Here is a 121896-nt window from a genome sequence, read left to right as displayed (position 1 = left end):
GTGCAGGGCAACAGAAGAAGACCCAGCCACTTAGCTGGGACTCGGGAGGCAGTGAATTGATGGGGGTGGAGCTAAACAGAGGTGGTATTTGTCAGTTCTCTGAACTACTCAAAATTTCCACTACTGTTCGCCAGAACCGGCTGAATACTACCTCTGTATACCACCTTGAGTTACTCTTTGGAAAACAGCATATGACTGTATCTAACGAATCAATCAATAATGCTTTTTTTGTGTTTCTTGCATCAGTGAGTCATCAATTGTGATTCTTCTCTTTGTCTACTTATAAGGTAAGGCTATATCCTGTTTGCCCTTCAGGGATCCAACGTGCTGCTGTCCATCCAGCAATGCTTACCTACCTTTCTTAGCAAGGGTCTCTTGGGGTATGAAAGGGTTACCCTTCTCCTTTCATTGATTTGCAGTAGGACAGGTATTTCTTTTTGAATAGTTCCCCAAAATACAAGCAATCAGCACAGGTTGTATTCAATACTTTAATTTTTCTTTTTAAAAAATCCCAAAGGCGTCAGAGTTTGGTTCACAGATGAAAAGAATGCTCACATGATAGCCAAAACTGCTTCTCAGCTTTGGAAAAAAACAATTGTAGTGGTATTCTGCATAGCCACTGAAAAACACATAGCCCTCCCCCTCCCTTCACGTAACGGATAGGATCCAAATGAGAGGAGCAGCAATTTGGGAGAACTCGGACCGAACAAAAGTAGAACTAGAGAAGGAGGAATTGTATCAGACAAGCATCTCCCTAGCATAAATTCCAGAAACTGGACTGTGGAAGACAAGAACTGAAGAGAAAGAAAGAAGTAAGCTACCTTTCCTGAGCTCCTGATTTTTCCTCTGTCACTCCTGATGTCCTTGGCAGAAAGCCTGCCCCACCAAGAGTATTATTTGGTCTTTGGTAGCAAAGTGAGCATAAATCCAGTCAAATAGTATCAACTTGCATATGAGGTGAGACAGCTCATTGAGGGACCAAAATTTAATCCCTCTTCATGTCCAGTCTGGGCTGCAACAGACAAGGATCAGTACCGACCAAGCACGGTGGCCAAGAGTGCCATGCGAATATACATGCCATTCTCTGCTTGCCGGAAGTAGGCTGCACGGGGATCCGAGTCCACCTCCACACTAGAAAGAGATGCCAAGATAAGGATTATCACTCACCACCACCAAAATTACAGAAGCTTTCCCTCTCCTCCCATGCTAAGTCTCCTAAAAGAGACCACTGCTTTATTCAGTAAGAATGGTAGTTTGAACAAACAGAATTGCTTGTTTTTGATAGGACTTTCTAAACTCAGAGTTGTGATGTCCATAACAACCCAGGAGTTTTAACTTAACCAGAAGTAACGTTTTGTTCTACTTTTCAGATGGAGATAAATGTGAGCTGTTGCTTACCACTCCCCCAGCATCAAGGATTGAGCCTTTTGGGCATGCAGGCTGGGTGGGAAAACTCCTGGAAGAAAGTCTTACTCAAGTGTAGCATATTTTGTATTCTAGGAGAACTTAAATGAACTGAGGTAGGATTAGCTCCTTCGCACCTGATTTCATTGACACGGGGCATTGGATGCATCACCACCATCTTCTTTTTGGCCCGGGTCATGATATGCGGTGTCAGGATAAACTGCCCAAAACACTAGAGAGAAAAGACTTGAATGAATTCTTGATTGTTAGCAGCACTATCCCATGCTGTGGGAAACTGCCCATTTCTGCAATGCCAGTTTTCAGGTGGTTTCAAAATACTCAGCCCTTGTGTTGCTTCAAGTAGTCAGGATCCAGAAAATGAATTTAGCTCAAGATTCCACATTTTGAGCCCTTGGAAAACATGGATTCAACCCCACTGAAGTAAGGAGACCAAGCCCAGGATTTGCCAAACTGACATACAATTTTGTATGTTTCTCAAATAAAAAAATAAATTATGTCTGAAACACAGTAAACTGAACCAAATTAGCCTAGTGTGTTATGTGAATCAAACGTTTGTGTGTGTCCTTAGACAGAAAGCAAGGTATTTTTCTCAATAAAAGGGCAGTAACAGTTTTTCTTTCTCTTCTACTACAATATATTCAATCAAACCGATCAGTCCTAGAGGGGATCAACTCTGACTGCTCTTTAGAAGGCCAGACCCGGAAGATAAAACTCAAATACTTTGGCCACCTAATGGGAAGGAAGGACTCACTGGAGAAGAGCCTAATGCTGGGAAAGATTGAGGGCAAAAGAAGGGGACGACAGAGAAGGAGGTCGCTGGATGGAGTCACCGAAACAGTAGGCATGAGCTTAAATGAATTCCAGAGTATGATAGAGGACAGGAAGGCCTGGAGGAATGTTGTTCATGGGGTCGTGATGGGTTGGATATGACTTTGCAACTAACAACAAGAATATATTCTGATGGTGAGGGGAAACATAGCATCTTGCACTGCTGGTTGGGACAAGAGACATATACATATTGAGTTATTTTCCAAGGTTCAGAAAATAATTCTGGGAACCATTTAATTATAGCTTGTTCAAGAAATAATGTGTGGATCTAGCCTTTTGGCGTAAGGACAGTTCATCTGGGTGCTTTCACCTACCATCTCATATTCCTGGATTGAAGCAAAGCGCTCCTTCTGGATGCGAGTCATGTAAAGAACATCCGTGTCTGGTAAAGCCTCTTCAATGTTCTCAAACTCCTCCTGGGAAAGAAGAGCATAAGAAGGAAGCAGTCAACATCAAGATCCAAGCAATGGAAACAAGAACCCATGATGGTAAACTACCCCCCCTCCCCATCTTCACCTGCTTGATTCCCTTGGAGGCTACGAAGTGGAAGATATCAGAAGGCATGCGCAGGTTGGGTGGAGTGACGTAACGCAAGCTGACACGATACAAAGTCAGAAGGCGGGCAAGAGAGTGGACTGTGCGCCCGTGCTTCAGGTCTCCCACCATGGTGATCTGGAAAAGAATGAAGAAGGTCATGGGGTTTCCTGATCTGTGGAAAGTAAACATGCAGACAAAAGTATTGGAAATAAGCTCACAACTTTACTTACCGTCATGCCATTGACAGTACCCAACTCTTCACGGATGGTGAAGATGTCCAGCAGACCTTGAGTGGGGTGTTCTCCAACTCCATCACCTGCATTGATGACAGGTTTGCGGCAATGTTTGGCAGCCAGCTGGTATAAAATAGAAGGGGAAGAAGCCATTAAAGTGAGCATCTGACTCATTTCTTTATTCAGTTACTCCATAAACCCTTTGTGGCTTCCATGTAAATTGTTCTTAATCAGAAACCAGCAAATCTGCCTCAGTGATTCCCAAATATTTTCTTCTGGGAAACTAAACTCAAACCTCCTGTAATCATCTCCCCAAAGTTATAGATGGTGTTTGTTGTGCACTAGTACTGTTAGACCCAACCTCAGGTCTCCATATTTTGGTCATGCTATCTAAATTCCTACCCACATCCAGCTACATTCAGCAGGTCAAGCTTCTTTCTTTGCCAATATCATAAAATTTAATGATTTGGGTGAGACCATAGTCCATTGAGACCAAATAATTGATGCAGTTGGCACAACCACGTTTTCCTAATGACTATACGACTTGTATCAGACGAAAATCGATATTTAGCACAGTGCAGAGAAATAGAGAAATAGATCCCTGCAGCTCACAGATCAGATGATTTATTGGAAGCCGGAAAGTGAGATCAAGCAATACAGAGAAGTAAAAAAAAGAACATTTTCTACAGTTTTTGAGGCATCTTGTCAGGCGTACTTCCATTTAAAGCCCAAGAAAGAAAACCTCCAACTCCATGTTTGTAGAGAAGAGGTACTTTTACTGAGTTTGAAATGGAAATGAAACAAAAGCAAGATCTGAAGCAAAAGGCGCAAAGGTTACATATCGAAAGTATCCCCAAATCCCTCCCCCCAAGGACTCAGGCTGAATGTCCAATCCCTAACACATATGGTGTCATGTATGTTTTCGTCCATCTGGTATTCCAGGATGGTTGACCTTTGTTAGGAATATAATCTAACGGTTGGGTTGGCAATATATAAATCATGTAACAATGCTATACCAGTTTCTTTAAATCATACTGTAAATGTGATTGGGTGCTGTTTCCTCAATCGGCCACAAGAGGGAGCCAGAACGACTGTTAGCTCTTTGTTTGTTAGATGCTGGGCTGATCTGATCTGAGTGTTTTGGAAGCTGGCTGTTAGAAAGTGCCGTGAGCTATTGTAAATTTTGCAACTGCTAGCAAACTTTGAGTACCAGACTGTTTGTATGATACTGGACTATGTTATTTGGATTATCCCTTAACTGAAAGACATTGATGACTGACTGTCTTATCCGTGTATGACTTGGACTGTTTGATGGACTCTGATACCTCTATTTCCACAAAAGTAAAAGCCTATTTAAACTGCAGTGTCTCTGTATGCTGGTTTGTGTGTTCTCCAACACAACTCTCACAATGCTTCTCTGAACGCACTCGCTCTCCCAACAGGGAGTTTACCTAACAACCTTGACTGGGTATAAACAAGTCCATTCATCTGCAGCAATCCTCCCTTTTCGTTCACACAGGCCATTTCTCTCTAGCACACTTCCCCTCCTAAAAGCCAATCTTCCCCTTCCCGTTACTATGGCAGCCAATACAGCAAGCAAGCATCAAAGAGGCTGACAGACCTCTATCATGAAGGGGGGAAAAAAACCCAGGTGAGAAAGGGAAGGGGAGACAGGATTGCTAGTTTCTCTGAACCTGTATCATACTGTGAACATAACCCACCATCACTCCTTCATCATGCAACCTCTTCTTTACTCCCTTGCCCATCTTTACCTCCACTGCACCTGGCTGGGGATGCCTCAGAACAACGACATCAGCATAGCAGGTCATGGTCTGGACCGAGTCTGCCAGAGATTCTCCCTTTTGGCAGGATGAGGTGGCCTCGGAAAAGGGGAGCACAGAACCACCCAGACGGTACATGGCTGCAGAAAAGGAGCTGCTGGTACGCGTGCTTGCCTCGTAAAACATGGAGGCCATCACCTTCCCCTGTGCAAAAGTAGCTCTGGTTTAGTATTGCTGGTTTCCCCACCCTCCCCAAATCTCATTCCCATTGTCCCAATTCAATTTTTTCCTCACCTTGAGGATGTCAAGACTGCGCTCTTTTTGCACCAACATGCGCAGATTGTGTGCGATGTTAAACAAGTGAGACATCTGTACGAAAAACAGGAGCATGTTGTGGAGAAGCGGATTAGGAATTTGAGAACAGGAATTCCATGCCCACAGACACAGAATGTAGGAGGAGAAAAAGCTAGCATGAAAATACCTGTCCCTTTGTGAACTGCTTGACTGACAGTATATGTTGCCCCACAAGAGGATGGAGTAATGGTGAGGTTTGAGGATGTGGCAAACTCTGAAGAGATGCCTGTTTGGGTAATGGGCCAGCAAGGTATAATGGGCCATCCTGGACCATGGACAAGTCTGAAGGAATAAAGGAGGGGAAAAAATCATCACTTCAAGCAGAAGATGCAAAAGAAGATGTGTCTCTGTCTCTCTTTTGCCTTTTTCTTATCTCTACTGTTGGGGTTATTCCTCTAATTCTTTCCTTTTGTAATCTTACAAGCCTTCATTCTAAGCTCTTATCATTTACTGTATTTTTCAGAGTATAAGACACACCTTTCTCCCTCAAAAAAGAGGCTGAAAATCTGGGTGCATCTTATACACTGAATACAGCATTTTTTGCCTCCCAAAACCACGTCCCCTTCACCAAAATGGGCTTTCATAGCCTTTAGGAGGATTATAGAGTGCTTCTGGAGGCTGGGGAGGGCAGAAATGAGTGAAACATGGGCCGTTTTTTGCTCAATTTTGTCCCTAGCCCCAGGAGCACTCTATAAGCCTCCTAAAGGCTATGCATACCCTTTTTTTTTGACAAAAAATGTTTTGTCTGTTTTTGGGAAGTCTGCAGAGTGCAAAAACTTTTTTTTTTAATTTGCCTTTTCAAAATCTTGGTGCGTCTTATACTCCAATGTCTTATAATCCGAAAAATATGGTATTAGAATAACTAGGATAGAAAAGACTGTTTGCCTAAACCCTAGAGGGGACAGGTCTCCAGCCCAAAAAAAGGGAGAGGAAATTTGGAGGAAATTTTTCAGTAACAGGACAAACACCAGCAAAACAACTATTTAGAACCTGAACTTTTAAAAAGGCAAACCAAATGGTGCTTTGCCTATATTCAGATTAGGTTCAGATTAAGTTAACTGATGCCACAAGCAAAGTATAAGAAATAGTCAAGCCTGAAAATTTAATTTGAAAATTAAAATGTCAATTTTGAGATTTGATCATGGTGGCTAAACTATCTTTGTCAAATGAGATAGCAGACAGTGGGATATTTTTAATGGATTGGCTTCATATAAAGAGGAATAATGTTGTTTTAACCAGGCCAGGATTAAAAACATTGTTCCAAGTTTATAGAAGATTTCTAGTAATGGTTTTGAACTAGTTTGTCTCTCATTAGTTGATATGCAATGTTGCAGGTATAAAACATACCTTGCTATGTTATAATCAACATTAAAAAATATCAATGCCATTGGCCCTTAATACCTTGGCCTCCCTGCCTCAAAGAATCCCATCTGATATAAAATCCAAAGTGGAATCCCTTTCTGGTCTTGTTATCTATAGCAACGAATTTCCCCCCTCCTCATTTCTCCTTCAACAAACTTGGCCCATGGAGAAAGGCTGTAAGAGACTGAAATCTACATGGCCATAACTGAATGTAAACAAGAAGCTTTTTCCACAAGGCTACTTAGAATTAAAAAAAAACTGATTTAAAAAAAGAACTCACCTGGCTCAGGTGCTTTTTTGATAGCTCTTTCTCTGAGATCATCAGCTAGTCAAAGGAAGGGGACAAGAATTATGGACTAACAGAGACAGCTTGCCATGGCCCCAGCCCTCCCTCCCTAAACACCTGCCCCAGGAAGGAACCCATTCCAGGTACCCTTTCATCCATCACCTGGCAGCCCAGGATCTGAAGCACGATGGATGCGGGGGGCCAAGTAGAATCGTGCCTCTCCCACTGGAGGAGCTCGCCGAGGACTGGATGCCCGGCCACGAAAGATCTCTGTTTGCACGGTGGTATGAGGACGCTCAGGTGTCTGCAAGATGAGAGGAACTGAGCAACAAAACCTTAGGGAATAGTTTCCCTTTTCACTAACAGCATCCCCTAAATTTCCCACCTTTATCTATTTATCCATCTATTCCCAAGCATCCTCCGCCTTTGTGCCTTCTTAGTTGAGGTCCAGTACCTACCTTCAGGACCTCTTTGGTTGGTGCTGGGAGAGGTACTGAGCATGGCCACTTTCGCACATCCTGCCCGTAACCTGGGGATACGAGAACCTATACAACACAAAATGCTCACATCAGTCCTAAACCCTCTGGCATCAAAACTGCCATCAAAAAGAGGAGGTAGCCAAAAGGGCCACAGAGGATTCCTTTAGTCAGACAAAGGGAATATTTTTTTTTCTACATCCCTTCCTCAGCTGCTTTGTATTTTACCTGTCCGTCAATATAAGCCACTTCTCCACGGAGAATAACACGGCGTACAGTCCCCTTTACTCGCATCCCTTCAAAAGGAGTCCACCGGGATTTGCTGAAAGCTGTATGGGTTGGCACCAGCCACTCCTGCTCCAGATCCACCTGCCAGAAGATATAACAACTTAGAAAGAACAGCTGCTGGTACTGATGGTGAGAGGTCCATGCCATTGAGCAGGCAGTCATGGCTGTGTGGCCAAAGACAGCTTTCTAGCAATAGTTTTTTTCTGACAAAACAGAGCTAAGGCAAAGATGCCTTAAGTTTGGAAAGGGCTCTTAGATTCTCCCCTAAGACCAGAGGTGGGTTCCTACCAGTTCGCACCTATCCGGTAGAACCGGTTCGTCAAATCTACCGAACCGGTTAGAAGAGTTTCCACCAGTGGACCTGGAAAGCAGGCCACACCTACAGAAGAGGTTCCAAAAATTTTTGAAACCCACCACTGGTCCTTGGATATGATTATTCTACACTATCATGCTCATATTTATAAAACTCAGTGCCTCTGTGAAAGGTAAGGATGACTACTGCGTTTGTGGTGCAATCAGAACATTGCGTGTGTTGAAGTTGTTTTAACGCAAACCAAAGATGCCTTTTAAAAAACAAGTTTACATCATATTCTTATGCATGCCAGTGCTGTGTGTGAGGTAATTTAAGGTGGTTCTGACAAGTGTCGTCGGGATCTTCATATCCGGTCACATGGGCGGCAAGCCACTCCCATCCAGTCACATGGGTGGCAAGCCACTCCCACAAAGGAGGTCACACCCACAGAGTAGGTTCCAACAATTTTTGAAACCCACCACTGCCTAAGACCATTCTCCTGCAACAGCAGCCCACCTCAATGTATGTGTCTTCCTGCACAGGCAGTCCAAATATGCGCCGAGGATTATCATAGAGGCGCTTGACAATGTCTTCCACGGTCAGGCGCCCTTCAGAAACTGCTGTAAGCAACAGAGGCAGCATGGTCTCCAGACCCGGAAAGCCAGGGGGAGGTTCCTTTCCAAGCTTCTCCTCCAATGTGTGTGGAGCTGGAAGGAGAAAAGGAAAGATATGGCAAAAGGAAAAGGTTTCACACGGCAGCTGTGCCAACTGGGTATAACAGACAGGCTTGCTTTCCCTGCTTCTAGGCTCACACATTCTTCTAAACTCTCAGAAATAAGGGGATGGGGCTATCAACTGTTGAAAACCATTTTTGGGCATGTCCTGATGGTGAAGCTTTCCAGCAATCTAAACTGAAGCGACATTTACCATGGTCTGTAGCAAAGCAGTCAATGGTGTCCAGGTTGTCCCAAAGGGCCTCCATGTCTTCACGAGTGCCCAACATGGGGCGCACCTGGCCCCGGCCTTCCCCAATACGCCTCAGATCTTCCTGGCAGAGAAAGAGGTGATGGGGAGCCACCTCACAGGTCACCTCAATGCCCTTCTGCTTTGCGGCTTTGATGATCAGGATCTGTGAAGAGATGAAATGTTACCCCCGGAATTTTCATCTAGATTCATATCAAGGATTTTAATAAACATGCAGGAAGTCTTGCAAGTCATTTGCTCTCTAGTCATACCAGAGATTATACTCTATTTGGTTGGAAGAAGAAAAATCTTGAAGGCACTTCCTTGTTTTCTGTTCATGGCTCTTCCCTGAACATACACTCTTATCCTTTAAGCTTTTTCACAAAAAATTACTTACCTCTTCCTTGCGGGCCACATGACAGATGTGGACAGGACGCTGGTATAGCTGTGCCACCATCAAAATGGCTGCCACTGTCTGTTTCTCGGCATGTGCTACAATTGGAAGGTGCTTGGGCCACTTTTCAAAGTGCTGGAGTGGTTTGGAAAGATCAAAGAAAGATTTGAATACAGCAGGTAAATATGTGCTAATATAGGCCAGAGATTGCTTGAATGCCCTCTAATAGCCTACCCATTAAATTATTGAAATATTGGCAGATGGGATGGTAGAAATTCTATTTCAGGGATCCAGTTAAGGGAAGAGAATAAAATCTGCCACATCAACACAATTTTCCCTTTCTTGCTAAAGAAACAAAGCACCAGAGATAGAACAAAATAAAACCCACCTCCATCCAGAGAGAAACATTGTCCATCTTAAGGTCAGAGAAAGTGTCATTCAGGTACATCTTTAGACCAGCAGCAGCTCCAGCAACTGGCCCCAGGGAGCCAGCATTGTCAGATGAAGCTCCAACGTACAGTGCAAAATCACAGCGGGCTCCAGCCTCAGCTAACTAGAGGTGGGCAAGGATGGAAAAAGAAAAAGTCAGTCTCAACAGGTGTGACAAGTTTACTCTCCTTTTTAATATTTGCATTAGCTGCTCTTATAATACACCAAGTTGAGAATTGCCAGACTCAGAATATCTTAATACAATAATACAATAGCAGAGTTGGAAGGCACCTTGGAGGTCTTCTAGTCCAAACCCCTGCCTAGGCAGGAAACCCTATACCGTTTCAGACAGATGGCTATCCAATATCTTCTTAAAGACTTCCAGTGTTGGGGGCATTAACAACTTCTGAAGGCAAATTTTTCCACTGATTCCATTGAGTTCTAACTGTCAGGAAATTTCTCCTCAGTTCTAAGTTGCTTCTCTCCTTGATTAGTTTCCACTCATTGCTTCTTGTTCTACCCTCAGGTGCCTTGGAGAATAGTTTGACTCCCTCTTCTTTGTGGCAACCCCTGAGATATTGGAACACTGCTATCATGTCTATCATCTTCATCTTGACCAGAAGAGCATTCAATAAATACATACATAACAAAACACATAACAACAACAAAGCATTTGTCCAAGCAATGGCCAGACCATAATTTGAAAGGCTTGCTGAAAAATGCATTAAACATTTCCATCTTGAAGTTTGGTTAGTTTGAACATGACTACAGGTGAAGTTTCCTATATCATGGTAAAGACAACTTTCTTCTAGATGTTGTAGGCAACATGATTTTAATAATTAACTCCACTTGTAGCAATGAAATTATTTTCTTGACTGGTATTGTCTTTACATTTGATTACAAATTGAATTGGTAATATTCCACTAATTTAACAAAAAGAACATCAGACGTAGCAGCAATGTCCACACTGAACAATCTTTCCTAATTCAAAAGACCAGTAATAAAGGGCCAGTTTCTTCAGAAATCTTTTGCTAGTCTGGATACCGCTATCGAAAAGTTCTATCCTTCCCTTGCCCCCCTTAGTCATAATCTGGGCAGCCCTTACCTTCTGCACTAGGGCAAAAGAACTGGTATCAGTGATAGCAGGTGAAGTGTTTGGCATGGCACAAACCATCGTGATGCCGCCAGCTAGAGCAGCAGCTGTGCCAGATTTGAAGTCTTCTTTATGGGTGGCTCCTGGTTCTCTCAAGTGCACATGGATATCTATTAGACCTGAAGTAAGAGAAAGAGGAGAAATCAGTGGAGGAAAAGGACTATCCTTGTTTTTGATATCACAATGATATTATGCTCATAGTTGCAAACTCCATGTGGCCAGCCAGCAGAGCTGGCAGTAGAGTTGGACAGTGAGGAGTCTGGGGAGGAGCCAGTCCTGGAGGCTGGGAAAGGCTTGGATGATGGCTCTGCATCGGAGGTAGAGATGGGGCCAAGGCTGTCTGGCAGTTCTCAGCTGCCTTTGGAGCTAGATAGCAGTGAAGCAGAGGAACAGCTGGAGCCTGTTCCCAATGTGCGCATGCGCAGACCTGCCAGAAGAAAACAGCAGCTAAGAAATCAGGGTCGACTTGGCAATAAAGCCACAGGTGGACAGTGAATGGCCACTCCCTTAGGAAACAAAAGAGGAGCAAAAGGGGAGTGGGCTTTTGCAGGAAAGAATTCGTACATTAGTTCATTTCGGGAGTGTGAAGCTCTGTCCGTGAATCTCAAAGACTCTGTGCCAAGTATTTCCTTGCACAGCACTGTGTTTGAAAAATATTTACATGGCAGCTTTCCAAGCTAGAAAAGGTCGTGGCCATAAATTCACCTTTGAAAAACTGTTTACCAGGCCTTTGCTGAATGTGAATGAGAGGAATTCACATTCGTTTAATAAAAGGGGTTTTGTTGGGACCAGGAAACTGTTTCTTGCTTTTAGGGAAGCCTAGGTCAGAATAATGTGGCATCAGGACGGGCATCCAGCCAGTAAACGTGGAGCTCCATCCAGTTACCCCAACTCTACTCCGAATTAAGGGAATTATGGGATCATAAAAAGGGAGTGATATAATGCTCATAGGAAACTATGCAGATGAAAGATAGGCCTATTTCAGATCTCCTTTAACAGAAGATGGCAAGTCTGAGAATAAACTCCTTTACACAATAGAGCACAATAGCTATGTTCACAGGCAAATAATAATAAACCATGTTCCAGTTTAACATGCAATACGCTGGGTTACAGTAGTATACTGAATTAAAAAACAGTCCATCTCATTTTAGACAAATCTAGTCCATTGTACAAACCCAGGTATTTACTGCAGAACACTATAAATGTGAACCCAGAGGTGTCACCTTCATTAAGGCTCACTCCAGGAAAATGCATGTATAGGTCTGCTACTTGTACATCTCTACATACACAGTGTGAAAGCTGAAGTTTATGGGAAGTTTCTGTATCTCATGTCCACAGTGTAGATGTAACCAGCCCGAAGTCAAAATTGAATATTGTGCCCTAAGGACCAAACAAGGAATACTCTACAGCCCTCAAGGATTGGGAGAGCCAGTCTGGTCTAGTGGTTAAGCTGCCAGGATAAACAAGTAAACTCAGAGAGCACCAAGGATCCATCATTTCAACCTTGAGCTACAAATATTCTCCTTTATTGGTGGCCATGGTGACTTACTTTACAACCGTGGTAAAAACTGCTTTAAAAATGAGTCTTTTTTCACACGGTGTTTTGACTTGTGATAGCAATGACTTATCATCAAAATTCCAGATTCAATTGTGATCATAAATAGATTGTAGCAAGTTCATCTTCGTGGCACGACATAAGCGTGAACGTCAAAAGCGCGCCGACAAAACTGCGGCGCTAAAACCGCGATGTCAAAAGCGCGCCGACAACAGCGCGCCGACAGAAGCGCGATTTAAGTTAAGGTAAGGTTTAGGGTTATGTTACAGCGCGCTTCTGTCGGCGCGCTGTTGTCAGCGCGCTTCAGCGCTCATTCATCGCCGCGGTTTTGACGGCGCAGTTTTGTCACCGCGGTTTAGTCAGACGCGCTTTTGTCATTCGCGCATTTGTGGTGGAACCGTTCATCTTTCCTGTCTATCAAGCTTTGGACCTGGACTCAGTTATAAATCACAGATGCCCAACTTTACATGGTTTAACTAGGTTGTTAACCTTGATGTTGATAGAATCTCTTATAGTCTCATCACATCACAATAATATTTATTGCAATTTATTGCAATATTTATTGCATATTAAATAGCTCATAGCTATTTTCTCATATATCCCCTCTCCTTAGACTCAGGAATCTTTTTTGTAATAGCCTTGCTCTCCACTCAGGGGCTGGCAAAAAAACAAATCCTACCTCGCAGATTCAATAAGTGAGCCTTTCTAAAAAGGAAAAGACCAGCCAAGTGCATTATTTTCCCTAGTTAAATCTTCCCCCTATGCAAGTGCTCCAATCAAGGCTTCTTAAGAGCATGAAGCAAACTTCTTGTCCCGTCAAAAAACCCTTTAATTAATTTACAGTACATTTTGCTCATTCACAGCCGGCAAAGTCTTTCGAAGGAGGATTTACAGTCACAGACCTTATCTGGCTTGGAGAGTTGACATGCCAATATCTGCAGTACTTGGCAAGGACTCACTAACCAATTAATGAACTAATTGCCTCCTGCCAACTCCACTCCCCTTTTGTTCCTCTTTTATTTCCTCTGGGAGGGGCCATTCATTGTCCACCTGTGGGCTTACTCCCAAGTCAACCCCTATTCTTTAGTTGTTCCCTTTGTCTGGCAACTGTGCATGCGCACACTGGGAACAGGCTCCAGCTGTTCATCTGCCTCACTGATGTCTGACTCTGAAGGCAGCTGATAGCTGGCATACGGCCCTGGTCCCCTCTCTGCCTCCAACACAGAGCCCTCATCAGAGCCTTCCCCAGACTCCAAGACTGGGCCATGATCCTCCCCAACCTCCTCACTGTCTGAATCTGCTGCCAGCTCTGCTGGCCGCTGGCGGGCCACAACACCAACTTTGATCTACCTGGCAAGCGGATGAGTTTCTGTGAGGTCATACAGTCCACATGCATCTTCAACGGAGGGGGCCCTCCAATTTGCCCAAGAGCCTAATGGAGGACAGAAACAGAGAAGAACAGAAGGACTCAATCTCTCAGCACAGCATAGCACAACCCACAAGGTACACTGGAAATCTGTGTATTCTCCTGAAGCTGGATCCCATGTTCTTCTTCATCACTGCCCAATCCCTCTCCAATTTATTTGGTCATTGCCACCCCTCACTAACCTCAACAAAAAGCTTGGTGCACTTGATGTCTATGATGAGGGGCACGGAGTAGTCCACGGCCAGCCGTCGGGTTCGGTAGCCCTTAGTGACAAACGAAGAGAGCCTCCTCCCGCCAGAGTTGCGCATTGACAGATTGATCACTAAATCAAAGTGATTTTCAGCCAGATAATCCAAAATGCTGCGCTGTTGGTTCTCCTTGCCTGGCATTTCATTGCCATCTGCCTCTTCAAAATGCCAATCCACCGCCATCACCTGCCAGAAAAGAAGCAGCAAGCCCTTGAGCCATCAGGATACAAAACACTCAAGATAATCCAAGAATGCCAGTCATGGTCTTGGCAGATTAGCCCAAAACATTTGCAAAATAGAGATGGAGTCATCAGAACCTTTTCTGAGTCACACATTCCATAAGTTATACAATGATGGCTCTGAAGTACAAAAATGAATCAGGCTGGAAGAATATGCAAAAATGCTTACGCAAAGGGGGCTAAAGCATTTTTTAAGGCCAAAGCATTCATGTAACATTTGGAATCAGCTCAACCACCCCTCAATATATTAAACTATAAGGAGGAGGAGATTAAACATAGACCTGTAAAATTCTGTTATTTTATTTTAGCCAATCTCAATTAAAGTAATTTTAGCCTTTTTGTGGAGTTGATTTCTTGATCTGGTCTATCTAGTGGGGCTGACTGTACTGGCTTACATCAGTATCACCTTGTCAAGGTCAATTCTGCCCATCCAGTCTGAACATCACAAAAGGTCTACTGAAAATTTCTCCTTCTTGGGAAATACATGGAACTTGCAGGAGGCAACAGGCCTTCTCTTTAACAGCCTATATACTATGGGATGGGATATGCTCCCCTGTGAGGTGCATGTAGCAACCTCTCTCCTTGCTTTTCCTTCCATTGTGTGTTTGGTCTTAAACAAACTGCTTGATGTAGGCATTCCACATGGTATGCATGTTTTGTTCCATTTTGGTATTCTTGTTTGCTTGTTTAATTGTTTAATTTGCTTTCCCTTATTGTATGCTGCCCAGAGTCTTTCAACTGGGGCAGTCTAAAATATTGTAAAGAAATAAACATACTTCCAGAATCCACAACCAGCATTCTGGGAATGTATTTATTTGTCACATTTCTAGGTCACCCAACTTCAGGACAACTCTGGTTTCAAAGATTAATTAATTAATTAATTAATTAATTAATTAATTAATTTATTATTATTATCTCACCAGCTCAAGGTTGACTTAGCCTTCCCTCCTTTCAAGGTCAGTAAAATGAGGACCCAGATTTTGGGGGCAATATGTTGATTCTGTAAACCGCTTAGAGAGGGCTGTAAAGCACTGTGAAGCGGTATATAAGTCTAAGTGCTATTGCTATTAGCCTAATGATTAACCTAATTGACCTGCCTTTGTAGCAGAGATACCATAGGGTGTCATGACCATCCATTTACCTACCTTAATGCCGTGTTCTGTATAAAAATCAGCAGTGCCCAGACTGGCATAGAGATTATAGCCCAAGCCTTCCAGGGTACGCACTGTGGACAGCAACTCACTCTTGTTCTAAAAGAGATGTGAAATAAAGAGGCAAGGCACATCTGTTCAGACACATCATAAGCATGTTTGCTCTTACTATAAGCCCCCTTCCCCAATCCTTCCAGAGCCAAGGTGGCGCAGTGGTTAAATGCAGCACTGCAGGCTACTGCTAGATCAGCAGTTCAGCGGTTCAAATCTCACCAGCTCAGGGTTGACTCAGCCTTCCATCCTTCCGAGGTGGGTAAAATGAGGACCCAGATTGTTGGGGGCAATATGCTGACTCTCTGTAAACCGCTTAGAGAGGGCTGAAAGCCCTATGAAGCGGTATATAAGTCTACTGCTATTGCTATTGCTTCCCATTGACTTCCTTCCATTCCTGCAATCTCCGCTCTCTCTCATCCTGTTCCCGAAATCCAATCTTACCATCATTTATTACAAGGATATTTGGATTATTTTTCATTCCATAAAAGGTAATGGTAAAGGTTCCCCTCACACATATGTGCTAGTCGTTCCCGACTCTAGGGGCAGTACTCATCTCCATTTCAACGCCCCAGAGCCAGCGCTGTCTGAAGACTTCTCCGTGGTCATGTGGCCGGCATGACTAAATGTCGAAGGCACATGGAACACTGCTACCTTCCCACCAAAGGTGATCCCTATTTTTCTACTTGCATTTTTTATGTGCTTTCGAATTGTTGGGTTGGCAGAAGCTAGGACAAGTAACAGGAGCTCACTCCGTTATGCGGCACGAGGGATTCGAGCCGCCAACCTTTCCGATCGACAAGTTCAGCGTCTTAGCCACTGAGCCACCGCATCCCCATTTCATTCCATACAAACCCTTAAAGCAAACCTCAAAATAATCTAGAAGGTTTGAACAATGAAAACTTTGTAAGAAACATTACCAGTTGTTCTGCTACTACCACAAAAGCATAGATATTGGGCCATTTAAAATTAGGAATGTTTAATCTGAAAAAAGGCTTTGAAATGACGACACCAACAGGACTGTTCTGCTTTTCCTCCTGGCAAAGTCATCAACTTTTCCATCCAACTGACCTTGTAACTCCCAATGGTCAGAAGGATGTTCTTCTTGGGAATCTTGAAGCCAGTACTCAGCATAGCTTTCAGATAAGCCTCACAACGATTCTCCCCAAAGCAGGCCACCTCACCTGTGCTGGTCATCTCTACCCCCAGCACCACATCAGCACCTGCCAGTCGTGAGAATGAAAACTGGGGCACCTGAGTAGGAAAACAGGACAACAAAATTAGATAGCCAAGTCATCCAAGCTGCAACTGTTCTAAGAAGCAAAGAAAAGGGGTTCCACCACAAAACCGCGTTCGACTAAACTGCGCTCGACGAAACCGCGTAGCTGACGTCATCAACAGCGCGACAACAGCACGGAGACAGAAGCACGCTGTAAACGCTAAACCTAAAATTAACCCCTAAACCTAAACCTAACCCCCCTAAACCTAATCCTAAACCTAACCCTAAACCTAACCCTTAACCTAACCCTAAACCTAACCCTAACCCTTAACCTAACCCTAAAGCTAACCCTAAAGCTAACCCTAAACCTAACCCTTACCTTAAGTTGAATCGGCTTGCTTTCAAAGCGCTATTTAAAGCACCCTTCTTTCTCCGCGCTGGCTGTTGTCGCCCTGTTGATGACGTCAGCGATGCGGTTTAATCGGGCGCGGCTTAGTCGAGCGCGGTTTTGTCGTGCCACGAAGAAAAGGTACATCAGGGCTCAAATCTTCACTGTCTGTGTGGATGTGATTCCCTCTATTAAGCTATTCAGATGCTTACCTTGACACCAACAATGCCTGTGCCTGTCATGAGCCCAACAGACTCCACCTCTTCTCCCATGATCACTTGCGTGGCCAAAGCTACCAAGTCAACGCCCAACGTCTTGGAGACAAACGGAAAGGATCGAGATACTCGCACATTGCATTCAATCACCTTCAGCTGGTCATGCTGCAGAAAAGAGAAGCAGGTTGGCAGGATGGCTCATGGAGCACCAGCCAAGATAGAGGGTGTTAGCTCCAAATCATGCCAATCAGAGACTCTGATCTACATCACATATTTCATCTTAACATTACAAGATATACAGTACCTCTTAATTAAGATCGATCTCTGTTATTGTTCAATTAATAAAGGAAAGTACTCTGACCCAGCTCCCCAAACCCCAACAAACCCTCTGAAGTCAAATCAATGATTCCTTTATTAGGAGCATCAGCAAACCCTAGCAAAAAAGTTTCTCTCTCACCGCAGGCTAACAAGCCCGGCCAGCTGGAGATGAATAGTTGTCTGCCACATCTATCCATCTCTGCCCCTGCCTTTGATTCCCAGAGCTAGGGTGGGGCTTCGCTAGCAGCGGTGGCTTTTCCTTCCCAAGGATCGGCCCATGGATTTTCACTGCTCTCCTCTCCTCTGCGTTCTGCGCATCCTTGGGTCAGGCACTGGACCCATCTGTTCCTCCTCTTCCTAATCAGCTACCCCCGGACCTGGGGCTGTTGACTCTCCATCTGAGGGCTGATGGACAGCCCAGGCTCGCCTTTCTCTCTATCTTTGACAGCTCCATTCCCTCTTCCCCCTCTGAGCTCTCTGGTTGCCTTGATGCTGACCCTGACTCCCATGCCTCCTCCTCCTCTAATTTGGCTGCTGGAGGGGCTGGTGGCCGACAGGCCACAACAGTAAGTCAAACACACAGACAGCCTATGTGCCCACTAAAGCTGAGAAACCTCATTCTAACCATGACCGCTAGACTCACTGACTTTAACTTTAACTTTTAATAGACTTATATGCCGCCCAATCCCGTAGGACTCTGGGCGGCTTACAGAAAAAGTTAATATAAGAAATTAAAATAAAGAACAATTTAAAAAGAAACAATTTAAAAACAATGCACCATACACTCAATCTGGGTGGGGCTGGACCTCATTCCTGAAGTCAACAGCCCCAGGCCTGCCGGAATAGCCAGGTTTTAGTGACTTCTCACTTCCTCTTCCTATATTACCTTGGCAATGAGTTGGAGGTTGAAGGGTCCTGTAACCTGCAGTTCCTGTCCAATGGCGTGCACAATCGCCTTGATCCGCTCCAGTGTCTTGGGTGTAATGTCTTGTGGTGGCGTCACTAATGTGGCATCCCCTGAATGTACACCAGCATTCTCCACATGCTCGGAAATGGCAATGGCCACCACTTGCCCATCACAGGCCACAGCATCGACATCTATCTCCTGTCAGGAGGCAAATGCAAGAGCCTCAACACTTGTCAATAACACCTCTCTCGTGCCTGTCTTCCTATTTTTTTTTCAAAGTTTTTTTTATTTTTTAATACAACTTTATACATATTATAGAAACAAAGTGTTCACAGGACCTTTTCTTTTACATCCTCTCATTTACATAATCCATTTAACATCACAGCTTGGTTTTCATTTTCAGCCAAATTATTTTCTTCCATTACTTTCTATTTTTTATACTCATTTTTTCTTAATACATAAACAATATCTTCAATTGCCCCTTCAAAAATTACACCGTTATCATTTCATATTGCTCTATTGCTCTATTTTACTATAAGCAATATATATCCTCTACGGTAGTTACATTTTGACATAGAGAGCATTTCTTTCAATTTTTTCTACAATTAACAATGTACTATTTCTTTATTTCTTAATTAGTTACATAACAATACCAATCATATTACTATTCCCTTTAATCTACGAATACAACTCTTTTTCCCTTTCTTCCTCCTTTATCCATTTTCTCTTGTCTGAATGCCAAAGAAAGCAGGGCGTCCCCCTTTGTGATCTTCCTGAGCACACAAATAGTAAGTCCCTGGGTTGAAAGGATGAGCATCACGGGAACTGCTTTCAACTTCTGCCACAGTCCTGTGCTTAGTTTGATCAACTGAGCCTGTCACATTCTCCAAAATGACTATTTGGCATACAAACCCCACCCATCAGCCCTAACCCACCTTGGCCTCTTGAATGAACTTGGAGATGACAACAGGCTGCTCCTTGGAAACAGCAACAGCATTGCTGAGGAACCTCTCCAGGTCATTATCCGTGTAAGCCACGTTCATGGCTGCGCCGCTAAGCACGTAGGAAGGACGCACCACGCATGGGTATCCTACCTTGCAGCAGAACTGCTTGGCTGACTGCAAAGGAGAGATATCAAAGGGTTACAAAGGCTATAAATGCAGCAACGGCCCTTCGGTCCCCTCTTTGGCCACTGTTTCCTTTGCCAGTTTCCCAGGTTGTACCAGAAATTCCCAGCATCAAACCTTCCAGATCCTCCCTTCCCGAAAACATGCAAAAAGGTTAGCACCAATGACAAACAGACTTTAATTTCCCCTCTCACCCTAAAATGCTGGTCTGCACTTCATTACATTAGCAATTAGAAAAAAATAAAACTTCCAAAGGGGGGGGGTGACGCTGGGAATTTGCTATATTCTTCATATACTAGCCGTCCAGTGGTGGGATTCAGCCAGTTCGCACCTATTTGGGAGAACCTGTTGTTAATTTTCTAAGCAGTTGGGAGAACCGGTTGTTGGAAGATATCTCATTTTGTCTTTTTTCCCCACTTTACAGAGCTAATCCTGTAAGGAAGGCAGGAAGGAAACATTCTGGTGTTGTTTTTAGTGTAATCTTTATTGCCCTGCTTACAAAAACTGCCTCTCTGGTTAACCCTTACTACATTGCAACAGCGAAGGTGAAGCGCCCATCAACGTGAGTGACATTGAGTTGGCCACACCCACCCAGTGACATGACCACCGAGCCACACCTACCCAGCTGGTCATTAGGGCAGAGAACCGGTTGCTAAATTATTTGAATCCCACTACTGTAGCCGTGACAAAACCAGCTTTATAGCTCCCTGACTTTTCTAGATGAAATAGGGATAGAAAATAGAGGGGAATAATAGTAATTATATATTAATATGTTAAGATATACAAAAGGACAGAAAGGAGGTTTAGAAATGAAAGGTGATAATAAAAGGCATGTGTAAATAGTATGAAATAATGGAAATGAAATGTAGTATCTAGGAGTAATAAGATTATGTTTATATGTACTGAAATGTATGATACTCAGATAACACACAATTTATGCATTGATATGTATAAAGAATAAAAAATTGGATTGAAAAAAAAGAAGAAAAAATAAAACTTCCAAAGAGGGGCGACACTGGCAATTTGTTATACTTCTTCATATACTTGCCAGCTTTATAGCTCCCCGACTTTGCATGGTTTAAATGGAAAGAGACCTAACTGATGATGGTCTCACTTTGGGGATCCCCTTATTCCCACCCACTCTTTAGTTGTAGCGCCTTCTATTCACCTCCATGTCTGAGAGCTCCTTCCAGAGGGGCTGGCTGATATTGATGGTATCCAGAAGACGGGAGAACTTGAAGCGGTTCTCAGCGGAGTCAATGGCTTCAGGGGAAGTGCCCAGGATCCGGCACTGCTGGCGGTGTAAGGCCATGGCAATATTATTGGGAAGCTGTCCCCCCATGGACAGAATTACACCCTCAGGGTTCTCCAGCTCATAAATATCCATCACCACCTGAAGAGCAAAATTGAGAATGGGGAAGAGTGGTAGGAGAAAGAGGAGGCCATATGATACTTCTTAGAACTGAGGTCAGGTTCTGCCACCTCCTAACATATCTTTGCTTCAGCTCCAGTACCATTTTTCTTGTGGCAACCATATAGAGAGACAATTGCTGCCTCCCTTATTCTGTCTGTTTGCTGCAACTATACCATCCAAGTAAATCACACTCCATTTAAATTAATCAATCATAGCTAATGACACAAACTCAGTCCAGTGGTAGGAATCATGGAGTTACTGTCAAGGAAAAAAAAACTTTCTGGTTCGGACTCCACTATGGACTTTAAATGGGCACCAACTTTGTTTCTCCTTTTATTATATCCCGCCTAAAGGAAAGTTGCCCCAAGTGGCAACTTATAAATAACTTTGAAGGCAACACACATTGACCCTATTTATTGGCCAAAGAACACAGGGCTGCAAGAATAAAAGACTGCATCTGCTTCCCAGGAAGATGACCATAACAAGGGGAGGAATGGTTAGGGGAAGCTTGCCTTGCCTCTCCCTGCCAAAGAGCTATCAGAGCTTCAGCTGACGCTCAGTATATATTGTTTCATTCAGTAGCCACAATAATTCTGGATATTATTTTTTTAAAAAAAAACCAAATTCCTGTTCAGGACAAAATTCAAAACAACATAAAGCAGCCATTCAGGAAATGCAGTTAATTGTCAATGCATTGCAGACTGTTGCTTCCTTGTCCTGAATACCATCCTCTTCTTCCTTCTTGAACCTGATTGTTTTGAGGCCCTGAGCAGAGTCTGACCCTTCCTGTTGTCTTAAACTGCTTGAAGAGATAATATTGTCTAAAAAGGGGACAGATGTAAGAAAAATGCTGGTACACTCCAGGAAGCATCTGTGGGAACTGAGACATAAGTGCTATTCTCAAGGAAAGAAATGGCCACGTGAATAATATCTGAAGTAAATGAGTTTATTTCTACCCTGTCCACACACACGCACACAACAGCAGGCTCAGAATTCAGCGATTTAAGACGTGATTTTAAGAATCTTTCATGATCAGCATTAAAGCCCATAGACCACAGGTGTCAAACTCATCGCATCACGTGATGTATTGTGCCGTATCGCAACATTTTTTGTCTTTGTGGAGTCAGCGTGGGCGTGGCCTGTGCGCGATGCATCCAGCCTGCCAGCCACCAGTTTGACAGGCCTGCCGTAGACTAAGATTCCTAGAACATCTCTTAAATATACAGAGCTTAAAACTCAAGAGGGAAGAACAATGCTTTCAAGAGGAGACCAATTCATCCTAGAGTTCCCCTATTGTTTAGTACAGACACTGCCGTGACTTCTATTTCAAAACAGAGAGCTGAAAACATACTTTCGATTATCGTTCCCATGCTGAGAATCTGGGCCCTCCCTTTTTAAAAACCAAATCTTAACGTAGCACCAGCCTAAACTTATAGGACTCACCTCAAAGGACATTTCATCGAAATAGAGCCGGTCACACATGTCGTAGTCTGTGCTTACTGTCTCAGGGTTGTAGTTCACCATAATGGTTTTGTAGCCCATCTGTTGGAGAAAATCACATGGAGATTATAACTCCTGTTACTCACACCTATAGCAACATTTGCCTCTTCATGGCTCTGGGACTCAATAGGTGACTAGCAATCCAAAAAATCTGCAGGTATATTCGGTGACCTGCCACTACTTCAGAAGAGTTATCTGGAACTGATACTTCATGCAGTCATTTGGATGTTGATTGCATGAAACACTCCAGTACCAGAACACATGTCCTTCTTGTATCACTGTCAGATTTCCTATCACCCAGGGGTGAAATCCAGCAGGTTCTGACAGGTTCTGGAGAACTGGTAGCGGAAATTTTGACTAGTTCAGAGAACCGGCAAATGCCACCTCTGACTGGCCTCAGAGTGGGGTGGGAATGGAGATTTTGCAGTATCCTTCCCCTGCCACACCCACCAAGCCATGCCCACAGTACCGGTAGTGAAAAAAAATTGAATTTCACTACTGCTATCACCCATTCAGAGACAAGTGAGGCAGTGATTGTGAACAGCAGAGGAGAAAGGCATAAGGAGGAACTGAAAGCTCTCTGTGAGCAAAGGCCAACAAGGAAAATTCCTGACATGGCTAGGAAATATCTTTGAAGAAGTAGTATGCAAGCATTCACCTTACGCAGCTCCTGGATGCACCCAACAGCACACCAGTCAAATTCCACACTGCTGCCAATACGGTAGACACCAGAACCGATGACCATGACGTGTGGTTCAAGGAAAACCAGGTCATGCTCGGTGCCATTGTAGGTGAGATAGAGATAGTTAGTCTGGGCCGGCCATTCTGCAGCCACCGTATCAATCTGTTTCACCACTGGTAAAATCTTCAGGTCATTGCGCATCTTCCTCACTGCCAATTCCGTGCTGAAACAAAACAAGCTCTTGTTTTTAAGGTTTTAGTGTTTTACAGGTAGTCCTCGACTTGCGACCACAATTGAGCCCAAGATTTATGAATTTGCCCCATTTTAGGATTTTTCTTGCCAGAGCTGTTAAGTGAATCACTGCAGTTGTTGAATTAGCAACACGGTTGTTAAGTGAAACCTGTTTCCCCATTGACTTGGCTTGTCAGATTGTCACAAAGAGGGATCACATGACCCCAGGACACTGCAAACGTCATCAATATGCATTAGTTGCCAAGCGTCTGGATTTTTATCATGTGATCATGGGGAAGCTGCAATGGTCATAAGTGTGAAAAATGGTCAAGTCACTTTTTTCACTGATGTTGTAACTTTGAATGATCACTAAATGAATTGTTTTAAATTGAGGTCTACCTGTAATTGGTTTAGTTTTATAGTTTTCACATAATTTTGTGTGTTTTTTGGTTTCTGACTGGGAGCCATCCAGAGTTCGCTGAAATATATATATATATATATTTATCAGCATAAATATAACAATATAACAATATATATATATATGTTTTCTGAGGTTTTCGCGGGTGTTAGTATGTAGGTCTCTAGTTGTTCGGGTTTTCTCCCGCGTAGAATTGGAGATGTCTTGGCATATATATATATCTTAAAATAACAAAATAAAATGTCTTATGCTGAGTCAGGGTACTGGCTCCAACTGACAGCTGTTTTCGGAGATTTTGATTTAAAACAGAGACTGAACTTCAGTTTTTACACACAACTGCTACACTGATTTAACATGATCACATATTTATGTGAATCAAGGCAAAACAATGGCTGGGTTCTCACAACATGCTGAATCAAAACTAACTACCTTATTTTAGCTTGGACTCAGCATATTGTCAGAAAACAAGGGACAAAAATTGTGGTGTCCACTTTGGCACAGTCAGCATTACAGCTTTCCCCCCACATAACTCATCCCTTTTAATGGTCTCCATCCCTACAGCCTGTTCTTAGTAAACAGATGGTATTACTTTGCTTCCAGTTTTTGAGTAGTGGTTGGGACCACCTAGAGCTAGAACCCTTTGGGCTACTTTTTATTTACTCATACAGTCTATATATTAAAAAAGGCTGTGTGTGTGTTTGTGTGTGTGTGTGTGTGTACATTGCAGCAGAACTCTGGAATGCCTTGAGCGATTTCAACTAAACTTGGTACACAGATGACTTACCCTCTGGAAAAAAATACTGTGGTGGTAAGACACCCTTAACACCCCTCGGGGTGTATGTTCTGTTAAGGTACAGCCTGTTGTGCCTTAAAATGGCATCTGCTGTACTGCCATAAGATGACTTCTATTGTACAGCGCAGTGGAGTTGCCATGGTAACGGCTTCACAGTACTCCACAAGGGGGCTCCCTTTGGTAAGTGGGGAAATCCAACATTAAAAATTACATTTGGTCCGGACATTTCCCCCCATAAATAAATACCAGGGCAACGCTGGGTTATCAGCTAGTAACATAATATAAAACAACAACAATCAGGGAGCCAAGCCAGTTTAGAGAAATAATAAACACACTGATGCTTTGATCTTGTACCTGAGCACAGCCTGAGCCACCTGCTTATCTGAGAAGCCCAACTGCTTGGCCAGCTTCAAGACATGAGGTGGCATGGACCCTGACTCTGCCTGGCGATAGGATTCCAGGCACAGTGCATGATCAGCTATGTTTTTCATCTTGTGCAGGAACCAGCGATCAATCTTGGTGAGCTCATAGAGACGCTCAATGGAATAGCCAGCCCGCAGTGCAGCTGCTAACACAAAGATCCGCTTGTCGGTGGGAGTCTCCAGCTCCTGCAGTGATGGGGAGGGAACAGAAAATTGTGGACAGCACAGCTCTGAGCCTTAGTCCAATGGGACTGGGGACAGCAGCTACTGGAAATTCAGCATGTTTCATCACCTCAGCAGGAACGCCTACCATGTCAGAGACTGGTTTTATTGTGGGATCAAAGCCCACGCAATTCTCATCCACCATGCGAAGGGCCTTCTGAAATGCCTCCTCAAAACTCCTTCCAATGGCCATGACCTCACCTGAAAGGACGACAAGAACAGCAGTAAATTTACCCAGGGGAAAATGACTTTAAGTTTAGATTTTTGTACTAAATAAATAAGCAGGGCTCCCTTTAAAGGCAGATAAAATTAGCAGGTAGAAAGAAACAAGATTCAAGCATGAGGAATGAACAGACCATAACCCAGGGAATGCCAGGACCACTCAAGCATTGGCTTGTCTCTTTTTGTCTTTAGAGACACCCACAACTGTGTCTGCATTGTAGCCTCAAATGTTGTTTGTGTCAAAAAAGGGAAAGTGTCAGAAGTAGTGTCAAAAATCAAGTTTCTTAATTAATTAATTAATAAATAATGGAAAACTATTCTTGGAACTCTGGATGATTGGTGACATTATGGTCAATTGAAAATATGAATGTATATTATAAATTAATGGGAATTCTTTGTTCTAATCGTCGCTTTTTCTCCTTAGAGATAGTGATACTATAATACTTTAAAGTATTTTAAAGACTCATTGTGATTTGATAGATAATTATGAATTTAACTTGTAAATGTGTTTTTATTTTTCATTTTCATTTCGTACAGTCACATATATACTGTGCATAACCGATAATTATGAATTTAAGGAAATAAGGACTGTTACAAATGAAAGAATATTAATGGTAATTTGAACACATAATGCACATTGATAGCAAAATATCCAGTTATGTTTAATGTAAACCAGTGATGTTAATCCTAAGCTTAAGAATTGATGCACAAAAACTTGTAATCAAACGACATGCTTGATGAAATGGAGGAAAGTTGCTGTTTAAAAAAAAATCAAGTTTATTTTGGATATGCATGTGATATTGACACATGTTTAAAAGGAGGTCAGCTGCTCTGGGATTTTTGAAAAATGTAAAAAAATAGAAAATAATTATTAACATTAATTTATAGTTGGCAGTGGAAGAACAGAGCTATGTAGTGATATATATTACTACTTTTTTTTTTTTAACTTTTATTAAACATTTATAGGCCGCCCTTTTCCCTGAGGGGACTCAGGGCGGCTTACAATAATAGGGGAGGGGAGTGCAGGACAAAACACAAAAAGAAAATGTGAGTAAAAATAATTAGCGGTAAAACACAACATTCACTCAACATTCGGGAGGGGCGAGAGTAAAGTCTTATCCCCAGGCCTGACGGGATAGCCAGATCTTGAGGGCTGTGCGGAAGGCCTGGACGGTGGTGAGGGTGCGGATCTCCACGGGGAGATTGTTCCATAGCGTCGGAGCTGCAACTGAGAAGGCTCTCCTCCGCGTAGTCGCCAGTCGGCACTGACTGGCGGATGGAATTCGGAGGAGGCCTACTCTATGCGATCTGATGGGACGAAGGGAGGTAATTGGCAGAAGGCGGTCTCTCAAATAGCCAGATCCACTACCATGGAGCGCTTTATGAATGGTAAGTAGGACCTTGAAGTGCACCCGGAGATCAACAGGTAGCCAGCGCAGCTCACGGAGGATCGGTGTTATGTGGGCGAACCGTGGTGCGCCCACAATCACTCGCGCGGTTGCATTCTGGACTAGCTGAAGTCGCCGGATGCTCTTCAAGGGCAGCCCCATGTAGAGCACATTGCAGTATTCCAGCCTAGAGATCACAAGGGCTCGAGTGACTGTTGTGAGGGCCTCCCGGTTCAGTACATAGTCTAGGGGTGTCAAACTCAAGGTTTGGGGGCTGGATCCGGTCTGCTGGTGCTTAGATCTGGCTCGTGGGGCCACCCTGGAAACAGCAAAGGACCAGCCCATGGTGATTCTGCCCACAAAAATGGAATTTTCACTGGTAGACGGTTGCAGGAGCTCATCACAGCCGAAAAAATAGCTCAGGAGCCCATTTTCACTGGCAGAGCGCTTGGGCCACTACAGGCGCCACTGACACAAGTTGGTCACTCATCCTAGCCACGGCCCCAAGGTCAAACACAACCCTGATGCTGCCCTCAATTAAATCAGATTTGACACCCCTGACACAGGCAAAGGATAAGAAAGGGAAGAAACAGAAAAATAGAAGATTGTCAACTGATGGAACTCCCAAATCATGGTATCCCAATACCTAGTCTGCTCTCTGGGCCAGAGGTGGGTTGCTAAATTTTTTACTACTGGTTTGGGGGCGCTCCTGCGTGTGACGTTTCTGCGCATGCACAGAAGCATTCGGGCGGAGCCTCCCGCTGCTGCTACTATCGGTTTGGCTGATCCGGCCCGAACCGGCAGCAATCCACCTCTGGCCTGGACCATATAAAGCACAAATGGAAATCAAACTTGATTGCAAAGGTGGAGCCTGTCTCCAGTATGCACTTCCCACCATATTCTTGCTTTCAACACTCACCCACACTCTTCATGGAACTGCCAATCTTAGTGCTCACACGCAGAAACTTGCTGAGGTCCCAGCGTGGAATCTTGACTACACAATAATCAAGGCTGGGTTCAAAGCAGGCTGTGGTGGAATTAGTGACCGAGTTCCTGGGTTGAAGTGAAGGGAAAGAGAAGGCTAAGATGGAGAGCCATGTATCTCTTATTTAATCTATGACCAGCATAGTTGCCATCCCTTTAGAAAGACTGTATAAGAGATGGCAAGAATCCAAGGTGGCAGCAGTTGCTAAGACACAATTTATCAGTCACATGTTTTAAGCAAAATTAAAAGTACTTAGGGCATTGGCTCCATAAAAGCCAAAACAATATTTAAGCAAATAATCTGTTGACACAGTGGGGGCAATGAGCAAGCAGACCCCTCCCCAGCTAGTTCTAGCAAAGCAATGCACCCTGCACCCTAGAGCATGCAGGCATTACCTGAGGATAGGCAACGGGATTCCCAAAGCCAGCTTAGCAGCAACATAGGCCAAGGGGTAGCCAGTAGCCTTGCTTGCCAGAGCTGAACTCCGTGAGAGCCGAGCATTCACCTCTATGATGTAGTACTGTGGGACAGGAAAGAGACAGATACAGCCCAGCCAATATTTCCACTATCCTTCTGGATAGCAAGCAGAATGAGAAAGTTTCCATATTTCCTGGGAATGAATGATGACTCAAGACAGAGCATGTGGTTAACATGCAGAAGGTCCCAGGTTGAGTTGAGCTAGGAAAGATTGCCTTGAAACTCTGGCAAGCCGATCCTAGTCTGTGCTGACAATACTGAATTAGGTGGGCCTGATCTGATTCAGCAGAAAGCTGCTGTTAAGCAACTGCAAGTAAGCTCACAGTGTCAGCATACACTGCTCAACAAGGACGATCAGGCATAGGTTCCCATACATTTGTGATCTCAACCCAAGAGCATCTCACCTGCTCAGACTCAGGATTCAGGGCATACTGAACATTACATTCTCCAATGATCCCCAGGTGACGAACCACTTTAATGGCTGTAGTGCGCAGGAGACTGTATTCCCTGTCGTTGAGCGTCTGGCTGGGGGCCACCACTATAGATTCACCAGTGTGGATGCCCAACGGATCCAGATTCTCCATATTGCATACCTGTTCAGGATTGGGAACCAAGACGATCAGCTAGGTGAGAAGGCGGCCATCATCACTGCTGCGATACAACCTGCAAATCCATGCCTCCAAGTTCTTAGATCCCAAGTTGGGTGTCCTGCCTCACTAACTATGGTTAAAGGATCCTTCGTCATGATCATGGTTTTTTGGTCTTATAATTTTGCCTTTCACTGAGACAGTTTATATTTGTTTTTAACTATTCCAGTTAGAGGGTTTTTTCTCTCTCTCTCTGCTCCAAATCAGTTCCTTGCATAGATACGATTTGCAATGTGCTTGTTGGCAAAGTTAAGAGGTTGAGACGTGTCTAGCTACCTTGGACACCCAGCAGCAAATAGCAATCTGCAATCAAAAATGTGTCTGCTTAATTTCAATGTAAGAAAGTTTTGCTCATTCTTTTTCTGGCACCCAAAACAAGCCTAAATGTGCCCTTCTGGTGATGAACCTCCCTCTACTTCTTTAACCCAATTGGCTTACCGTGACACAGTTGTCATAGGCATCACGCACCACCTCATACTCAATCTCCTTCCAACCCTTGAGTGACTTGTCCACCAGCACCTGCGAGGTGTGGGAAAAGGCCTGGCTCACCAGTGCCATCAACTCTTCCCGTCCATTGGCAAATCCAGAGCCCAGCCCGCCCAATGCATAGGCTGAGCGTACAAGCACTGGGTAACCAAGTCGTTCTGCAGCAACCTGTGCCTGTTGGGAGAAAGCATTTAGGAAATCCATCATCCCTACTAGTGGCTTTCCGAAGACATCTCATGCCTTTGGCCAACAATCCTGGCAGATCCAAGTGGCCTATATGGGTGTTGTGGCCCGCCAGCGGCCTGCAAAGCTGGCAGCCGATTCATACAGTGAGGAGGTTGAGGAGGAACATGGGCCAGTCCTGGAGTCTGGGGAAGGCTTTGATGAGGGCTCTGTGTCGGAGGCAGAGAGGGGGCCAAAGCCATATGCCAGTTATCAGCTGCCTACAGAGTCAGACATCAGTGAGGCAGACCAACAGCTGGAGCCTGTTCCTGGCGTGCGCATGTGCAGAGTTGCCAGACAAAGGGAACAGCTAAAGAACAGGGGTCGACTTGGGAGTAAGGCCACAGGTGGACCATGAATGGCCCCTCCCAGAGGAAATAAAAGAGGAGCCAAAGGGGAGTGGAGTTTGCAGGAGACCATTAGTTCGCTTAATTGGTTCCTGACTCTCTGAGACACCTTGCCAAATTTTGCAGATATTGGCCTGGCAGCTCTCCAAGTCAGATAAGGTCTGGGACTGTAAATTCTCCGTTGAAAGACTTTGCTGGATGTGAATGAGAAGAATTCACAGTAAATTAATAAAAGGGGTTTTTGTCAGGACCAGACCAGGAGTTTGCTTCATGCCATTGGGAAGCCTCGGTCAGAACAGTGGGTTTCACATCAGAAAGCCCGATTTCTATCTCTGTCAGTCAGAGAAAGTTCCTAACCATGTTTCACTGATAAATGAACCACTAATTCTACCCTGCAAATCCAGTCCTCTTTCCATATACTCTTGCATGGATTCTTCCATTGTTGGAAAAGAAACACCATGTTTAAGAGGATGTTTTACTCAAGAACTGGGGCCACTGGAACCTGAAGAAGAATTCCTTGGGCTCGGTCTTGGGCTCCCCCTAAAATAGGTATGGTTATAATTAAGCAGAATGACATACTTGTTCAATGGAGCAGGCAGCCTCACTAGGTGCTACATGTTCCCCTATCTCCTCCATCTTCTCCACGAAGACTTTGCGGTCCTCTGTCATCTCAATTGAGGCCACGGGAGTTCCCAGCACACGCACGTTGTAGCGTTCCAGCACCCCAGCCTTAGTCAGCTCCACACCACAGTTGAGTGCTGTCTGTCCTCCAAACGTCAGCAAGATCCCATCTGGGCGCTCGTTCTTTATCACCTGACCATAGAGAGGAAAGCGGAAGGCTGAGAATGTCCCCCTCACTCAGTTCCAATCCTATCCCAACCCTGAATTCGGAAAGGAAATTAGAGAGGTTCCCCAACCCCCTTAACCGTCCAGGTAGTCCTTGACTTACAACCACAACTGAGCTCAAACTTTCCACCGCTAAACAAGGCAGTTAAGTGAATTTTGTCCCGTTTTATGACACTTTTGCCATGGTTGTTAAGGGAATCATGTGGTCATTAAGAAAAATCTGGCTGAATTAGAGGTGATGATGGTGGAAGGGATGCACGAAAACCTACACATGTTCTACAATTTTGTAATGGAGGATGATTTTATTTGTTTTTATTTAAAAAATAAAAAAAATGGGGGGAAAAAAAGAAAAATCTGGCTGCCCCCACTGACTTTGCTTGTTGGAAGCAACTGGATGTCAGGTCTGCAGTTATATTCCTTTTGGGATTTTTGGCCTCCCACACTCTCTATTATTTCATTATGCTGTTTCATTAGTGTAGTAATTGGGAGGGGGAATAGAAAGGAGTAGAATTGTGGAATGTGTTGTTGTCATTCCTTTCTAGAAGCCCAAGGTCATCTTTTGTCTCTGCACCTCTGCACCTGACCGGAACCAGCTGGGTGGAGATGCCAGCATGGCCGAAGAAGATTGGACCATGTGATAGATTTATGGGTGTGGGGATAAGATCATGAACTTTCAACTGGGCGGAATCCCAGGAAGTTTTCAGATTTGGGATTCCACAGTTCGTTGCCAACATGTCTGTCTTATTAAATTGGAACTTTAAGGATAGCTCTGCCTTGGACTCTGATTTAATTCTGCATCATATTTGGAACACTGACACTGGGAAGGTTACAAATGGCGATCACATGACCTCAGGTTTATGAGGCTGTCATAATACCCTGTTTCCCTGAAAATAAGACCTCCTTGGATAATCAGCGCAATCGAGCTCTGGAGTGCATGCGCTAAAATAAGCCCTCCCCTGAAAATAAGCCCTCCCTGAAAATATTGCAACACAGCAGCAGCCATGAGGTGACCATGCTCGCCATCTCCTGCACCTCAAAAATAATAAGACCTCCCCAAAAATAAGGCCCTGTGCTTATTTCGGGGGTCAAAAAAATAAGACCTTATCTTATTTTGGGGGAAACACGGTACATGACAAGGGCGGATTTTGACCATGTGGCCATGGGGATGCTGCAACGATCATAAGCGTGAAAATCGGTCATAAGTCACTTTTCTCAATGAAGCTGTAACTTCGAATGGTTACTCGGTTGTAAGTTGAGGACTACCTGTATGTTGGGACATTCCTGGTTTCCAAATAGAATAGGAATATTGAGTGGCAGATGAGCAACAAGGAATCTGGGGAAGGGAAATAGTAAATTCACCTGGGTCACATAGTCAGGAGTAATGGGCAAGAAGTAGACCTTGTCAGCCAAACCTTTGGAGGTCTGAACGGTGGCAATATTTGCGTTGATGAGCACCGTCTGGATGTTCTCTTCTTTCAGAGCTTTGATGGCCTGGAAGGGTGGGAAAGTGAGATTATGACTGAATAAATTGTCATCCTTGCCACACAACTCCAGACACGTCAACATATGCACAGCGGCCTAACAATGTAGTAAAAGCAACACCATCAAAACAAAAAAATGTATTAACCAGATCTATTAAAGAGTTAGCAAAGTTGAATTTGCACACCATGGAAAATTTGGTTAATATGAATTTGGGCCCAGTGTGTGTGGAAAGTTATTTTATGGCTAAATATATCATGTAAAACCAGGAAATTAACTGGGGTGAATTCAGTAATCAAGGTAAGTGTGAGTACAGTTTTAGAAAAAAAGGCAGAGTTCTTATTTGGGATAACAATTTGCTGAAATAAGCCATGATTAATCCTGACCCATTGCCCCCCCTCCCTCTCCCTCCTTCCCAGTCCGCTGGTGCTTAGATCTGGCTAGCAGGGCCACCCTGGAAACAGCAAAGGACCGGACCGCAGTGCCTCTACCAGATAAAACAGAGCTTGCAAAGGCCATATGCAGCCCTCCTGAGCTCCATTTTCGCTGGCAGAGGGTTGCAGCAGCCAGAAATGGAGATCAGGAGCTCATTTTTGCTGGTAGATCACTTGGGCCTCCACAAGGGCCGACAAGAGTGATGTCGAGCTGGCCATGCCCCCCGCCCCCCCAGGTCAAACACAACCCTGTTGCAGTCCTCAGTGAAATAGATCTAAAGTAATTGGGAGTTAAGAAACATATACATTAAATAATACTGAATCAATAGGTAGATAAAAATGTTGAATCCTGTGTAAAATCTAGCTGCCTGTGTGACCAACCATAATAATGATAAAAGAAAGCAAAGATAGTACTAATAGTAATGGATGCCTTGGGTGCAATCCCCAAATACACTATATTGCCAAAAGTATTCACTCACAACTGAATCTGATTATTTGGATGGGTGAGCAAATACTTTTGGCAATATAGTGTATCTTGAAAACCAACAGCATTGACAAAATCAGTCAATTACCAAAGATAGATTGACATGGAACAGCTTACATCCTGCTAGGATACCTTTAACACCATCAAAAAAAAAACCTTCTGCCTATCCCAGATTCTTGGGAAGGACTCAAAAGATGGATAAAAATGTCAGACCCAGTCATCTGGCTGACCGTGCAACCAACTATAATAACAATCTTTGCTTCTCTATGATGCAGCCCAAGGTGAATTAGGATCAGCTGCTGCCCTGTATCAATACAAAAGAAATGATACCTCCATGCTAAAAATACCTCAAGCACACTGGTGACTTTGCCATTGACAAAAGCCCTCAATTCTTTTTGCTTGTGAGTATTACATCCAACCCCCATCCCACTCTGCAAATTTCCCTGCTGCCTTTTGACTTTCCACTTCCTCACTCACTCACCTGGGAGCCAGAGTAGTCAAACTCACCTGCCTGCCCTATAGAAAGGCCCCCAGAGCCCAGGATGAGCACTTTGTGAGGGCGGGGCAGGTTGATGGCAGGCAGGACTTTTGAATCGTGCAGACAGTCCTGCAGCCGTTTGCACACTAGAGGTGGGAGAGAAGAGAAAGGGATGCCCCGATGAGCACTGCAGTAATTTCAGCCCATCTGCGGACCCAGCAAAGCTTCAACCCTGCCAGGAGATTAGCAAGCACCCTATAGAAGGGGAACAACCTGCTGACTATACGGGGCAGCATGGAGATAAAGCTGAGCCTGTATCTCTAGGCTTGCAAAAGCCAACTCTATCAGAGAGCTCCCACCTGTTTTAGGGCTCTGCCCTCCAGCTACGGTGTCCTGCACTGTCTCAAGGAAGACATCAAAAAGACATTCGAGATCCATCGGCCCCGCATTGTGCTCTGGGTGGAATTGCACACTGGGATCAGAGAGGGAAAGAAAACAAGGAGGGGAATGTTACGGGTGCAACCCAAGCCCTTTAGACAATGCAATGCAATACCACTTCTAATATTCTATCAAAATTCTCAGAGCAGCTCTCCTATAAGGAAAACCTACAGCAGTTAGACTAGAATAACGGAGTTGGAAGGGACCTTGGAGGTCTTTTAGTCCAACCCCCTGCTTAGCCAGGAAACCCTACACCACTTCAGGCAAATGGTTATCCAACATCTTCTTAAAAACCTCAACTGTTGGAGCATTCCCAACTTCTGGAGGTAAGTTGTTTCACTGATTAATTGTTCTAACTGTCAGGAAATTTCTCCTAAGTTGCTTCTCTCCTTGATTAGTTTCCAACCATTGTTTCTTGTCCTATTTGGAGAATAGTTTGACTCCCTCTTCTTTGTGGCAGCCCCTGAGATATTGGAACACTGCTATCAAGTCTCCCCTAGTCCTTCTTTTCATTAAACTAGACATACCGAGTTCCTGCAATTGTTCTTCATACGTTTTAGCCTCCAGTCCCCTAATCATCTTTGTTGCTCTTCTCTGCACTCTTTATAGAGTCTCAACATCTTTTTTACATTGTGGCAACTAAAACTGGATTAAGTATTCCAAGTGTGGCCTTTCCAAGGCATTATAAAGTGGTATTAACACTTAATAGTTGGGGCTGTTTATTTAGAACAAAGGCAGATAAGGGGAGACGTGATGCAAGGCATACAAAAGTGTGCACATTATAAACCCAAGGTGAGAATTCAAAGTCTTAACAATGCTAAATGAAGGAAGATGTTTGGCTGATAAAAGAACCTTGAATTTTTTTGCCATCTGATGGGGAGACGGTTTTAGATTGGAGAAACTGATGGAAGACTGGGCTATTATTGGCAACTAGATCTGATAGCTACTTCCTGTCTTTGATCTAGTGATTAAGGTGCTAAATCATGAGTAGGGAAATCTGAGTTCTAGTACTGCCTGGCATAAAAGCCAGCTGGGTGTCTTTGGGCCAGTAACTCTCGCTCAGCCAGAGAAAGACAACAGCAAACCATTTTTGAAAATATAGCCCTGAAAACTGCATGTAGTTTCTAGGAGTCAAGAACTTGACCACACACACACAAATCATAACCAGTACACCTTAAATACCAAATTTTGTCATGTGATAGTGGAAAAACAATATGACATTCCTCATAATGCTTGGAGCTTCCTGAATGCACCAGCTTGGTTACTATTTGAATTCAGAACCCTGGAAGAAATGGACCCTTGAGCTGATCCAGAAAGGCTCTTCTTAGGTCTTCTGTGTGGCTCCATCAAATCAGAATAAAGAAAGGCGCCCCAACTCACTTGCTTACCTCCTTTTCTCTTGTTTGCCCTTACCTGAAAAATGGCTTTGACTCATGCACAAGTCCCTCGTTAGAGTGATCATTTGCATTGGTGAAGAGAGGAGTCCAGCCAGATGGCAAGCTAGCTGGATCTACTGCAAAGCCATGGTTCTGCGATGTGATGAAGCAGCGCTGGGATCCCTCATGCAGGCAAGGCTGGTTGTGTCCACGGTTTCCGTACCTATGGAGGAATTCGAAGGGGAACAAGGTTTCAAGCTACAGGTAGTCCTCCATATACAACCACAACTGGGCCCAGAATCTCAGTTGCTGAATGAAGCCATTGTTAAGTGATGTTCTGACCTAAGCTTCCATAAAAAGCATGAAGCAGAGTCTTAGTCCTGGAAAAGCCTCTTTTATTTACACGATTGTGAATTCCTTTCATTCACAGTCAGCAAGGTTTGGCAATCAGTCTTTCAGAGGACTATTTATCAACATGAACCTTATCTCGCTTGGAGAGCTGCCAGATAACTAGTTTCCAAATGCAGGGCAAGGCAACACTTGGCACAGAGTCTCTTATAGTCATAGAAGTTTCCACTCTTGAAACGACCGAAGGAACGAATTGTTTCTGCAAAAGTCCACTCCCTGTCCGTTCCTCTTTTGCTTCCTGTGGGTGGGGCCAATCACCTCCAAGGTGTGGCTTTACTCTTAAGTCGACCCTGCTTTCTTAGTTGATCTTGTCTTCTGGCAGCTCTACGCATGCACACACTGGGAACAGGCTCCAGCTGTTCCTCTGCCTCACTGCTGTCTAGCTCCCCCTCTGCCTCCGACTCAAGAGCCCTCGTCTGAGCTTTCCTCAGCCCCCTGGACTGGCACATGTTCCTCCACCTCCTCACTGTCCGGCTCTGCTGCCAGCTCTGCTCGCCGCTGGCAGGCCACAAGTGACAATCACATGACTTCTTTGCTCAATGATTGCTGGGGAGAGGGCCTGGGCCTCTTGGGCATGGTAGGGATAGGCAGAACAATTGTGAGAATGATGATGTTTGTGAACATTTTCACAAGATTTGAGATCCATTCCTCCAGCCTGCCAAGGAATTTCTGCAGGAACCTTTCTGAGTGCCCTTGTTTCTGTCTCTCTGGAGGGGAAAATGCCAGGAAATGGCAGCATTCTCAGCCTTTCAGAATGCTGGCATTCGCTAGCATTTAATGCTGCTGGAGGGGAAAACACCAGCAAACTTGTGTTTTTAATAAATTTGAGGTCTGGTCCTCTATATGTGTGATCATATGATCGAGGCAATAGGTGTGTTGGCGCGATATTTTATAACGGCCAGACATGCTTTATGTTAAATGACCAGTCATAAGTTGAGGACTACCTGACATTTACTATAGTACTGAAGAATTAGACTGCTCAACTTCATTGAAGAGGTACCTACTGGTTATTTAAGAGCTGTGATGGCAGTCGGTAGAATACAATATTGCTGGCTAACTCTGTCCACAATCTGCAATTTGATTCCTACAGGCTCAAGGTTGACTCAGCCTTCCCTCCTTCCAAGGTCGGTAAAATGAGGACCCAGATTGTGGAGGCAATATGCTGATACTATAAATCTTTCAGAGTGCTGTAAAACACTACAGAGCAGTATATGTCTAAGTGCTCCTGCTATTTCAAATATCCACACAAACACTTACTTCATCTTGTAAGTCTTAGCTCCAATGGCCAGAGCCAGCAGCTGATGACCCAAGCAGATGCCAAAGATGGGCTTTGGAGTTGGCAATTCCAGCACACGGTGCAGATTGGAAATAGTTTCTTGGCAGAATTGTGGATCTCCAGGACCATTGCTAACAAACAAGCCATCAAATTCTGGGGGAAGAAATGAGGTATCAGGTGGCATTATCCCTTTATTTATTTCATTTTTATCCTACCTTTATTACTTTATAAGTAATTCAAGATGGTGGTCCTCCTCCTTCCTCTTTTTCCACACCATAATAACTCTATGTGGTGGGTTGGACTGGGCGTGATTGGCCCAAAGTCAGCCAGTTAGCTTTCATGCGTAAGATAAAACTAGAACTCAGTGTCTCCTGGTTTCTACATCAGTACCTTAACCACCAGACCACACTGGTTCTCTTTATGGCTTTAACTATGATTACTTTTCCTCTTGAATTAGCCACTTGGGCTCCACAAGTATGAACATTCTTTGCTCCCAAGCTGAAACAAGCCACCTATCTAGAGCTGTGAATTCCATACTCACCACTCAGTTATGCTTACCTGTACTATCCAGATGATGATCCCAGGGCACCACAGTAACAGCTGCCCCGCGAGCACACAGGCATCGGATCTGGTTGTATTTCAGGCCACAGTCAATTGCTGTGATTCTCACAGACCCCCCGGGGTTGAACAAGCGGGGTTCCTAGGGAGTCATAAGGGATAAAGTAGGTATGCTGAAGTTTATGGCATTGTGGCCAATAAATCACTCTTAATCCTATATCTCTACTGTTAATGGTATAGAAGCAGCAAGGTGTTGGTGATGAGTGGGAAGACTGTAAACTTTTAAAACAACCCTTTCCCTCCCTAAGCTCTTCCAGCCATGCATGGCTTTTCCCCAAATAATTTATATTTAAATTCCTGCCCAGCTATCCCTGTCTTGGTACAGAGCAGAATAACAAAATTGATTGGTTTGCATGCTTTTTATAGCTTTCATTACTGTTGTGAATCACCCAATGTTATGCCATATGATTTGTGTGTTTATAGAAACGTTATAAAATGACATCTTTTTGGTGCAGGAAAGTTCTATAAAAGAATTGAGCCACTTAGAAGCCATGGAGTGCATATTTTTAGGCAGGAGGAGGGAGCCCTGAACCAGAAAACTGCTTCTCAAAATCATTCATTATAAATAAGATGTTAAGTGGACTTTTATTTTTTCCAAACCAAATACAATAGTTAAATAAACCCCTCTCCTATTCTGAATGTTATGCAGTATATCCACAGCTGCCTGCTTGCCACCTCCAATTTGCTTAGCCCAAGTTGTCTCTTCCCTTCCAACCCTCTTCTTCCAACCTACTTTTAGTGAGACTTCCTTCACCAAATTCCTTGTGTTTGGATCATCAAATGGCTGGTGTGAACTATGGAAGCCCTCTGGTATCAGTTTTCCCAGCAAACTCCCTTTTTCCCGGATCCGCTTGGTTAGTGCTCGCGTATCAATTCCTGCAGGAGAATTGAACTATTAGAAAGGATGGACTATCTCAGTAGAGTATGTGGTTCTGTGATCACCGGGAGAATTCACAGACAGGATAATCTCCATTTCTATCTATGTTGAGACAACCTTGGAAACTTTGAAACAAGCTACTATCTTCATATTTTGACAGTTATCAATAATGTTGATTCTGTCACAATTTTGCTTCCCTGTATTCCTGATGAAGGTAAAGGCATGCGTTGGCTCAGTGGCTAAGATGTTGAGCTTGTCGATCAGAAAGATTGGCAGTTCAGTGGTTCAAATCCCTAGCGCTCGCGTAACAGAGTGGGTTCCTGTAACTTGTCCCAGCCTAGCAGTTCGAAAGCACGTAAAAATGCAAGTAAAAAAATAGGAACCACCTTTGGTGGGAAAGTAACATCGTTCCATGCACTTTTGGCATGTAGCCATGCTGGCCACATGACCACGGAGACGTCTTTGGACAGCGCTGGCTCTTTGGCTTTAAAAAGGAGATGAGCACCGCCTCCTAGAGTCGGGAATGACTACCACGTACTTGTGAGGGGAACCTTAACATTTACCTTATTTCTGATGAAATACAATTATGTGGTCAAGTGTTCTATCTAATCTGTTAGATGTCAAGCTAGGTGATCCAATTTAAGTCTTCACTTAGTTGTGGAGTTCAGTGGGTAATTTTGGGTCACTTACACTTATTGCCAGCAAAAAATAAACAATAAAAAAAAAAACCAGGAAGAAACCTATAGTACCTTTTCCAAATAACAGATGTTATTAAAAGCCATAAGCTTTTCACGAGCTGCATCTCCCTTCATTGCAGACTGGCTTCATGGATGCAGGTAATCTATCTCACATGTAACCTGCATCCATAGAGCCAATTTGTCTTCTCCTCCCAATTTAAATCCTACATCACCCAAGCCCCTTCTGATGGAAAATGTCAGAAAAGCTTATGTCTTTTAATAGATGTTGGGAATCAGAAAAGGTGCTATTGTACCGCTTCTGATTTTTGTTAGTACAGGTAGTCCTCAATACCCAACAGCTTATATATTGACAACAGCATTGAACAAGGTCACAGGACCATTTTTCCCATGTGGCAAGTGATTCCTATTTATGAGGGTTGCAGTGTTCTGAAGTCATGTGATCACCTTTTGCGACCTTCTTATGAGTAATCTCAATAGGGAAGCCTGGTTCACTTAATAACCATGTTATAGCTTAACACTTGTGGTGATTCACTTAACAACTGTGGCAAGAAAAGTCATAAAGTGGGACAAAATTCAGTTAAATGTCTCACTTAGTAACATAAATTTTTGGCCCAATTGTGGTCATAAGTCAAGACCACCTGTATAGAGTGACACAACTTCTCCTACAACTTACCTTACTCTCAGAGTAACCTACTTCCCCACATGGTTATTGCAGAGATAAATTTTGGTCCGTGTAGAGAGAATGGAAGATTATCTTAATGGATTTGTGCAGAAGTTGTTGCCTACGCAAAAGGAACTGAAGCAATTTTAAGTCCAGAACATCCAGATAACATCTGGAAGCAATTCAGACAGAAGACTCTCTAATTCAATGAACTAGGAGGAGGAGGATTTCTCAAACTGCATTCAACTCTAAAAGCTATGAGCCTGCCAAATGCCAGCAGTCCTCCAGCCAAGGAACAAATGGCTAAAAGAATCAGTCTGTCCATTGTTGGACTCTTACGTTAAGTTTGCAATTATTCACAAAACAGAATTTTAGATTCCTGGATTTACTGAATAGTGTCATCTTTTCTAACTCCCTTGAAAATTCATTGTGGCAGACCTACTTCTTTAGTTCATGGTTCAGTGCAATGCGTAAACTTAAAAAAAGTGAGAGATCCAGTAATCGAGTGAAAATGTTATAGGAATGTAATCAGTGATTGCATAATGAAGAGTTTGTTCGTTCATTCATTCATTCACTCACTCATTCACTCAATTTGTATGATTGCCAGCCAGCATTCCTTGGCTGAAAGGACCCAGAGCATGCCCATCCTGCCATATCAGATTAGGTGGATGGAAACAAGTGGAAAAGAAGAGGGTGATCCAGCCCAAAGTTATAAAGGCCTTTAAAGGCGACAACTAGCACCCTGAGTTGCATCAAATGCACACTGGCAATGAATACAGTTCATGGAGTAGTGTTATTACATGTGCTGAGTAAATAACATCATTTACTACCTATGTTGATGCACTTAGCACCTGTTGAAGCTTCCAAATCCTGTTGAAGGGCAACTGCAGTTAAACTGTGCTGCAGGAATCCAGATGGGAAGTCACAAGAGCATGAGTGACAATGAGCAGGGACTCCTGGTCCAATATAGCACTCAAACATGTGCAAAGGCCCTCATAGCCACAGATGCCACCAGCTCTTTCAGCAGGAGCCATGAGTCCAAGAAGACACCCACCCACACAGATCAGGTTTTTCTCAGACAATGCTATCCCATTCAGAACTAAAGGTGGAAAATCCCTCAAACTGAAAGATCCAAATTTCCAAAGTCACAACAGTCTTGCTTGGTTAAGCCAAAGCCTGCGGTGCTCCATCCGGAGCTCACAGTCTCCAGGCACTGGAATAGGATATCCATGGCATCCATTCAGGTGGCTTGGGATAAAATTGTAAATCTGGATATCATACTGATGATACCTTACCCCAAACCGTCAGATCACCCACCCAATAGCTTCATGTAGATATTAAATGGGAAGCAGGAGAAAGGACTGAGTCTTGTGGCACCTCATTATGGCTTTCAAGGAGCACATAAGAGAAAGATTGCAACTCAACTTGCATTTCACTGGGTCCTCTAGAGACAAACCCTAGCACAGGTCTTTCTGATAAGAAGTGCTTACCTTCCAAACCAGGAATCCCCTTTTCTTTCAGCCAATGATCCAGTGAGCGTGTAGCACTCCAGTGGCTGGGATTTCGAGAGCATTCATCCACAATCAGTGCGGCTACATGAATGCCATTAGATTCAAACCACTGGAGGAGGGGAAGCAGAGAGTTAATAAAGAAACATACCTCATCATCACAAGAATTTTCTAATTACCTTCTACTCAAGTCCCCAAAACATTTTGTTTATTTATTTGAAAAAATGTACATTATATCCATAATTTATGTCAACAATCTCATTAGAAGAAATCCTGCATCTTACTTTCAGTTGTCATTCCCAGAAAGAAAAAAATATGTTTCTCTCCTGATCTCAGAAATTCTCCACAATTTTGGGGATATAGTTATAGTTATAAGACTAAAAACTGATCTAATTCATCAAGCAGATTAGAAGTGCCTGAACTTCTAATCCAGTTCATTTCATCCAATCATTTCAAATATATCCAATGTGTTTTGATTATTTGGTATGAATCATCAATGTAATTCAGGACACTGGATTATTCTGGAAAACAATCTAATCACATATGAATCAAATTAAATCTCTACATCAAAGATGCAGACAAACCCAACTTCAGATATGCGGTCTGTCAATTTTATAGCATTGCACTGACAGAGCAGATGAAGTATGTGGACACCAGGTTATCTATGCCAGAAATTCCTAGAACTCTTCAACTGGGCCAGGATAATTTGGGGCACTTTGTCTCCAGGCATCCAGAAATCAAATCTCAGTGCTAAGCCATCTGAAATGTTTACAGCAACATATAAGAATGGGTTTCTTTCTGCCAATGCTATACATACCCGGCTGAGACCGTACTCATCCAACTCATCTGGAGGAACCCCATAATTCCCAATCAGTGGGTAAGTCAGTACCAAGATCTGGGATTTATAGGAGGGATCTGTCAGTGCTTCAGGATAACCCACCATGCCAGTCTGGAACACTGTAGATTCCAAGAAATGATACATATTAGATTAGGGACCCTGGCATAAACTCATATTGGTTTTGGCAAATGACTCTCTCCTGCAAACCGGGCTTAAGAACTGAGTAATCTTTCTCCAGCCCATTCGTAATTGTTAATTCAGTCCTTTAGCACTCTGCTGCATCTGGCAAAAGGAGCATTTAAGGGAAAGAAATCAGATGCGACATCAGCAGCCTTTCCAGAAGACTGGATAGAGTGGACTGCTGACCCCTCCAAATTTCTCTAGGAAACATCAAAGCAAATGCAGGGATCATATACTGAGCTCATCACCCTTTTATCTGTTTGCAGTTTACCCAATGTGGAATCCCAGACCGCATCAGTATACTCACTTCTACACCTGAACAATACAGGCGGCAATACACTTCTACAGCCTAACATAAAAAGGCAGAGCCAAGATAAACAATTATCAGCAACTGCCCCTTTCTCACGATTTCCACATCCAGAAAACACGTCTTGAACACAGATTGCTTGATCTCCAGTCATATTTGTCACATGGAGCAATCCAATATCAGGTTTCTAGTGCCATAGACTTTTCAAAGATTGATGAACACACAATTACAGAAGCATTAAGAATGCTGCTCCTTCTGTTTAGCACAAGGATTTTTTCCCCACTGAATAAGACAAATTCTCATGATTGTATGAATTTGTAGGATACACAGCCTTCTCAAAGCACCTCTTACCATTTGGCACTCTCTTCTGTCTGCTTTTTCCTGATATGAGCTTTCTACTATCAGTACAGCTGTCTCCTTACCAGGAGAGAATGTTCTCCACGCTATAGCTTTTTATTAATAAGATAGTGGTCCATGGGAGGAGTTGCAGCTGGATTAAACTAAAGACCTAACTAAATCTTATTCTCTACTAGTACCAATACTGACTATTCTTACAGCAGAAGTGAACAATCTGTCTCCCACAAAATAGTGCTGAATTTTTAGTCAATATGAACATCAGCTAGATCATGATTGTAAATCAACATTCAAGGGCTTCAGGTTTCTAAATTCATCCATGCAAGTCTGCTTTAAGGATTACAACTAAATAAAGCATATGATGTGCTCTGACCACTCAAAAGTACTACACAAATGTGTATTATTGTTATTCTGTTGTTATTATTGCTGATTCCTATGAAAGCTTGGATTATCTTCTTAGAAGTGACATGTTCTCAGATTCTGGACCTGCCTTCTTCAATAGAAAGGGCATGAGGGGAAGATCCACTTTGATTCACTAGCCTCAACAAGATACTTTATAGTTTTTAGCAATCAGCAAACCAGATGTGGCTGCACTCAGCAATAGAAGAATCTTTCTATTAGATGAGAAGATTGATCTGTTCTGGCCAGCAGCCTGTCCCCAAAACAGCCAACTACCGGATCCAATGTCTTCTAAAAGTCTGACATCACAGCACATTTTTTTGTGTTATCCATCACATGGTACTGAGAGGTGTATGTTGCCACTATTCCCAAAGCATAGTTGGCATAATTTGAAGTCAGCAAGAGCCTTGGTCTTCCTGAATTAGCACTTCTCTTTTCTAAAAAATAAGATTTTTTTTCACCATTGTAGGACAGAGTACGGAGTGATAATTATTCCTTCCTAGTATCTATCTCTTTCCTAGCACCTATCTCTTTCCACTTATGACTATAACAATGTTGCTTGTATCTTTTACATTTATATTGTTTTATTTGTTTCCTAGTATAATTGGATTGCTTATTAGTAACCTATGACTATCACTAAGTGCTGTATCTTATGATTCTTGATGAATGTATTCTATTTTATTCTCCTTATGCACACTGAGAGCATATGCACCAAAGACATATTCCTTGTGTGTCCAATCACACTTGGCTAATAAAGAATTCTATTCTATTCTAATTCCTTATTTGCTCTTTTGAAAGTCAGCTGAACATATTTCAAAAACACTTTGGGAACTACTGGAGTAGTAGCAAGAATGATGAACTCAGACAGGATGATACCTTCTTACTTCTAATTTATCTGAACTGGGAATGGGATCTATTTCCAAGATCAGCAATGTGACAAGCGGAAGAAAGTCTAAAGGCCCGACTAGGCAAGAACAGATGTGTTCTTATCAGATCTATCACAGACAGCTGTGCTACCAAGTCTGGGCATGTTTCAAAGGCACTCTTCCTTCTACAAGTAGCCTTAGGCACATTTGGGGATCCAACAACGGTCAAAGGCACCTGCTGAGCAAATGGGCATAACGATCTAGACGACCCTCCACTACATTCTAGACGGAGGGGAGAGCACCTCCACCCTTCCTTTGGCCGGAAAAGCACAAGTGCGACCAGTCAAACAAAGAGCTTTCCTTCTCTTTCTCCCCCACTTTGATCCTGCATAAACTCACCGACTTCACCCGCAACTGGAGTCCCCACGAGTCCAAAGGGACGCCCACGCAACACCGTCCCATCCTCCAGCACTAGGCTGCCCATAGCTCGCTTTTAGCACGTGGAGGACGACGACGGGGGGGCGGGCGGGATGGCTCGGAATTCCCAGCGGTGAGATGCGGGGGGGGGGGGGAGAGCGACAGAGACCGGGATACAAGAGGAGGAGGAGGGGGGGGAAGAGAGATAATGCGGAGGATGCGGCCGGCGCCGGACGCACGAGGGGGAGGTGATGTGACCGAAGCGATGAAAAGCGCGTTACCGGGAGGCGGAGCCGAGAGGGTGAAGAAGGGAGGAAATGACCTGTCAAGGGGCGGCGCAGCACGAACCGAGCCGGCCACGTTTCCCCCCCCCCCCCCAAAAGGCTCCGCCTTGGTGGGATTCCTCTGCCGCCGATTCCCTTTCCGATGCTTACCTGAGCCTCGCCAGGCCCGGTCGGCACGTGCTGTAGAAGGAAGGCGCTTGCCAAATAAATAAATAAATAGATGAGAGAGAGAGAGAGAGAGTTGAGAGAGAGAGAGAGAGAGAGAGTTGAGAGAGATAGATACTTGATAGATAGATAGATGATAGATAGAGATAGGTAGATGATGGATGGATAGATAGATAGATAGATAGATAGATAGATAGATAGATAGATAGATAGATAGATAGATAGATAAAATAGGCACTCCGTGGCCAGATTTTTGCCAGCGGGCGGTTGCATTTGGCACCCTTCAAACAGGAGTTGTGGGAGGACAAAAGCAACGAATAGAAGAGCATAGTTGTAACTCGGAGTTGAACTGTGGGGTCCTTGATGCTCTCTGAGCTTGCTTGTTTTCTTGCAAGACATTTCATTATCAAACTGTAAGGTAAGCACTCACGCTAAACACTGGTGTTATTTGGTTTGGTGATTTTATTTTATTTATTTAGAAGATTTATATGGCCACCCATTCACTCTCAGTGACTCTGGGTTGCTTACAAAGAATAAAATCCCAATATAAAAGAATAAAAAATAATACGCCCCCCCCCCCCTCAATCCCTCCATGGGGGTGAAATGCTTGCAAGCAAACAGCCAAGCTCAGAGAGCACCAAGGACCTCACACAGGACAAAGGTGCCCAGTCTTGGTGGCCTCCATGCAGTGGCTTTCTTCTTCCTTAGGAAGTCTTTGGGCATCATCGAAGAACAGAACCTCAAAAGTAGCACCTTGATTCTTTTTTCCAATTTGTGCTGCCAGGGTCTGCCCCATAGGCAATCCCCTTTGTGATTGGATGAGCCACTCCACATTACTTTGTAAGAATGTTCCTGGGATGGAACTAGAGCAGTGATGGCAAACCTTTTCAGCACTGAGTACCCAAACTTGAGCGCGGGCTCAAAGACCAGCTGGCCAATGTGCATGCGCACACTAGCCAGCCAGCCGGTCTTCTGGTTTCCAGGGCTCCGGCATGTGCGAAGACCAGCTGGTATGTATCCGCCAAAAACCAGAGCACCTAGTGATGGTGCATGTGCCCACATAGAGGGCTCTGTGTGCCACCTCTGGCATGGTTTGCCATCATGGGACTACAGGATATAAAATGGAAATATAACCTTTTAAAATAGTAGGCTTTCAAAGTTGCCAGCGCTGAACAGATAGGTTTGAATTTGGGATCAGAAATCATGTTTTTCTTCTAGATTTTCATACCTATTATTTTTTTACAAATGATTGGGCCAGAACACATTATTTATAAGAACACATTAATATTCCTTCTTCCTCCTATTTTCCCCTTCAACAACAGCTCTTTGAGGTTAGTTGGACTGGGAGAGTGATTGGCTCAAAGTCACCCAGTTGTTTTTCATGCCTACAGTGCAGGGGTGGGTTCCTGCCAGTTCTAGTCTCTTCTATAGAAATCTACAATGCCATTTAGAACCGGTTCCAGCTCCTTCCCCCTGCCCGTCTGCACATCATCAAGATGAAGAGCGAGAGGAGGAATTCTGGGAGTTGAAGTCCACAAGTCTTAAAGCTGTCAAGTTTGAACACCCCTGGGGTTTTTTTTCCTAAAGGGTTAGGGGTGCAAGGGTCTTGTAACTTGATAGGTTTAAGACTTGCATGCTTCAAATGCCAGAGTTTCTGAGCCAACATTTTGGTTGCTAAGCAAGAACATTGTTAAGTGAGTTTCACCACATTTTACAAGTTGGCCATGCCCATTCAGTCACATGGCTGGCAAGCCACTCCCACCCAGTCACATGGCTGGCAAGCCACTCCCACAAAGCAGGCCACACCTACAGAAGAGGTTCTAAAAATTTTGAAACCCACCACTACTACAGTGGGACTAGAACTCCAGGCTCCTGGTTTTGATATCCAGAGGGGAAACCAGTGGAGACTTCAGTGTTTTATACTCAATTAAGATTAAAATTGCATTAGTATGTGTAACACTGCTGCTTAAATAAGCTTAAATAAACTACAAGATTAGAGATGGCCCAGTTTCATCAAGAACATAAGGGTTAGACTAGAGTTTACTTTGTGATGTAATACAGATTGGATCAGTTGCTTTCTGTTCAGAGGTAGACTTTGAGCCTGGCCATGTTCTCAGCCAACCAGCATCTGAGTTGAAACATACATTCACAAAAGTAAGATTGAATTTTGGCCTTATAAAGAGGTTCTCTGTGTAATCCATTCTTCTACATGGGAAAAACATTTGTCTTATAAATGACAAAGGGCAGAATTCTGGAGATGCAGACTAGAGTTGCTATGCCTAATCAGGGAGAAATACTATTAAGCTAAAAATAATTCTGATATGTTTGAATGTACCCCCCCCCCATCCCCAGCAACTAGGGGAGCTCTACAAAAATATTTTCTTTCAAGATTCAAAGTATTTGTTTATAAATGATGTTTTTAGCTAGGAATCTTTGTTAGATATTTATTTTGGTGTAGGTGTATTAGAAGCCATCTGATTTTTATTTCTCTGTGCAAATGTAAATTCATAACTTAAATGCAGTGCCCCTCAACACAAATTATAGCACTCCAGCACCATCTTGTGGCCTAGCAAGAAGTTTGTATTTTTGCAAATAGGATTCATGTACTGTTGCTTTTGAAATATTTTGGGGGAAAAAAGACTTCATCATTTGCAAGATTTGTTATCTTCCAAAGCATGGAAGAAGAATGGAAATCTCTATAGCCACCATGATTATGCCACAGTATACAGGAAGCTATATTATGGAAAATATTTCATTTTTTTAAAATCCAATTCTTTTATTTGTATAACTCCATACCATTTATGGAGCAATAACAACCAAGCAGTAATACGGAGGCAAGGAGACAGTGAACTGGGGATCCAAAAAATACCAAATTACTTATCCATTGCCTAGAAAGACCCATTATTTCACAATCTCCCAATTTGTAGACTGGTTCTTTTACCACTCTACCAAACTGATTGTCTTAACAATTAGAATGTTAATAAAGGGAAAAGGGGGGAAAATTAGATTTCTACCTTTTCCGGGTTTTTTACTTTTCCTATCAGTTATTTTATAGCATTTGTAAATATCTAGAAACCAAATTGTAATGTTTACCATCCTGTGTGATATATTGTGTGTATGGAAGCCATTTTTGTTTAAACTTACATTATATTATGTTGCTAATTTTGTCATTACTGCATATTCTCTAAATTTAAATTCCCAGTTAAATATTGTCAGGATTATATCTTCCTTCTAGTAAATTTTGGTCAAAATTTATTCTTACTGCTGTGAACTTATATCTCATCAAATTGTTTCTTGGAGTTTTGTTATCTTTTAAGAAAAGTTTGATTTCAAAGTACATCCAAATGTTCCTAATACCGTGTTTCCCTGAAATAAGGCACTTGGCCTTATTTTGGGGGAGGTCTTATTTTTGAGGTGCAGGAGCGTGGTCACCTCATGGCTGCTGCTGTGTTGCAATATTTTCAGGGACGTCTTATTTTCGGGGGTTTATTTTAGTGCATGCACTCAAAAGCCCAATTGGACTTATTATTCAGGGAGCTCTTATTTTCAGGGAAAAAGGGTAGCTGAAAAGCAGTTAACCATTTTCTGAAAGTGATTAGAAAAGAAAGTAAGTTGAACCTGATGCACTTCAAATGCACTGTCCATGGTTTGAGCAAGATGGTCTCCAAGAGTTCTAAACCAGCAGGAGATTTTGTTTTGAAGTCTTCTCACAAGGAGGATCTACGTGCTAGCTCTTCATTCAGCCACGGTTGTTGGCACTGAAGTATATTCATTTTCATAATTGCAATTGATTTTACCCAAGGTATCGTTACGTTCTTCCAATCTTCGGAGTTCAATTTCTTGCCATAATCTGACATGGTTATTTTGTTATATTTCTTTCTTTTCAAAATGGACTACATTGTACATCTATCTGCCATTTGTCTCTCAGTAGAGATTGCTGACCACCTCTGTACATATTCAATGAAACTAAATTCCTTGTTTATCTGAGCACATTCCTAAGCCTCAAAACTGAGCGCATGGAATTTAAAACAATCAAGAGCAGACATGCTATGAAACCTTCTCTGGTTTATCGATTAACTTAAGCTGCTGCTTCCTTGCAGTGCTGCTGCCTTGATTATATACATTTCTGCCTAATTTAGCAATCTCCAGAGAGCCAAGCTTGGATTTATTTATTTTTGCAAGTGGAAAGTAGATGTGGATCAAATCCTTGGAACCATGTGTCCCCAAAAAACATATCCCAAGGAAGTTTGATGCTTTAAAAAAAATCAGTTTAAATCAATTATTGATAAGCTAATGGTTTAATTTAAACCATCATTGTTACTAAATGAATAAGCAAATTGTTCAATGAAAACAATGGTTTAATTAAAATAACCACATTGGGTACTTTACAAATACTTAGTATACAGCATTGACATGATTTAAAAGCTTAAGGAATCTTGCATGAACAGAGGACAGTGGGCTGAATAAACATAAGTATTTTAAGAATGAAGGAGAAAGAAGGATGAGTATTGTTCAAACACAGAATCACATTACATTACATTACATTACAATACAATACAATACAATACAATACAATACAATACAATAGCAGAGTTGGAAGGGACTTTGGAGGTCTTCTAGTCCAACCCCCTGCCTAGGCAGGAAACTCTATACCGTTCCAGACAAATGGCTATCCAGCATTATTAGTTCAACTTTGCCCTGGAATGCAGACAGATAGTTTCTCCGACTGCTTCATGATTTGCAGAAGACATTTGAAGAAAGAAAGAGGGCAAACTTGCAAGCTTTCCGTAATATGCATGGGGAAAAAGAGCAGAGCAGATATTTTGGAAGTAATCAGGTCCCAAAAAAGAGTAAAGGCTAGAGAAATAAATATGCTTCAGTTATTTATTAAAATAAACCCTTAAATTTTAAGGCAGAACAACTGGGTCCCTTTATGGTAGAATCCAAAAGATTTCTTGAAGTAACAGGAGTAAGGATGGGGTTGAGTGTCTCATAAGCTCTCTTTTGAATATTCCAGACCCAGAAAAACTTCCCCTGAAAAAGAGCACCCTTATACTGCTTCTAACTAGCACTTTTTCCTCAGGCTCCCTGATTCTAATAGTAGAAGAAAGAAATCTGGATTAAGCCCTAAGCAATCAGGAGTCACACAAGCACTGGTTTTCGTCATATCCAGTCACAACCCTGATTAGTTGTATTTACTTTATTAGAAATTAAATGAACACTCCAAAGAATATCACTCAATAAGACATTAATTTCCCCCAGTTCTCTTTTTACATTTTATTGATAGCCCCAACTTGTATGCATTGGCCAATTAACAGGTCCAGTTGGAAATAATGTGTTCCTGTACAATAACTGCTACAGTATTCTCCCATGTGTTCGAACATGTAACAGAGCATAACCACTCTGAAAGGCTCTAATCCAAAAATTATTTCCCCCAGAAAAATTGGGAATCTCCAGTTCCAAAACCAAAGGGTAACAGCAGACAAGACTTGTAAACTCCCACCTCCTTTGTGAAGTGTTGGTGGACCTGGAGAATGGAGAGGCCATTAAAGGGTTTTCGCTTTATGGCGCTGTGTGATCCAAAGGAAGGTGGAGAGAGTGATGGTGATGACTCCCAAAGTTCCGAAGAAAAGCAGGTATGGAAAATTGCCCTGAAAGGTAAAGGAAAATTAGAAGGCTGTTTCTAATTTGATTAGCTCCCAAAGATTCCTCTTCATCAGTCTCAATGGCTTGAATCAAATGGGCTTTTATCAGACTGAAGTCCTCCAATGCTGTTGGATGTTAGTTTCCAACAACCTCAGCGAGAAGAAGGCAGTGTTCCTCACACGTAATGATTATTCCCAGTTGAATAATCTACCGTATTTTTCAGAGTATAAGATGCTCCAGAGTATAAGAAGCAACTTAGTTTTGGGGGAGGAAAATAGGGAAAAATAATTTCTGCCTACCAGGTATTCATCTGGCTGGCGTCCTTCAGCACAGCTTCAGCAGATTAGTTTGCTGGTTGTGAGTGAGCCCACTAACACAGCTTTAGAAGCTGTTTTTTAGCCTCGCTGGGCCTGAAAAGCAGCTTCTAAAGCGCAGTTGATCATCGCAGGAAGCTGCAATTAGTAAAGTAGACGAAACGCGGAAGAGGTAAGAGACGGCAGCAGCTGTTCCGGGTTGCCATTTTGGGTCCACGCCTCGTGTTTTCAGCCTCCAAATGCTCCAACTGCCGCCCAAAAACGCAATGCGAGAGGCAGTGATCAGCCTTGAGTGGGTCTCAAACGGAGTGTTTGGAGGCTGAAAACGCGAGGCGTAGAGCCCAAAAATGCAAGCCATTGTCTGTGGCAATCTCTGCAGCCAGGAAGAGGATACGTAGAGGCCGAAAGGTGGGGGCTGGCAGGTGGGTGGGGCTACATTTGGAATATAAGACACACCCAAATTTTCAGCCTCTTGCAGGGGGTGGAAGGGCATCTTATACTCTAAAAAATACGGTATTTCATTTAATAGGTCTTATTTTGGATGAAATAACCATGCCCCAAAGCCCCATCTCCTTGTACCAGAGGAAAAAGCATACAGACTACAGAGCATAAATTCCAGCATAATCAAAAACCAACTTACCTGGCGCAAACATTTATAGCCATGGTATGGCTCTACACAGAGGCACTGAGACAAGCCGGGTCCGTCAGAACTACAAAGTGATCCCTCTGGGCATACCCAAACTGTAGAGAAAGTGGGTGGAGGGGAAAGAGTGAGGCTATCCTCTCACTTTTTAAATCTTATTCCATAAACAGCACAACTCACAGCTTCTTCTCTTCAGTTTTCTTTCAGTCTCCTACACCCCTTTAATACTGTGCCTTCCATTTGCAGAGCTGATCTTATCCTGCCCACCTTAATCCTTTCTGCCAAAACCACCTATTTTTATCTTCCTAAGATTCAGGATTCGCTGCCCTCACTTCAGGTCTTTTGCCGCATTCTACTACCACTGATGATATCTTTTTGTACAAGCCGTGTTTCCCGTAGCAAATATTTTGCTCAATCTACTCAGGACTAGGACTAGCACATAAAATGCTAATGCTAAAATCAGAAGTAGATTCAAACCCATCTCCTTCCCCAGCTGCAGTTCATTTCTGAAAAATATTCATATATAAATTTCAGAAATAATAGCTAAGCAAGAACACTGATATCATGCAAAAGAACTTCCTGCTGGATAGTCCTTTACTGCCTTAACAGAACTGCCCAAGGCAATTGTGCTGCTTTGATAGTATTAATTATTAAGAGTTTCATGTTATCAATGAAGAAATAGATTAAGATGAAAAAAATCAAAACCTCAAATTCAAAACTCAGATTAATATCATATAGTATTTGGCTACCTCATTGACATCAACATAGAAGAGATTACAGAATGGGAGCATGAAATTTGAGAGTTCCTTGTTTATTTCTGTTTGCCTCCCTGTAGCTGTTTCACGAAATTGTAGATTTAATTCTATGTTTGCGGACTGCAGCAAAACATACAGGGCTAAGAGTGACTCACCCCTCACTCATACCCTTTACTAACTGGTAGTTAGGCAACTGCAATGTAGTAGTCTATGGGGCTGCCTTTGAACATGACCCAAACTGCAGTAGGTTTTTAGCAGATAAGAACCATTCCTGTAGAATTAACTCCTATTCTTCAGTTACAGCACTTGCTGCTAAGAGGCTTCCAAATTAATCTTCTGGTTTTGACCTTTTAATATCGTCTCCTCCAAGAGAGCCAAGGTGGCACAGTGGTTAAATGCAGCACTGCAGGCTACTTCAGCTGACTGCAGTTCTGCAGTTCAGCTGTTCAAATCTCACCGGCTCAAGGTTGACTCAGCCTTCCATCCTTCCGAGGTGGGTAAAATGAGGACCCACACTGTGGGGGCGATATGCTGACTCTGTAAACCGCTTAGAGAGGGCTGAAAGCCCTATGAAGCAGTATATAAGTCTAACTGCTATTGCTATTGCTAATATGATTGTCCCAGTCTCTCATGCTGTTCCAGGAAGTGGATATTAATGGCCCCATTCCTGATAAGAGTTTTAGTAAATCTAGCCCTGGAGACAACCATTCTTTGAGGGGTCTCAATCCTGTGAAACACCTTGGCCCCAGAGGTCCAACAGGCAGCCACTCTTCTCTACTGTTTTTTTCATGACTACAAATAGTTTGTTGGAGTTTGGAAGTAAACAACTTACTTTTAACGTCCTCATCATCAATCCCCACCTTTCTTCACCTCCTTACAGCCCAAGCATACAAGGTCTTGCCTACTAAATCCATACCAGGTCCCAATGAGCCATTGCAGGAGCTCCTTTGATCTTGACAGATACGATTGTCCCCTTGGATGGTGATATTTTTCCATACTTCATTGCCTCCAGGACAATCCAGCTTCTGGGGCAAAGCACTGGGGATCAATATAAGTTATATCAGCAACAAGTGAAAGGCAGATTCAATAGGATTCCCCCTAGTGGTATAATTCAGCTGGTTCTATCTGGATTGGGTGAACCGGTAGCAGTGCCCGAAGGAGGCTCCGCCCACCTGCCCGGACGTCATCATGTCTCATTTTTGATGCTCTGTGCATATGTGAGAGGTCCTGCGTGTATGCGGAGGTGGCGCGTGCGCTCACATTTGCGAACCGGTAGCAAAGGTAAGTTGATTTCACCCCTGGTTCCCCTCCTCTAAATAAAACCTCATAAACCACACCCCAAAAGCATAATGTTGTGAAAATAGGCATAGCCAAGAAAAGCTTTTGATTTCTACTGAAGCCTGATACCAACACTTTATGGAACATTCTCCCCCCTAAAGAGTCAGTTTTGTTCCTCCTTATTTTCTGGAAGTCCCTCAAGAGCACTAGTGAGATCTTGAGGTGGCTCTGTTGCTGATCAAATCTCATGTTGCATGTGTGTTTTTATATCTTTTTTTAACATGTTTTTATACCTTTTTGCTATATGCTAGCCAGAATCACTTCTTATGAGATGGATATAAACTTGGTAAATCAACTCAAGTCAGCAGCCTCCATTCATTTTGCATCTGTCATCATTTACAATACTCACAGGGTCTGCAGCTGAGTGAATCCTCGGAAGTGGTCTTCAAGCACACTTTCTAATGGATTATCAGTCAGATCACTACATTAAGAACAAAATAATGAAGAGTTTAGTTTAGTTTAGTTTTCCTTTATTTGTATGCCGCCCTTTTCCCTGGGGGGACTCAGGGCGGCTCACAATTCAGAAGGGTGGAGGGGCAAGACAAACAGTATTCCAAACATGGAGACAATACAACATATTAAAAGAAAGCACAACAGTCACACAATTCGGGTGGGGTTAAAATCTTAACCCCAGGCCAGCCGGGACAGCCAGATCTTTAAAGCGGCGCGGAAGGATTGGAGGGTGGCGAGGGTCCGAATCTCCACGGGGAGTTCGTTCCAGAGGGTCGGAGCAGCCACCGAGAAGGCTCTCCTCCGGGTAGTTGCCAGTCTGCACTGGCTGGAAGATGGAATTCGGAGGAGGCCTAATCGATGCGATCGGATCGGTCTAGTGGAGGTAATTGGCAGTAGGCGGTCTCTCAAGTACCCAGGCCCACTACCATGGAGAGATTTATAGGTGATAAGTAGCACCTTGAAGCACACCCGGAGATCGATAGGCAGCCAGTGCAGCTCACGGAGGATAGGTGTTACGTGGGTGAAGCGAGGTGCACCCACAATCGCTCGCGCGGCCGCATTCTGGACTAGCTGAAGTTGCCGAATGCTCTTCAAGGGCAGCCCCATGTAGAGCACAAGAGAATACATTCAAGGCCAATGTTCTGCTTCCTCTGTGAATGATGTTTAGGATAGTACAGGGGTGTCAAACTCAAGGCCCGCAGGCTGGGTCTGGCATGCGGGGTGCTTAAATCTGGCGTGCGTGGCCCATTTTTGGCCAGCAGATTGCTGCTGGAGGCCAAAAATGAGCCATGTGGGGGCCTCATGGGGCCTGTGCATGGCCCGTTTTTGGCCGACAGAATGCTGCAAAAGGCCGAGGCCGAAAAAGAGGCATTGGGGGGATATCCCCCCCATGGCCCTGTTTCGGCTGACAAAGTGCTGCAGGAGGCCATGGAGGCCAAAAACGGCCAGAGGGGGCCACATGCAGAGCTCTACTATTAAAAAAAAGTCTTTCAGTTCTGTGTCTTGTATGGGGAATTATGAACATGATGATACCAGTAATTGTCAGCTGCCACCTTATACTTGTTTGTGCTTCACTGTGATGACAGACTGTCATGAACTGAGGGGAGGGGAGATGGGGGGAATCAGAGGTGGGTTGCTCCTAGTTCAGCCCAGATTGAGCGAACCGGTAGTGACGGTAGTGGGCATGTGCAGAAGGTCACACGGGCGAACCGATAGTAAAAGAAATAGAAACCCACCACTGAGGGGAATGCTTTGGGAAATATAAGTGCGGTATCTCCACAAGACGATGCCTCAAGGTCACCCAGCTGGAGGAAGGAGGGGACTGCAAACCAAATCTGTGCTTCAAATGACTGTTAGAAAAACATCCTGCCTGAACCAGATTGGTTACACTGGGGGCAGGAGGGGGGGCAATGAGAGACAGTTGAGGGAGGGAAGAATAGAACTTAGGGATTTTGGCCTGTGATTTTCAGTTCTGGTTTTGCTTTACTGCAATAAACTTGGCCTCTAATAAACTATACTTTTCTCAACAAATGGAGCCAAGGGTCATTTCTAATTAGAGGTTTAAACTGCGGCAGGTCCAACAAATTCAACTCACATGACAAAAGCTGTATTCACTTCCTGGAAGCTAGAGCACAACTGATGCAATGAGCAGTTTCCATAATCCAACCTATAGATGAAGAGAGAAAGCAGCACTCTTACTTCTAGTGTAAAGGACTGGGTAATATTATTTTTATATTGGGGAGTAATAGAAAACATATTTCACAATAGCTAGTTAAGACTTATCATACAACTCAGTTATGGAATGTTATACTTCTGCTGGTATAACATTTTTTGAACAGAGGCAGTAATCAATTACACTTCTTGACTGAATTCTCACAACATTTTTGATTCCTTTGGTACATTTATTAATTAAAATGGAACAAAGAAAAATAAATACATTTAGCATACAAGTTCAATAGCCATATATTTAGAACACTCATTAACCAAAGTATATTTATTTTATAGAAGTATAACATTCACAAGACTCAACTCTCAGTAAACATAAAACAATTCACATAAAACAATTAAAATCCCATCAACCTCACTCCACTATAATCATTTTAAAGTTAAATTAAAACTAGATGCCCATATAAATGTAATGCCAGAACTGTAAAAGGCAAATACATTTGGCAGCATTTTCCATAGAAAGGGAGGACCTGCCTTCTATTTCACAACCCCTACTTGAGTGGGGAGGGAATTTTTGCAATGTTGTCATATTTTCTCACATTTAAATAATATCTAGCTATGTCACGGTTCTCACTATTGAAAAAGGAAGGAAGGAAGGAAAGATTTTAACTGCAACAATATTTTTGGAATGCTCATTTTTACGTTCTCATAGCATACTTTTTTGAAAAAAAATAATCGTACTTAATCAGATCATGATCTCTTGAGGACAATGGAACATTTAAAATACATGTCTGGACAATGCATCTTGAAATCCAATACCAGATAAAATTATCAGATCCCAAGGGCTGCATTTGGATTGCTTTATTGGATTGCCTTGTTGCCAAAGTTAAGCAAAAGACAATGTACTTGGCCTCAAGTACTGTATTACAGAACATATTTTGGTAGGCTGCCAACTTGCGTCAGGCGATGAATTATTTTCCCCATAAGTGAAAGTGGGAAAAAGCCTGAGCCGTCCGCGCGTTGCCATTCCAGGGTGTAACCTGGAGAACCCCAGGCGGGGAGGTTAGAAACTGATCACGTCAGCTCGAATCGACTCACCCCAAAACAATCTTCTTGTCCCTTTCTAAGCAGCAGCGGCCCCGCCGAACCGAACCCACCCGGGAACCGCAGAAAACGGCTACTGCGGACTCATTTCTCATGGGCCCAGCACAGCTACCGCAGACCTGCAAGAAGGTAGACGGAAACTATGAAAGGCCCCTCATATATCTCTTCCCCTCCCAGACAAACCTCCTCCCCCTTTACCTGCTCTAACGTTTCGGCCACGAACCCGGCCGACGAGGGGACTACCAAATAGAGGAACAGCTGGGGAACCCAGAGCCAGCTGGGCGCAGCCATGATGCGTCACATGATCCCAAACTAGCAGTCACGTGAATCTGAATAAAAACAAGTATGGAAAACATGTTATTCTCTCCCTTGAGAGAATAAAAAAAGAGGCATTGTGCTGCGCCAGCAGTATAGAGATAGTGTAGGAATTAAGAGCTGTCTCCTTTAAGAAACCCACCTCCTGGAAGTTGTAGGCAGAGACTGCCTTATGGGAAATGTAGTTCCATGACATGTGATCATATCTGTAGCTTAATACTGAACTGTAAATTTTGTTATATTTTTACATCACCTGATGGGACAGGTTATGGAAAGTCAGAAGTATCTTAACACTGAACTCTAAGTTTTGTTATTAAGAATGCCTGATAATAAATTTGATCTGAATGAGATTCCTAAGCGTGCAGTTGACTGCATGCCCCCAGCAAGTCTATAGAACAGGCATAGTAATGATACTGTCTCCATGATCTTTTTTTAAAATCCAAAATCCATAGGTGGAATATTCGTCTTAGGTTATTAGGTTATTTTATTGGAACGTATAAACTTTTGAGTTCTACAATATTTTTATTTGGCTATTTTATTTATGTTTACATTTTTATTTATACATTTGTATTCCCATAGAGAAAATCTATGTGGTGGCTAGGAATCGAAAACAATTTTATGGCACAAAATAAATTAATGCTGTATATAAAAGCACATGAGGAAAACATGTCCTGGTCCTATTAGACCTCTTGGCGGCTTTCGATACAATTGACCATGGTATCCTACTGCGACGACTCAGGAGGTTGGGAGTGGGGGGGCACCGTTTTACGGTGGTTCTCCTTCTACCTGTCGGATCGGTCACAGTTCATGTTGACTGGAGGGTAGGGATCGACCCTGAGGCGTGTCACTTGTGTGGTGCCCCAGGGGTCGGGTTTCTCACCCCTCCTGTTCAACATCTATATGAAACCGCTGGGCGAGATCATCCGGAACGGTATCATCAATATGCTGATGATACCCAACTTTTTATCTCTACCCCAAACCACCCAAACGATGCCCTCGATGTGATGTCCCGATGCCTGGAGGCTGTGCGGATCTGGATGGGGAGGAACAGGCTCAAGCACAATCCCTCCAAGACTGAGTGGCTGTGGTTTCCATCATCCCGATTTGTGCATCTTGTTCCATCTTTGATGATAGGGGGAGAAATTTTAGCCCCCTCAGAGAGGGTCCACAATCTGGGAGTCCTCCTGGATACGCGGCTTAGTTTAGAACACCTGACGGCCATGACCAGGGGGGCCTTTTACCAGGTTCGCCTGGTACATCAGTTGCGCCCCTTTCTGGATCGGGATTCTCTGTGCACACTCACTCATACCCTCGTACTTTCTCACCTGGACTGCTGCAACACTCTCTACATGGGGCTGCCCTTGAAGAGCACCCGGAGGCTTCAACTGGTCCAGAACGCGACCGTGCGGGTTATCATGGGGGTACCTAGGTGCTCTCATGCCCTTTTAGGCTGCCGGCACTGGTTGCCGGTTGTTTTCTGGGTGCGATTCAAGGTACTACTAATGACCTTTAAAGCACTCCATGGCTTAGGCCCAGGGTACCTGCGAGGCCACCTACTGCCACCGGTAGCCTCCCACCGTCCAGTGTGATCCCACAGAGTTGGCCTCCTTAGGGTGCCATCGGCCAGACAGTGTTGGCTAGCGACCCCCAGGTGAAGAGCCTTCTCTGTGGGAGCGCCTTCCCTCTGGAATGAGCTGCCCCCGGAGCTTTGCATAATCCCCGACCTCCAGTCCTTCTGATGTGCCCTAAAAAGTTGGCTTTTCCAGCAAGTCAGCCTGACCTGAACAAAATAAAATAAATGATTGATTTAATTGTTAATTTTAATCTAATTTTTAAAATGTTATTGTTAATATTAATTGGGTTTGTTTTTGGATACTCGAATTTCCTTTTTAACTTTTGTAATATGTGGTTTTTTTATGTTGTACGCCGCCCTGAGTCCTTTGGGAGAAGGGTGGCATATAAATCCAATAAACAAACAAACAAGATTAAAAATTCAGTTTTATTCCAGACCATGGGGGAAACAAACAACTGTGTAATACTCCTCTTCCCTTGGTGCCCCAAGCATTTGCTTATTTTGCTTAATGGTCAATAGTCTGCATTCTGTCTACAACCTTATTTTCATGATTGTCTTTAAACTGCAGACCCTAGGTCTTGAACATGTAGGAAGTTAGCACCCACCCCTCTCCTAGAAAAATGAAATATCCTAGGAAATATTGAAGAGGCAGAAAATTATATTTCCCTGGATAAGAAATGGAGAAATATGTTTTTAGGCAGGAAACAGACTCACTCTTAATAGCCCCCACCTTTCTCAATGGGCTATTAGGGGCCCTGAGCTAGTTTACTCTACATAGCAAAGATAGGATTAGCCTTCTACAAAAACACACCACATGGCATCTGGGAACTCAACCAAGCTTGGGACTCAAAAAGACACACAACCTACAAAGTTAGCTAAAACAACACCCCCCACCCCGCCGCTCCTGGGAGTATGTCAACCAATCAGAATACATTTCTTACACAGGGACAGAGAGGTGGGGCTGAACAGAGTATACAAAACCTAGCAAGTCCCTTCTTTTCTCTCTTCTTCACCCAACATCTGGAAGCATGTGATCCCCTTTTCTGTTCAGGACCTCAAACCATGTCGTCCTGTCCACCATTAAACCATCTTTCCAAGCAGCCTCCATGTTTCCAGTGTCTTTTTCCCCACTTGGAGCTGAACCCAGGACATTTCTTTTGCTTTCTTGCTTCTTTGCACACCTATTAATTGTAACATATTTTCTGATGACTTGCTTTGAAGAGCTTTCATATTCTTTTGAAAAAAAATGTGTTGGTTTTAATATTACATAGCCATGGATTTTAGGATTTCCCTTCCTCCACATAGTTGGTTGCTATTTATGAGTCTGAAGGACATTCATGTAATCCCTCTTTAAAACCTTCTGAATAGACACTTCAAGCTCTTGTGTATGTAGAATTGAGTGTTATACAAAAATGGTTTAGGAAACTTGCATGTCATATTTGAGGCAGGTTAAATGCATGAAGCAAACCATATATTATTTCCAAGAAAATTGTAACTATCTCCTTGGAAAATATGTGAATAAAGCATGATAAAATACTAATTAGCCCCAGCACTCACTCATACAATTTGTTAAATCATAATAGATTTTCTTTGGTTTAGACGCAGTAAATTATATAAACTCAGCTTTTGTTACTTGTAAATCAGAGTTAATAGCTTAGCATTTTATGTGAACTTAGCTTTAGATTTATTCAACACATCATGGTTACATTGAATTTATCCACTGAAGTTAAAATTGCATTTTAATGTACAAGATTAACCAAGCTGTTTTCAGAGATAAATTAGTGGACTGATCATTCTCCCAAGAATGACTCCCTCTCAAAAGCCACTGCATTTTATCACCTTGACCTTGAATGCCTGTATAATAAACTGTTAAAGACATATAATTGCACCAATATACTTTCTAAATTCTCCAGAATCATTCCTTGAAAAAGAGAACACCATGTCTAGACCAAAGGGCATCTGATATAAATTCACCATCTCATCTCAGTGATCACAGCAGATTTATGAATACAAATGTTAATCGGTGTCTTATGCTTTTGTTTACTGTGTTAAGCCATCCAGTTGTTCTTGTGACATTTGAGGTCTAAGAAATTGCCACCACTTCTACTTGCAAACTAGATTGAAATTCAGCAGCAAATTTGCCGCAATCAAGCCATTAAGAAAATCTAGAAGTTGACACTGAAAATGAATGAAAAACCTCAGTTTTAAAAGATTCAGCAAAGTTTGGACTGTAGTTCAAGAAGATGATTTTTACATTCATCTTCAGGATCATAATGTGGAGGAAAGAGTGGTTAAATCAGCCACCACTGGATCTGAAAAACACAAAAACAGTTTGACATTTCACAAAGCAATTCAGAGATAGAAAATACATGTTAAATATATGGAAATATGTTAAAGATAGCTACTTGTCTAAAATGCTTTATTTTTCAATTAATATATTTTATTAACTAATTTAGAGAAAATGTATAAATGAAAAAACCTGAATGATAAAAAATACTTAATCCTATTATGGCTCAATGTGATAGGCTAGTAGTTGATAAGTCTAAGACAATGGCTAGGTTCCCACCGTGACCCGTCAAAACCGCGGTCCACTAAAGCACGCCCGATCAAAGTGCGTACGTGACGTCATCAGCAGCGCGACAAAAAAAATTAAAAATAAATTAAATTAAAATTAAAATAAAATTAAAGCAAGCCGATTCACATAAAGGTAAGGGTTAGGGTTAGGGTTAGGGTTAGGTTAAGGGTTAGGGTTAGGTTTAGGGTTACATTAAGCGTTAGGGTTAGGGTTAGGTTAAGGGTTAGCGTTAGGTTTAGCGTTAGGTTAAGGGTTAGGTTTAGGGTTAGGTTTAGGGTTAGGTTAAGGGTTAGGCTTAGGGTTAGGTTTGGGGGGGTTAGGGTAAGGTTTTCGCGTTAATTTTAAATTTACCGCTCACAGCGTGCCGTTTTCGTTGCGCTGTGATGACGTCACGTACGCGCTTTCGTCGAGCGCGCTTTAGTCTACCGTGGATTTGTGGTGGAACCGGTTCCCACAACACAGTGAACTACAACCTACCCAACCTCATTCTAGTCTATTATAGACTAAAAATGTCTAACCTAATCACAGTATATTTCTAAGAACATTCCAACATTGTTCTTAATCAATGTATTTGCACAATCCATCCACTTTGGAATGGTAAATGAAACAAAATGTCAAAAAGTTATGACATTTATGTAGTTACTTACCAAGCACATCTAAATTATATTAAAGTAACCAAAAAATCTTTACAGTCCCCAACACAGGTCACAACTTTTGAGCACCCGTAATGTTTGGAAATTGAAAGTTGAAAAATTTTACACACCCTAGATGACATTTAATAGGTTCTGGCAGTACCCATGATCTAAATTCAGCATATTTCCAGTTTAATAGAAATAGCTGTGATAACTAAGAGACCAACCATTTTTGCAGAAGTCAACTCTATGTTACCATTTGAATTTTATGTTGTCCTTTAAAAAAGATGGATTCAGAACCACCACAGCTGGGGATGAGAAAACAACATCAAGCCCTCTTAAATGAAACTAGCTTTCAATCAGCTTTTGAATTTGTTGTTAGCTCCACTTGCTATTGTCTTCTGTTCCTACTTGGAATTAAGGAAACCACCTTCCTCCATATTTTCCTGGTTGTGACCTCTTATAGACACAATAAGAGTACAGTCCAAGTCCAGATTTTATTTTCAATTTTCTAAGAATATAAAAGGCCTTAATAAGATTGTGATTCCTTATTAATAGGGAAGTTATACTGTGCTAATGAACTCCTACAAACCATTCTGTTTTTAGGGTCAACAATGTATTGTTGAAATATCTGTATGGACAATTCTGGGGAAGGAGTTGTTTATTTTTTACTACTTGGAATGAAACTGACTGTATTTTGGGTTAGGAGTTAAATATCTTGCCTTTATAAATGAGTAGGGGAAAAAAATCAGTTTCCACAAGCCACACTCAGCAATTAGTTGTAATATCAATACAATACAATAGCAGAGTTGGAAGGGACCTTGGAAGTCTTCTAGTCCAACCCCCTGCCTAGGCAGGAAACCCTATACCGTTCCAGAGAAATGGCTATCCAACATCTTCTTAAAGACTTCCAGTGTTGGGGCATTCACAACTTCTGGAGGCAAGCTGTTCCACTGATTAATTGTTCTAACTGTCAGGAAATTTCTCCTCAGTTCTAAATTGCTTCTCTCCTTGATTAGTTTCCACCCATTGCTTCTATCCCCAGGTGCCTTGGAGAATAGTTTGACTCCCTCTTCTTTGTGGCAACCCCTGAGATATTGGAAGACTGCTATCATGTCTCCCCTAGTCCTTCTTTCTATTAAACTAGACATACCCAGTTCCTGCAACCGTTCTTCATATGTTTTAGTCTCCAGTCCCCTAATCATCTTTGTTGCTCTTCTCTGCACTCTTTCTAGAGTCTCCACATCTTTTCTACATCGTGGCGACCAAAACTGAATGCAGTATCCAAGTGTGGCCTTACCAAGGCATTATAAAGTGATATTAACACTTCACGTGATCTTGATTCTATCCTTCTGTTTATGTAGCCTAGAACTGTGTTGGCTTTTTTGGCAGCTGCTGCACACTGCTGGCTCATATTTAAATGGTTGTCCACTAGGACTCCAAGATCCCTCTCACAGTTACTACTATTGAAGAAGGTACCACCTATACTGTACCTGTGCATTTTGTTCTTCTTGCCTAAATGTAGAAGCTTACTCTAATAGTGTCTATTTAGCTGATATTAGCAAGCTACCCATTCTTTTGTGTATATATGCAGAAAGTAAACCTTGAGTTTCACCTCTATTAGAATGTCATGAGTGTGGATACTCTGTATGAAGACCCAAAGCCATCATCATGCCCAGAATAAGAGGCAGGGAATTCATTTTAGAGAATGAAGTTATTAAAAAAAAACTCTCTCCCCAAGCGCAGTGCTTTTCCTCACAGAATTGAAAAGCAATTATCAATTTTATGATCCTAGTTTAGAGGATCGGCGGAAGGACAGTCCTCAACACCTAGTAACTCCATAGCCTAGCTAAAGAAAGTCCACATATCTTAAAATTGTTAAGTTTGATAAACACTGGTCTAGATAATGAGTGAACCAATTGTATTTAGGTTTCCAGCTGTTTTTGGGAATCTGACATGGTTCAGTAATGTGAATTAGCAAATCTAGATACATCACTGAGCAATATCTGATTGCTCGCTGCTGTAAATCGTCATTAACCTGAACGTTTTATAACTTGAAAGGTGGGGTATAAATACATGTCAGCTGAGGTATTTCACTGTACTTGGCTGAGAAAGACCCTGCCTCACCCTGAGAACCTGTTGAGCTGAAAGACATCGTTAAGGTTTGCACAATGTGCTCAATCAGGTTTCTTAAATGGTTACTGTTAAACTTGGTTACGGCTTAGTGTGTTTCGCAAACTCTCATTTGCTTCGTTGGCGTTTCAGCATATTTTGCTTCTGTAAAAATTGTGCTCAATTTAGCAAACAGGTTAAGCAAGCTGTGTTTGTTTGCGTTTCAGGATACGTTTGTCCATGGTTAACTTAACAGTTTAGGAATTAACACATTCGCTGAGCGTGCACGGTTCACGCAACTATAAAGCAATGCCGCTGGTTGGGTAACACGCCGGGTTGAACCCTATGAGGCTAATGATCTTCTAATTGGCGTGCCTGCAATAGGAACGCAGCCAGTGCCAGGTATTAACATGGCGGTAGGCGGCACGAGCGACTTGATGTCATCCCGATGCGCGAAGTGGGCGGTGCTTGTCCTTGGGAATGTCAGCCCAGCTATGAGACCCGAAGTGTCGGCAGCAGAGCTGCACGTGGGTACATCGCCGAACTGCGGAGAGATTAGCTGCAGTTAGCTCTCATCTATCGCTGGCCTCGTGGTAAGTAGGAGGAACACCTCCCCGGGCAGAAGCTGCTTTTCTAGTGTTAGAGCAAAAAGCTTTCCCCGCCACTTCCCCGATCATAGGCAAAGATGCTGCACGTGTTTTTCTTTGATCGTTTCCCACGAGCAGGGAATCTAGGTAACTCCCTCCCCTACCTTTTGCTTCCTGGCACAGGTAGAGCCGTGGGGAGACACATATAAAATACGTTTACCATTAGGGATATTCTGATTAGCTCCGATTGTCTCTGCGACATCTGTAACCTATATGTCCCTGTAATTGTGTCAACAGGTGTAATTTATTTTGAGATGAGGACAGAAGGAGAGTGCTACATTTGCTAAGGTCACAGCCTGCTCCTGAAGTTATTAGAGAGTTTTTGACCAAAGCGCTCTGAACCTCATTCAAGACTTTGTCCTGAAAGTCTTGACATACATTTCTTGCAATATCTCTAAAGTAATTTAATTTTAGAGAAGGCTATACAGTAAACCAAGGTCATCTAGTGGACTTGTAGGGGAAAAGTTAAATGAGATTCAGGTTTCACCAGCCAAGTTTCTTTCTCTAAAGTGGAGAAGCTCTATGATGTTTGTTTTCAATTATGTGTGACTGTAACTGGATCAACTTCAGTTTGTTAGAATTGCCTGTTAGTAATTGCTTCTTTTAATTATTGTAAGCTCATGTTTGTATCATCAATAAAATCTAGCTACTTATCTCTGACAATTTCTGTTATTTTTCTGAAATGAAGATCTTCCCCCCCTGATCCCAAACTTCTGATTGTGTGTCCAAAATATTTAACCTTTAGTTTCAGCAATCAGCCTGGAATTATTGCATCTGATATGAAATCTTGCAAATCTTGAGAAATATCTGAGCCAGATTTTGATTTGGTGACTAGACTTGTAGCCTAATTTTGACAAACAAGCGGGAGCTTTGGTATCTTCCCCAATGAGTTACTATCCCCTTTATATGTGATTTGGAGCTTGCAAGATGAGGCTTCCTGGTCAGAGGGCAATTGTGAGAGTGAATCTCTGAGATAGGAGACTCTTATCTAAGTCAGCAAATGAGAGAGGTTTCTCAGGAGGAAGAAAGCCAACATATCTCATGCTCTAATTTGTTGACATGTTCAGTCTAGATGGAAAGTTTTATGCAGAGTGTCCTTGACTGAGAACTTGCAGCTTGTCTCCAGTCAAAATTCTATTTTTTGGGCTTTGTTATCTTTAGAATGGGTGAAAGTAACCTATGAACTTAATTTGATTAAGTATTTGATGTGTATCAAGGCAATTAATACAATATTGAAGACTGTATGTGACATTAAAAAAAGATGTGGCTATTGCTAGTGTAGTGGATTTATAGCGGTGTGACTGGGCAGACGTTTGGCATTATCAACCTAAAATAGTATGTATGGCTGTGAGATTAAAAGTTGGGTTTTCTTGGCTGAAGAGTCTACTGAGAGGGACGGTCTGGAGCATCTGCCTTGAAATTCTTCCTCAACTGCAGATAAACAAATTGGCTATGTATCTGGCCACGTGCTGTCTTTGGAAGAAGGCCAGTTCTCCATCTAAGAATATGTAATTTAGTAGAGAGCAAAATGATCTAGGGATTTCTTCAAGCAACTTATTTAGAGTAGCGGGATTGAACTTGTACTTGAGGGGCTGCCACCAGGAAAAGGGGACACTTATTCTCCATAGTACTAGACTAGAGGACAGGACAAGAAGTAATGGCTGGAAACTTGTTAAAGAGAGATCCAGCCTAGAAGTAAGGAGAAATTTTATGACAGAACAATTAATCAATGGAATAGTTTGCCTTCCAGAGTTGTGATAGCAATAGCACTTAGACTTATATACCACTTCATCATGTTTTACAGCCCTCTCTAAGGGGTTTACAGAATCAGCATATTGCCCCCAACAATCTGGGTCCTCATTTTACTGACTTCAGAAGGATGGAAGGCTGGGTCAACCTTGAGCCGGTGAGAATTAAACTGCTGAACTCCTGACAGTAAGCAGAATTAGCCTGCAATACTGCATTCTAACCATTGCACCACTAGACTCCATCATTGGAGGTTTTCAAAAATACTGGACAACCATTTGACCAGGATGGTATTATGTCTCATCCTTTGACCAGGATGGTATTATGTCTCATCCTTTGAGCAGGGTTTTGGACTAGAAGATTTCTATGTCCATTCCACTCTATGATTGTATTCTTTGTAGGATCCTTCCTTGGTGCTTTCTCCTTGATCCTCAAACTTTCAGTCTTTGGTTGGCAAGCCTTAACAAGCCACTGCCTATTTTGCAATTGCCTTAATCCCGCTAACTATGCATTCAATATCCCTTGCCAGAATTAGCTACTGATCCTGCTTATTTTTCAGACTTGTTCTTCTCTGTTTAGAATACTTTCATGATATTTTACCTCCCCAATTTTGTTTGCCGCATTAAAGCCTGCTGATACTTTCATATAAAGAGAAGATAAATCAGTTGTGTAAACTAATTTTCTTTTTGTCATCTTTAAAGGTCTTGCTCATTTAAGAGCTTTTGATGATTGTGTGGGAAGTTATCATCCAGCCCTCTCCCAGAAAAATGAAATATCCTAGGAAATATTGAAAAGGCAGAATATTTCTCTGGATGTGAAAAGAAGCATGTTTTAAAAGGCAGAATAGTTGCCTGTAGCTTTCTGCCCATCCCCAGTTAATGGGCCATTGAGATGGCCAGGCTAGCCCACTTTACATAATAAAGACTTCACCAGCAGCTACAGAAAGGCATAAGATACAGAAAGGCATCTGAGAACTCATCACAGCCTAGAGAGTAGCCCCCTGCATGGCACCATGGGAGTCTGACAACTAATCAGAATACATTTCTTACACAGGAACAGGAAACAGAGAGGTGGGACTAAACAGGGTATAAAAAGCCTAGCAAGCCCCTTCCTCAGTCCTTCTCTCTTCTTCTCCACCTACATTGAAACATGTGATCACCTTTTCTGGTCAGGGCTCAAGCCATGTGGCCCAGTCCAACAATAAACCATCTTTCCAAGCAGCCTCCATGTCGCCAGTGTCTTCTTCCCCACTTGGAGCTGAACCCAGAAGGACATTTCTTTCAACAATTGCACACAGTTAAGCCCTTTACAGAATAAATATGTTTTTCTGCAGTCTTTCTGACTCATCATTAATTTCCAAGGGAGCCTATATTTGGCTAAACTTGAACTGCTAGATCACTTGAGGCAGTTTGGATTTTTCAAGCTACTAAGCCGTTTCCATTTACTGGGATTTTTCTATATTACTAGCATATTATGCTTCTATTTTCTTTTCATCACCATTTGTAATTATAGATTGTATGCCTGTTGGGTCAGGCCTATCTCAGTTTACTTAACAATTATTAATCATGCCTAGATGAGAATGTACCCAAAGGCCAAAATAACAAAAGATTCCGTTAGCTGTTAACACTTGGTTCATATTCTAAACTGCCAGAAGAACAGGCTACATAAATATTAACTATGTTGGTTATGTTTTCCTTCATTTTGTCATTGCTTATGGGGAGGCTTCAGTGTTAGGCACTGTTTGTGGTTTTCCACAAAGGATAGGATGGTATCAGTGGGGGGTTGAAGACGGTACGCCCCGGTATGGGCATAACGGAGCCTGCCCGGAGCACAGGGTACCATTCCAGTATGGTGCTCTGGAGGGTCCACCCGGGCTCCTTACCTGTCTTTAAACCCTTTGGCGCTTACACACATGGCATGTACAGCGCCTCCGCGATGCTCTGCTGAGCAGCTGGAGCATCACGGAGGCTTGCGGAGGCATCGCTGGATAGTAAGACGCATGCGTGCACTGAGTGTGTGTGTGTGTGCGCAGGCCACGTGTGTTCATGTGGAGGACGCTGGGCCCTGTTGCAACCATACCAGTTGCAATGGGATCTGGAACACACCACTGAATGGTATCTACTAGTTCTGCAATCAATTCACTTTATCTCTCAACATTCATACTTGGCAAACTTGTTTTCTAGAGATAGAGAGACTGGTAGAAGAATAACTGGGCTGGCAAATTCTGTCTGTTGTCCTTAAATGTACTGCAGTCAGACCACGGAAGGCATAGATTCTCTCCCATACAAGGAACCTGTGAAATTCTTCACAATGTAGTTATAAAAAAGAAATATGTAGTCTGTCTCTGCCATGTTTGGACTGCTGTACTATTTGGGGCTCAAAATTGCTAAGGTAATTGTCTTATAATGAATGGGCAGAGGCTGTGATTTCAAAGGATGGCAATTACAGGTAGTCCTTGACTTACAACAGTTGGTTTAGTGACTGTTCAATGTTACAACGGCACTGAAAAAAGTGACTTACGAAGGGTTTCACACTTATGACTGTTGCAGCATTCCCCATGATCAAAATTTGGCAGCCATCCATCCATTCATCCATCCATCCATATCTATCTACCTGTCTCTATATCTATCTATCTATCTATCATCCATCCATCCATCCATCCATCCATCCATCCATCTATCATCTTTCTTTCTTTCTTTCTTTCTTTCTTTCTTTCTTTCTTTCTTTCTTTCTTTCTTTCTTTCTTTTTCTTTCCTTCTTTCTTTCTATTATCTATCTATCTATCTGTCTATCTATCTATCTATCTATCTATCTATCTATCTATCTATCTATCTATCTATCTATCATCTATCTTCTATTATCTATCAATTCATTCATCCTATTATCTATCCTTCTGTGTCATCTGTCTATCAATCTAAAGCTGTGTGTCATCTATATCTACCTCCCTCCCTCCCTCTCCCTTCTATCATCTATCCATTTTATCTATCTACTTCATCGTCTGTCTATATTTCTACCACTATCTGTCTCTCTCTATCCATCTATTTATCCATCTATCTGTTTATCCATCCATCTCTAGCTATTTACCTATCTATCCATCCATCCGTCCTCCCTCCAATGTCCCTTCCAACTGTTATTCTGTATCTATCTGTTTACTTTTCATCTATCTACCTACCCACCCAACTTCCTATTCATCCATCCCTCCAAGCTCCCTTCCAATTGTTATTACCTACCTACCTACCTACCTACCTACCTACCTACCTACCTACCTACCTACCTATAATTATCTACTTACCTATCTGATTACCTATATATCTACCTATCATCATTTACCTTTCTACTACATACCTTTCTACCTATCAATCATTTATCTATCATCTATCCATCCATCACCTCTGTTTATCCAGTCATTCATTATAGTGCAAAGCTCATTTAACAACATATATTTGGGGTTCCATTGTGGTTGTAAGTCAAGGACTACCTGTATTCCGTTCACACTGAGCTCTTGTCCTAGTCTTTCTCACATTATCTGAGAAGGAAATTTGGGTTGTTGGTTAAGCCCTATATTTAAGGCTCTCCTATCTTTGCTTTACACTTTTTCTGTCTCAAAGTCATTTTTTTCTGCCTCTTTTATCAATCTAGTTTCCTTCAGCAGCTGTTGTCTAAACCTGGAACAGGCCATGCTTCTGTCTCAATAACGTTGCATGTCATTCCTCAGCATCTCAAGGGTTTCTTGCTTGGGTTCCACTTGACTGTGTATTTCTTCACTGATGCTGAGGGGATTGCTAATGGTTGAGAGAAAGTTGCCTGTTCTCCCTCCCCCCCCCCCCCCGTAGGCCCCAAGAGCCATAAATGACACGTGGAGTTACTTTAGAATAGTTTCTTTTATTGTTCTTCACCTAGAGACAGAATTTTGCCAGATTAAAGCAACTCTGCATAACTGCAAATATACTTTGGGAAGAGCTAGAGCAGTGATAGCTAACCTTTTTGCCATCACGTGCCAAAAGCAGGGGGAGAGTGAGGGGGGGTCGTGCACACGCATGCCCACACCCATAATTCTATGCGCTCCCCCCACTTCTGGCACGCAGTGGCATGGTGGAAAGGGTCTGGAGTCTGGGGAGGGCGAAAACGGCCTTCCTTCACCCCCCCCCCCCGAGGCCCACTGGAGGCCAGAAACGGCCCGTTTGCTGACTTCTGGTCAGACCAGAAGGTCTGTTTTTCGTTCTCCCCAGGCTCCAGAGCCTTCCTAGGAGCCTAGGGAGGGTGAAAATGGCTGCCTCTCCACCCCCCGAAGGCCAAAAACGTTTCCTGACTTCTGATGGGCCCAGAAGGCTCAAAAATCAGCTGAGCTCGCGTGCCCACCGATATGGCTCTGTGTGCCATCTGTGGTACACGTGCCATAGATTCACCATCACCGAGCTAGAGGGAAACTGTTTTAACCCTCTTTCTGCCAACACTGCTTCTTTGCCCTCTGGAAAGTAGTCCCTCCCTCCTGGGAATCCAGACTACATTCCCTTCACAGTTTTTCTATCCTGATTCTGCTGGAGGCTTTTAAAAAAAATTCTGGATGTTCCTTTTCTTTCATGAGACTGAAATCTCTTCCATATTTAAAAGATTAATGAACTATCAGGTGACAGTTGACTGAAGAATAGGCTTTGGAGAATGGCTTCAGAAAATGTCCTTCAGCTATCTGGACTCACAGAATAAAAAAAAAAAGGTATTTGTGATGGGATTCATAGAAGAATCCGTATGGAAGAATGTTCATTTTTTTCCTGATTGTTGTAAACACTGAGCCATCTGAAGGTCTTTTCATCTTTCTCCATCAGAGTAATTTCACAGCATTAATTGCCACATCTTCTCTTTTCCAAGGAAAGTATTTTGTGGGCTCCAAATTACAGCACTCTGCTTATCTGTTTTGAAACTGGAATGATGGATAATGAAATGTTTTTCACACCTCTGAGGTCAATCCCTCAGTGATAAAAGCTAGAGACAAATTGTCAGAAGGCTTTTCAAACAGGGCAATTAAATTTTTGTAATTTTTTACCCATAAGATACATTTTCTTGTGGTTATAAAAAGAGTCCATATTCTTTTGTCATACGGTATACATATAAAAGGTTTTTGACATCTCTTTCTCTGGAATTTAACAGATGAAGTGGTAATTGTATGTCACGGCTAGACAGAAGATGGAAGCTCCCATAATTTCATATTAATTCATATTGATTGATAGGGACACAATACCTCAGTGGCTAAGATGCTGAGCTTGTCGATCAGAAGGTCGGCAGTTTAGCAGTTTGAATCCCTAGCGCCGCGTAACAGAGTGAGCTCCTGTTACTTGTCCCAGCTTCTGCCAATCTAGCAGTTCGAAAGCATGTAAAAATACAAGTAGAAATATGGGAACCACCTTTGGTGGGAAGGTAACAGCGTTCTGTGTGCCTTTGGTGTTTAGTGATGTCACCACATGACCACGGAGGCGTCTTCGGAAAGTGCTGGCTCTTCGGCTTAGAAACGGAGATGAGCACCAACCCCTAGAGTCAGGAACGACTAGCACATGTGTGCAAGGGGAAACTACCTTTATGCATATAAAAGGTTTTTGACATCTTTTTCTCTGGAACTTAACAGATGAAGTGGTAATTGTGTGTCATGGCTACACAGACTGAAGATGGAGGCTCACGTAATTTAATATTTATTCATACTGATTGACGCAGTAGGCTTATACACAGTCTGTTAATGCTAGAAAAACTTAATTGGATTTTTTTTTTGTTTACAAGGAAAATATTCAGAAAACTAAGAGTATGGAGGGATTACCAGAAGAGAGAAGCAGTTGACAATTTTTTATTTATTTGATTTGTTCTTCTCACATATGTGATTCTGGATAGTTTGCAACAATTAAAAGCAACAAAAACAATTAAAAATATTAAAATAGAAACAGCAAGCACACAGCCATTTTAAAACCAATGTTAAAAACTCAGTTCAACATAATCACAGCAGGTAACTACAAGCCATAGATTTGGACAAAGGAGAAAAGGAAGCACAAAAAGATAAGCTGTGTAAACTGTAGAAAGGAAAGGAAACAACATTCATGGTTCTTATGCCAACCTTTCTATATTAAAGACTTAGGAGAGATTTATTCATCTGTCTCTAAACAAGAAATAATTTTTATTCTATGTTAACTTTGCCTATGGTATTATTGCTGAACCCATTTTAATTGTTTATAATTATTTGAATTAATTATAACGGATTCAATTACCCTTCTGAATAAAGGGTATATAATATAACTTTCTCCATTTCTAGATGACCGTACCCAAGCTCTGCATAAAGGAAGTTAATCTGTCAGGAGTAGAAGTCCTAGTTTATCCTTCATACCAGTAGCTCCTTTTTCTACTGGAGGGGGGAACATTGTAAGAAAGAATATTTTGTAATGCAAACTCAAATATGCATTTGAAAGTGCTATAGTTCAGGGGAAGACTTCTCTGTTTCCTTTGTGTGAATGAGGCTTGAGAATTGTGAGTGTGTGAGAGAGAGGGAGAAAGAAAGGAAGGAAGGAAGGAAAAGAAAAGAAAGAGAAAGAAAAGGAAGGAAAGAAAGAAAAAGAGAAAAAGAAAAGGAAGGAAGGAAAGAAAGAAAAAAGAGAAAGAAAGAGAAAGAAAGAGAGAGAGAGAGAGAAGAAGAGAGAGAAAGAGAGAAAAACATTATAGGGCAGGGATCCTTGATTTGATAGGGTTATAATCTCAAGATAGTTACCTCACATATGCAACCGCATGGTACACCAAATATACCAGTTGTCTATTAATTACTCTACTGGATCTTTCCTTCAGAATCTGGGTTGCTAGTGTCATAGTTGGCTGCCTTTGAGTGTGTACTGGCATATTTTATTAGGAAAAATTTGTTGAATGTATCTCCTGCTGACTCCCCTGATTGTTGTTTTTGGCTTGCCCAGACTGAGTACTTTGCTCTGACGCCTTCACTCCTGGTGTGAAGTTGTCAACTCCACCCTGCCTCTGTTATTGGGAGATGGATGGGCCATTGTGCAAAAGGCCAAAAACGTTTTTTTCCTTTAGAGGGTTACAGTTGGTTGCCAGCACTTACCCTGCTTGGAAGCCTGCCAACCCTTGCTGGGTCAAGAAAACTTTCCTTGCTCAGTTGTGGGCCTTGAGAATGAAGGTCAGAATAAGTGCGTAAGTTGAGCTTTTGTTGTTGGAATTTGAAGTGAATGTCTCCTTGGACATTGTATGCGCTGGCATTCTGTTCACTTGCATTTTCTTCTCTTTCCTCCAGATTTGCTATTCTTGATCATGCCAGCCTCAACAGGATCCTGGATGTAAAGTACTCGCTTGACACTTTGGTGATGGGCTGCTGTCTGCATTTCCAGCGGTGGACAAAAGAGAGCCTGGTGCTCTAGCAGAATTCATCTTGGCCATTCTACCCATGATGGGTGCTTCTATGTTATGAACAAGAGTTCTTAACAAGCTGGACTCTCCAACAGCTGGACTCTCACACGATTTCCACCAGCCGCTACTTTTTCAAAGGTGTCAGCAATTGTACCACACCAACAATGAAGTTTACTGTGGCAGATTACGCTATTTTTGTGCTGCTGTTAGTCTTCTCTCTAGGGATAGGACTCTTCTATGCACTGAGTGGTGGGAAGCAGCGCACTGTCCAAGAATTTCTACTGGCCAATCGTAGCATGACCTTCTTACCTCTGGCTTTTTCATTACTTGCCACTTTCCAGTCAGCTGTGGCCATTCTTGGCGTCCCCGCTGAAATCTATCGCTTTGGGACTCAATACTGGTTCCTTGGTTGCTCCTATTTTCTGGGGCTTCTTATCCCAGCTCATATCTTCATCCCAATCTTCTATCGTCTACGACTTACCAGTACATACGAGGTAAGTGGGCGTGGATTCTATGGACATAGAATATGATAATTGGCAGCAGCATGTTTAATATATTGTATTTTTTTAGCTTTACAGAAATAAATAGTATTTTCAGAGTATTGTAAGCTGCCTCAGGGAGAAAAATGTTTGAAAAGGTAACATATCAGTTAAATGCATAAAAATAATACCGTGTTTCCCTGAAAATAAGACAGGATCTTATTTTCTTTTGACCCCTGAAATAAGTGCTTGGCCTTATTTTCAGGGAGGTCTTATTATTTTTGAGGTGCAGGTGGAGGTGAGAGTGGTCACTTCATGGCTGCTGCTGTGTTGTGCGTCGCTGTGGCGGCCATTAGCGTGACAGAAGGGGCAAGGTGGCTGGGGTCGGAGTAGCCATTAGGTAAGGGTGTGTGGGTTGCATGGGGCATGTCCCTCCCCTCTGGCCTTGCCTCCTCACCTCGTGTTATTTACTCAGCAAACAACCAGAGGATGGTGGGTGCCAGCTGTGCATGTGTTTAAATATTTTTGGGGAGGGCTTATTTTCTGGGGAGCACTTATTTTCGCATATGTGCTCAAAAGCCCAATTGGATTTATTATCCAAGGAGGTCTTATTTTCAGGGAAACAGTACCTGCATAGTGGTTTAGAGTCATGGATAGCTTTTTTCTGCGTTTTCTCCTAGAGTGAAATTGTTTAAAGGATAGCCAATGCTTGTGGCTTAGTTGGCAACATCTACTGTTATAAATTCATTAAAACAGAGTAAGGATACATCTGTGGAGGTTTGGACATAAAATGAAATATTGGGTGCAATTCTGTTGATAGGTACTGTGTGCTGATCACAGTTTGCTCATCTTTGCTCTAACTCAAATCCTTTTGCTGGGATGGCATTTAGAAATTCCCTGAAGGACCTGGTAGTGCCATCAGACCTGGGGATCCCATGGATGTGGACAGCCTGCAAGATGGTGGCATTGTCCATACATTGTAGGGTGGCATTTTCTGCACTTTTGGTTTTTGGGTTGATTGTTTTTATTTATATGAGCCTGTTGTTTTAACTTGTGAGTTGCCCAACGTCATCTACATAAGATGGATGGCTATAAAAATTGAAATAAATGCATAAATAGTAAGCATAACCATATTTTAGAGGTGGACAAAATATTCTAACACAAAATGTTCTCCCCTTACCTTGGCAGAAGGGATTGGATGTCCAAAATGGAGCATACTAACCTTTACTTCATAAGGAACGTGTTGGCTCAGTGGCTAAGACGCTGAGCTTGTCGATCAGAAAGGTCGGCGATTCAAATCCCTAGTGTCGCATAACGGAGTGGGCTCCCATTACTTGTCCTAGTTTCTGCCAACATAGCAGTTCAAAAGCATGTAAAAATGCAAGTAGCAAAATAGGGACCACCTTTGGTGGGAAGGTAACAGTGTTCCGTGCGCCTTTGGTTTCTAGTCATTCTGGCCACATGACCATGGAGATGTCTTCGGACAGCGCTGGCTCTTCGGCTTTGAAATGGAGATGAGCACTGTCCCCTAGTCCTAGGGAACGACTAGCGCATACACTATATTGCCAATAGTATTTGCTCACCCATCCAAATAATCAGAATCAGGTGTTCCAATCACTTCTATGGCCACAGATGTATAAAATCAAGTACCTAGGCATGCAGACTGTTTTTACAAACATTTGTGAAAGAATGGGTCGCTCTCAGGAGCTCAGTGAATTCTAGCGTGGAACTGTGATAGGATGCCCCCTGTGCAACAAATCCAGTCGTGAAATTTCCTCGCTCCTAAATATTCCACAGTCAACTGTCAGCTGTATTATAAGAACGTGGAAGTGTTTGGGAACGACAGCAACTCAGCCATGAAGTGGTAGACCACGTAAACGTGTCCAACATCAGTGTGTGACCTTACAAATGCACTTCTGGAAGAATGGTCAAAAATTCCCATAAACACACTTCTAAGCCTTGTGGGCAGCCTTCTCAAAAGAGTTGAAGCTGGGCTTCGGGGGGAGGAGCTGCCGCCGTCGGGAGCTCAACAAAGCTCCTGCCAGGACTCTGGTTCGTATATCTTATAAGATCTATAGATATCTCCCCTTTCTGGCAGAAAGGGGCAGGGAGAAGGTCAGTCGTTAGGATCTCTTTGTAATTCATAGCTTTTCTTTTTGCTGTGAATGGAGAAGAGGTTCAACATTAGCTGAGCCTTTACTCCGGCCAGTTTTCCGCGCTGCCTTTTTTGCAGCCTAGGCAGATTGCCCCCCCCCCCCAGGACAAAGCCAAGCTATTTAAAAGTCAATCCGGGCGGGGACCATTCCCGAGGAATTTCTTCCATTACTATTTAAAATACCAGCTTCAATTTCGCAAAAGGCTCCCTTTCTTTTTCAGCTGCGTCACAAGATGGCGATCTCGTAGCTTTTGTGTTTGATGTGACGTACTTAGTTAACCCTACCCTCCTGAAGGCTTCTCCGTACTAATTGCTAAAAGATTAACTGAGGGGAGCAGAGACTTTGATTTTTGGCTCGCTTGATTGCTTGTCTTTTATTTTTATTCTGGAATGGCTCCCAAATCTAAACAGAAGCGCTTCCTTAATAACATATCTCCAAAAACTGCTATGAAGTCGCTACCCTTGTCTCCTACACCCTCCACGGGAGATTTGCTAACACAAGAATTTCTTCTCAAAACGCTTAATGATTTCAGACAGGAGATTAATCAACTGATATCGGATTTATGTGATCAATTTGATGCTAAAATTGCTCAGGCAAAGCAGGATATGATCGGAGTAATGACAGTCATGACAGATTATATTGCTGAAACGGAGGACAAATTGGAACTTTTGGAAGAAACTAACCTTAATTTGATATCAAAAATTCAAACGTTGCAACAGGAAATTGAAACTGCTCAAAAAGAACTTGTCATGATAAATTATGATAAGACTGCCTTTGCTATAAGAGTTAGAGGACTGCGTGAAAACCAACAGGAGAATTTGAAACAGACCTTCTTTGAGGCTTTCAGCCGCTTGGTGGGAAGTCCGGGACTTAACTTTGATTGGCAGATTCAAAGAATTTACCGCCAGAATTCCTGGGTAGCAAAACAGCGACAGCTTCCGAGGGACATAATAATATACTTTACTACAAGGGAATCTAGAAATGAGATAATACAGAGGCTTTACGGAAAGAGGTTGAGAATTGATGGGGAGGACTTGATTGTTTTTAAAGAGATACCATTTCAAATATTAAGAACAAGGAGACAGTACGCTTTCTTAACCGAAGAACTCAGAAACTCTCAGATTCCATACAAATGGGAAGTCCCAGCTGGTATTACAGTTACATTTGGCAACCAAAAACACCGCATTAATTCTGTCTGTGAAGCCCAAAAATTTTACTACGAGACCTTGAAGGCGGGACTTCCTGATCCATCCGGACCTGGAGAGAGACAAGGAGAAGGAGAAGACAAACAGCGAGACACGTGGCTACAAGGCGGAGGGTGCTGCTTTTCTCTTCCGGAAGGGCAGAAGACTAAAGAATAAAGACTAAGCGATGTTTTTAAAGCTTTATGATTTCCGTCTGGGATAAAATGGAAAAGTGGCATATTGATGATGAGACATGGAGACTGAAAGAAGCGTTGCTGATTGTGGACATATATTGTACATAAGTTTTGTCTGAACTCTAACTCAAATTGTGCATGAACTATTTTCTTAGGCGAGGAGAGCGGAAATTGTGATTTTTTTTGAGTTGTGGTTTGGGACGAACGGAGTTGGGAGGTGTGTGGGAGAGGGAGGGGTAGCGAAAGCTTAACTAGATTACCTGGGGCTAGAACGCAAGCTGATGTTTGTTTGAGTTGCTATCTCAATATAAGGTTAAGAAAGATTGGTCGGAGAATCTTCAGGAAAGTGGAGTAAACATGGGAGGAGCAATGAATGTGGATAAAATATATATGTGGATATGGATAAAGGCAGGGTGGAAGGTAAAAAATTTATATGTGGAGGTGGGAAAGGATAGAAAGGGAGGTGTTGGAAATGAAAAATGAAAGAAGTATTTGAGCTTAATGGTGTTATAGAAAGGTTTGGATATTTGGATAAAAAAGAGATAAATTAAAGGTCTGAATAGATAGACAAAGCAATGAGACTTTTAGTTGGGGAATCCTAATTGATCAACTTACCTGGCTCTAATATAGTTTGAAACCCTGCAAGTAGCAAAATAACCGAAATTTGGAATGAACTACATTGTTTAAGATTTACAGATAATGGGAAGCTGTGTTAACGTAGTGGGTTTATTGACCCTTTTTGTTTCTTTCTTCTTTTTGTGTGTGAGTGTGTGTTTTTTTTTTAATTTCTTATTTTCTACTATTTTTCCTTTTTCTTTTTGGCTTTACTTTTATTTTATTTTTTTAATTTTAAAGTTAGCTGGTCTTATTATACTCAAATGCTTGTTAAAGAATTATGCCGGGTATGGGACCTGCGAAGCCGTAAGGGGGTTAGGGAGGGGGGATTATAGGGGGGAGGGGGGAGGGTGGAATTACAGTTTCAATCTTTAGAACAATAAGAATTCACTTGTATACTGCGGCTCGTTTTTCTTTTTTTTCTTTTTTTCTTTTTCTACTTTTATTTTAAAAACAAACTGAATTGTATAGATACACCAAAGTGAGGAGAAGAGGGAAAGAGAAGGGAGAAGTAAAGAGGGAGTGAGAGGGAATGTAAGGAGGGGGAGATGGAGGGAGGGGGAGATGTCTGAGGGGGAAGGGAAGTAGAAGAGGGGAATGCTGGAGGGGTGAAAGGAAAGTTGGAGGGGGAGAAGAGAGGGTGTATGGGGGAATGAAGTGTTATGTTGGGGTTTTTTTTTTTTCCTTGTTTTTTTTTTATGCACAGTATATAAGTGATTGTATAAAATGAAAATGAAAATGAAATAAAATGTATAAACTATAAAAAAAAAAGAGTTGAAGCTGTTATAGCTGCCAAGGGTGGACCAACGTCATATTGAACCCTATAGATTAGGAATGGGATGTCACTTACAGTAAGTTCATATGCAAGTAAAGGCAGGTGAGCGAATACTTTTGGCAATATAGTGTATGTGCGAGGGGAACCTTTACCTAACCTTTATTTCAGGGATGGAATGAATGTTTCAGCTTTGAAATTATTTGGAAAAGTCTGCTGCTTGTTACCTATCTTTGTTTACCCTCCTTCTTGAACCTTGTACTTTCTAGCCTATGGAAGTACTAGCCCTTTTGTTAGGTATGAAACCATTTGATGGTTAGATAAGCAAATAGTTCCCAGGAAGAGACTATACTTTGCTTTGGCTTTGAAGGCAAAAAGGTGTTTTCGACTGCCTGAAGATATCAACATCATGCTTTTCAGGAACTCCCTATAGTATCTATGTACTTTTCTGTGATCATACAGTAGTTGCTTTGTGAGCCTGAGAAAAGATATGTTTAAAGGAGTTTAAGGAGTTTCAAATAGATAATGTCCTGCATTCAGACTTTGTACGCTCTGAAGCATCTATGGCAAGATTTATTTAATATAGCGATGACAAGTATCATAATTTCTGTTTATAGCCAAATTACATGTGAAAGCTGGCACGCTATAAAATGGGTCTTGATTCTTAAAAATCATGACAATTTGCTTCTTCCTGGAACTATACCTACAATATATTTACCATAATTGTCAATGAGAATAAGAATATACTTTTGTATTAGAGTCAGACAATCAGATTTGTGCTTTAAAATCCTGCTCATCCTTATACATGATTCCTGAAATTCATTAAGTATGAGACTCTGTTCCCTGAGCCATTATCTTGTATCCAGCTGTGTTTTTTGGCGGGTGGAACTCAGTATTCTTCTTTAAAAAAAAAAAAGTAGATCCTACAAGTTTGAACATTGCTACTTCTGGTGTTACTTTGTCTGATATTACAGAAACACAACTGAGTTCTTTAACCAAGAAAAGTAGCAGTTTTCCTAGGGAATACCAGGTTCCAGGCTAAATACTGCAGATTCCATATTTGCAATGGAATTTTCTTCTATTGTCAAAGAAGCTCAAAAGGAAAAAGGTTTGGGGTTTAGTTTATTATTTAAGAACTTCTCTTTGGACCCAATGTTTGCACATTTTGCTATTTGACCTCTTGATCTGAACAGGCCTGTAGGAAGTAATTTAATTAATTATTTGAAGGTGTATCTTTATGGTTAATAAGAATCAACAATGGCTTGGTGACAGATACCGGTAATCAAAAATGTACCTGATTAAATGATTTATTAAACTGCCTTTCAACAGTTTGTGACTCTGGACAGTGTACAAAGGGGAAAAATGGAAAATTATAGATAGTGTAAAAGCAGCAGTGTAAAAAGCTTTCAGTTCTAGTCTTTTCCTTGCAAACTGTTCTAAGTTGAACACTACTAATTTAATTTTCCCCAAACAGGACATACATTCATTTGCACATAGCTTTTAAATTGCATAGCTTTTGCACTTTTCCATGTGCTTTGGAGACCATGATAGTAGAAAATGCTTAAAATAATTGAAAACCTGGTTGAAAGCATTGTTTTTAGACTGAAAATAAAATTTAGCCTGGGGAAGGATGCCATGGGTTGTATGTCTAAAGACAAACTTACTCCCCTTCCCATCCTCACAAACCCAATCCAAATATAGATAACCTTGCAGCTCATCCTATTATTTTATCCCATCTTTCTCTCCCTCTAAGGTAGGGAAAAATCACAAGAAGTAACTGCAATTTGGGTTGGAAGACAAATGTGGGGCAATAGCAGCTGCACCAAATGGCAACATTTTAGCATGGGCTAGGAGAAATGTCAGGAGATATAGCTCCCCCCCCCCCCGACTCCCCTGTGAAGTTTAGGCATTTGGCCACTGATGAGCACCTGTGTTTTGGTCCTTTCTTTCGACGGAGCCGAAGTCTTGACCAAGAAAAGTTTATTAGGGTTGCATCTACTTGTCTTTCCACAACCCCATCATTTTCCATGTTTTGCTTGCCCTCCCAGTATCTGGAGCTGCGTTTCAACAAGGTGGTGAGACTATGTGGAACTGCTACCTTCATCTTCCAGATGGTAAGTACAGAAATTATCTACATTGTTTTTTCTGGTAATGAGAACAATATTTTCCTTCTTTTTTGATCTAGGTGCTAGATTTCCTGCCTAAGTCTGTGTTTTGGCTCTTTCCCCCTCATTTCTTATTTCTCGCTTTGTAAATTCATTTGCATTGCTAGCTAAGGATAGGCTTCCTACCCTATTCAAATGACATCCCTGCACATTTTTCGAGTCCAGGTATCAAACTTTATTTCCTAGTGACATTTTTGCCTTCATCAAACTCCAAGGCCTCATCCTCTACCAATTGTCCACCATATAGGGAATATGTGGATTCAGTTCTGCTTTGCTGTGAAGGTCACTTTGTTTATTTTATTTGTAACCCACCTTCATTATTTTTACAAATAAACAGAGGTGAGTAACAAATAAAAAGAGCTGTGGTGGTGCAATGATTAGAATGTGGTGTTGCAGGTTAACTCTGCCCACAGCCAGGAGTTTGATCCTGATCGGCTCAAGGTTGACTCATCCTTCCATCCTTCCGAGGTTCGTAAAATGAAGATCCAGATTGTTGGAGGCAATAGGCTATCTTGTAGACCGCTCAGAGAGTGCTGTAAAACACTATGAGCTGGTATATAAGTTTAAGTGGTATTGCTATTCCTAACTTTTAACCCTAGTGCAGCATATGGTTTTTAAAATCTCTTTTATGGCATTTGAATGCTCAAAGTATAATTGTTAAGGAATGATAACCATTTTTTGACATTTTGAGTAGGTAAACATTACATAGTAAATCCTACATAGCATAATTTAGCAACTCTTGAAATCTCTCACTAAAATTCTAGGGCAAGTCACTTTCTCAGTCATGGGACTATAATGCATGGTTCAATAATTGCATGGCCCTTGTGAAAGCAAAAAGTAAGACTTTTTGATGGGAAAGTTGCATTAAAGTACATTATATAATAATACATTTTAAATGGTCCCTGAGGTCTGTTTTTCCCTCTCCTATCTCTAAATCTCAGGGGAAGAGACACCTTGAATATTATTTGAATAAAGAACTTATGTAGGTATTGGAAGGAGAAGGCAATAGACATGGGTCTCCTTGTTTGTCTTTCCTTCTACCTTCCTCTGACCTGAGTGTCATAGAGCCAGCTATGGTCCAGTGACATTGGTACTGATTTTGTCCCCGTAGGTGATATACATGGGAGTGGTCCTCTATGCCCCAGCCTTGGCTCTCAATGCAGGTGAGTAAAGTGCCACATTCTTGAGGGTCCAATGAGGAGCATGATGAACCATTTTCACAATGGGAATTTAGAGTAGGAAGTTCCTGTGAGCTATGTATAGGGACAAAGATCTGCTCAAAGAAAGCTAACACTGGTTGACCCCAAAGCCTGGTTTGGCCTCAATGTGAACAGATGAGGAACTTTTCTAGCTTGCTGGGAAGAGGCTTTCAGCAATTAGGCCCTTCTCTGACAGTTCTTTCTTGGTTGCAGTGACCAATTTTGACATCTGGGCTTCAGTGCTGACCATAGGCTTAGTCTGTACCCTCTATACTGCACTGGTGAGTAATCTCTTGAAGAAAAAGGGATGGGACAGTTTTCCACCTTATATCACCCCAACTCCTTGCTATTTGTCCTTGATGGAGATCCGGCTTCTGTGCTGTGAGGATTCCAGATTCCCACTATTTTCATCTTGCTCCCCTTATTGACAGCAGGTTCTTTCTCTTTGTAGGGTGGACTCAAAGCTGTGATCTGGACAGACGTGTTCCAGACATTTGTCATGTTTGCAGGACAGGTGGCTGTGATTGTAGTGGGCACTCTTAAGGTTGGCGGCATAGGTCGTGTTTGGAAGCTGGCTGCTGACAAAGGCATGATATCAGGCATTGAGTAAGTGAGGGACGAGTTTTCTTTCCTATCTACAGAGTAGTAACTGAAGATCTCCCTCCCAGCACTCATCTTTGTGCTTCCCTAGCTGAAAGCAATTTAGTTCATGTGCATACCCATGCCTGATGTTCCTATGACCCTCGACTTTTTTTCTTCAATAGTCTGAATCCTGACCCTTTTGAACGACACACCTTTTGGACTCTGGCTTTTGGGGGCGTATTCATGATGTTGGCTCTCTACGGGGTGAACCAGGCTCAAGTCCAGCGGTATCTAAGCTCCCGTTCAGAGCGCCAGGCTGTGTTGTGAGTGTGACACTTGGGGGGCCACTGGGAGGGTTGGGGAATTGCAGTGCTGGGTATCTCAATAAGCTCTGTAGATGCTTCACTTGGCTGAATATGGAAGCAGGACTTGGAGTGGGAGATGATATATTTAGTTAAGATATATTTAGCAGACAGTTAAAAAGTGTAACACTGTCCCTCCTTTTCTTGTTCCCTTTAGGTCCTGCTATGCAGTGTTCCCCTGCCAGCAAATTGTGCTCTGCCTCAGCTGCCTCACTGGCTTAGTCATGTTTGCCTACTACCAAGACCATCAGTTGACACAGGAGCAGCTCAACGGTTCATCTGATCAGGTTGACCAAATTCTTACATGTGCACAATTTGGAGCTAACATGTGGGACAAGGCTTACATTATTCTCTTCCTCATGCCTCCTTTTCTGCACTTGCTGAAGGGTGTCTTCCTTCCATTCCCATATCCACACCTGTGCATGCAGACCTCCAGCCTAATAGGTAAGAGAAAATGTCTTGTTTCACAGAGACTGGCAGAAATCCATGCATGATGAAAAGTGAATGTGTTCACCCTGAAATCAGTGATATCTTCAGGTACTTTGCGGTCCCCTTTCTCTTGTGTGCGCTCCTGGAAACATTTTGCTTACTTGCTTTGCATCACACAATGCCTGTGGCAGTCCTTTGCACCCATTTGATCCTCTGTCCTTTCATCCTTTTTCTCACCCCACATCCTCCTTTTTGCAGATGGTCCTCTTCTTTGTGATGGATGTGCTTCAAGATGTGCCTGGCTTGCCTGGCCTCTTTGTAGCTTGTCTCTTCAGTGGCTCCCTAAGGTAAACCCTCCTTTCCCTTTTGGACCTAGGATCTGGGCTTGATGTAAGAGAGCCTGGCTTACCTAGTCCTCTATCTTTCTCAATCCTCTCATCTCAACAGCACCATCTCTTCAGCCTTCAATTCACTGGCAACAGTGACCATGGAAGACCTGATTCGCCCATATGTGACCAACATTCCTGAGAGACGTGCCACACTCTACTCCAAATTGTTAGGTGAGTGATGCCTGTCAAAGTGTGTGATCAAGTGCAGTCTTAGGGCATCTTCTACCTGCCAGCATTCAGTTTGGCTCAACTGTCTTGACATTTTCTCTTCCCAGCTCTGGGCTATGGTCTTCTCTGCCTGGGCATGGCTTATATCTCCTCCATGATGGGTCCAGTGCTACAGGTAAGGAGTGATCATTAGACAGGAAAGCATGTAGAGAAGATATATAGCATGATGAGTTGTCAGCTTTACAAGGTAGACCCAATCAGGAAGACTAAAACTATGCTTTACTAAGATTAGACTATAGTAAAAGATTTGTGCAAGTCTGCCTGTGTTTTCTCCTCTCTCCTTGTTATAATCCAGGAAGTCAGGCGGGACCCAGTCTTTTTTTTTTAATACTTTCTCCCCACCCCTAACCCCCTTAACACTTGCTGCTTCTGCTCTTGTTGTTCTAATGACTTCTGGATGCCTTCTCCAAAGTCATCTCAATGGCTTCAAAGCAGTTCATTGCTTTGAAGGTGTTATAGAAATGTGGTTCTTTCCCCCTGGGATATGAGATTTTCTGTAGTTTTCTTTTTTTGTGAGTGAAGGCTTCCTAATTATTGTTCACAGACTGATAAAGGTCACACAATCGTTCATCTGCAAAATTCTCCATTACCAGTATGTATATACTTTATTGCAATCCGTGACCAATCATAGGTGGCAAAAAGATATAAAACAATATGAAAGGCATAATTTTTTCACAGATACAAAAACATAAAATTGACAGCGTTTTACTTTGTGGTAGCTCTAAGAAATTGTAGCTCTTAAAACATTTTTAGAATATTAATGTTCCAATCTAATAATATAAAGCAAATTAAATCCTCAGAACAGGGTGGAATGTCTGTTAACAAATGATAAAATTAACTAACTCAACAGTAGACAATGAATGCCCCTTTGGAGAGCCAACTTGCTCTTGTAATTTTAAAGGATGTGTTCTTTCTACAGCAATTTGCACTCTATCCCCATAATCTATCTTTGTTACAATAACTCCCATTATAATTGAAAAGACCTGTGTCCTCTTTGGTCAAAAGGTGTAGAAATAAAATTAAAACATCTTCATCTTAATGTACAGTACATATAAATAAATTTGTTCTCCAAATAATAGGATTATTGTAATCCTAATCTCTTAAGAAATCTTGCTAAAGAGAACTGTGGAAACCGTGATTGGAAAGAATTGCTTTCAGTTTTGGGCATCTGTCAAAGAGTATGATGTTTTTTCTCTGTTGGTCTTCTGTTGTTGGTGATATTCTCTGCAGTGCAGAATCAAACTAAACTCTGGCTTCTTCACCAAGAGGATTTTATTGTAATGCAGTCCCAATCATGATCCCAGAAAGGAGAGAAGCATTTTAGCCCTATCATCTGCTTTTTTTAATGTAATATATTCTTCACCGATTTTCCTCTTGGGTACTGATAGGCAATATCTTGTCAAAGGAACAAGTCAATCTTCCTGGCCCACTTTTTCTTCCCAGAACATAATCCTTGCCCCTCCCTCCCATATTTCTTCTTTTCTGTTACCTTCCTTTGTTACTTGTTTTTTTATTATTATTTCATTCTCTTTTACTTTTAGTCTTGCTCTTCTTTGCCTTCTGCCCCCCTTGGCCCTTTCTGAGTTGACATGAAGGACCTAGGGGCCGAACAACTGGCCACATACTCGATGCTCTCCATCTTTTTCTCCCTCCTCCTCTGTTGCTATTCCCTGAATTGCCCAACCACATCTTTACAATCTACTTTCTTGCATCTTTGGGAAAGAACTACAGCAGCATGAGCCTATTGCCACATAGCAAGTGCTTGAAAAATCTGTGGCAATTAAAGGTATGGAGGACTCTATCCCAAAGATATAGTGCAAGTGTAGCAAATTACATTGTTTAACATATTTTACCAATTACATTACATACCTTTTTTCAGTGCAGTCACAACAAATTCACTACATTTCTGCCCAGTGTGCCAAATTAATATTTTCCCTGGAGAATTATAATTCTGCCTTCTCTGTCTCTGTGGCTGCCACTGTATAAAGATGATTTCCCAAAATTTGTTAAGTATTAACCCTTAACCAGCAGGGCAATGCTTGAGAGTTCTGAAAATTGAACTTCTACATACCGTGTTTCCCCAAAAGTAAGGCCCCCGAAATAAGCACTTGGCCTTATTTTTGGGGAGGTCTTACTTTTGAGGTGCAGGAGGCGGCGAGCGTGGTCACCTCATGGCTGCTGCTGTGTTGCAATATTTTCTGGGAGGGCTTATTTTTGTGCATGCACTCAAAATCCCGATTGGGCTTATTATTCAGGGAGGTCTTATTTTCGGGGAAACAGGGTATTTGGAGGGCATCTAACTTGGGGAAGGTTGCTGTATGGACCATAGATGACATCAAATGCACCAAATGCATCTTAACCAAATAGAGCTCTCCAGTGATATTAGTGGCCAGAATTTTCAGGAGGTAATGAGGGAATTTATCCTTCCTCATGCCCTATCAAAACATTGTACATTGAACAATTTTTCTGGCTCAGCCATTAGAACTGGAGCCTGTGGGCCAGACTGGATTTGCTTATTTTAATAAAAGTATAGCAGTTTTGTACTTCAGATCATATTTACTGAGGATAAACAGTAAAGGAAAGCGGTAGCTGAGTTATCTGTTTTTCATGCAAGTCCCAGATTCAATAAGGACCATCTGCAGGCAGCACTAGATAGACCAATTATCTGCAGGCAGTTTTCCATGAGAAAATCCCCAAATCAAACCCCTCATTTTTTTCTTCTTCTAAGGCTGCCATCAGCATCTTTGGCATGGTGGGAGGACCACTGCTGGGACTATTCTGCCTGGGCATGTTCTTTCCTTGTGCCAACTCTGTGGTAAGTGTTGCTACCTCAATGGCTGGGCAGATCCTCATATACCTATGCCCAATGTCAAATTTGGCATTCACACGCACATACATGCACCCTTCACCTGGCAATACATCTGATGGAAGATGGTGGCAAGACAGGTTTCTAATAGTATTGCCAAAGAAAGAAGCTTACAGAAGGGCTGACTTTGGTGTGTATTACGCACAACTAGTATACTCAGAGAACCTGCTTGCTACTTCTCAAGAATGAAGTTAGCGTATGATGCAAAGAAAAAAAGCTGAGTCAGCAATGGGGCAAGAGAAGACCAGTATTCATCTAGCTGGAGTTGGGTTGGACGAAACTGCCCTCTCTCAGAGATCTGTGTCGTCTTTACAGAGGATGTTCACCTTCTGTCCCAGCTGCTGGTCACAGAGGCAAGAGCCTAGACCAGCCCTATAAAATAGAGCTTGTCTGGGAACATTCTATTATATTTTGTTTGTTTTCAGCTCCTGAAGGGAGAAAAGAGGATAGAAGGCTAATGTCGTCTGCTATCTGATTTGGTTATCATTCGTGTTTATTTTTAGTTTTAGCCAACCTCCTCAAAGAAACTGGTGAAGATGGCTGCCCCCTATTTAATCAGGGCAATTTTTTATTATTTTGATCAGGGGTCTCCAACCTTGACAACTTTAAGACTTGTGGACTTCAACTCCCAGAGTTCTGAGCTGAGGAACTCTGGGAGTTGAAGTCCACAAGTCTTAAAGTTGCCAAGGTTGGAGACTCCTGCTTTTGATCATCTGCCACAATTTCGTTGGACTTACCTAGGGATTGCAGTAGATTCAACTTGCCATGTTGGGTGAACCCATCCAGTGTATGTTCAGATCTTTTGGAGAATAAGCCCCTCATACTTTACTCCTTGTTTCTCCACAGGGTGCTGTAGTTGGATTAATTGCTGGGCTGGCCATGGCATTTTGGGTGGGCATTGGGAGCATGGTTATCAACTACCAGTCTGTGTCTCCTGATCCTACTGTTTTAGCAACTGATGGGAATCTGACTACTGCGGTCATGACAACATTGTTGAACTCAACAACAGCTCCAGAAAGGTAAAACAAGAAAGATGTGGTCCAACATCTTCTGGGCTGAACTAAGGGATTGGGAACATGCTGCAAAGTCCAACTTTCATACTCAGAATTCCTGTCAAGTAGGGTTTTCCTAACTCTTAGGTGCTTCACTGCAAAATTCTTTATTGTTTTAGTTAAAGTCTATAGAGATTCTCAGTCACCCAGGTCAAGAAGCTTCTTGGATGAGAAGCAAAACATCTTCAAAAGAAAAAAACAAAAAAGTCCAGTTGCCCCCTGAAAAAGCACCTTTGGGATGTCTGTGTTGTTTTGTGAAGATGGTGGTAATGGAAGAAACCTTGCCGGAGAAGCAAATGTTTAGGACATGTAAGGAGGAGATTCCTCTCCAAAATGTTACTCAATGGCTTAAGTTTCATCAAAGGTCACAGCCTGAACCTACTTGCCTTTTGATTCTTCTCCAAGAGAAAGTTCTCACCTTGTCCTGCTTCTTTTCTAGCAAGTACTTCAATTGTTGACTTATTCACAGTTCAGAACATTGTCCAATATTTGTTTAACCGAAATATTGCCTCTGCAAGATTTTTAGCTGTCCTGTGCCTATGCAGTATCCATTGCAAGACCTAGGAACTGTTAAGGTAACGTCGGAGGATATAAGCTGTTCCAAGTAGGGTGGTTTTTTGTAGAATCAGAATGTTCAAGTCTGATAAATTTAAAATTTCCAAATAGCGAGGTAGCCCTTTAGGTATTGCTCCAAGGGCTCCAATTACAATCGGGACAACACACGATTTCTTTTTCCACAGTCGTTCAACTTCAATTTGCAAGTCCTGGTACTTTGTTATTTTTTCCCTTGCTGTTTATCTTCAATTCGTTCATCTCCAGGTATTGCAATGTCAATGAACCATACTTTTTTCTTTTCAACTATTGTTATGTCAGGTGTGTTGTGGGCCAAGTGCCTGTCAGTCTGAATTCTGAAGTCCCACAAAATCTTGACTTTCTCATTCTCTAAAACCTTCTGAACCTGATGTTCCCAGTGGTTTTTGCTGTACTCAAATCCAAACTTTTGGTACAATTTCCAGTGAATTATCTTAGCAACGCGTCATGGCGTTGTACGTAGTCAGTTTGTGAAATTTTGCTGCACCCACTGATCAAGTGGTCGACTGTCTCATCTTTCTCATTACAGAGGCGACATTTGCTGCTGGTGGTAACATGTTGAATTTTTGCCTTCATGCAGTTTGTGGCTAAGGCTTGTTCTTGAGCTGCCAAAATAAAGCCTTCTGATTCTTTTTTCAGTGCTCCTGATCTTAACCTGTTCCAAGTTAGCTTTTGGTCAGCTTTGCCTTCAATACTTTTCAAGTATTGGCTATGCATAGCTTTGTTTTTCCAATTTTCAGCTCGCTTCTCAATTGTTTTTTATATTCAGCTTTTGACTTAGTTGCCTTTAAAAGGCCTCCTTTATTTACTTCCTTAATCATTGGTTACTATTATTATACAATTGTATCACAGCGGCCAGTTGTTTCGCCAGATTTGGCATTGGTTACTAGTCGGGCCCCACCCAGGGGCCTAGGACGTTGTAACGTATTTTCGTAATATGCGTGCAGATCCAAGCAGTGCGGCTTTTTGCATTTGACTGATGGTGATTTTGTCAATTTTTAACTGTTTCAAATGTAATTCCAGTGCTTTTGGAATAGCACCTAGTATGCCAATTACCACTGGAATTACCACTGCTGGTTTGTGCCATAGTTGTTGAATTTCGATTTTTAAGTCCTGGTATTTTGCGATTTTTTCATGTTCCTTCTCGGTGACCCTGCTATCACCTGGTATTGCGATGTCTATGATTGTGACCTTATTTTTCTCAACCAGTGTGATGTCTGGTGTATTATGCGCCAGTATTTTGTCTGTTTGTATACGGAAATCCCACAAGATCTTGACCATCTGATTTTGGTGACTTTTCAGGCTGATGTTCCCACCAGTTTGTTGCTGTTTTAATATTAAAATTTTTGCACAAATTCCAATGGATGATTTGTGCTACTGAATTGTGCCACAATTTATAATCAGTCTGGGCAATTTTTTTACAACAGCTGAGTATGTGATCAACAGTTTCATCAGCTTCTTTGCAAAGTCTACATTTGGCATCATCAGAGGATTTTTCGATTTTGGCCTTAATGGCATTTGTGTGGATAGCTTGTTCTTGCGCAGCCAGGATTAGTGACTCTGTTTCTTTCTTTAATGTACCTGTTGTTAACCATAACCAAGTTTGTTCGCTGTTCACTTTATCTTTTATTTTTTCCAGAAATTGGCCATGCAGTGCTTTGTTCTGCCAACTCTCCATTCTTGATTTTATCACATCATTTCTGTATTCTTGTTTTGTCTGTTGGGCCTTCAGTAGATTTTTGTTCTTTACTTCGATTAATAGATGTTCTTGACTTTCTTTTAAATAATCAGCCAGTGCATGTTTTTCTTCTTCAACTGTTTGCTTCACTTGTAATAATCCTCTGCCACCTGATTTTCGGGGCAGGTATAATCTATCAGTATCACCACGTGGATGTAAACTGTAGTGCATTGTCATTAGTTTCCTGGTTTTTTCGGTCCAAAATGTCCAAATCAGCTTGTGTCCAGTTAACTATACCAGCTGTGTATCTTATAACTGGTATTGCCCAGGTATTTATGGCGTTGATTGTATTTCCACCATTCAATTTAGATTTCAAAATTTTCCTAACTCTGTTGGTGTACTCTCTCCTGACAATAGTTTTTACTTCTCCATGCTTGATGTGATCCAACTGCAGAATGCCTAAGTATTTGTAGGCTTCATTTTCGTTGCATTTAATTAGTTGGCCATTGGGCATTTCAATTCCCTCACATGCAGTGATTTTGCCCCTTTTTATGGATACAGTGGCGCATTTTTCCATGCCAAACTGCATTGAAATATTGGTGCTGAATACTCGGACTGTGTTTGTCAATGATTGGATTTCTATTTCTGACTTTCCATAGAGTTTCAAATCATCCATATATAGTAAATGCGAAATTTTTTCAGCTTCTTTGGCTGTTTAGTAGCCTAATTTCATTTTTTTTTTTAAGATTACTGATAGTGGGATCATTGCGATGATGAAGAGAAGAGGTGAAAGTGAATCACCCTGGAAAATTCCTTGCTTGATATTAACCATTCTGTAGATCTCATTCCCTACTGCCAACTCAGTTCTCCATTGTTTCATCGCCTTTTCAGTAAAGGATGTAATATTTTTGCTAATGCCAGTTATTTCTAAGCATTTTATGATCCAACTATGTGGCAGTGAGTCAAATGCCTTTTTGTAATCAATCCAGACCATATTCAAGTTCGTTTTTCTGTTCTTACAATTTTCTAATATCATTTTATCAATTAGGAGCTGATCTTTTGTGCCCCTGCTCCTTCTTTTGTTGCCTTTTTGCTCTACTGGCAAGATGTTGTTTCTTTCCAAATAATCCATCATGTTATCTGCAATAATGCCTGAGAGTAATTTGAAGGTTGTTGGCAAGCATGTTATTGGTCTGTAGTTTTCAGGTGTTGTTCCTTTAGTTGCATCTTTCTGAATCAAGTGTGTTTTTCCAGTTGTCAACCATTCATCAATTTGGCCCTTTTGTAAAATTTCATTCAGTTGCCTGGCCAATATTGCATGTAAACTGGTCAGATATTTGAGCCAGAAACCATGTAATTGGTCCTTTCCAGGTGATGTCCAATTCTTTACCTTTTTTACTCGATTTTTGACCATCTCAGTTGTTATTTCTAATACTTCTATTTGTTTGTTGCCAATGCTTTTCTCAAAGTCATGTATCCACTTTGCTTCCTTATTGTAGTCCTTTGCATTTTCCCACAATTCTTTCCAGAATTCAACTGTGGCCTGTTTTCTGGTTTTTCACTTTTGGTGTCACCATTCACATTAAGACTTTGATAAAAACGCTGTTGGTCTGATCAAAATTGCTGATTTTGTTTATATTGGATGATGATGATGATTATTATTATTATTATTTTATAACTGTTACACTGTCCACTTATGAACAATAATTAAACACTGATATGTAGCTTAGAGAGAGAGAGCCTTGTGAGTAATGTAGTTCCTGGTTTCAAACCCTTCTTAGCTATAAAGCTTTATAGATAGCATAGAACCAAGATAATAAATTATCAACATGGAATTCCATTTAACAGAATAGCAGAACAGAATAATGAAAAGTTCTTTAGGGGGGGATTTGTATAAGTGAAAGTATCATGAATTACAAACATCTCTTTTATAATTACTATCCACTTATCCTCAGGCTCTAGAGGCCGGGATCAAATGTGGAGATCTGGAAGACAATTGCATCGATCAAACTTTATGGAGGAAAGAAAGCCTTTGACTGCTTTTCTTGTAATATATAAATGTTATCAATGGCAATTTTATAAGCTTATTGTAAGAATTGGAACATGTTATTAAAGTTGCAGTTGGACCAGATTAAAGAATCATCTAAGCCAACATCTTGTTTTCACAATAGCCAACTGAGAAAAGTTCAAGGATAAGATGGACCACTGCTCTCTCGTTTATTTGCTCTGCAATATCTGGTTTCAAAACATTTCTCAACTTGGAGATTGCATCTATCACTTTAGCTAACAGCCACTGATAGATGTGTTCTTTTTGAGCTTCTTTCTCATTTTTTGTTAAATCTGCTCCCCTGCTGCATTTCGAAATCAACCTGCCTTCTTTGAGCTAATTGCTGCTCAAATGTTTTGTTTTGGGACATTAATTCTTGAGGGATAGAAAACCGGGGGCTGCAATGGAACTGAGGGGATGCAGTGATTGCTGTGTAACCTAAAAGAAGCTTGTGGAACTGCCTCTTTGGGCTTCTGGCTTTGTTCCACCACTTAGCCTGAGAAAATGTTTGAATGGAATAGCTCTTGACATGTATCTCTTTGAATTCTTTCTAGGCTGACAGGATTGCGGAAGTTTTATAATTTATCCTACATGTGGTACAGCGCACACAACTCTACCACAGTTATTGTGGTAGGACTGCTAGTCAGTCTTCTCACTGGTACGTAACATGTTTAAATACATAGGATCTAGAACTGTCATCCAGAACATAAGCAAGCCCCAAGTATATATGATTATACAGCTATGTATATACATGCATTTTGCATGGAGAGGCCATCAATAGTAGGTCTTGCTGGGAAATTGATCTTGGATATTCAAATATAGCTTGCCATCGTTTTACACAGTATCATTACATCTGCAGAGTGGAGAACTTGAAAAGAGTGAGGAAGTATCTCCTTTTAGTTTCATGTATAAACTGCCACAGCTGTTTATGAAAATAAAGGATGCAAATGTCATGAATAAATAAAATGAATAAAATCAGGTTTTGATATTGGTAAAGATTAGAGTTGAATGTTTGCAGTGCAGTAAGAGATGGCTTAAAAAGCAAGGAAGAAGGGTTTGGTCTTCCAGTCAGTACACCTTGTTATAGGGAAGCTAGTGTCTTCCACCCAGCTGGTCTACAACTGCCATAAAGTCTTATCATTGGTCATGTCACTGAACCTGACAGGAATAGAAATCCAAAACATCAAGGGAAACTAGGTTGCCTAGATCTTGTCTTACAATGTTGGATTGCCTTGGGATAGCATTCTGTTTAGTCCTTACCTAGGAATGTTAGGGTTCTATGTTTTCCTTGGTAGGAAATGTAAATCTAAGTTCTGCAGAGAGCTGCTCTCCATTCCTGATAACTTTGTTAATGTTACTCCTGGACTCAGTAGGCACAGGAGGGATCTGCCCTACAAAGTCTCTGCTTCCCTTTACTTCCCTTGCTCACGCCATCTTCTTTCTCTCACAGGCCCAACACGTGGGAAGGATGTAAATCCCCAAACAATTTTTCTAGTGCTGCCACGATTATTTTGCTGTTTGCCTGCAAAGTACCATGAAATGCTCCGTTGTGGAGTACGTGACCCTGCGGAGGTGAGATTTAAGTTTGTTAACCCAGAAGACAAGGAACAGTGGCCATTATGGAGGAGCAAATCTTAGTTCCACATTAAGAGAAACATCCCATCACTTAAGTCGGGGGTCAGCAACCTTTCGTACCTCAGGGACCACTAAATTTATAATTTTCAATCCTGCGGACTACTAATACTATCTGCCTAATGACCAGCTGGATGGGTGTGGCTAGGTGGTCATGTGACTATGTGGGTGTGACCAACTTGATGTCACTCACATCAAGGGACACCTTGCCAACCTCTACTCATCCCTCCCCTCCCAGCCACTCCTTGCCCTGCCCGTCTGGGCTCCTTAGGGCCCCATTAGGAAGCAGTTGTTGGAGCTAAGCAGCCACCATGTGAAAGAGTTGGCAAAACAACTGGCCTTCAGCCTTTGCCCAAATTTCTCCCCCCCCCCTCTGACCCGCACAAAAAGACCCCGAAGGGGGAGACTACCTGCAGCAACACAAATGTTCATTGTATGTATCCAGCCCAGGGACCATAGTTTGAGGACCCCTGATTTAGTGCCATATGAAAAATACAAATAATTTTTCTGTGGACCACCAAAATTTTCTCACTGACCACCAGTGGTCCACGGACCATCAGTTGGTGACTGCTGATTTACGCATAATTTAGCAGTCAAAGCAAGGGAGAGCTTTTCTTTATTGAGAAAGTATTTAAGCAGAGGCTGGATGCCCACTAATGGAAATTCTGTAATTTCAGATGTTGCCTTGAGCAGAGACTTGATTAAAATTAGGCTCAGGCATTAGAACTAGGCATTTGGTGTTATTGATGGATACATTTGGAATTTTGAAAACATGCTGTGGGTGCTCCCACAAAATGACTGTCAGCTGGCTTTCCCTACTAGGAAATAAAGTAATTACAAAGCATCAATTTATCAGAATGGGGGTTGTAGAAGTGATGTGCCTGGGATGTCATCTCCTTTGAAGTCCTGAATACAATGCGGTGTTTTTCTTCCACATGACCCTGTTAGTGGACTGAAGATTAAATAAAGCACTCATTGTAGAAAAGCTTTAGCACAGGGATGTCAAACTCAAGGCCTGGGTGCCAGATCTGGCCTGAGGGGTACTTAGATCTGGTCTGCGTGGCCACTCTGGAAACAGTGAAGGACTGGCCCACGGTGCTTCTGCCAGTGATAACGGGCTCCCGTGTTCCATTTTCGACTGCCACGGCCTCCTGCAACTCTCTGCCAGTGAAAATGGAACTCAGGAGAGCTGAGCTTGTCAATCAGAAAAGTCGGCAGTTTGGCAGTTCAAATCCCTAATATAGGTCGTCTGCTTGAGCAGCGGGTTGGACTAGATGACCTCCAAGATCCCTTCCAACTCTGTTATTGTTAGTTCTGTTAATTCTGTTAATCTTCCTTGCTGTTGAAATAATATCTATTTCTATTTGCCCTTAATACTCTACAAATTATCACCATTTATATTAGCAAAATTCACTGTATTGTTTCAGATTCTTTAACCTTAAAGAGAAAATATTTTTTCATCCATTTTAAAACACTAAGGTTTTCTTTAAAAACATACCCAAAATTAAAACATTCAAATACATCTTTTTTTAAAATTTCCTCTTAGCATGCATACTTTAAAGTTTACTTTCAGACCAATAAAATTCCAACTAACTCCAATTAACTCATTAAATTTAGATCATTCCCTCCCTCCACCCATCCCAGCAAACTCTTCTCTTGAATCCTCCAGCAATTCCTATCTCCTCAGAGCCCCCTCCTTTCCAGCAAACCCTTTTCGGATCCCGTGACCTCTTGACTTAGTCCTTAGCCTTGTTTCTTCATATTTGATCAATTCCTGCAATTTCTCTGTGCCAGGGATTTTTAAAATAGTTTTGTATGAGTTGGAGGGTGGGGTATAATGGTGCAGTGGGAAAGTTATGATACTAGTTTGTTAAAAAGCAGTGTTCCAGAAACCCTGAGGATAATTGACCTTTGCTTTCTTATTTTTTTAAAGGATGCTAGTTGCTCAGAGCCAACCTCTTCGGGAGCGGAGAAAATCAACAATGGTATGGCAAACGGATTGTCAAAAGGACTGCCTTCCGGAGTCAATACAGAAGAAGTTGAAGCGTCTGAAGGATTTTCCCGGGTAGATGGAACTCATACTTATGTATTGCAGGAGACTACCCTGTGAACTGTATGGAACAAAGAGACTTAGTAGGGAGGCACAGCAGGGATCTGTTCTGATCAAGGTGAGGAATCCCAGAATTCCTGGTACTAAATACATTCCAACTCCTTGTCATCTTGGCATATCATCTACTGAATCCTGGGTTCTCTATAGGACCTTGGATGGTTGCTAGGCCAGTCAGTCTATTCCTTTTGGACATATCCTCTCCTGTTTGTGGAATGTTTTTTCCCCAAGCTTTTTTCTCCTGCTCTTTCCATCTCATGTGCATGTGCCAATTTCTCTGAGAGATGGGCTAGGTACTTCTTCCCCCCCTTGAACACTTCATGTCCAATGAGCCATGAATCAGGTTTCCAGGGTTTATTGCCTCTACTATTATCCTTAAAGCTTAGATCTCTTTTTTCCACCTGTATTTATACCTTTTGTCAGATGTAAAGTGGGGCTCACCCCCCCAAAAAAGCCATTTGACCTTATAATAGGATCAAGCTGCTATTGGAATCCCAGTCCCATCCCTCTGTTCCTTGAAATATCTTGCAGCATCAAGCTACCAAAGGAAGGGCTGGATCTAGTCAACATAGGCTCTCCTCAAGTCCAATCAACAGGGACAGAGGAGAGCCTTCATGGATCCATTCCTAAGTCTAGCACTTATAGGAGTATTTTGGGAGCATAGACATTCAAATGTTCCTGGTGTTTCTGTCACCAAAGTGTAACTCTTGTCTTTAAGGCTTTGCCTGAAAGCCAGTTTGTTCTGTTTCTGTACTTTGTAGTTATGTCTGTGAGAAATGTCTATTTTCCTAATAGTTGTCTTTCGGATACTGAGCAATATTTTTGCGGTTAGTAAAAATGGTTATTGTTTATGTTTGTCGCTTCATATTTGCAGTTTGCAGAGTTTGTCATCTCACTTGCACCCAGCTTTCTCCAATCCTGTTTTTCCATCTCAGGGGGAGGAGTCACTGTATAAAGAAGGGCTGCAAATGAGGCTCAACTATTGCACTCATTTCTATTCTCTGAGCATCACACATATTTTCTCTCCTGGTAAGAGATGCCTTTTGAAGTTCTGGACTGAATTAGTGGCATCCACTGCAATGGGGAGAAGCTTCCTAGGCAGAATTTCTAAGAAAAAACAGTGCAAAGCAGTGAGAATTCTGGATGGATCCATTTCAAGGAGGAAGGGCATTGGGAATGCTGCATTTTCAGTCGCCATGCCTTCCACTGAGACTTCATTCATTGGTGCTACCATAGTTAGTTGAAGAGTTGTCCTACTCACTTTTTGCATTGTTATGAATGTACCTCAGGACTACTTTATACAGTAAATCCTAACAAAACCCAATTGCTGTTTTTATATATAATAAACCCATATTATGGCTCAATGATGGCCTAGCCCTAGTTCATACATAGCATGTTAAGACAATGGCTAATTCCCATGGCTTAGTCTAACGTAGCACACTATAGAAACCTAGTCTTTGAATTAGATGAAAAGCAGTGAAGATGCTTGGATAAATGTTATCTGTTCCAATGAAATGAAGTCAACAGCTGGTCTTTAGTTGACCTTTCTATTGCGGTAGGTAATGGACCCTGTACATGAGTAATTGTGGGCTCTAAAATACCTCCAACAGGATGTTCCAGATTTCTGTATCAATACCTAGAAGACCTGAAGCTGCTAATCAGGGGTGGGTTTCTCGCCCCGTTCCAAACCGGTTTGGTTGGAACGAGGCGGCGGCGTCCTTGTGCACGCGCGCAGCGCGCCGTGTGCGTACTAGCGTCTGTGCGATGCTCCAGCTGCTCCTGGAGGATCGCGCAGGCGCTGTATGCGTCCTGCGCATTGCGTGGAAGCGCAGAATTTGGCAAAACCGGGTAAGGAGCGGGCTGCGGGCGCGGGGGGGCCTTCGCCGTTCCCGGAAGTTACTTACTTCCGGGTTCGGCGACCAACCGGATCGCAGGGACCGCCGCGAACCGGTTGAAACCCACCCCTGCTGCTAATGCTTCTTCATTATCAAACGCTCTTCAGAAGTTGAGTTTCAGTGTTTCAGCTCAGTAGATCCTGGCTGATTTTGAAAAGCTACTGTACTTGGAGTCAGACTTCTTTAATACTTCAGTGGAAGACAATCAGGAAATATCAGGACTGTAGATTAAACTGAGATGTAAAGAAACATGCCAGAAAAAGAATCCTTTTTATTAGCCATCCAACTCCAGGGTTATCTCAGGGGTTACCCTGAGAAGAGGGAGTCGAACTAGTAGGGAAAGTAAGTGAATCCCACAGTGGTAGGATTCATTTTTTTTTTACTACTGGTTCTGTGGGTATGGCTTTGGTGAAGCGTGCATGGGAAGGTTACTGCAAAATCCCCATTTCCTCCCGATCAGCTGAGACTCGGGAGGCAGAGAATAGATGGGGGCGGGGCCAGTCAGAGGTGGTATTTACTCATTTTCCAAACTACTCAAAATGTTCGCTACCGGTACTACAGAACTGGTAGATATCACCTCTGAATCCCACCCCTGGTTAGAAGGTAGATTTTTCATATATTGATTAGGAATAGTCATTTTTTAAGGACTCTGTAAGAGTGTTCTGTGAGAATATGGGGAAAATACATCTCTCTATGAGGGGCTCCGTTTTTGTCCCTTGCAGATCTTTCCTCCTTCCCTCCCTCCCTTCCTTCCTTCCTTCGTTCTTCTTTCTTTCTTGTCACTAAGGTAGAGAAGAAAGAACAATGTTAGCTGATATTCAGAAGCCGCACCATATTTAATCAGGGAATCCAGAATATATTTTTTTAACAAGCAGGTTTCATTTCACAGACTGAAAAGGTTTGAAAAACTCATAATAAACTATATTTGAGAAATATGTTGATATTTTAAAAAATCTTTTATGATTTGCAGGGGAGAATTTTATGTAAGTCTATTGGCATGATTTAGATTAAATGAACTTTATTTTATACTATGTAAGAATTGAAATTCTTTGAGCTATTTTACAAGTTCCCAAATCAGAGAAATAAAAAATATTTAAATGACACATTTTATAATTGTAGTATGCATATAGTGTCTTTCAAAATTTAAAGGCAAAATAATTTTAGTAAAATAAAAACAGACAAATAATATCCTAAAGAAATCTAAGGTGCTGTATATTACACAAAACTGGAGAAATTATTTGCCTGGAACTAAAAACAGATACATGGATTCAACCTTTGAAGACAGTATTTCACTGAAAAGCTTCCATTTCCAATAGCTGCCTAGTAATATAGATTTGCATACAGGGGCTTCAGTAATGATCACAGGATGATGAATATTAGGAATATGTGGAAAATACTGTTCATTTAGGATACATAATAATTTTTTAAAAATCAACAATTTTAATTGAATCTTGAATGGACTAAGAACCAATAAAGAAAGTTTAATTACGGTGTCTAATTTTGCTGTTATATTCTGGAGAACAAGACAAATCCATTTAACACACTGGGGGGGGGGAAGCACAGAAACCATCAAAAAAGGCAATCAGCATAGCATATTGTAATGAAACTTTTTAATTTGGGGGTTGTTACGCCCCTTTAGAGAATTGAAATTGCTGTGTGAAATAATAATGGGATATACCATTAGGTATATATAACCAGTGTTTCTCAACCTTGGCAACTTGGAAGATGTCGCTGGCGAAGCTGGCTGGGGAATTCCTGGGAGTTGAAGTCCAGACATCTTCAAGTTGCCAAAGGTTGAGAACATTGATATAACCCATTGATAATGCTGAATATACGTACATATAAAACACAATCCACTTGTTGGGTGTGAACAACCACAGATGCTTCTTACAGCAAATCAGGGCACTTGTATATCTACAGGGTTTCTACATGGGGCTCTCTGGGCATGCGAGCCGTCGCCCCAGCTCAGCTCCACCGGGCACATGCTTGCGCCTCTCACAGACCAGCTGATTTTTGGGTCTCTGCCATGCATGGGGAAACAGCACAGGGGTGGGGGTGTAGAGCACCTCCCCGTGCCCATTTTTTGGTCCCAGGAGGCTTCAGGGAGGCTTGCTAGGCCCAAAACGGACTGCAGGTGGTTGCGTTGTGCATGCGTGAGGGGGTGGGGGAGGATGGGGGTGTCACATGCACATGCAGGAGAGGGTTGCAGGAGGGCGGTGTCACACGCACATGCACACTGTGTGTGTGTGTCGTACGCACATTACTTTATGGGCGTGGGCATAAATAAATTGTGCACATGTGTACTATTGCATGCACAACATGCATGCTTTTGGACAAAAAGGTTAGCCATCACTGGTCTAGTTTCTTTTACCCCTCATATTCAATACAGAAGAAATTTCAGAGACTTGCTATGGCTGACTCAATTATTACAGAAATGAAAAGTCATATAGATGCAGATGTAACTACTGCAAAATGCAGGAAGCTAGCCATATACAGTAGATGCTTGGTTATTCTTTTTAAATGTTTAAATAATAAATTGGTCTATCCTGAGAAGCAATGATTTCTGCTTCCCGACTATCAGACTTTCCGTGGCTGATCCTGACTGAGGAATTTGACCAAGAAACTGGTGAGGCCAAGTATGTGTTTGTGTTTATTTAATTTGTATGCCGCCCCACTCCGGAGGGACTCGGGGCAGCTAACAACCAAAGGAAGGGGGGGATACAAATAGGACAAAAGACAGACAGAGTAGAAACAACAACAGCCATAACGATTCAAGTGGGGCTGGAAATTCATCAGCCCCAGGCCTGCCGGAACAACCAGGTCTTCATGGCTTTGCGGAAAGCCTGGAGGGGTGGTGAGGATCCGAATCTCCACGGGGAGATCGTTCCAGAGGGCCGGAGCAGCCACAGAGAAGGCCCTCCCCCGGGGATTTGCCAGTCGGCATTGGCTGGCGGATGGAATTCGGAGGAGGCCTAATCTGTGGGATCTAATCGGTCGTAGGGAGGTAATTGGCAGGAGGCAGTCTCTCAAGTACCCAGGTCCGATACCATGTAGTTTTTAAGAAAAGATCTCTAAAAAAGACTGGACCCCTCGTGGGCTATTTCTGTAAAAGATAAACTAATTGTAGGGCAGAAACAGGATCCCAACAATCCAATACCATCATGTGCTTTGGAAGGGAGCTGCTTTGGGAAGGGACAGATGGCTATGGGCCAAAACTAATTTATTTGGTTTGCCAGTTTGGTTTAGTGGTTGATACAGACTACAAAACAGGAGACCATGAGTTCAAGTTCCGACAGCCATAAAAGCCAGCTGGGTGACTTTGGGGCTGTCACACTGTCTCACGTCACGCCACGCCACAAGGGTATTGTTTAGTTTAGTTTAGTTTGTAGTTTATTTATAGGCCGCCCTTTTCCCTGAGGGGACTCAGGCGGCTTACAATCAAAAAAGGGAAGGGGAGTGTAGGACAATACAAAAAAAGAAATGTGCACAAAGTAAATTAGACAATAAAACTCAACATTCACTCAGCATTCGGGAGGGGCGAAATAAGATTATCCCCAGGCCCGACGGGGTTAGCCAGTTCTTGAGGGCTGTACGGAAGGCCTGGACGGTGGTGAGGGTACGAATCTCCACGGGGAGATTGTTCCATAGTGTCGGAGCCGCAACAGAGAAGGCTCTCCTCCGAGTAGTCGCCAGTCGGCACTGACTGGCGGATGGAATACGGAGGAGGCCAACTCTATGCGATCGGATGGGCGCAGGGATGTAATTGGCAAGAAGGCGGTCTCTCAAATAGCCAGATCCACTACCATGGAGCGCTTTATAGGTGGTGAGTAAGACCTTGAAGTGCACCCGGGGACCAACAGGTAGCCAGTTGCAGCTCACGGAGGATCGGTGTTAATGTGGGCGAACCGTGGTGCGCCCACGATCACTCGCGCGGCCCGCATTCTGGACTAGCTGAAGTCTTCGGATGCTCTTCAAGGGCAGCCCATGTAGAGCACATTACAGTATTCCAGCCTAGAGATCACAAGGGCTCGAGTGACTGTTGTGAGGGCCTCCCGATTCAGGTAGGGCCGCAACTGGCGCACCAGGCGAACCTGGGCAAATGCCCCCCCTGGTCACAGCTGAGAGATGGTGGTCAAAAGTTAGCTGTGAATCCAGGAGGACTCCCAAGTTGCGGGCCCTTTCTGAGGGGTTTAAATTTTGTCCCCCCAGCCTGAGTGATGGTATGATGGTCAAATTTTTGGGAGGGAAACACAACAGCCACTCGGTCTTGTCTGGGTTGAGTATCAGCTTGTTTGCTCTCATCCAGTCTTTAACGGCTTCCAGTCCCCGGTTCATCACGTCCACCGCTTCATTGAGTTGGCACGGGGCGGACAGATACAACTGTGTATCGTCCGCATATTGGTGATATTTTATCCCGTGCCTTCGATGATCTCGCCCAGCGGTTTCATGTAAATGTTAAATAGTAGGGGGGATAGGACCGACCCCTGCGGCACCCCATAGGTTAGGGGCCTCAGGGACGATCTCTGCCCCCCCACTAACACCGACTGCGACCTGTCCGAGAGATAGGAGGAGAACCACTGCAAGACAGTGCCGCCCCCCCCTATCTCCCGCAGTCGTCGCAGAAGGATACCATGGTCGATGGTCTCGAAAGCCGCTGAGAGGTCCAGGAGAACTAGGATGGAAGCATGGCCTCCATCCCTAGCTCTCCAGAGATCATCAGTCAATGCGACCAAAGCGGTTTCTGTGCTGTAACCGGGTCTGAAGCCAGACTGGAAGGGGTCAAGATAGTTAGCTTCCTCCAAGTACGCTGAAGCTGGAGAGCCACCACCTTCTCAACAACCTTCCCTAACAAAGGGAAGGTTGGAGACTGGACGATAGTTATTAAGAATAGCTGGATCCAGAGACGGCTCTTCAGGAGGGGTCTCACCACCGCTGTCTTAAGCGCGGTGGAAAGTACCCCTCCCGAAGAGAAGCGGTAACAACCGCCTGGATCCAGCCTCGTGTCACCTCACTGCTGTTGGCAAACCAGCCAGGAGGGACACGGGTCCAGTATGCAGGTGGAGGCACTCACAGCTCGCATAGCCTTGTCCACATCCCCAGAGGCAACTTCCTGAAACTCAACCCAGAGATGGTTTTGCCAAGTTTTCTCCTTGTGTCTCGGCTGGATCTACTGGGTGGGAGTCCAGGTCCGCTCGAAACCGGGCAACTTTGTCCGCCAAGAACTGGACATATTCCTCAGCCTTACCCTGTAAGGAGTCCCCCGTCTCCCTCCTATTTAGGAGGGAGCGGGTTATCCTAAACAGGCGGCTGGGCGGGACTCGGCGGACGCTACCAAGGAGGCAATGTATGTTCTTTTCGTTGTTCTTAGGGTCCGAATATACTCCTTGGTGCATGCTGTCAAAAGTGCCCGTTTCGACTCGGACCTATCGGACCTCCACGAGTGCTCTAGGCGTCTCCTCCGGCGCTTTACCTCCCGGAGCTCCTCAGTAAAACCAAGGAGGCCTCCGGGGGCCGCTGACCCGGAGGGGCCGTAGCGGCGCAATCCGGTCGAGAGGACTCCGAAGCGCCGAGTGCCAGGCAGCGCCGAGAGTCTCCGCCGAACTGTGGGCGAGGGTATCAGGAATAACCCCAAGCTCCGTCTGGAACCTACAGGATCCATCAGTCGCTTGGGGCGGAACCAGCGGTCGTTCCTCCTCCCTACGGTGGAGGTTTGGCCTCCGGAAGTCTAGCCTCAGTAGGTAGTGGTCTGACCACGACAGGGGTATGATCTCATTACCCCTCAGACCAAGATCGTAACTCCACGCTCCGAGAGGAATACGAGGTCAAGCGTGTGACCCGCTGAGGAGTTGGGCCTCGAATACTTGAGTCAAGCCCATGGCTGTCATGGAAGCCATGAACTCCTGCGCTCCATCAGAGTGTTCACCGAGCGAAGGCAAGTTAAAGTCCCCCAGAACTATAAGTCTAGGGCACTCAACCGCTAGCTCGGCTACTGACTCGAGGAGCGAGGGGAGGGCTGCTGCAACCGTAGTTGGGAGGCAGGTACGGAAGCAGCAAACCCACTTGACCCTTGAGGTCCAGCTTCACTAGCAGGGACTCACACACCGACAAGCTCCGGAGCAGGGATCCTACGAGGTACTAAGACTCCCGGACTACAATAGCCACACCGCCACCCCTTCCCTGGGCTCTCGGCTGGTGTAGCACCTGAAATCCGGCTGGGCACATCTCGACGAGGGGGACTCCTCCCTCAGGGCCCGCCATGTTTCAGTAATACATGCCAGGTCTGCGCCCCTCATCAGTTATCAAGTCCCGGATGAGGGGGGCCTTATGAACAACAGACCTGGCATTTAGCGACAGCAGCCTGAGACCAGGGTCCTGAACACCCGCGCCATCTGACCTTGGAGTGGGACTCCTAGGGCCGGAAGGAGGGATCTCTATGACACAGCGAGCCCTCCTTCCCCGATGATGGCCTGCCCTAAAGTCCCCGCCGTATCTGCCTCTCCCTGTCATGACCGCAATGCTCCGACCCTCACCCGTGGTTGTGGTCCCCCCAACCACCCCGATGACCCCCGTATACCCCGGCAGGTCCTCCGAATCAGTCATACCCAACTCTCACTCAAACAATCCTCACGAAATAATTAAAACACAAAGTTACAACAGTAATAGTAATAAAAGTGAGATCATTCATATCATCCCAAGCAGTCCCATGCACTCAAACATACCGTATTAAAGTAAATTTAAATTTAAAGTTTAAAAATTGCACGGGCTCTAGACACAATGTTCAGTTTAAGGTAGTCCAGAGGTTGTCTTCTGCCTCTCCTAAGGGAGGGCCTACCTTGAGGGGGGGCTCTTCTGAAAGTTCAGTGTAGTCCAGGGGGGGAGGGGCTGGGGGTAAAGTGAGTTCGGGAGTCAGCTGCAATGGTACGAACCGGGGAGTTAACCATAGTAGCAAGAAGTCTGGTAAGTGTGTTCATTTCAACAGCTTCTTTTGATGACATTTCCAGGATCAAAGGAGTCCAAAGAGTCCAAAGAGGGAGGGAGGGAAGCCTATCTCTGGTAGAAGGGGAGGGGGGGGCTCCATTCAATAATCGGGCCCGACGTTCTTGGGGCCCAGCGCATCAAAACAAGTCCAGGGTGGTCAATTTCATTAGCCAACAATGCTGGCGTCTATGGAGGCTGGCAGCTCGGAAATTAAAGTTTGCCGGTCCGCTGCCAGCTGTGAATCATAGGACTCTCCACCTTCCCTCAACTCTGTCCCAGGGGCCAATTTCCCCCACCAACTCTCTCTTAGTTCTCCTTTAATCTCCACGGTCTCCACCAGTTCCTTCTGTTCAAGCCGCGATGTTAGGCGGCATTAGATGGTAACCATGGCCGGCAATGTCGGTGGCCAGCAACAGGCAGCGTCCCTCTGCGTCCCTGACGCTTCCCAAACTCCCCTCGCTCACCAGCTCTCTCGTTGTTTGTTGTTTAAGTTAGTTCCAATCTCCACCGTCTGCTACGCTCGTTCGTTCGAGCCGCGATGTTAGGCGGCTCAGATGGAAAGAGACACGCTTCCACAACCAGCGAGCCAACAGACAACGGGGGCCGCGGCACCAACAATAGTCGGGGGAAGATCAAAGTTTCCCAGGCAGCTTGGCCATGAAGTCCCAAAACAGCTGAGCTGAGCCGCAGCGTTTTTCAAGCCGGCAACGGCAGGCTAGCGGCACAGCGGAGGTCGTAGTCGCGGCGGTCAGGCAGCAAACACGAAGGGGGAGGTCGGGCTTCTCAAACCAGCTGGGCCGCGGTGTTGGGCGGCGTCAGCGGCTTCAACTGTGCCGGCGTCTTTCGGAGCTGGCAGCTCGGAGAAGTAGAAATTTGCCGGTCCACTGCCAGCTCCCGGACCGCAAGAAGTTCACACCACCCCCCCTCCCTCGGCTCAGCTCCAGAGCACAAATTCCTCCTCTCCACGAGATTTTCTTTCAGTGCAAAGCCAGAGCGGCGAACTCAGCAGTCATGTTCCTTGCCCATGCGCAGTGAGGAAATTAGGAAGTAGAATGTTTGCTACCTTCATTATTTGTAAAAAAATAATAAAAATGATACAAATAATGGTGTTCTGTATATCTTTAATGTATAGCTATGCTGGCCACACGACCATGGAAAATATCTTGAGACAATGCTGGTTCCTTCAGCCAAAAAACGGAGATGAGCACCACACCCTAGAGTTGGACATGACAGATACTTTTATCTTTTTAACAAATAAAGATCAAAAATTGGTAATTTCTTCTCAGTTAAATTTGGGAATGAGTATATTTGCTACCATCCCACAATGATAATCCAGAATCAATTTATTTGCATGGCCCTTTGATTAAATACATTTTTCCCCTTTCGTTTCTCATCTGGCAAGTGAGAAAAAAGATAGCAAGTTAAGCCTCACGTAAAAAACAATATGTCTCATTTGGTGACTCATGTTATTGGAGTAGGACCAGGGGAGTTCAGGTTTGAGTCCATTCTCAACCATGGAAACTAACTAGGTCACTTTAGATCATTCATTCATTTTTAGTTTCATCTCACAAAATGGTGGTGAAAAAGACTATGGATCCCACCTTGAGCTCTGAGAAGAAAGTCAGAATATAACTCAAATGTACACGTTTTTAAAAATGGTCCTCTTAGTCCAGCTGTACTTGGGGCCCTAGTGATACCTTGGAAGCTATTGGTGATCCTGACTCCAATAAGGGTTTTGGAGCTGGGGAGTTTTGGGGCTCTTAGAATGGTATTATCTCCTTGGCTCCTTCCATCTCTTGGGTTGTGATTTAAATTGATTTAAAAAAAAATTACAATAGCTACATCATTCAAAGGTAACAGTAACAGATTTGAAAGGGACCTTCGAGGTCATCTAGTCCAACCCCCTGCTCACGCAGATCTATACTAGGGATTCAAACCGCTGAACTGTCAACCGTTCTGATCTACTGTCTTAGCCACTGAGGTCCAAAAACAAGAAATCTCGAAGTATATAGTCTTCAGAAAGAGGACTAAGGAAAGATTACATGGAAATGCTGCGGAATATGTTCCAAGATTCATTATATAAACCTACGGCCATACAAAAGGAAACATGCTTCTAATTCCACTCATGGGAACGTTTCCTACTACAGTGAGGAACTTACAAAATGCATGATGCGCACGCGCAGAAATTAGCACGGCGGTAATTCCCAGCAATCGCCCCGTCGCTTTAAGACGTCGGAAGCCTCTCAAGGGAGAAAATGGAGCACAGCTCCCTAACATGTTTCCGCCTCTTAAACACTGCGTGATTTGCCCGGCTTCCGCCCTAACTACAGACGCCAAGCGGCGGCGACGTGGATGTTTCTTTTGCCTCTTAACGCAACCGAAGGCTTTCTCGCCGGCCGGTCCTTCTTGTGCCGACGTGTGCTGAGAATTGTGCGCCTGCGCCACGTCAAGGAGGTCGGATCTGCGCATGCTTAGTCGAGATCAAAGCGCTGTTGTACCGTGAGCGACGTTAAGAGAGGAGGGGAGCCGAGGAAAGAACAGCTTAGTGCGGAATTGGCATGAGTTGACCTTTGACCCCGCTGACTCCCGGCTTCGTTCATCCAGCCATGCCCCCTCGTCGGCCGCCCGAGCTCTACCGGGCTCCGTTCCCGCTCTATGCCCTCCGCATACACCGTGAAGCTGGACTGGCGCTGATCGCGGGGGGAGCGGCGCCGCCAAGACGGGGATCACGAATGGCTTGGTATGGAGACTATGGGAGTAGGGCAGAGCCCTCCTCCTGCCCTCGGATTCGCCTTCTGTGCGTTGGCCGGGAGCTCCCCTCCTGCCCCTACATCACCCGGTCAGGGTGGGGAGCGGGGGTGTTTGCTGCAACTGTCAGAACAAGGTTTGTGCAGCATTGGACGAAGCTGCTTTTTGAAGTGCACAGTGTAAACAGTGCATGAAGAAAATCATGAACCCAGGAAAGTGAAGCTTGCCTCCTTGGTCTGAGATACAGGGAGCATTAGATAGACTCCAAAGGAAAAAATGAAAAGGACCACTCCTCTTGGTGGGTTATGCAGGAACTATAGCGTCCTTGCAGTGTCTATGCAGAAACTATGGTTGTCCTTTCAGGCAAGCACAAAATCGTGCTTGAAGAAAGAGGGGAGTTGTGCCCTCTGTGTACCCACTCTTTGGTACAATGGTAAGGCAGGACAAATCTTGTCATCCCTGGCAAGATTTGCCCTTGGGTAGATAAGGAAGAAAGGGTAGTTGTGCATCATCCTTCCTTTCCCTATTTTGTTCCCCAAGCATTTCTTGCAGCTGGACTGGAGAGATGGCAAGTTATCTGCATCGCTGCTACATGCCCATGACACAGAGACTCGGGCCACCATGACTATGGCGCTGGCAGGAAATTTTATTGCTGCAGGGCAGGATGCTACTTGCCACATCCTGAGTTTCCAGCTCTTTAAATCTGGGCAGAAAACAGGCGGCAGCAGCGGCGATAGTGCTAAAACAGGTGAGAACCTAACATTTATTTAGCTACAGAATTGAATTCCTAATATATTAGGAATTATATTTTAGACAATAGCTGTCTAAAAACTAATGTAAAAGTGGAAACAGTAATACTTACAAATCTTGCTGATGCTGAAAACAGACAAGATATGCAGAAGAGAGGAAAGTTGGGAGCCGCCGGTCAAGAGAGGTTTATGGAATATTTCCTTATGTGCCATTATGCCTTTAGGTGCTGGTGATAAGGATCTACGGAGGCGCAAGGCCCCTGTCCCCAATGAGAAAAGCAATGGCAATACACACAGGGAGATGACGGAGGTGGCAGTGGAAACTTTGCACTGTGTCCAAACAGACACCAGCCCAGATACTCTGCAGAAAGCTGTGTGCTTCAGTGATGATCATACTCTTATGGCTACTGGTGGCGTGGATGGTTTCCTGCGAGTCTGGGATATACCTATATGAGGAAATGAAGAAATGGCCTGTTGTGTGTTGGAGAGCAAGGTTTTGGTCTGGAGCTACAATAGTGGAGAGAGGGAAGAAAGACTTGGGTTGCAAAGCACTTCTTTCGTATATTAGGAGTGTGGACATGGAGGTGATGGTAAATCTCTTCTCTCTTACAGTTTCCCAGCATGAAAAAAACTCTTGAATTCCAGGCACACAATGGTGAGATAGAGGATATAGCACTGGGTCCTGATAACAAGGTGAGAAGATTGGGATTTATTTGTTTCTACTGCTTATTAAAGGAAGTGATCTCAGGTGCCAACGGAGAAGGCAACATTGCACAATCTTCCCAGATTATATTCCAGCAGGATGAGGGAACAAGAGGAGAGAAGGGTTTGGGAAGAGCAAGTGATAGAGCAGAATTGAAGATGGCCCAAGGAGACAGGGATAGAAATAGTTTCTGGAGAGATAGTGTAGTGGTAGACATTATCAGGAATTAGATAATTTGCACAAATATAGTTTTTAAAAATCCATTTCTTTTTAAAGGTATTTAATAAAAACTAATTTATTTCTTTGCTATCCTGACCCTTCCCCACATTTTGCCATTACCTTCAAGCCTGAAAGGATTTCTAAATCCTAAGAGCTTTAGTGGTAGTGGAATAATAGGATAATTAGCAAAAAGATTGTCACAAGAGGATAGTATATGGCAGTCCTCCCCCTATATCCAAAGGGGGAAAAACCCCTCAGAAAATCTTCTTTTCCAGTTTTCCCAAAGACACCCAGACAGTTTTCATGCTGACGTGAATCTAGGCAATTATAGATTATTCAGTTAACCTTGGTCAAACAAATGGTTAGTGTTATAGATGAATAGCCTTTGCTCAAAAGAGTAATGGGAAAGAGAGTGTGAAGGAATTATGTATCATTCTTCATCTAGATAAGTTGAATAGCCTTGGAGTAGAGGACCATTGAATTATGTAGCCGCCTCTAACAGTCCATAGCATTTTCAGCTACTTTCTGGTGTAAGGAAAGGCTAATAGAGAAAAGAGACAGAATAAAAGGCACAGAAAGCAAGAAAATGCAATATTTCCATATTGGAGCATGCGTTCCATTGCACAGAACTGTTTCTGAAATCAAAAGAAATAGCTTTTTAAAAGCAGGGATTGTCTGACCTATCAAAACTCCTTTCTGCTGTGTATGAAATGTGCATAACATTGAAAACTGGGAAGAGATTTTAAATCCAACAGGGACCAGTCCAGTATCAGATTTTTGGTGGCTGCTAGCTTTGATAGTTCCCAGGAAAGATAAAAGGGAGGAAAATGTTCAGAGACAAATAAATATGTGAGAACACAGAGCATCCATTAAAGATTCATAAGACGGAGAACAGTTTGACTATAATGCTCACTCATATGCAAAAAGGTTGATGAAGCACAGTGCAATAGTTGAAACTCTTTTATCTTTGTCTGGGTAAAGACTGGCTGGCATTGTTTTTGTGGGCAAGAGATAGTAATGGTGGTTGGGGGACCATGGCTGCTCATATTGCATCTCTCCAGGTGGTGACAGTGGGACGGGACTTCCAGTGTTGTGTGTGGCAACGAGATCAGATGGTGACGGGTCTGCGTTGGAATGAAAATCTTCCAGGCATTCCAGACAAGACCTACCGCTACCAGTCTTGCAAGTAAGGGGAATACATAGACTGTTGGTCTGGACCATACACGTGTACTTTTTATTTGGATGTTTCTTCTTCTCCCACAGGTTTGGTGCAGTTGAAGACCAAGCCAAGGCATTGCGGCTGTACACTGTTCAAATCCCATACAAGCGTGAACGACGTCCGCTTCCCTGCTACATCACCAAGTGGGATGGACATAGTTTCTTGCCCCTGCTCACTCGTCCCTGTGGCAATGAGGTCATCTCATGCCTCTCTGTAAGGTGAGAACTTTGTTGCATGCTTGATTTTCCTGTGTTCCACCTTCACAGAAGAAAGAGAAATCCTGGTTCTGTTTTGCACAACACTTTTAACCTAAGGATGACTAAACTGCAAATTTTCTGCATTTGCACTAAATTTAACCATATAGATTGGATTTGCATAACATGCTAACTATAGCACTCTTGAGCCACTTGTGGTTCATTGTGTCTTATGAACTTGGCCTGTATGTTGTAAAATGGTGGTGTTAGATGTGTTTCTGAATAGGAGCTGAAGCTCTGTAATAGCAAAACTGTAGCCTCTCAGATCCATTTCTCTTCTAATAGCCAGTAGGATTAATGGAAGAGACTTTGCAAACATCTTGAACAAAAGAGTTAGTTTAGATGTTTCAAGGCTGGAGCCGGAAATGCTAGTCCTCTAAAACACAATGTTCTATGTATTGGTGTACATGAATGTTATGGGGAATGCACATGGCTCTCTTTCTATGCTTTCAGTGAGACAGGCACATTCCTGGGTTTGGGCACTGTCACAGGCTCGGTTGCCATCTTCGTCGCCTTTTCTTTGCAGGTATGAGTTTACCCCTCCAAGATTGTGTATACATAATGCTCAGCTAAGCTGGGCCAACCCCAGCACACACAAATCCTGGTCAAGGCATAAGCCATTGTTGGGGTGAGGATGTTGATACCGCATTTCAAACTCATGGTTGGCGTAGGGCTGGTATGCATACAATTGCAAGATCTTGCAGCAGGCTCTGTAGGGAAAGGAGAGGATTGCCTTGACTCCTGAGAGTCCCTGGCAGGTTGTCTCCAATTCTGTGTTTCTTTCTACTTCTCCAGAGGCTGTACTACGTGCGGGAAGCACATGGCATAGTGGTCACTGCTGTGGCCTTCCTGCCTGAGACTCCTGAACTGCTCAAGAGCAACGAGGCAGCCCTCCTAAGCGTGGCAGTTGACAGCCGCTGCCGCCTGCACCAGATTGCCTGCCGGCGTATGTTCAAAGCTGGGGTGGTGGATTTAAATGTGGGATGGGAGTCCTGCCCTGCTAATATGGGGTCTCCTACAAACTCTTGGTTGATTCAATGCTCTTTCTCTTCCCAGGGAGTTTCCCCATCTGGCTGCTGCTGCTCTTCTGTGCTGGGCTGATTGTGGGCACAGTCCTGTTACTACAGTTGGCCTTCCCAGGGTTCCTCTAATCTTTCTTCACGGGGAGGTTCCTGGAAAGCTTGGACCTTCTCTGCCCTTCCTGTAAGGGACACATCTTCTCCTTTCTAACCTCAGAGACTGGAGGGGGACCCAGGAGCCAGGGCAATGGTTGCCCTAGTGAAGTGCGTGGTCAGGTGGACTTGGCCAAACTGGAGGCTGGACCTCACATTGATCAGGTTTTGGCCTTGAGCAAATTCTTGTCTTAAGCCCATCACACTGAATGGGGATGAAGGAACTATACTCCTCCATTTTTGACTGATCTGTGAGAAACATTCCAGCATTATTTGCTCTGAGCAAAGATTTCCCGTTTAAGCTCAGGGCTTAAACCTTGTATTATTAAACACAATGATGGAGCCGAACCTTTCCTTCCTGCCTGCCTTGTTGGTTACTTCTCCATTTCCTTTTGGCTTGGGCAGAGCTGGAGGTCATAACAGTAGAGGATTCTTTGGGGCCAGAAATGGAGGAGACTGCAACTGCTCCATGAAGACTCACCAAAGAGATTGTCATTTGGAATAGCTCTGCCGTATCAAGTCTAAGAGAATGCTATTTTCTTATTTTTCTGCCATGGCTATGTAAGAGGGGGTGGAGAAGATTAGAGATTTGGGGATTCCCTCCCCTCTTGAGCAAGGCTTCAAGAACATCTAACTAAGCTTGACTCCAAGAATCTCTTTAAAATACTCTGAATGTATACGTAGAGCAAAGATGCTTGCATTTGTGTTCATGCACATGCATAGTCAGTTTACAGTTTGCTTATGTCAGCAAATCACAGCTGTTCTCATGGAAAAACTAAGTATTTTCAGCAATTAACAGTCCCTCCGAACATCTGGCTTCAAGCATTCTCCAGTATAGATTTTTTCCATGAAGTGTAAATTTATTCCCCCCCTTTCATTGGGTTGATTTCTTATTTTGGGACTTGAAAATTTGCCAGCAATATCATACTTGTTCAATTATTTTAAATTCCCGAGTTTTTAGGTCCCCACTCTTTTGTAGACATGAAAAACATGACCGCTGATATAGTATGCTGGCATTTTCCAGTCAAAAAAATTGAAAATGATCACAATCTGATATGAATGTTAGGATAGGTGGTTTTGCATCCTGCCATTTTTATCAGGGAAGCAAGAGAGGGAATTAATCTTCCTTGATAGTCCAGGTACAATGTCTCAATTGAGTGAGCCAGTAACTGAGAAGATGAAATGAGCGGAAGCTTGAAGTTTCTTGTCCCTAAATGTAGAGAAGTCTTGGGTCTACTGTGTTTCCCTAAAAATAAGACAGGGTCTTATTTTCTTTTGACTCCCGAAATAAGCACTTGGCCTTATTTTCGGGGAGGTCTTATTATTTTTGAGATGCAGGAGGTGGAGTGTGGTCAACTCATGGCTGCTGCTGTGTGTTGCAATATATTCGGGAGGACTTATTTTTGAGGGAGGGCTTATTTTATCGCATGCAGTTATTGGGATAAACATGTTATACAACTACAACAGTGCATTCAAGAATGGCCCTTTGACTTCCACGTCCTTGCTGGTGTTTAGTTGATTCATTCTTTCATAAAATATATATTTCTGCATCAAAAGTTTTATGGTGGGAAAAATAGGACTATTGGGAGAATCTGGACTTGGCAAGATCACAGAGTCTTTCAGACCATTTGAAAAGTTCCACCACTCAGTGCCCTAGGTTACACATTACACCCTACAGCTTCTCTGTTTTTTCTCTTAGTTTGAGACCAGATATTTGTAGCTCGGTAAATCACAGTTCAGTAACATATTATCTAGAATTGTGATGGTGAACCTATGGCATGCGGGCTGGAAGTGGACGCAAAGCCATCACTGGGCACATTCTTCTGGGCTCTGGCGCACTGGCCAGCTGGTCTTCACGCACGCGGGAATGCCGGAAACCGGAAGAGCAGGTGGCTGTTGCGCATGCGTGTGCCAGAAACCGGAAGAGCAGCTTCTCGGCACGTGCAGGCGCATTGGGCTGCTCTTCCAGTTTCTAGCAGGCGCACAGGTATCCGGTCTACATGTGTGCATGCACGCCAGAAACTGGCTAACTGGGTGGCCGTAGTGCATGCACGTGCCGGAAACCGGAAGTTCACCTTCCTGGCGTGTGCATGCGCACTCAGTGCCAAAAAGGTTCACCAGCACTGATCAAGAACAGTGTGAACTCTGTCTGCAATTAAGTCTACATTTGCCCTGATACATAGCTTGAATTTGTATGATAATGATGGTTTGAAATTTCTTTTTTTTTTTTTAATTCAGAAGCTATTGAGAGAATATAACATTGTTATGCAGTCAAGTAATCTACCAGGGCTTTGTCTACTAACAGATGATTTCCAGAGTTTTAGGTGACAGATCTTTCTTTGGCCCAATATGTAATAGTTGAATCTACGTAGATATCTGTGTTATAACCATTCTTGCTTGCAGCCATATTTCCTGATTGGGAGAACTTGAGCAATAAGTTTGTATGTGATATAGTAGCACTATTTTTTCTCTTCTTCCCCTTCCTGAGTCTCCAACATGCTAGCTGAAAGTAGGGGAAGCAGTAACTTCTCTTATTTTTTTCTAAATGACCAGCTTTTATGACTTCATTCTGTTGTGTCATCTTTTCAATTGTATAATAATGAAATAGCCCAGTTTTTCATCTTATTGGGAAAAAAATATGTGCTTTTACTAGATATGAATTGATTTGGTCTAGATACTGAAAGTTATTGTAGAAGATGGCAGCAAGTAATATTGGCTGGTCTTGACAGATTTAGTCAGGACACTGATGAGATCCCTCCAGGAAATTGTTGCAGCTAGATGAGGAAATTGGAAAAATATGCCAGAAGAGGGCAGTGGCAAACTATTTCCATTGTGCTGCAGGATTCAAGTGTGACCAAGAGAACTTTTTATCAAAACCAAAATAATGGCCCCTCTCCTAGGGTGTCTTCTCTTGGGAAAGATTAGTCCAGGTTTCATTCAATGGAAGTACTGTAGCAGATTTTTCAGAGGAGGAAAATGGCCACACACGATTAACTCTTCCCCAAGGCAGAAACAGAAATAGTTTTAGAAGGTAGAATTGAAGTATTTAACAAGTTACCTTCCCAACTGCAGCAAATGCTGATGGGGAAAATTAAGACTGAAAATGGAGAAGGGAACTCTAGGATGAAGTGTCTGGTAAAAGTATAGTTCACAGAGTCACAACCCACTCTGTAACCTGTGGTTTGCCTAAATTTTAGCCCAATATTTTCATAGAGCACACAAAACTGTTCTCTACAAGAGAATCCAGGATGGAGGAATTAAAACAACAAGTAAACATCTGGTTCCATATATGGAACAAACAGCTATAGGCCCAAATGCTAGGAAAACCAATCCTGTATTCTGCTGATCATCATTACAGCATCTTCATCTGTGGCTGCTATTCATAGCAGCAGAATCTGACTAGGAGTCCTTTGGGAAAGGAAATGGGTACCCTGGGAGAACAGAAAGGATGTTGTGCATGGTAGCGCAATTAGTTTTGCCTCAGAGGGGTTTCGTCTCTCTAAGGGAGGCCATATTCACCCGTATGGTGGACGTTTGATTCTTGATCATGTGCTGATCATCTTTGCATTTAAGTTCTGTTCAGGCTGTTGGCTTCCCATGGCTACTGTTACAGCTGCCAGCTCCTCCTGATGTTTGAAAACAGCATCCACAAACTGACTAAAGACACGGTCCATGTAACCCTGATGGCGAGGTAGGAGTCCTTCTAGGAAGCCAATATGACCACCTCGTGCAGTCACTAAGAGGGCGAGGGTAGGCACGTGCTGTGCTGTCTCTGTGGGGAAAGCTGGAAGAAGACGGAACAAATCAGAGCAGGCTTCCTAGTGATCGTTCTCTACCCCAGAAAAAGTATAGGACTCACCATGTTGAGGAGAGAAGGGGTCATCTGAAGCATTCAGGCACAACACTGGCACTTGTAGTGACACACCTTCTGGGAAGGACTGGCTTCTTGGTAATACTCCTGGCATGACTTGTAACCAAAGACCACAGATGTATAGCGCTCATCAAATTCACGGATGTTGCGAGCCTAGGAGAGCAAACCCAGCGGTGGGAAAGAAGAGAGATAAAGCACATAAGGGTCAAGGCATGGAGCAGAGCTTGGGCCTAGAAAAGGTTGGGAGGGTGGAGTGATGGTACCTTCAGCACATGGTCTACATCCAATCTCCCTTCAATGACCTTCCTATGCCTAGAAGAAAAAGGAGACAAAGATTTTGTGATACCTGCCTGAGTTGGCAGATCTGGGGCTCACCTATCTTAAGTTTTCAATCTTGAGCTAGGCAAGGTCCCATTATAACATACACTCACCGTTTGACCAACTTGCACAGGTTGGTTGTGAGGTACTGGTTGAAGAGGAATTGGTTGAGGGGCCGCTCAAGGGAATGGGTTGTCTCAAACGAGTCCCAGGTCACTGAGCAAGTCATGGCAGCCACCAGCCCAGCTTCCTGTCCCTTTTGCCCCAGATAGTTGAGCACCAGGACCCTGTGAAAAGAGAGAGTGAGTGGCGCTGGGCTGGGCTGGGCACAAATGGATATGGTTTCTTCCTTCCCATCCCTTTATGGTTAAATCAAAAGACAGCTGGGAGCCGAAAAAATGCCTACCTGAAGCTTTGCATTATTCCATTCAGGAGTCATATTATAAATGCTACACTTTTAAAAAGAAATGCCCATCCTGGAATTTAAAAGAACATGTTTTGCTAGATCAAAGTTAAAGATAGCCTTCAAGTGACAGAAAACTCTTCATCAATGAATGATTCAAGCTAAAAACTTCCTACTGTTATTCCCTAGACAGTTTCAAATATCCTCTGGAATACACCCCTTTCCAGCAGAGGATGTGAGAGAAATGAAATCCCTAAGAGATTATTGGGACTGAGCTACTTTTAGAGCAGCTATCTGTACTAAATTCCCACCTGACAGCTTCCTTTAATCTGATGCCCTTCAAAATCCATTCTTTACAAGCTTCCCAACCAGCTTGGCTGCAAGTACATAATCACCTCTCTCGACTTTCTGGCTATTCATTTAAAAAGTATTTGAGTCTTAGCACCTTACTGTTGCAAAAACAAGCATTATGAAAAGATTCAACTGGATCTATTTCTAATGGGGGGAGGAAACAAGACAGATTTAAAATATTTAAGCTAGAAATAAGTTATATGATGGCATCTTCAGGAATATATTTGGTTGCTTTTTCAAAATGTTATAGGCCTCGGGGCCTTTTGTGTAAGCAAGTTAGAGTCAGTGGTAAAATAGATCTGCAACACCGAAGTTGGGCTTTGGACAAACAAGTTGCATCTGTGGTTTTCATCTCTAAAATAGCTGTCTATATACCCTGTTTCCCTTGGATAATAAGCCCAATCAGACTTTTGAGCGTAAGCGCTAAAATAAGCCCTCCCCCCCCAAAAAATAACCCTCCAAAAATATTGCAACGCAGCCGCAGCCATGAAGTAACCACACTCACTGCCTCCTGCACCTAAAAAATAATAAGACCTCCCTGAAAATAAGGCCAAGCTCTTATTTCGGCAGTCAAAAGAAAACAAGACCCTGTCTTATTTTCAGGAAAACACGGCATATTGAAATGTTGCCCAGATGCCTCTTTAAATAGTTAACTAAGAGTAAATGCTTCTCTGAATATAGAAAACTTTTTACCCTAAGAGGGAACTGTTCCATAAGAAGATAGTAGACATTTGCAATATCAGAGGCAAGTTCCTATTTTGCATTACTATGTTCTAGAAAAAGTGTGTTTGGTGTTGCTGACTCACATCCTTTGCCAACGTGACTGAGCAAACAAGACATCCGGACTACCTTTCATCTAGATTTATCAATTAGGGACAGAGTCTTATCTCAAATGCCTTGCTTTAGCTCTGTAATTGGTTCCAAAATAAAAGAACAGTACGAAACTGATTTGCTCTGTGAGGCTGTTTTCAGGAGCAGTTTCATTGGCTCTCATTAGCCTCTTGGACTCTGAGATAAACAATCAGACATTCCTTGAGCAGCTGGGAAGGAAAAAACAGCCTCCCTGGAGACTTTCATCTCTAGTTTTCCACACAGAGTATCTACTTAAGGAGTAGGCAGTCTTTGACCTTCATGCAGTCATCAATACTCTCATCTGTAGCCCAAAAAACGTTTGCTTTTATTATTTTCCCCCATGGGAGGGCTAAGGGTTGAAATGAGTGCCACAAGTATTTATATCTGCTTTATTCCCCAAAAGCTCTTGAATCACAATAACATTAGCCTGATCTTTGGAAAGATTAAAATGCCTCTGGTTTAAAACTGATTTTGCTCCCCATGCAGAAAAAAATCCCCCCCAAATGATCATTCCTGCTCCATTGTCATTAAATTATCAGACATAGAGGTTGCACATCTGTCCTATAACTGCAGCCTGGCTTCTAGATGATGGGTAAGGAAAGGCCATTGAAAAGGCTAGCAAAAAAATCAGCTTGCTGGGCTCAATGAGCAGAACATAGGGTGTGAATGTACTGATATAAGGGAACGTAAGATTCACATTTTCATTGGGAACATTATTGCAATAGATGACTCTGCTTTACAGCTTTTTTTTTTAAACGGACTTTGTTCTGCATTTCTTCTACCTAGATAAAGGGCTTACAACTGTTTATAAAGAATGATGAAATCAGGAAATAAACAGTGCTGCTGAAGTCATTCTCTTGTCCACACCTCACAATTTGTGATGCACTTTGTTCTATATGGCTTCTCATCTAAAAAGGGAGCTTACAGCAATTTACAAAGCTGATGAAATCCAGGGAATACAGTGTGGTTGAAGTCATACATTTGCACACAATCAAGGACTTGTGCAAATTATGGGGTGGGAGCATAATCAAACAGCATTGTCCCAGAGAAAAAAGTAAAGCTACCACCAGCAGGTTTGGGGGAAAATGTATATCTGGAGGGAAAGTCATGTTTAGTAGAGGTTGGTGCCTTATATGAGCCTTCAACTATGTTGAAGCAGAATCAAAGCTTTTGTCCTATAATCATTTTAAGGTTATAGGTTTTTGGCTCTGTTGAAAGGGGGAACTTGGGAAGTTTAAAAGCACCCAGTAGGTGTAACAAGTCTTTATGCACACATGGTACCCCTTATGTTAGCAAACTGCAGGAGCTTAGGTTACTGAAAACTGTGGTACTGAATATATTGGTGATACAATCTAGGAATGTTTAAATGCATGAAACAGGTGAAACAAATCACACAGAATCTGAAGATTGCTCACCTTGACATCTGTGAGTATGTGTGTCTGTGTGTGTATCTTAGGTGACGCAGATGCGGCTGAAAAATGTGTCATTGGTGAGATATAAATTGAAATACACTGATATGTTTGGGAAGAAGAACATGATGATGATGATGATAGCAATATCATCATATTTAGAACAATATCTTTAAACAAATCTTGGATAATGTGAAATACGGAACCAGACTGCCTCTTCCTGGTATGCTCCTTCAGAGTCAGAAAATTATGCTTCCTCATTTTCCCTTCCTTTGTCCAACCTAAGTCTCACCCGCCAAGAGAAATGCCAACAGCCATCAGTGGTGCACAAGGGAATCGGCGCTTGATGTGGCCCACTACCAGTTCCAAGTCCTCAGTATTGGTGGCACAGAAAGCCCGTGCGTCTGAAAATAAGAGGGACGTGGATGGGAGAAAAGCAGTCCAGAACAGCAGCAAACTGCTGCCTCTTCTAAAAGATGCTTCTATGTGCGTATGGATTACCTGTAACAGACAAGCCCTTCTTTCCCATGTAATTAAAGGATTTGTACCTATCTCAGCTGCCAATCTGTACACACAAACAATTTTGTGCTACACTGCAATAGTTCTTACCAGCAGCTCTTCTCCTCTGCAACCTCGATTATTAAACACAACAGCCCTGGAAGGGATAATGATAAATTTCCATAAGAAGACATCATTTTCATTTTGATACAACCCCATGATTACCACTCAAACAGAACTGAACTCCCAAATGAATGTGACACTTGATCTAAAGTGAAACAAATCCAGTTCTCCAAATTTCAAAATATTGGGTGTGGGTTTTTTGGTGCGTGTGATTCTCACCTGTAGCCGTGGCTTTGAGTGCTGCGTACCAAATGCCGAATGTATGTCTCTTGGCTGTTGCCTGTCAAGCCAGGCAAAAACAGGACAATGGGGCAATTTTCTGGGTCAGGATGGGTCTCATCATCAGGATCAGCCCAATCCAAGAACAGCTGCCCTCCATCTGCAGTGTGCAGCAATTCACTGAATGAGATGTAAAAAGATGAGGCAAAATGTGGACAGAATGGCACTTAGTTTCATCTCCACTACCCTCAACCCAACAATAGCCAGAAGTAGCAATGGCTTCCCTCCTTCATAGTGGACCCACCTGCGGTAGGAGACAAATGGGCAGGATTTAATAAAGACACGGACAATGGTCTGAAGTCGACCCTCAAAACACCATGGTGTAGGGTAGAATGTCTCCTTCACAATGGGACAATACTTCTCCAAGAAGGACTGGAAAGGCTGACAAGCCACCAGTAGTGGCCGCTGCAAAGGAACGAGTGGAATTACAGAGAGGGAACTTGAAAAACAAATCAAATTCAAGATGTCCTCCACTGCCCTTCAGTAGGGCCACTCCTCTACTTACCTGTGGAGGTGAATCACCCTGAGGCAACAAGGCAGGAAAGCACTTGCAAATTAAAGTCTCCCCCACAAAAAGCTTTTCTCAATACCCAGAGAAGCTAATAAAAGAGTGTTTTTAATTATAAGATATAAGAGCTTCAAAAAGTACAGTAGAAATCAATCATATTTATCAAAAGACTGAAATGCCTTTTGCTGCATGAAGAAAATCTAGAAGACTCTCTAGCTTCAAAA

At 42.9% G+C, this 121896-nt stretch overlaps 5 protein-coding genes across 6 annotated transcripts in view; 2 read left to right on the top strand and 3 right to left on the bottom strand.

Annotated features, from left to right (window-relative positions):
* Positions 1-474: 474 nt before the first annotated feature.
* On the bottom strand, positions 475-45290 carry CAD (carbamoyl-phosphate synthetase 2, aspartate transcarbamylase, and dihydroorotase). Its single transcript, XM_032215867.1, has 44 exons — positions 45026-45290; positions 42500-42639; positions 41665-41794; positions 38672-38814; positions 37879-38020; positions 37302-37473; positions 35674-35859; positions 34182-34294; positions 33826-33968; positions 32307-32438; positions 30681-30914; positions 29485-29706; positions 28804-28992; positions 28318-28442; positions 27857-27990; positions 25416-25528; positions 25038-25291; positions 23218-23464; positions 22503-22601; positions 20814-21038; positions 19454-19636; positions 18498-18716; positions 17291-17458; positions 16543-16725; positions 15415-15519; positions 13965-14216; positions 13707-13788; positions 10754-10920; positions 9608-9772; positions 9223-9354; positions 8790-8991; positions 8379-8569; positions 7511-7651; positions 7265-7351; positions 6969-7110; positions 6801-6845; positions 5286-5440; positions 5099-5173; positions 4796-5008; positions 3021-3146; positions 2770-2925; positions 2568-2669; positions 1542-1636; positions 475-1131 (listed from the first exon to the last, which is right to left on the bottom strand). The coding sequence occupies exons 1-44, from the start codon at positions 45108-45110 to the stop codon at positions 1029-1031; spliced, it is 6717 nt and encodes a 2238-aa protein (XP_032071758.1). The 5' UTR covers positions 45111-45290; the 3' UTR covers positions 475-1028.
* A 4805-nt stretch (positions 45291-50095) lies between these two features.
* On the bottom strand, positions 50096-57853 carry ATRAID (all-trans retinoic acid induced differentiation factor). Its single transcript, XM_032216800.1, has 7 exons — positions 57609-57853; positions 57405-57529; positions 56236-56307; positions 54538-54609; positions 53767-53888; positions 52093-52193; positions 50096-51143 (listed from the first exon to the last, which is right to left on the bottom strand). Exons 1-7 carry the CDS (start codon positions 57699-57701, stop codon positions 51039-51041), a joined length of 690 nt encoding a protein of 229 aa, XP_032072691.1. The 5' UTR covers positions 57702-57853; the 3' UTR covers positions 50096-51038.
* A 7230-nt stretch (positions 57854-65083) lies between these two features.
* On the top strand, positions 65084-98555 carry SLC5A6 (solute carrier family 5 member 6). Of its 2 annotated transcripts, none has more exons than XM_032215716.1 (16): positions 65084-65210; positions 74284-74890; positions 81845-81910; positions 83073-83124; positions 83374-83441; positions 83612-83766; positions 83925-84065; positions 84262-84391; positions 84792-84880; positions 84981-85093; positions 85198-85265; positions 87879-87965; positions 88863-89035; positions 93939-94042; positions 94835-94956; positions 96950-98555. In XM_032215716.1, the coding sequence occupies exons 2-16, from the start codon at positions 74561-74563 to the stop codon at positions 97124-97126; spliced, it is 1875 nt and encodes a 624-aa protein (XP_032071607.1). In that variant the 5' UTR covers positions 65084-65210; positions 74284-74560; the 3' UTR covers positions 97127-98555. The 2 variants fall into 2 exon arrangements, with proteins under 2 accessions (XP_032071607.1, XP_032071608.1); XM_032215717.1 differs by lacking the exon at positions 65084-65210 and adding an exon at positions 67130-67170.
* Positions 98556-108215: 9660 nt separating this feature from the next.
* On the top strand, positions 108216-113414 carry PREB (prolactin regulatory element binding). Its single transcript, XM_032216719.1, is given in 10 exon segments — positions 108216-108699; positions 108702-108736; positions 109285-109492; positions 109718-109933; positions 110104-110186; positions 111477-111601; positions 111679-111852; positions 112342-112414; positions 112684-112834; positions 112945-113414. Coding segments are annotated over 10 exon segments (1257 nt in total). The 5' UTR covers positions 108216-108602; the 3' UTR covers positions 113040-113414.
* Positions 113415-115399: 1985 nt separating this feature from the next.
* Positions 115400-121896, bottom strand: part of ABHD1 (abhydrolase domain containing 1) — a 10480-nt gene continuing 3983 nt past the window's right edge. Inside the window, 9 exon segments of the mRNA XM_032216241.1 lie at positions 115400-116844; positions 116920-116979; positions 116982-117084; positions 117195-117243; positions 117363-117536; positions 120557-120666; positions 120865-120919; positions 121105-121284; positions 121409-121569. Of these exon segments, the coding sequence (XP_032072132.1) occupies positions 116606-116844; positions 116920-116979; positions 116982-117084; positions 117195-117243; positions 117363-117536; positions 120557-120666; positions 120865-120919; positions 121105-121284; positions 121409-121569 (1131 nt within the window). The 3' untranslated portion in view covers positions 115400-116605.

Source organism: Thamnophis elegans, chromosome 4, assembly GCF_009769535.1.
Source record: "Thamnophis elegans isolate rThaEle1 chromosome 4, rThaEle1.pri, whole genome shotgun sequence".
NCBI lineage: Eukaryota > Metazoa > Chordata > Lepidosauria > Squamata > Colubridae > Thamnophis > Thamnophis elegans.
This window is presented reverse-complemented; position numbering and strand designations above follow the sequence as displayed.

What these genes read in the sequence shown, in the direction of transcription:
- ATRAID (XM_032216800.1), bottom strand. Translation starts at nt 57,701, where the DNA reads ATGGCTGCGCCCAGCTGGCTCTGGGTTCCCCAGCTGTTCCTCTATTTG. An exon ending in TTCACTCAGCTGCAGACCCT is followed by an intron (nt 53,889 to 54,537) that starts GTGAGTATTGTA and finishes ATTGATCCCCAG; the next exon opens with TGCTTTGCCCCAGAAGCTGG. An exon ending in CAATGGCTCATTGGGACCTG is followed by an intron (nt 52,194 to 53,766) that starts GTATGGATTTAG and finishes CTTTCTCTACAG; the next exon opens with TTTGGGTATGCCCAGAGGGA.
- SLC5A6 (XM_032215716.1), top strand. Translation starts at nt 74,561, where the DNA reads ATGAAGTTTACTGTGGCAGATTACGCTATTTTTGTGCTGCTGTTAGTC. An exon ending in GACTTACCAGTACATACGAG is followed by an intron (nt 74,891 to 81,844) that starts GTAAGTGGGCGT and finishes TTGCCCTCCCAG; the next exon opens with TATCTGGAGCTGCGTTTCAA. An exon ending in TCAGAGCGCCAGGCTGTGTT is followed by an intron (nt 84,066 to 84,261) that starts GTGAGTGTGACA and finishes TGTTCCCTTTAG; the next exon opens with GTCCTGCTATGCAGTGTTCC.
- CAD (XM_032215867.1), bottom strand. Translation starts at nt 45,110, where the DNA reads ATGGGCAGCCTAGTGCTGGAGGATGGGACGGTGTTGCGTGGGCGTCCC. An exon ending in CCTATGACAACTGTGTCACG is followed by an intron (nt 28,993 to 29,484) that starts GTAAGCCAATTG and finishes AATCCTGAACAG; the next exon opens with GTATGCAATATGGAGAATCT. An exon ending in ATCCCGTTGCCTATCCTCAG is followed by an intron (nt 27,991 to 28,317) that starts GTAATGCCTGCA and finishes ACTTCAACCCAG; the next exon opens with GAACTCGGTCACTAATTCCA.